The 119,129-nt window shown below is 35.7% G+C and overlaps 6 protein-coding genes, 1 long non-coding RNA gene and 3 pseudogenes across 7 annotated transcripts; 3 read left to right on the top strand and 7 right to left on the bottom strand.

Annotated features, from left to right (window-relative positions):
* Positions 1 to 13,762: 13,762 nt before the first annotated feature.
* On the bottom strand, positions 13,763 to 14,617 carry LOC142612014 (senescence-associated carboxylesterase 101-like; the record flags this gene model as incomplete). The annotated part of the gene is made up of 1 exon (XM_075784148.1): positions 13,763 to 14,617. A coding segment is annotated over one exon (855 nt), but the record flags the coding sequence as incomplete, so codon positions are not given.
* A 71-nt stretch (positions 14,618 to 14,688) lies between these two features.
* On the bottom strand, positions 14,689 to 15,357 carry LOC142612006 (senescence-associated carboxylesterase 101-like; annotated as a pseudogene).
* A 453-nt stretch (positions 15,358 to 15,810) lies between these two features.
* On the top strand, positions 15,811 to 22,462 carry LOC142611987 (putative disease resistance protein At5g66900; annotated as a pseudogene).
* Positions 22,463 to 22,633: 171 nt separating this feature from the next.
* LOC142633094 (senescence-associated carboxylesterase 101-like) lies at positions 22,634 to 23,230 on the bottom strand (annotated as a pseudogene).
* Positions 23,231 to 35,044: 11,814 nt separating this feature from the next.
* LOC142611996 (dol-P-Man:Man(5)GlcNAc(2)-PP-Dol alpha-1,3-mannosyltransferase-like) lies at positions 35,045 to 40,638 on the bottom strand. Its single transcript, XM_075784137.1, has 11 exons — positions 40,554 to 40,638; positions 40,278 to 40,385; positions 39,846 to 39,926; positions 37,791 to 37,948; positions 37,626 to 37,692; positions 37,469 to 37,522; positions 37,114 to 37,202; positions 36,434 to 36,550; positions 36,094 to 36,191; positions 35,685 to 35,739; positions 35,045 to 35,570 (listed from the first exon to the last, which is right to left on the bottom strand). The coding sequence occupies exons 1-10, from the start codon at positions 40,620 to 40,622 to the stop codon at positions 35,702 to 35,704; spliced, it is 879 nt and encodes a 292-aa protein (XP_075640252.1). The 5' UTR covers positions 40,623 to 40,638; the 3' UTR covers positions 35,045 to 35,570; positions 35,685 to 35,701.
* Positions 40,639 to 48,830: 8,192 nt separating this feature from the next.
* Positions 48,831 to 56,226, bottom strand: LOC142612020 (senescence-associated carboxylesterase 101-like). Its single transcript, XM_075784154.1, has 5 exons — positions 56,140 to 56,226; positions 55,600 to 55,948; positions 51,043 to 51,232; positions 50,058 to 50,428; positions 48,831 to 49,800 (listed from the first exon to the last, which is right to left on the bottom strand). The coding sequence occupies exons 1-5, from the start codon at positions 56,154 to 56,156 to the stop codon at positions 48,982 to 48,984; spliced, it is 1,746 nt and encodes a 581-aa protein (XP_075640269.1). The 5' UTR covers positions 56,157 to 56,226; the 3' UTR covers positions 48,831 to 48,981.
* Positions 56,227 to 61,059: 4,833 nt separating this feature from the next.
* Positions 61,060 to 65,696, top strand: LOC142622557 (uncharacterized). Its single transcript, XR_012841925.1, has 4 exons — positions 61,060 to 61,198; positions 61,361 to 61,429; positions 64,815 to 65,046; positions 65,130 to 65,696. It is a non-coding gene; the product is annotated as an uncharacterized LOC142622557 (long non-coding RNA).
* LOC142622685 (uncharacterized) lies at positions 62,693 to 63,737 on the top strand. The gene is made up of 2 exons (XM_075796212.1): positions 62,693 to 63,043; positions 63,165 to 63,737. The coding sequence occupies exons 1-2, from the start codon at positions 62,693 to 62,695 to the stop codon at positions 63,735 to 63,737; spliced, it is 924 nt and encodes a 307-aa protein (XP_075652327.1).
* Positions 65,697 to 91,910: 26,214 nt separating the features above from the next.
* Positions 91,911 to 97,284, bottom strand: LOC142606468 (senescence-associated carboxylesterase 101-like). The gene is made up of 4 exons (XM_075777815.1): positions 97,121 to 97,284; positions 96,574 to 96,934; positions 93,174 to 93,710; positions 91,911 to 92,902 (listed from the first exon to the last, which is right to left on the bottom strand). The coding sequence occupies exons 1-4, from the start codon at positions 97,135 to 97,137 to the stop codon at positions 92,012 to 92,014; spliced, it is 1,806 nt and encodes a 601-aa protein (XP_075633930.1). The 5' UTR covers positions 97,138 to 97,284; the 3' UTR covers positions 91,911 to 92,011.
* A 2,506-nt stretch (positions 97,285 to 99,790) lies between these two features.
* Positions 99,791 to 110,902, bottom strand: LOC142631816 (uncharacterized). The gene is made up of 18 exons (XM_075806172.1): positions 110,445 to 110,902; positions 109,758 to 109,949; positions 109,456 to 109,611; positions 108,994 to 109,287; positions 108,299 to 108,516; positions 108,121 to 108,195; positions 107,608 to 107,674; positions 106,943 to 107,268; positions 106,525 to 106,758; positions 106,248 to 106,435; positions 105,071 to 105,212; positions 104,864 to 104,972; positions 103,887 to 103,989; positions 103,586 to 103,775; positions 102,733 to 102,831; positions 102,580 to 102,638; positions 102,043 to 102,148; positions 99,791 to 100,401 (listed from the first exon to the last, which is right to left on the bottom strand). The coding sequence occupies exons 1-18, from the start codon at positions 110,701 to 110,703 to the stop codon at positions 100,237 to 100,239; spliced, it is 2,982 nt and encodes a 993-aa protein (XP_075662287.1). The 5' UTR covers positions 110,704 to 110,902; the 3' UTR covers positions 99,791 to 100,236.
* Positions 110,903 to 119,129: the final 8,227 nt, after the last annotated feature.

Genomic DNA, 119,129 nt, shown 5'->3' with positions numbered 1-119,129 from the left:
GTCAAAAAAGTTAGACATACTACATAATTATCTCGCCCCTCCTTCTTTGTCTCTACTAGAGGAGAAATTATTAGGTCCGCCGAGAGGATTGTTGAAGTGGTTCTCCAAATCAATAAAATAAAAAATAAAATATTACTAAGTGATGTCACATTCGCATAAATAACAGCATTTTATTGGTTAGAAAGACCAGAGATGATCACCTCAGCAGTTTTCTAATAGACCTAATAATTTCTCCTAAACAAGGCCCTGTGTCTCCCCATGCACTTAAAGATTAGGGACTTACTGTAAGTGCACAATTGCGCCTGGACTCAAAAACACACGTGGGCTCAGGCCTAATGAGCCTTAGACAATGAAATTTGTAGAGTGTGGGCTCACAATCTAGTTTAGTGATATTTAAAACTTGATGAACAGGCTAAAATATTATAGTGTTTACAAATAAAAGACGAACGGGGCAAAATAAACCTCCTCGGACGTAAGCCGAGGACAAATTATATATTATTTCTCTTTTTTTTCTCAAAGGTCACAGTTCTTCTTCTTTGTCTTCCTCCTTTTCTTTGCCCTCTTTCCTCCTTAAATACTTCTTCTTCTTCCCTCTTTATCCACGTGTCACACAAATCTTTCCCTTGGATACTTGTCCTATCCACCACATTCTGGAAGTCTTTAAATTATAGCAAGAAGGCTGACTTCTACTATTCAGGGGTCACTCCCCCATTAATGCGGCCAAGGAGGTAGGTGCAGAGTCTTTAATGTGGAGGTAGCAGCCTTTTTCTAAGATATTTCCCTCACACCATTGCGTCTGGAGGGTGCTTAAATCCCCCTCTTAACCAACGGTTTTTTTTCCGTAACTCTGCCTTGATCTTTTTGGCGAATCCCAGGGTCATCGTGGGTTTGTCTGAGGAGATATTCGTCCTCGGACGAATCCTCGGACTCTCGACTCATGGGCCGAGTTACAGTTCTAAGAGGCTTTTAGTCTAAAACAAGCTAGCGCCTATCAACAAAGCCCGAGGCCCAAATACTTGCTTAGATCCTTTTAGTCCCCACAATAGCCCCTCAAAACTTTATTTTTCCTCATCCGAGGAGAAAAATAGGGTTTTGATCCGAACAGAGCTCCCTTCACACGTTTCGTACATCACCATACGTGTGGGGGTCGCTTTATTCCTAGAAAATGCCGTTTGGCGCTTCGATTTCTAGAACGCGCGCATTTATGACTGCAAGTTACACCCTGTTCCCCACGTTTGACAATGAGATGAACATCCAACGGTCCTCATCACATCCTGAAAATTTGGGTAGGAAGAATCCAATTTCGAGGCTGCCTCCCGCACGTCATGACGTTTGGAAATCTGCGCCCTCATTCATTTTTTCAGAATTCAATCACATCAGAGCGTCAATCATCATCTATTTTCTCCAGAAACCCGTTGTAACTCGCATAACTGCAAACTCGTAAGTCCTCACTTTCTCTACCTTTTTCTCCTCGGATTCTGTCATCGGCTTCCTTCTTAACCACATTCCTTCTTGAAGCTTGCCTTTCCCTTTCTCTTAGATGGGTAGATTTAAGTGTTTAGTTGATACCGCCGCTGGGATGGAAGGCTTTAGGGCCAAATACCATATTCCCAGCGACGTGGGTTTGAAATATTGTCCGGCGGAAGCCGTAGGTGATTCTAGGAAGACGGGAGAGGTTATTATCCCATGATTGCCTTCATAGAAGGTGGGATGACCCTCCCCATGAGGAGCGTAACTAGGGAATACCTTCGCAACCACAGGTTGTGCCCGGACCAATGCGCACCTAATGTTTTTAGAGTCTTAGGAAGTGTCGATGCTCTAAACGAGCAGATGGGCTTGAACCTCACTTGGCATGATGTCGTCTTCACTTGACTTGAACCTTACTTGAACCTCAAAATTTTCTATTTTTTATTTCCTTTTACACATTATCCATTTCGATTTCTCCTATGCATTGCAGATCTGACCATACTTGGCTTTTTTGGTATTCTTTCTTGCAGATAAACAACTCGTGCGCCATCATTTGAGCCACTGCAACGTTGCTGATCTGAACCGCATATTGCGCTCAGAAGTATTTATGAGTGAAGACCTGCAACTTAGAGCGGCTCACTTAATACTAGGGTATGATCCAATATCCTCGAATTTCCAAGAGATAGAGAACGCGATTATCGTGGGAGATAGGAGGCGTAAGAGAATAAACGTAGCAAGGCCGCATTTTCTTGCCGACCACGACATTCCCGACGATCCCAACATCATCCTGTACATGCAACCTAGCGTGGCGATCCCTCTCTCGACGCACTCTCAAGCAACTGCTGTTCTGGAGGAGCAAGTATCCTCTTCGCACACGTTGGACGACGAGATAGACCGGTTTCAGCTCGAGGACGTTGAAAGACCCCGAGGGAACCAGTTTGTCGTGCTATCTGACGAGGAAGAAGAGCCCGCTGAGACCTCTCGAGTTGCAGGCTTAATAGTTGCCCATCCCGACGACGATTCCGAGGAGGAAGAGATGGACGTGCTCAACGGCCTTCTAACCAAGAGAGGCGAGAGAGTCGCCCAAAAAAGAGCGGGAAGGTCCCAAGTTCCTCCGACCTTGCCACCTCCCCCTCCTCCAGCCGACCCTAAACCTCCAGTTGAGGAGCCCAAGAAGAAAAGGAAGGGGGAGGCCGAAGAGGCTGGTGGCAAAAGACAGAAAAAGCCAAGACAGCAGCCACAGCCAGCCCAGCAGCAGAAACTGGACAAGGGAAAAGGACGTGCCCGTTCGGTTGAAAGTGGGGAAATTAGGGATATGGCCGAAGTGCGCCGAGCACCAGCTACCTGGTTTCTAGACTTGAGATTGGACGGAGCACCTATCTCTTGCCAGTCCAGCATTAGGGCACTCTAGCAAGGCCACACCCACCATCTGGCCGAGGCGTTGGAACGTCCCCTTTTGCTGCCCAAGGATATGGATGCCTTGGAAAAGATGAGCCAGCCTCAGCTGTTCCTTTCTTTAAAAAGGGACTTAGCCTTGGTATGTTTCTCTTCGTGCGTATACTTCGTTCTTTATAATATCTGGCTATTTGTAAATGTTTTACTACTTCTAACCCTCTAATACTTTGTCACAGGTCGTTCAAGAGGTCTTTGCTGCTGAGAAGTTCGTGGAGGATTCTCGGAAGAGGGCCGGAATGGAGCAGGAGATTCGTCTAGAGACTGAGAAGTCCTTAGGCCAGGCCCGAGCTGAAAACGAGAGACTCTCCTCTCAGTTGGCCAACTTAAAAAGAGAAAGAGACGGCGCCGAGGCCAATCTGAGAACGATGACGACTCAAGTGGAGGGGCAGCGCAAGCTTCTTCATCAAAAGGATGATGAGCTCTCCCAAGCCCAGAAGGAACGCTCGGACTTGGAGAAGGAGCTTGCGCGACTGAAGGAGGAAGCTAGCACCTTCAAGCATTCTCTAGAGGCTGCAAAACAGGCAAGTTACAAGGAAGGGGTAGCTGCAACGAAAGACCAACTGACAGAGGCTTTCATGGCCATGTGCCGAGAATACTGTCAGCAGGTCTAGGGGGAAGCCCTAAACGTAGCAGGAGTTCCTTCAGCCTCCGAGCTGAGGAAGTTCGAGAACATTTGGCTTCCCCTGGACATACAGGAGATAGAAGAGGCTCTTGCTGCTGCTCCTGCCCCTGAAATAATTCCTCCTGCTCTTCCTCATATGATCCCAGAGCTCATTCCGAATCCTACAGAACCTTCAAGTTCTAACAAAGAGAAGGAAGGGAGTGGGGGTGCCGAGAAGGGCCTGAGCCAAAGTGTGGAACCTATCATCCCTCCAACCACTATAACAGACAAAGGAAAACAAGTTCTGTCTTCCTTTGAGCTGGAATTAAAAGACACTGAGGCTACCAGCACTTCTCAGCAAGACCCTCCTCCGAAAGCTTAGGGACATGCATAGGGCTTCTTTTTTTCTGTACTTAGAATTTTCCATGTAGTGATATATATTGACATAATTAATGAAAGACAGTTTTATTTGATTTTGATCTATATTGTGTTTATTTCATCTTTTCCTCTTTATGCTTACCATAAAAGTTCTCATTAGCACACAGCAAAAGAAAGAATGAGATAAATAAGTCCACTTTCAGCAGTTCAATAATTAAAACTTTAAACAGCAATACACATATTTGCCTTGTGAAGTAAAGCGTTCAAGAACCTAACAAAGACTAACCTGGTTTAGCTGGTAAGCAGTACCTCATTTTGCAAACCCATGTGATACTTACGACTTGTAATCTGAAATTCTAATTCTAGTAAAGTGTGGGGTCTGAGGATCCTACCTTATCAAATTTCTGCCTGACACTTAAAGATATATAACTTAAGACTCCATTTTAACCACGATTTTATTCAACAAACAATCAGATATCAATTTTAACAAGGTATGGGGTCCAAGGACCATACTTAACCAAGTTTCTGTTTAATATTTAGTAATATATCAATTTCCACTAAGTATGTGATCCGAGGACCATGCATAACCAAGTTTTTGTTTGACATTTCAGAGCAGTAACTTAAGATGTTAATTTCTAAAAAGTAGAAGGCCGAGGACCCGGCATAACTAAGGTTCTGTTTAACAAATAATAAGATATCAATTTCCACTAGGTATATAGTCCGAGGACCATACATAGCCAAGTTTCTGTTTGACATTTCAGAGCAGTAACTTAAGATATTAATTTCCCCAAAGTAGAAGGCCGAGGACCCGGCATAACTAAAATTCTGTTTAACAAATAATAGGATATCAATTTCCACTAGGTATGTAGTCCGAGGACCATACATAACCAAGTTTCTATTTGACATTTCAGAACAGTAACTTAAGATGTTAATTTCCCCAAAGTAGAAGGCTCGAGGACCCGGCATAACTAAGGTTCTGTTTAACAAATAATAAGATATCAATTTCCACTAGGTATGTAGTCCGAGGACCATACATAGCCAAATTTCTGTTTGACATTTCAGAACAGTAACTTAAGATGTTAATTTCCCCAAAGTAGAAGGCCCGAGGACCCGGCATAACTAAGGTTCTGTTTAACAAATAATAAGATATCAATTTCCACTAGGTATGTAGTCCGAGGACCATACATAACCAAGTTTCTGTTTGACATTTCAGAACAGTAACTTAAGATGTTAATTTCTCCAAAGTAGAAGACCCGAGGACTCGGCATAACTAAGATTCTGTTTAACAAATAATAAGATATCAATTTCCACTACGTATGTAGTCCGAGGACCATACATAACCAAGTTTCTGTTTGATATTTCGAGAATTATAATTGATAAGTCCATATACATTTATAATTTAAACCACAAACGACAAAAGCGCCCTTTATTAATAATAATACCTTCGAAAGTTGTTTACATTCTACGGACGTTGTACAACTCTTTCATCTAGATCAGCTAGTCGATATGACCCTATACTTGCTACAGAAATAATCCAATATGGTCCTTTCCAGTTCGGTCCTAATTTACCCCAGGCTGGGTTTCTAGCAGTACCTACAACCTTTCTCAGAACCAGATCCCCAAGCGCGAGTGGTCTGAGCTTCACATGGGCATCATACCCTCGTTTAAGCTTCTGCTGATAATAAGTCATTTGGACCATAGTTGTCTCTCGTCGTTCCTCAACTAAATCTAGGCTCTTCTCTATGAGGCTGTTGTTATTTTCTAGGCTAAAAGTACTCGTCCTCAATGTGGGGAAGCCAAACTCTAAAGGTATCATTGCCTCGGCCTTATAAGTCATAGAGAATGGCGTTTCTCCTGTGGATCTGCGTGGCGTAGTTCGATACGTCCATAGAACGTGTGGTAGTTCTTCTACCCATTTGCCCTTCGCATCGTCCAGCCTTTTCTTGAGTCTACTAACTATAACCTTGTTAACGGCCTCGGCTTGCCCGTTTCTCCGAGGATAAGCTGGAGTGGAGTATCTATTTATGATGCCCATGTCACCACAATATTTCCTAAAAGCTCTACTAGCAAATTGAACGCCATTGTTCGAAATAAGTGTATGTGGTACTCCAAATCTAGTGATGATGTTTTTTCAAATGAACTTCTTGGAATCGACATCCCTAATATTTGCCAAGGGCTCAGCCTCTACCCATTTGGTGAAGTAGTCGGTCCCCATAAGCAACCACCTTTTGTTTCCCATGGCCCTCGGGAATGGTCCTACTATGTCTAATCCCCATTGAGCGAAAGGCCAATGACTGGAGAGAGGGTTAAGGACTCCTCCAGGTTGATGGATGTTAGGAGCGAACCTCTGGCATTGGTCACACTTTCTTGCATAGTCCTGAGCTTCCCTCTGCATATTGGGCCACCAATATCCTTGAATCAGTGCCCTATGAGCTAGGGACCTTCCCCCAGTATGGCTCCCACAAATTCCCTCATGCAGTTCTTCTAAAAGCGCCTCCGTTGATTCGGGGTGCACGCATAACAAATATGGTCCGGAGAAGGACCGTTTATACAATTTTTGATCCTCGGACAACCAAAAACGTGGTGCCTTTCGACGGATCTTGTCTGCTTCAAACTTGTCATCGGGAAGAATGTCGTTTTTCAGAAAAGATATCATAGAATCGATCCAATTAGGTCCAGGCCTTATCAAATAGATTCGGGCTGCCCCAACAGTGGCAAGAGCTAGAGCTAGCAAATCTTCGACAAGGATAATCCTAGGCAAACCCTGAGTCGAGGACGTCGCTAAGGTAGCCAAAGAGTCTGCATGTGTATTCCCACTTCTAGAAACGTGAGACAAGATAAATGAATCAAATTTGGATTGTAAACGTTTGACCTCGGTCAAGTATTCTTGCATCCTAGGGTCCCTAGCCTCCATGGTCCCTATCACCTGGCCGACCACTAATTGAGAATCCGAGAGCATATAAACTTGCTTTTCGCCCATCCTATGTACCATGTTCATGCCGATCAAGACTGCTTCGTACTCGGCCTCATTATTAGTAGTCGAGAATGCCAACCTTAAGGATTTTTTGAAGACAATCCCTTTGGGGGATACCAGGACGAGTCCGATGCCAGACCCTCTCTGGTTAGCTGCCCCATCAACAGATACGTTCCAAGTCAAAGGTCTTTCGTTTGTAATCATGCCAATTGATTTCTCATCCATGTGTGATTCCTTCAAAGTTTCTTCCAATAATGGTTCAGCAAACTCTGCCACCAAATCTGCAAGAACCTGGCCCTTCACCGAGGTACATGGCCTATATTTGATGTCAAAGGCTCCCAAAATAGTTTCCCATTTAGCCACCCTTCCAGAGTAGTCGGCACTACGCAGCACTGACTTGAGAAGCAGTTAGGTCAAAACTACAATGGTGTGGGACTGGAAATAATGAGGAAGCCTCCGCATGGCATGAACTACGGCTAGAAGTGCTTTCCCCAAAAGCAGATAACTTACCTCGGCATCATTCAGCGTCTTGTTGACGTAGTAGATTGGTCTTTGCACCCCACCATCGTTCCTTATGAGGACCAGGCTGACCACATGGACAGCCACTGCCAGATACGCAAATAGGACCTCATCTACCTTAGGCCGAGACATAATGGGTGGCCGAGAAAGATATTCCTTAAGTTGTTGGAAGGCTACAACACACTCTTCGGACCATTGGAACCCCTTCCACTTATTCAACAGTTGGAAGAAAGGCCTGCATCGATCAGCTGACCGGGAGATGAACCGGCTGAGAGTGGCGATCATTCCGGTTAATTTCTGAACTTCCTTTGGATTCCGAGATGGCTGTAAGGTTTCAATGGCTCTGACCTGTGTCGGATTCACCTCTATCCCTCTATGAGTGACCATATAACCTAAGAACTTCCCAGAACTCACACCAAAAGAACACTTCGAGGCATTAAGACGCAACCTATACTTTCTAAGTACTTGAAAAGTGTCGTCCAAATCTTTTAGGTGCGCAGATATCGCCTTGCTCTTCACTACCATGTCATCCACATATATTTCAATGGTCTTTCCAAGCTGCAATTCAAACATCCTGGTCATCATCCTTTGGTAAGTAGCCCCAGCGTTCTTCAACCCGAACGGCATCACCTTATAGTGATAATTCCCTGTTGGAGTAATAAAAGCAGTTTTCTCTTGATCTTCTGCCGCTAGTGGAATTTGGTGATAATCCTAGAAGGCATCCAAAAAACTCATCCGAGAATGTCCGACTGTGGCGTCCACTAACTGGTCGATGCGTGGCATCGAGAACGAGTCCTTTGGGCAGGCTTTATTCAAATCTGTGAAGTCTACACATACTCGCCATTTTTCATTCTTCTTTTTGACCACGACCGTATGCGCCAACCACTCTGGATAAAAAACTTCCTTGATAGCCCCAGCCTTCTTGAGCTTGAGCACCTTCTCTTTAACGGCTTCAGAATGCTCTTTCGAGAAATGCCGAGGGGGCTGCCTTCTAGGAGGAATAGCAGGATTGACGTTCAAATGATGACAAATGAAGCTTGGGTCAACACTCGGAGCTTCATAGGGGTCCCAGGCAAAAACATCGATTTTGTTCTTTAGAAACTCCACTAGTTCCATCTTCTCCTGGTGTGGTAAACATATCCCAACCTGGAAGAACCTTTCGGGATCATCGGATATCAAAAACTTCTTAAGGTCTTCGCATACGACCTTCTCTGCTGTCACCACGTTGGGCGCATCTAGAGTCGTTAATTGCTATAGGTCTTTCACAACTGAGGTCAAGGACTGTACTTCGGTCTGATGCAACATTGCAGCCGATATGCATTACTTGGCCATCAGTTGGCTATCGAGAATCTCTTCAATGCACTCTCCCGAAGGGAACTTCACCTTAACATGCAAGGTGGAGGAAATGGCCCCTAGAGCGTGCAGCCAAGGCCGGGCGAGGATGGCTGTGTATGGAGAATATGCATCGACCACGATAAAATCCACCTCGACCGTCTCGGAGCCAGATTGCACGGGCAACCGAATCTGTCCCTTTGGTATAACGGCTTTCCCTTCAAAACTTATTAACGGTGAGTCGTAAGGGGTGGGGTCCTCTAATTTCAACTTTAGCCCCTTAAATAAGTCAGGATACATGATATCTGCGCCGCTGCCTTGATCAATTATTACCCTTCTCACATCATAATTCCCTATCCTTAGAGTAACCACTAGGGCGTCGTTATGGGGTTGGATGGTCCCAACCTTATCCTCCTCTGAAAATCCTAAGACGGGCACATTTAGCTTCAATCTCTTCGGCTTGGAGCCCCCCTCCTCGGCTTGGGAGTCCGAAACTGCCATCACCCTAGTAGGACATGAGCCAGTACTGCTAGGCGCAGCGAAGATAACGTTGATCGTTCCCAAAAGAGGCCGAGATGAGTTATTCCTCTGATTATTCGAGCCAGACTGACTGCCCTGCCTGCTAGGTTGATACAGGTGCTGCTTTAACTTTCCTTCGCTAACAAGCTGCTCCAAGTGATTCTAGAGGGTCCGACAGTTCTCGGTAGTATGACCCACATCTTGATGGTATTGACAAAAGAGATTCTGATTCCTCCTGGCAGGATCCCCCGCCATCTTACTGGGCCATCTAAAGTAGGGTTCCTTACGGACCTTCTCTAGTAGCTGGTACACCGGCTCTCGGAATACAGTATTAACTGTCTAAGGTGCCACCGAGCCAGACTGCCCGGAGTAATCTCTTCTCGGCTTGTTGTTGTGATACCTGTCCGACCTGAAATCCCTTTTCTCCTGTGGGATAACCTTTGCCTTACCCTTCCCCTACTATTGGTCTTCCTCGACCCTTTTATATTCGTCAATACGGTCCATGAGGCGACGTACACTCCGTACGGGTTTTTTTGTCAAAGACTTCCTCAAGTCATGATCAGTTGGAAGGCCGACCTTAAAAATATTGATCACCACCTCATCAAAATCACCATCTATCTCATTAAACATCTCCCAATACCTGTCGGAGTATGCTTTCAACGTCTCGCCCTCCTTCATAGCCATAGACAACAGTGAGTCCAACGGTCGAGGAACTCTGCTATATGTAATAAACTGTGACGCAAATGCTCTAGTCAGTTCCCCGAACGAACTTATAGACCCTGATTTGAGACCGTTGAACCACCTCATAGCAATAGGTCCCAAGCTAGAAGGGAAGACTTTGCACATCAAGGTCTCATTGTGAGAATGCACTGCCATTCTCTGGTTAAAGTGGCTCACGTGTTCCACCGGGTCAGTTCGGCCGTTATAAATGGTGAAGGTGGGCTGGGTGAACCTCCTGGGGAGCCTCCCATTCTCAATCCTGCGTGAGAATGGCGATTTAGAGAGCTGGTGCAACGCCCGCCCGGCTCATGGCATCGTTCCCTATGCCCCTGGAATGGAGCTTCCTGCTCCTATGACCTGATAGGCCATCCTCTTCGCAAGAAGATGTTCTGCTGGGGGGCGACTGGCGACCATGACCTCGAATTGTAACTACCTCCTCGGGATTTCTCGGAAGAGGTACTGGAAGAGGGTGAAGCTCGCCTCCGCTTGACACGACGCATCTTCTTCTTAAGGTGATCAATCTCCTTCTGCATGGCCTTAGCACCATCTTCATGGGCAGTACTGGCCCCTCCACTGTGAGTATGACTCATTCTCAGATACTCGGTGTGAACGCTACCCTCACGATCCCTCCGGCGCTCAAGACGCTCGAAAAGATCCTCTGATTGCGATCCCTGAGATTCTGCATGGTGTGAGCCTAAGCCTGCCATGGTGTTTGAGTTCTCCAGCGCTAGATTCCCACAGACGGCGCCAATTGTAAGTGCACAATTGCGCCTGGACCCAAAAACACACATGGGCTCAGGCCCAATGAGCCTTAGACAATGAAATTTGTAGAGTGTGGGCTCACAATCTAGTTTAGTGATATTTAAAACTTGATGAACAGGCTAAAATATTATAGTGTTTACAAATAAAAGACGAACGGGGCAAAATAAACCTCCTCGGACGTAAGCCGAGGACAAATTATATATTATTTCTCTTTTTTTACTCAAAGGTCACAGTTCTTCTTCTTTGTCTTCCTCCTTTTCTTTGCCCTCTTTCCTCCTTAAATACTTCTTCTTCTTCCCTCTTTATCCACATGTCACACAAATCTTTCCCTTGGATACTTGTCTCATCCACCACCTTCTGGAAGTCTTTAAATTATAGCAAGAAGGCTGACTTCTACTATTCAGGGGTCACTCCCCTATTAATGCGGCCAGGGAGGTAGGTGCAGAGTCTTTAATGTGGAGGTAGCAGCCTTTTTCTAAGATATTTCCCTCACATCATTGCGTCTGGAGGGTGCTTAAATCCCCTTCTTAACCAACGGTTTTTTTCCGTAACTCTGCCTTGATCTTTTTGGCGAATCCCAGGGTCATCGTGGGTTTGTCCGAGGAGATATTCGTCCTCGGACGAATCCTCGGACTCTTAACTCATAGGCCGAGTTACAGTTCTAAGAGGCTTTTAGTCTAAAACAAACTAGCGCCTATCAACAAAGCCCGATGTCCAAATACTTACTTAGGTCCTTTTAGTCCCCACACTTACCATCCCCAAGCCTTCATGGCATGCAATGCACCCATTACCGGTTTTACACCATTTTTCTTCTTTGATACTTCTTGTATACCAATTATCTTTAACAAAAAAAAAAAAAAACTTTTATAAAAGCATGTTCTTTGCAAAACTACTAGAAGGTACATCTTAGACATACACCTGATTGAGAAATCTATTTTATTGGAGGGGAAAAAGAAAGGTAATAAAAGCATAGTTATCAAAATTGTACCAGAGGTTGACCTAGCTAAAAAATTGGTTTACTGTTTATTTGGTTCAGCCAATGGTTCATTCGTTGAATTGTAGGTTTATTAATTAATTAAATAATTTATTTTATAATTATAAAAAACAACTAAAATAAAATAAAATATTCTGTTTACGTAAATTAATACGTTATAACAAAAAAAAATTACATTATATGACATGAAGTTAGAGAGTATACATCCATGTAAATCATCCAATAACTTTTTAACTTTTTTAGTTTGACAAATTTTGACTCTCTTATTTTTGCTACTATTCATGAGCCCATTGAACATTTTAGTATTATTCATTGGCCCCACTATACTATTTCAGTTACCTTTTAGCTTTATTTATAATATTTTCAGTAAAAAAATTTCAGTTTCAGCTAAATAAATTGTTCTCAAACAAACACTTAGTGTAAAAGTTCTTCCATTTTTTAATTTTTAATTTTTTTTTTTATGTTCATCACTTTATCACCTACTTCTATAATTTTATCACTATCCCTGTATCTCTTTCATCACTATTTCTTTATCTCTTTAATCTCAGCTCTCAACTCTCATCTCATGGCACAACTCGTAATTTATCTCTTTAGTCTTTAATCTTTATCACTTTATGTATTTATTAGTTTATCTTTTTAATCTTCAATAGTTTAGTAATCGGTTTAGAGTCTTCAAACTTTTAATTTCTGAAAATTTAGTGACTTTTGTAGTTCAATTTAGTCTTTGTTCATAGATACACATGGAATTTTTTTCTTTTATCCACGGGCTAAAATGATTAACCTGTGCAATCCGTCAGTTTACACAATTTGAGAATGGGTCATTGCATATCCTGTATTTTATACCAAACCATATTGATAATACTTTGGATGATGGGTTTTATGGTTTAATTGGTGGTTTGGTATGGATTTAATAATTATGAATAAAAGAACAAAAAAAAGATAGCACACAAGGCTTGTGGTACTAATTTGACTTCTGTAAAATTCAAAAATAAGTTTGTTATTTTTCCTCCTACCATTTTTAATAGATACTGTAGAATTTTAATTAATAACGTCTACTCCATGATAATTTCTTTTTATTATTATATCAAAACACCAATTATCTTTTGGTTTAAGCAAGATTTGAACTCCAAACTTTTCATTCGACAATAAAAAACTTTACCAATTGTTTCTCAAAAAAAAAAAAAAAAAAGTTTACCAATTGAGGTATATGTAAGCTACTTTATTCCTACCATGTAATAAAAAGGAATTCAACTCAAAACTTTTTTTTTTTCCTTTTTTTTTTCTTTATCTCCTTAACAAAAACCTTGTAACGAAAATAATTTTTTTTCAAAATTTTCTACATCCTCCCCCCACCTAACTATATTTCAATTTTTATTGTATGTACCTTATCATTAATGTGATCGATATTGAATAAGTGCTCCTTCACTCTCAAAATCCTATTTTTGACTTTTGTTGAAAAATGTAGAAATATTAGCAAATCATTAATGGTTTTGTTAAAGAGAATTATGCCCCCTATTTCAATGATATAGTGTGGCCTTTCCTTGCTAAGAGAGAAGGATAGACAATGCCCAAAAACGATTCCTTAATAATGATGACTAGAAGTGTTTTCATCCACTCACATCCAAGTATTCAACCCAAAAATGGCAAAAGAAAAACATGAAAATTTTATAATAATTCAAAAAATTGAAACGATGATGTCGGCCAACATTTTGGAGCCACTCTTGTGAGATTTCTTCCTATAATAACTTGGTGCGTGTGAGATAGAGAGACTGCATATACTTAAGAAACTAGTCAAATATTCCAAAATATCTGGATAACTTCGTTTGTCGGAAAATAAATTACAATTTATTATAGACATAATTGAAGGAAAGTGCACACAGATATTCTCTCTTTTTATTTTCTGGAGAAACAAAAACATACAAAGGAAAAAACAAAAATGTGGTACTAACACAAAGAACACTGCAAAATCCACTCAAAAGTCGAGATAACCTTAAGGAACACGCCTAGATATTGAAACATGTGATTCATATCATATAAACATTCAGTGAATCACTAGGCAGCCAGTAGCGTATTTGTCGTAATTCTCAGCATTATTCATTAAGTTAGCGAGACGCGAACTATAAGAAGTTCCCTTAATTTTTCTGTACTCTTCCCACCATTTCATGAAGCTGCTCCCAGTCAAGAAAATCTCAGGCGATACTGCATAATTTTTCATCAAATCCAACACATAGTTTTCAAACTCAATCAATTTGCAATTTAATGATTCTTTCTTCATATCACTTTCTCCTTTGCGTGAAATGCGAGCTACTGAAATGCGAGCCTCCTCAACATGTGCCCAAAAGAGAGAATCCTCTGTTAGACTTGACGCCACATTTTGTTTCTTCAAATCATTTGGACCACTAGAAGGTTTCTCCGTTTCCTTCAGCCATTGTTCCAATTTTTCATAATGTTTAGACCTTGACAATCTGTAGTCTTGTGTGCTCACCTTGTAGTGTTCAGCTATGTCCAGTGGTTCAATCATCCGTCGATAATTTGTTCCTGCAAAGAGCCATCGGGTATGAAAGGAGGCACCTTCTTTCTGGGGCTTTTTCTCTGCTTCATCCACCATTTCTTCCCAATAACCAGTGAGGATTTTCTTAAACCTTATCACATCAATATCACTTGTAGAGCTTCCATTCTTGAAGCTGTCATGGTATCCAATACCCTTTTGCTTAAAAGACTTCTTGTACCATTCAAAGAAAGCCATATTTATTTTTATTTCATTCAACTTCTTGGAGGGATCAAAACCCTGCCCCTTGGACTTGAACAATTTCATTTCCTGCTCTTCTGTCTTTGTAATCAGATTGTTCAGGCCATTGTTCTGTGGTTGTAGCTGCAACGACAAGAATTTTATAAGTTAATAATTTTAGCTATTTTTGAAATATTAGAGATTTTGGTTACTTGTTCATCAATGAGCATTTCATTCTTTACATGGTTTAGGTGTATCATATATCATATGTGTACCATAGCATGATATATATCACAAATAAGCATTATAATTATATTTGATCTAAAAAAATAAAGTTGTGATTGAGTTACCTGTGGTCGCTTCAGTGCATTAATTGCTACTAGTTGAATAATAATGCCTGCCCGTAGTGGAGGTGTAGTCCATTGAAGCAACCCTGCGGTATCCCCACAAATTACCTTACGATTGAGATCCACAATCTTTTTGTAGAGCTCCAAAACTTGATTAGGATTTTGATTTCCAGGACTCTCTGAGTAGGTAGCCATCAACAACTCCAAAATGGTTTGAGAGTCCTCAAAACAACCACATCCGGATTCCGAACACAAGAGAAAAGTCCCAAAAGGCTTGTAAACATTTGTATTTAGGACTCTTGGTACTGGATCTTGGTCAGAAACTACATGCAGAAAACAAGAGCTCCATGTTGGGTAGTTCAATATGGCATTTTACAGGCCATTATCACCAATAAGGGTTGAACCACAAGTGATACAAAGTGGGCGTTTAGTGATCGAAAAATTGATTGTTTCTAGTAGCCATAAGGTAAATAGAGAGGCAACAGATCCTCCCAAAGAGCTTCCAGTAATAATTAATGGTTTGGAATTGTCAATCTGCATTAACATTAGAATCTTACTATGTTATTGATATGGCAAATCACATATAAGGGGATAAAAAGACAAGTTCATCAAAAAAGAAAAAAAGGGGATAAAAAGACCAGTCACTTTCTCAAAAATCTTTTAATCATGTTTTAAAAAAATCCTATTGTATTTGCTCCAAATTGTTTTTTTTTTAATAAAAAAAAACAGAGTAAGTAATATATGCGTATTATATTATATTTTTATACTATGTATTTTTTGAAAACTCCAATTTTTCTATTAAATTATTTTAGAAATACATATTTTTATTAAGTGTATAAAGAATATAAATTACACGTATTATACTTGTACAAAAGTAATTTATAATTAAATTTTTTTTATCACTTTGTATTTGACTAGTCTTTATACGACAACAAACCCAAACACAAACAAAGACCCAAACCCAGAAATAGGGATCCAAACCCAAAAACAAGTCTTTATACGACAACAAACCCAAACACAAACAAAGACCCAAACTCAGAAATAGAGATCCAAACCCAAAAACAAAGATGCAAATACGTTTATATTAGTGGAATTTACCCTTAAAAGAAACTTCCACCCAAGTACAGAAGTGAAGTACCCGCGGTCAACAACAAGAAGTGAGAACCAATACCAATGGTACTTACTCGGAAACTCCAGAAAATATCTTAATCGTTACTCATACTGGACGGCTTGACGACAGTCACTCGTAAACACAATGAAGCATATATATTTTTTCTTTTTTCTCATATTGTTTTGCATCAAAGCTGAGAGAAGAACAAATTGAAGAGCTTTGAGATCAAAGCTAGCTTCTCGATCGTTCTCTCTGCACTTTCATTTGTTTGAATGAAAATCTAATTCATCCAGCCAAAAATTGGTGTCCATTCTTTTTTTGTTGGTATAGTTGGGTAGATAGATCTGGTATTGTATTTCTTTCTTAATTGAGGTTCCAAAAAGATATGGCAGATGTTGCTGCAGGGGGTGTTGTGGGGGCAGCTTTTGGAGAAGGATTTGCTATTTTGCATGATACAGTTAAGCATGTGGCAGGCCAAATCATCATGTTCAAATCCCAACTCAAACGCTTAGAATCCACGCTAGATGGCGTAGCACCGACGGTCCGAGAAATAAAAGAATTAAGCCAAGCTCTTCATTTCCCAGAAAAGGAAACACAGAGCTTGATCGAACAAATGGAGGAGGGCAAGGAGCTGGTTCTCAAGTGCTCCAAAATCAAGCGTTGGAATTGGAACTATTGTGTCAAAGCCTATTCTTATTCGAACAAGCTTTCCAAGTTGAATAGGGCTATTGAAAAGTTCTGTCAGGTTAATTTGATGGTACAGAACACAAGGAATGGGTTGGAGACATTGACCTTGGTGAGTCAGAACACAGAGATTGGGTTGAAGACTTTGACGGGGGTGAATCAGAACACAAGTATTGGGTTGGATACTTTGGCCGAGGTGAATCACAACACAATGATTGGGTTGGAGACTTTGGCCGAGGTGAATCACAACACAAGGATTGGGTTGGAGACTTTGGCCGAGTTAAATCAGAACACAACGATTGGGTTGGAGACTTTGGCCGATGTGAATTACACCACAAGGATTGGGTTGGAGACATTGGCCGAGGTGAATCACAACACAAGTATTGGATTGGAGACATTGACGGAGGTGAATGAGAACAAAAGGACTTTGAATCGTCTTTTGAAGCATGTGGAGAGTCAGAATTTGGACATGCAGACGAAATATGGGACATTTTCGTGTGCGGTTCCTAAACTCAGGGATTATATTGTTGGGTTTGATTTGCATTTGAAGGAGTTGAAGAGGGAGCTGTTGAAGGAAGAGGTGTCTGTGCTTATTGTGACTGCTCTTGGAGGTTGCGGGAAGACCACATTGGTCAAAATGCTTGGTTGGGATGAGGAAATTATAGGTAGTTTTTCTCAAATTAAAATATGCCTAGTGAATACAAATTTTTTAAATTTTGTTTTTCCAATTACTAACCTGTCTTGATCTGATTGGTTGGTACTTTTGTTACATAATAAAAGTGATTGACACTAATGAACCCATTTTGAATTATTGTGAAAATGTTGTGTTCATAACATTTGTCTTTAAAGAAACATGATCAATACTTTCATTTTAGTTATTTATAATGATAGTATTAGTATGTGGATACTTTATAGTAAAAGTAAATGGCTAGGTCATTTAAAAACAAAATACATAGAGAACTTTATTGATGAATCTTTAAATGTACCATTGCTTGATTATTATATGTTTAACCATAATTGGAACAAATGGGAATACTTTATTCAAACAGAAGATTCCAATTTATGCAAGTGATTTGAACTACATTTTGAAACAAATATTTGGGCCATAAGGTAAGATATAGTAGGGCATTGCTAATTGTGTTCATTCTTTTGTTTTAGTCCTTTCTCAATAGTCAGTGCTTTTGGCAAATTTCATCCTTTAGAATTACTGCCTTGAGAAGAGTAGTGATAAAGAAAAGATAAGGATAAAAAAATGAATTTTCTTATATTCATAATTGGTGTAGTTTTCTAGAAAATTGCTTTTGCTCACTTCTTACCCTGTGTTGGGAATGAGAATTTTGTTTATTTTAATTCACCATTATGCATGTAGATATATAATGTTATTAGATATGAACTATGCCTTGGTGGCAGCTTTTTAACTACATTGTGTTTGGATAGGCATATATGGGGGCAATATATTTTTTGTCAACGTTTCAAAAACTCCCAACCTGAAGGTCATTGTACAAAACCTATTTAGTTATAATGTTGATGGGTGCCCTGAGTTTCAAAGTGATGAAGATGCAATCAACCAGCTGGAGCAACTACTGAATCAAATTGGTCAACCCATATTGTTGATCTTGGATGATGTCTGGCCTGAATCAGAATCCCTTATTGATAAGTTCAAGTTTAATATTCCAAATTACAAGATTGTGGTGACTTCAAGAAAAGCATTTTCAAGATTTAAGTTTAGATTTAAATTATATCCATTAGATCATGAAGATGCAATGAAACTTTTTTGTCACTCAGCATCAATGCAAGATGGGAGCTCTTACATACTAGAAGAAGATATAGAAAAGGTACTTTGTTAGTGTGTGTGTGTGTGTGTATATATGTATATATAAAAGAAATATGGTTAATTTTGTTTGTACATTTGCCTTTTGGGTAAAGGTGTGCATATGACCAAAGATATACATTCTATTTTTGGGTTGATGGATCCATATACCATATATAGTATATACTTGCCCAAATCATGTTTTCATACTTGCACATGCATTATATTTAAGCTTGTTTGTTTTGTTTCCGGCAAACCAATTGTCCCCAAAACCCTTTTTTTTTTTTTCTTTTTTTTTTTTTTTGAGAAAGAATTGTCCCCAAAACTTGAGTGAAGACAAGGGAAAAGAAAGAAAAAAAGTCATACAAAAGGCATTTTCACATTTCCAAACAAACAGTGGTTTAGAGTTTAGAAAAAAAACAGTCTTGACCAATATTACCCTTGTAACCTATGAACAAGAACTAATTTTATTTGGTTCCTTGAATTGCAGATAGTAAGATACTCTGGGGGGTTGCCAATAGCTCTTGAAGTGATTGGTGGTTCACTCTGTGGGCAGCCTGTAGAGGTTTGGCAAAGTAAAGTAATGGGATGGTCTGAAGGTCATTCTATTTTTGACTCTGATAATGAGGTGCTTGCTTGTCTCCAAAAATGTCTAGAATTTTCTGCTGACAAGATCATCCTCAAAGAGTATTTCATGGACCTAGGTTCATTTCCTGAAGACCAAAGAATCCCTGCTACTGCCCTCATTGATATTTGGACAGAATTACATGAACCAAGCAAAAATGATGTCCATGCTATTGCTAATTTGCATGAACTCAACAGTCGGAATTTGGCTAGTCTTGTAATGAAAAGGTTTGTTCAGACTTTTGATTTCTAAAGTGTGATTTTCTTGGAGGATAAGTTATTCATTTGATCAATTCTAGTTGCTAGTTGTGATGTGATATCTCTATACATGACCTAAGGCCCAAAATATTGCACCATGTCTTCTAGCTTGATCAACTTCCAGCCACAATTGATAATATATATATATATACACACCAAGGATGCTAAAGGTGATTACTAAGAAGAGACAGAAGGAATTTTATATCAAATGATAAACAATAAGGGGTCCAATTACTCTGCCCAATAAAAGAGGGGAATTTCAACTTTTAGTAGTCTATACTTTTTTTCTGCTTATCTTATAACCGTTTGATTTTAAATGTTACAGATAGAAACTGATTGTCTCAATCCATAACTTTGTTATCGTATCCACAACTATGTTTGATTGCCATGGAATATATATTTTTCTTATGTGAGGACAGAAGAATTTGAATCTCTTATAAGCTTATGCTTTTGGTCATTCACCAGGAAAGATGCAGAAGAGGTCAATTACTATTACAATGAAGAATTCGTCACCCAACATGATCTTATTAGGGAGCTAGCTATCCAATTGAGCAGCCAGAAGCCAATAATAGAAAGGACAAGACTGATTGTGGACATCAGGGAAAACAATCTACTAGACTGGTAGATGAAACCACAACTTATCAATGCACGCTTATTATCTATCTCTACTGGTTGGTACATTTTTCTTTCTAACAAAGGCGCACACACACAATGTAACCTACTAATGAGTATCTTGTCACACCATATGGAATATTTTTTTGCAGATGAGCTGTTTTCGTCTAGTTGGTGCAACATTCAAGCACCTGAAGATAAGGCTTTAATTCTGAATTTTCGAACAAGGAATTACACCTTACCTGAGTTTGTGAAGAATATGGTTAAACTCAAGGTTATAATTGTCACTAATTATGGTTTCTTTCCTGTTGAATTAAGTAATTTTCAGCTACTCAGTTCTCTCCCCAATCTAAAGAGAATTAGATTAGAGAAGGTTTCAATTTCTTCCCTTTGCAATACCCTTGTACAATTGAGGAGTTTGAAGAAAATATCTTTGTTTATGTGTAATATTGGTCAAACTTTTGGGAATTCTACTATACAAGTTTCAGATTCATTTCCAAATCTAATGGAGATAAACATTGACTATTGCAATGATTTGGTGGAATTGCCTGCATGGTTGTGTGAGTTTCTCCACCTAAAAAAACTCAACATCACCAATTGTCATAAGTTGTCTGAACTGCCTGAAGAAATTGGAAAGTTGGTGAATTTAGAAGAGCTAAGGCTTAGGTCTTGTACCGAATTGTCAGAGTTGCCAGAGTCAATTAGAAACCTCAATAAGTTACGCATTCTTGACATATCTGACTGCCTAAGCATTATCAAGTTGCCAAAACACATCGGTGAGTTGCATAAATTGAAAGAGTTACACATGAAAGAGTGCTTGAGATTGCGTAAGCAGTTGCCATCATCAATTACTGATCTCAAGCAGTTGAGACTTGTGGTATGTGATGAAGAGAGGGCCAAGTTATGGGGGCCTTTTGAGGAATTCTTCTCCAATTTAAAGGTAACGGTGGCTAAAAAAGATATCAACTTGAATTGGCTTTCCAAATCATGATTTCTGAGACCTATTTCTTCTTGAAAAATTTTGTAAATTTATCATTTTAGATTGTTCTCTTCCATTCTTTGTTTCTGTTTTCTTTTTTCTTCTGTAATGATTATGAAACAAGTGGCTTAATACACCAGAACAAGACTTTTTTTTTTTTTCAAGAGTTGCAGTTTTAGATATGATAATATACCCTTTAAAAGTATTGAGAAAATTTAAGGCTGAGGGTTGCGAATGTGATTGTTTTTGTTGTGTACGGTGAAATGGAAAAAGAACTTGTAAATTTAGTCAAAATTTTCATTAGTTGACTGAGAAAACAATGTGACATCCTTTTTTTTAGTTTTAATAAATAAATAAACAAAAAAACCTTCTTGCCAGTTTTGTAAAGAGCAAGATGAAAGAGTTTTTTTTTTTTTTTTAATCAATAGTTTAATACATTAAAATAAAATATTCATATTGAGCGAAATTGTTTGTTAACATGGCTAATCCTAAAATTTGATATTTAGCTTTTCAAAAAATAAATTATACAATATATTCCAAAGATATTACCTAATTAAACTAGGTTAGACCCCAAATCTACCGAATTACGAATACGAGAAAAGTCTCACAGGGCTTGCAACTTTCAGTTTGTGAATCTATTTCAGTTGCAGAAGGATTGTGGGGGTGCACACGTTGATATTGAAATATATGATCTAAATCATATAAACCTTCAGAGAATCACCAAGCGGCCCTTTGCGTACTTGTCGTAATTCTCTTCATTATTCATTAAGCCAGTGAGATGTGAACGATAAAAAGTTCCCTTAATCTGTATATACTCTCTCCACCATGTCACGAAGCTGCTCTTAGGTAAGAAAATCTCAGAAGATACTGCATAATTTTTCATCAAACCGTATACACAGTTTTCAAACTCAATCAATTTGTTTGTTTCTTTCTCCATATCATTTGATTCTCCGCTACTCAGCAATTTGCATGAAATGCGAGCCTCCTCAACATGTGCCCAAAAGCAAGAATCCTCTGTCAGACTTGACGCCACATTCTGTTTCTTCAATTCATTTGGACCACTTGAAGGTTTCTTCTTTTCTTTCAGCAATTGCTCTAATATTATGTAATGTTTTGACCTTCCTTGATTTATGTAGTCTTGTTTGCTTGCCTTGTAGTAATCAGCTATGTTCAGTGGTTCAATCATCCTTCGGTAATTTGTTCCCCCGGAGAGTGAACGGGTACGAAGGGAGGCACCTACTGTCTGAGGCCTTTTCTCTGCTTGATCAACCATTTCTTCCCAGTAACATGTGAGGCCTCTCATATACTCTTCCACCTTAATATTACTCGTATCAAGTTTATTCTTGTATCTATCATAGTATCCAACTCTTTCGTCTTTAGACACCTTCTTATACTGTTCTAGATAGGCCATATACACTTTAATGTCATTCAACCCCCTGGTGGGATCAAAAGCTTGCTGGTTTAAAGATGCTATCCTTTTTGCCCCTTTTTCTGTCCTTGTAATGACAATGTTCTCCTGTTGCTACAATAACTTGTAAAAATGAGTTGGGCTAGAAGGGGAGTTTTGAAAGATCACAAGGACAAAGACAGACTTCAAATTGTAGTAATGTTTATCCAGGTAAGAAACAATAAAGGCTTTGGTTAGTTATTAATACTTAATCCGTAAGTATTTCATGCAATACATTGTTCTATTTAGTGTATTGCCTAGGTGTAACATTATCTGTACCATATGATGACATAGCTCAAATAAGCATTTTAATTATATACGATCCAAAAAGAGTTGTAACTGAGTTACCTGTGATTGCACCAGTCTGATTGCTGCTAGTTGTGTAATAATGCCTGCCCGTAATGGTGTTGTAGTCCAATCAATTAAGGATTCATGATCTGTAGTATCCTTGCAAATTACCTTACGGTTGAGATCCTTGACAAATGTTCCATATGACTCAAAAAACTTTATTATGATCTTCATTTTCAGGAGTTCTTGAATTGGTTGCTGTCAACAACTCCAAAATGGTTTGATGGTCCTTAAAACAAGAACAACCCATCTTTGAACAGAAGAGAAATGTGCCAAAAGGCTGGTAATCATTAATTAAGACTTTAGGAACTAGATCCTGGTCAGAAACTACATGCAAAAAGCGATAGTTCCATGCTGCATATTTAGATATGGCTTCTTGCAGATTCTCATCACCAATAAGGGGTGAACCACAAGTGATGCAAAGTGGGCCTTTGGTTTTTGAAAAATTGAATTTTTCTAGTAGTGATAAGGTGAACAGAGTGGCAACAGATCCTCCCAAAGAGTTTCCAGTGATAATTAATTGTTTGGAATTGTCAATCTGCATTATGATATGAATCTTACAGTGTTAATAACTAGCCTTGTCACATTCTCAAAGTTCAATAAAAATTACATAACATATTGTACACGTTGTTAAATGTTATTATGCATGCCATGGTAACTACGAATGTTAGTCACCAACTCCGTGTGATTCAAAGGAAATATAGACATACAATTATGTCAAAACTAATAAATATAACTTCCTAATGAATTCGAAATATAAAACTTCAGCTCAATGATACATTATGTAAACCTAATATTACTACCAAATTAAGTTTGCATAAATTAATATTAAAGTCTTCATACTAATAAGAAATGCAACTTTTGAAATTAATCTTACAATAGCAAGTGGGGAGCTTCTTGGAATGGTAGAAATTGTGGTAAAGATTTTACTCCTTTGAACCATATTGCACGAAAACTTACAGTCTGACTAACTTGTGAAAATAAGCTTGGAGACATATGTCTTTTACCTAATTTGATTTGTTCCATTTGACCTAATCTAACAGATGCTCCAACTAAACTATAATTTGGATATGATTCTCACAAAAACAAAAACCCCTAATTTGGTTTACAATGTCAACTTGATTTACTATAGAATCTATTAGATTAAAGACAGCATAATACAATATAAAAAGAGATAACAAGCATCTTTCAATTAGAATATATGTAAATACAAATTAAATTATAATGTCAAAAGTCATGAGAATATACTATTCAATAATAATTAATCATTCTTAATGGTTGACACCATCAGCAATAAGAACGGAGAGGTGAATTGATTTACAATGTCAAAAGCCATGAGTATACTGAGTCAAGAATGACTCCATTGATATGTAAGAGAGAGAGAGTCAGAGAGAGATATGAAAGAAACCCATTAGACAATGAACAAATCAAAGTAAGACTACAGACCAAATCAATTAAAATGAACAAAACTTACAATTTCAACGAACCTAATTAAGCACAAATATCAAAATTAATTTAATAAAAAAAACACAATTATAAAAATAAAACAATCTTGAAATTGAGAATGCTAGAAGTAGAAAGCTTATGACATTGGAATTCTCTCTAGAACAGATATGTAAATGATTATACTCTATCTTGTTGACATTTAAAAATCAAAATTTTTAAAAAGACATCATTAATTTTGGAGGATTGATAAAAGGCATAAGTTCCTAAAATTATCCTTTTTAATTTAAAAACCTATAGTACAAAAAAGGGACAAAAATACAGAAATCTATGAAAAATATCGAAGTATTAAATAAATAATTAATAATCTAACGTCAATCCTCACGAAAAAAAATAAAAATAGGCATAAAATACAATAACCTACAAGGTTTGGGATAATTCCAAAAACATCCAAAACTTCTTTAAAAGGTCCAATTTGGTGCTTCTATACTACTATTTAAGCGGCTGCACCTGTTTGGACCGGATTTTTTTTTTGTTCCGAAATACTCCTACACCCCTAAGTTTAAGTAGAGACAGAACTAAAGGATAGTTCGATAAAAATACATGTCTTAACTCCTACTAAAATATTGCCTACAAACTAAGAACACTCTTCCACTAACTTACTTCTTCAAAGTAATTATACGTTTATTATTATTATTTTTAAATAGAAAAATAAGTTAAACACTCCACGTTTATCCAAAACAAATCTAAATATATATAAAAAAAAAACTAAAGGACAATTCAGATTTTTTTTGTTCTAAAATACCCTTACATTCCTATATTTAAGTAGAGACAAAACTAAAGGACAATCCAGTAAAAATACAACCCTAACTTTCACTGAAATATTGCCTAAAAAATAAGGTCACTTTTCTATTGATTTTCAAATTTATTTATCCACTTATAAATTAGATTCTCAAAATAAAAATTATATATATAATAAAAAACATAGAATTTTTTTTTCTATTACCACTAAAAAAAAAAAAAGCGTCGTCTCACTTGCGAAGTGCGTGGGGTGAGGCTAGTTAAACATTAAGGGCGTGTAAGGCCATTTGTGCATTCTCTCCCTGAGATTTCTAAAGGAAGACTACAATGACAACAGGCAAGTGGGACGTTAACGCCACACCATTTCATGTTTCATCAACACCACACCAACGATTTTCTTAGACTTTTTCTTAAAATAAAATTATTAATATGTTTGGTAGCCAAGAAAATCCAAAGAAAAAGTCACATGGATCTTCCCCATTTTGTGTTTGGCCGCCAAGAAAATCAAAAGAACAACCCATAAATCTTCTTCATTCCTAATTAGTCGCCAAAATATCAAGAAAAAAAACCCATATCCAGTAATCCCATCGAAATTTGCTGACCCACCGGTCACCACCGAAGGATTTCCATCAGCAAAATAGAGACATGAGATAGAGTAATTCTTAGGTACTCCTGGAGCACGGAGAATGGTGCTCCCTCCTCTCACATTCATGGTGCGGTCCGCTCATTAAATTCATGGTGGGGTCCACCATGAATGTGAGAGGAGGGAGCATTATTTCACTATACTCCGGGACTACCTAAGAATTTTCCCATGAGATAATAGGAGATGGGAGAAAGAAGAGGGTAAGGTTTGACCTGGCAAAGGAAAAGAAAATAGAAAGAGAGAGCGAATCAAGTGAGAAATAGAGGAAAAAGAAAAGAAACAAGAGATAGAGAGAGAAGGTCAAATGTATGGAGGTGTGGCGTTGACTATGAGGATTAGAAGAAAAAACGGTGAAAAGATATTAAAAAAAAAATCTTTGGGTCTAAAACAAACGGTGTTTGTCTTCTCGGACCAAATTGGTTATTTTTAAGAAGCTTTGGATGTTTATGACATTATCTTAAACTTTAGGGTAGGTTAGTGTAATTTATTCTAATAGTGGTTGACATCTCAAATATTCACGAAATATTATTTTTGTCATACTGATTATCACTTATCCGACATCATATCAAGGATATTTTTTAAAGTTTAAACGTTGATAATAATTATTAATTAATAACAATAATATTTGCAGATAAAAAATAATAATAATAATAACAATAATAGTACGTACTTGACAAATGAGGACTTCCAACTACCAACAACTCTGTTTCTGAAATAAATGCATAAAAAAAAGGGGGGGAATGTGCAAATTAGCGGTGTGGGGGCATCTATGTAGTAAGTTAGGCAATGTTTAAAAGAATAAAGGAAACTAACATCTCGAGTTTTTGAAACTCGAGATCCACATTAAAACTCGAGTCTCAAAGACTCGCTTTGTGCTCGCTGAGGTGGACAAAAATGCCACCTAGATCTCGAGTCTTAAAAACTCGTTTTGCGCAAAATAAAAATCGAGTCTTTAAGACTCGATTTTCTTAGGCAAAAAGTTCTTATCAAATGCATGGAACTCGAGTCTATAAGACTCGAGTTCCACTGGATAAAATAATAAAAACTCAACACTCAGCCCGTATTATATAACACACGCTCACAGAGAAACCCAAAAACAGAGCATCCTCAGTAGTCTCTCAGCCTCACTAACTCTCACCCTTACTAACTCTCACTCACCCATAACTCTCACACCACATTGCCTCTCACTCTCACAAAACCACATTGTCCACTTTCATTGCTCTTCCCTCTCAGCAAATTCATATCTCAGGTAAGGGTTGGCATAATTTGATTGTCATTGTAGTTGGGTATGTTGTCTATGGGTGTGGGTTAAAGAGTTTGACTATTTATTTTGTAGATAGTTAACATAACTTAGTTAATTTACTAATATTGTGAATTATTGAACTTTGTTTTGTTAGTGTTAATTTTTTTAGTATTTATTTGCATAGTTTTTGTTATCAAAATTTTATTCATCATTTCTAGGCTTTTTTTTTTTATCATAATCTTACAAGTTTTTTTTTTTACTTTATTTATCATTGGTTTGGGTATGAAATGGGTAGTGAATGAATGTAATGAATGGGTATGTAATCATGCTCCTCTACCCACCTAGTTCTTTTAGAACCCTTTTAGGCATTATAGGTCACCACACAATGGAGTAATAGATAATTCCGTCTCTCCATCCACTAGGATTAGAAGGTTTACATCTTGGCCTTTAGATATTAATGGGCAATAGGGCACTCTATAATCTGGTTTGAATATGTTCAGCCTTAATATCACATTACTTTTTTCCCCCACTTTACGACTATGTGATTTAACTAACATAGTACTTGACTTGAATAGGTTCATAATGCTTGAAATTGTTATAATCCTATACCACGATGGTCCGCTTAAGAATGCCAATGCGAACAAGGGATTGCCATTTGAGGGGCCGGGTATAAAGACCTATTATACCTAAATTGATCGTAGGTTGAAGACCCTTGACGAATTGAAGATGATTGTCATGGAAGAGTTGTGTGAGAATCCTAATGTGCACAACATACAAATTACTTATCATATGCCAAATGAAATCTTGAAGCACCGGATTAATTACAAGTATATGGCGATAGAAACAGACAAACATGTAAAGATCATGTTTGACAAGTTGGAGGGTATAGCTGAAGTAACTAACATTGAGTTGTACATACAGTTGGAGCCGCATGTAATATGGCAAGAGGATATCCAACAAACAACCACAAGCTTACAAGTTACGATTCTGGATGCTCAATATGAGTATTCTACATATGTAGAGGATGATGATGTTCATGCCGATGGTGATGATGATGATGATGATGATGATGATGATGATGACGACGATGACTATGTTGATGAGACTACTGCCGTTAACAATGATGATGACGATGATGATGACGACTATGTTGATGAGAATCTTGCCATTAACGGTGAAGATTTTGCCGATAAAGATGAGTATGAAGACATGATTGACAGGGGGACTTTCGGGACTTTGAGGACTTTGAGAGGGACATTGATGACGATGAAACATTGAACGGTAGTGAACCTGATGCAGACAATGTTATTAGTGTCCAAAACATTACGAACACAATCCCTGCCTACGCACCTCCTACGTTGTCATTCTCTGCAAATACTTGAGAAAATATGGTTGATCCTTCACATATTGAGATGCCATTTGTGTCTACTTAGAGAGAGGGGATGAATTTGTGCAAAGGGTTGACTTTTGCCAATAAAGTGGAGGTGAAACGCGTATTAACAATTTGTGCCCTCAAGGAAAACAAATATTTTAAGATCACTAGGTTGACGACGACGAAAAATCTTTGTGCGAAATGCGTGCATGAGTCATGCAAGTGGTATGTCTACGCAGTTATGAAGCCCGATCTCCACGGACTATGGATGGTCACTGTGTATATGGGTCCTCACACGTGTATACCGACTGGGGTGTGAAATGATGGTAGAATGATGAGTTGTAATTTTATTGCAGCAGAAATCCATAACAAGTTATGTGAGGATCACACTACTCAAATTAAGCATCTCAGATCTCTGATAGAGTCGAAATATAATGGTCATAAGCCTTCTTACTATAAGGTATGTGATGTGAAACAAAAGGAGATTGCATTTATATTTGGAGATTGGGAAGAGTCTTACCAAAGGCTGCAAAAGTTTCTAATGGCATCTATTAATCAGGACCCGACTACCTAGTTTTGCTATCGTGTCACACCCACCGATGAAGATCACACCGTATTGTTGCATTATGTGTTTTGGTCTTTCGGTCCATGCATATCAGGATTCAAATACTGCAAGCCAGTTATCAATATTGATGGGACTCATTTGTATGGTAAATATCAGGGAAAGTTGTTGGTCGCAATGGCAACCGATGCTAACAACAAGGTATTCCCTCTCGCCTTTGCTGTTGTGGATTGTAAGTCAGGGTCCAGTTGGAGGTAGTTTTTACAGTGCCTCAGAGAAACGATTGGCCACCTGATACCTGACGAAGGCATTTGCATAATTTCTGACCGACATCTCGGTATCAAAAACGCCATTGCAAACTGGCCTAGAAGGTATGATGGAAAAACATGGGTATTTCATATATATTGCCTTCGACATGTTGCTAGCAACTTCAACACTCATTTTCAGAACTCGACTCTAAAGTCAACGGCGTTGAAAGCGGGATATGCTAGTCAGGTAGTTAAATTTGCTACCATAATAGTCCATTAAGTAGGTGGAAATTAAGGCCGTTAGGAAGAAGAAGAAGGTGACGGGGAGGGATGGTAAGGAAAAGAATCAAGATTATCTTCCATACACATACCTAATGAGCGAGTCTGTGGATATGTGGACCCAATCACACGATGGTAGGAGACGTTTTGGGGCAATGACAACCAATATATCAGAGTGCTTCAATGGTGTACTGAAAGGTGCACGGGGCCTTCCTATTGCTGCATTGGTTGAGTTCACTTGGAACAAAATTGTTCAATATTTTCATGACCGGCACAAAGAATACCATTATGAGTTGTTAGAGGGTAAGAAATGGAGTGAATATGCCTTATCCACGTGGGATGGAAATAAGCGTAATTCTAAGAAACACTATCTCAAGCCATTTAGCAATGAAGAGCTGATATTTCAAGTAGTTACCCAACTCAACACGTGTAGCGCAAGAGGGGGAAACCATAGTTATGAAGTTTGGTTACAGAAAAAAACATGCAGTTGTGGGAAATGGCAAAACATAGGGATCCCGTGTTCACATGCAATTAGAGTATGTGACTATTTACATATTGATTCGACCACATATATTCACCCATGTTATGGTTTGAACCATGCCCTTAACACTTATGAGCATGCATTTGTGGTTCCTAAGTCATAGTCATTGTGGAGGGATCCCATGGGGCCAAAGTGGTTGCCTAATCCAGCATTGTTGCGGGCCAAAGGTCGACCGGTGAAATTAAGAATAAGGAATGAGATGGATGGAGTGAGGAATAAGGATCGAGAACCGAGATGGCGGAGGGAGGACGCAAATTTGATAGAGAGTTAACCCAAGCAGACATGTGGACTGTGTCATGCTTCTAGGCATAACCACAGAAAATGTCCGCAGTCCCGTGGCGCTTCCACAAGCGGCCATGTTCCACACTAGGTAGGTAGATGGCAAAAAGTTATGCATTGGTTAAATAATTTTTGTTCATTCGATGTTTACCTAATGTTTACTATCTTGTCTCCTAACGTAATTACTCTACGTTTTTCAAGCATGCTTCCATGAACGACGTTTTTGTCATGCGGACCGCCGATCTTAGGAAAAGTGACTACGTTGTATTGGCTCTATGTGAACTTTTTGGTTTTTGTTGAATGTACTTGTAATTCTCTATCCAATGTACCTCTATGAAGATTGTGATTTGAATAGTATGGTAAGAATTGCAAATTAAATGTGGTTGGACATGTTTAGAATGTTGATATATTGAGAATGACTTTTGTTGTGATTTGAGTGCATTTACATTGTAAAACTATGGTTATGCAAAGAGCGTAATAATTTCTATAGTTTGGTGCCTAATGAGAACGCCTTTTGACGTAATTTAAGTGCATTTACATTCTCAACTTGTCTACCTCTCAATGAGTATTTGTGGATTACATTCTTAGCTTCTCTATCTATGTTTCTTAGCAGGTGTGTGCACACATTTCAGTTTTTGGTTTGCTACATGTTTGGGGGAGGGGGGGGGGGGGGAACAGAGCATTGCTCTCTGCCTGAAAAAGAGCATGCTTCTGTTGGGGGGAAAAAATTCTCCAGTAAAACTCGAGTTTTAGAGACTCAAGTTCCACTGAAAAAAAATTTCCCAGTGAAACTCGAGTTTTAAAGACTCGAGTTCCACTGGGAAATAAACACTACAATAGAGCATGCCTCTCTGCCTGAAACAGAACATGCTCTTTGGGGGGGGAAACAATTTCTTAGTAAAACTCGAGTTTTAGAGACTCGAGTTCCACTGGGAACTAAACGCTGCAATAGAGCATGCCTCTCTGCCTAAAACAGAGCATGCTCTTCTCCTTGTGGAAAAAAAAATTTCCCAGTGAAACTCGAGTTTCAAAAACTCGATTTTTACTGAATAAAAGTTGAGTGTCAAAAACTCGAGTTGTACTCAGCATGTTTCCTCTGGTCCAATACGTCTAATTCGGTCCACTATGGTCCTTTTGGTCCATTTAGTTTAATTTGGTCCCAAGTCGGTCCCTGAAATCTACTTTGGTCCCATTTGGTCGACTTTGGTCTTATTCAGTCATTCGGTTCTAGTTGGTCTAATTTGGTTCATTCAGACCACTTTGGTCCATTTTGGTCAATTTCGATCCATCTTTGTGCACTTACATATATAATGGGAAACAACAGGTTTAGGTTAAGAGCCCTTATTCTAAATCTAAATTTATTAAAAATATACTCGAGTTTCAAAGGCTTGAGTTCCTTTCACATTTTTTTTAAAATGTCACTTCTTTTTTTTTTTACACATATGAGCCTTTTAGTGCATGTGGCTCTGCCACTGTATTTCGAAAATAAACATAAAAATCTATACAAATATGGGTTGCATAGAAAAGAAGGTAGCGAATTGAGCTACAAATATTTTTGAGAAATTTTGTAAAATGAAATAGATTTTATAAGTTGAATGTCATACGGGACAACCCTTTGAATACACAGATATGCAACCCATCCGCACTCACGTGAATACATAGATATGCATAGTATAGAAATGCACCGTTTTCAAGGATGCGGAGCATCCGTGAAAAGTTTATGCATCAATTTTGGGGGTTAGCTGTCCACTATTGCTACACTGATGTTTGCAGTGCTACATGTGTTGCTCAATAGCTTGGCACTGTTGAACCCTATCCAGTTATATCATTCACACTCACATCAATACACAGATATGCATCCTTTTGCAATGCACTGTTTTCAAGAATGCAGAGGACCCCTGAAAAGTTTATGATGCATTTAACATAACTCGGTATTGTCTTGTCAAGTTCATGTCAGATGAAACACATGCATGCTGAATACTCTTCACATGAATACTCTTCAGCTGAATAGTCATGGCAGTACACTGCAACTACTACCCACAACAAGAGAATCTCACTGTGACATTGGGAACATTTGAACAAAAATTTCATATCGTGGTTTTCCAGCCTGTATTGACATGACAAGCCCGAATATGTTAAATTTTAAGGCTTGAATACATAGTGGAATGAGGTTATAAATGCACCACAATAATGCTCTTATTCCTACACCACTAACTTCGTAAGTTGACTAAGCTATGAGTCGCAACGCCTCAACATCATCTCGTACACATAGAAACAAGTTTCAATCTACTTCAACAAATGAATTATCACAAGTTCCAGCGGATCAACAACTACAAACATACACATACCACTATGGAGGGAAATGGGTTGGAAAGAAGAGAGATTTCGTTAATATGCCAATATACACGTACGAGAGTCTTGGAAGCGTTGGGCACATCATGGTCGGTAAACCTACAAAACTAAGTACAGATACCACCGCAATGGAGTTCACCATAGCAGAACCACCATGGTCAACCCTATACGAGAAGAGGTGTGAGTTGGAGGTGTATTGTCGATGGCACAGGTTACGAGTTCCTAAGGCACGCTCAGCCGAGTTACCTAGAGATGAACCGGCCAACATACTTGCTCGCCTTGAATGAGAGAACAATCAAATGCAAAGGCAGCTAGACCGTTTTTATGCAATCCAAAAAGCTAGGAAGCATCTAAAGGGGAAGGCGCAAGAGCGAGCCATGAAGTCTATTAATGAAATTACTGCGTTAGATGATGAAAGTGATATTTCAGACTTCTCAGATTCAAGCAATGATGATTTCCAAAAATTTATACCTACGAACATTCGATGTTGTTGTTAATGTCTACACGTTTTGTGCAATACAAAATGTTGCTGTTAATGTCTGGCAAATGATGATTATGTATATGCACCTTTTGCAAATCTAACAGATGAATTGTTCATTACTTTTGGCTAAGTTTATATGAAATCACTTGCTCATTTTATCTCTACTGTTCGTTGTTGGTATAGAATGGAAAGGTGTACTTGTATTAGTGTTTGCAAGAATTATAAGTACGTGGTGAAAATTATGGTCTGAACTCACATAATATACACATCTATTTCAACAAGTTAAACTCAAATGGTATGCATATTAGCATATGGATAAAGTCAATTATTTCTCTCTAACTCTTGTTAGTCTCAAACCTTGGATCACTCCCAGCAGAGAAAGTCTTAATTGCTTCAATAAAAACATCACACAGTTGGTATTGCCTCCATGAATACACAGTACTCACGAAGAACTCACGAACAACTAGGATATACTGAGAAGCATGCAAATAACGTTGCATCAGTAACCTCTAGACTCAAATCACCAACAAATATATTGAAGTGTCCTGATGATTTTTAAAGTGCATAAAAGAGAAAAACATATGAATGTTAATAAAAGGCACTCAACAACCAACAAAATCAATCAGCTCCACTAGGAAGAATGAAAGTGTAGCATCTGAACAAGCAAATTAAGCGTGGTTGGACATGTTTAGAATGTTGATATATTGAGAATGACTTTTGTTGTGATTTGAGTGCATTTACATTGTAAAACTATGTTTATGCAAAGAGCGTAACAATTTCTATAGTTTGGTGCCGATTGAGAACGTCTTTTGATGTAATTTAAGTGCATTTACATTCTCAACTTCTCTACATCTCAATGAGTATTTGTGGATTACATTCTTAGCTTTTCTATCTCTGTTTCTCAGCAGGTGTGTGCATACATTTCAGTTTTTGGTTTGCTGCATATTTGGAGGGGGGAAAAATAGAGAAACAGAGCATTGCTCGCTGCCAGAAACAGAGCATGCTTCTGATGGGAAAAAAAATTCTCAGTAAAACTCGAGTTTTAGAGACTCGAGTTCCATTGGCTAAATCCTTTAAAACAGAACATTGCTCTTTGCCTGAAACAAAGCATGCTTTTGCTGGGGAAAAAAAATTCCCCAGTGAAACTCAAGTTTTATAGACTCGAGTTCCACTGGAAAATAAACGCTGCAATAGAGCATGACTCTCTGCCTGAAATAGTGCATGCTCGTTGGAAATAATAAAAATGCCTAGTGAAACTCGAGTTTCTAAGACTTAATTTTTACTCAATAAAACTCGAGTGTCAAAAACTCGAGTTGCGCTCATGATGTTTCCTCTGGTCCAATACGTCTAATTCGGTCTACTTTAGTCTAATTCGGTCCACTTTGGTCCTTTTGGTCCATTCAGACCACTTTGGTCCATTTTGGTCAATTTCAATCCATCTTTGTGCACTTACATATATAATGGGAAACAACAAGTTTTGGTTGAGAGCCCTTATTCTAAATCTAAATTTATTAAAAATATACTCGAGTTTCATAGGCTTGAGTACCTTTCACATTTTTTTTTAAATGTCACTTCTTTTTCTTTTCTTTTTTTTCTTTTTTTTTTTTCTTTTAGACATATGAGCCTTTTAGTGCATGTGGCTCTGCCACTGTGTTTCGAAAATAAAAATAAAAATCTACACAAATATTTGTGGAAGCAACTTCAATAATATTGTCAAAACTTTGAAACAACATCCAAACTTATAGACATGTTTCCCCAAATATGGTGAAAGAAATTTGATGTAGAATTTCAGAGAGAGACAGAGAGAACAATTTTATATAAAATTCTATATAATGATTAAATGTTAAAAATTTAGAGCGCACACCTCTCTCCCTGGAAGCATGGCTGTTCCCTAATTAAGTTTAATCTTAACTTCTCACAACATTTTCACCAATTAATGTGTGAAATTCATTAAGCTAAAATCATCATATCAAGCAAAAACAACTTCTGATACTGTCAAACTGATTTTAATAGCCAGCCTATTCCCAAAGATTTATTGTCTCTTTTATGTGAGATGTGCTAAGCAGAGATTCAAATTCTCAATCATTTGTATTCAATAGTTAAGAGATCTCTGAAACACAAACCACGGTTCTAATACAAGTTTACCATAAAAGCAAATGACATTTTTTAGAAACTACATCATTAACCAAGTTATGTACAGAAATCTTATTTTAAAAAATTTGTGATATCAAACATGTCTAGAAATTAAAAACAAGCTAATGATATGTATGATTTAAAATAACGAGGCAGAAATCTTTCGCCAACGTTGCTTCCAAGCACGTGCAAATAGCACACCCAAAACAAGGATATATACCAGCTAAAGCTGAATGATTAGGGCCGTATCCAGATTCATTTCCTAAGGACCAAGAAATAATGCATGCATGATTTTTGTCTCTCTCCACCATGCCAATTACACGATCCATCATGGCAGCAGCCCAACTTGGTTCAGAAGTAGGATGCCTCAAATGTCGGGATAGATCGAAACCATATGTCTCAATATTTGCTTCATCTATCATGTACATGCCAAATAAACTACACAACTCGTACCAACGGGGATGTTGAGGATAATGGCTGTTTCTCACAGCATTGATATTGTTTTGCTTCATTAGAACCAAATCCTGCAGGCAGAATAGTAATGAATGTCTTAATGATATGTAAACCAGTAACATCATCATAATCCGATACATCAACTTTGAAAGCAGAGATAAAGCCAGAAGAAAAAAAGCAGTCACCTTAACCATGCAGGATTCTACATTTGTCTTCCCCAGAATTGGGTGATGTTCATGCCTGTCAAAGAATATAAACAAAATCATTCACACAAAGCTTCATAATCATTTACCCTCTAATTTGAGATTACAACTTGATACATCTTGCTATAAAATAAAAAATATAAAAAATTAGATTAAAAAGCAAGCAACTGCTTCAGCAACTAGCACTGCTGCTTAGCTACCAAATCAGTGATAATAGAAATTTAGTATCCAATTGGAGGAAAAGAAGAAAGAGAGAAGAAAAGGGCAATAGGTTAGTGTCTGGGCAACAGAGATCCATATATAGAGACTGAAATCTAATATAAAGAGAGAATAATCAAAGATACAGAGTCAGACATCCTCCAAGTTTCATTTGGGAGAGTCCACCACTTACGTTCTTTATTGAGTATCTGGAAGGATGAACCGCTATTGTCAGACTTCTCTAAAGAGAGAAATCTAGAATGCAAAAAGTTGAGAAGCCCCCCTTCATGCCTACAATAAATCATTAACCAAACACAATAATCCAGATACCAATCTTCTATTGGGGAAAAAAAACCCGCCTACATATTACTATTGCTTGACAAGAGGGTGTTTAGAACCTCAGATTTATAACTTCTCACTGAACTTTTACCACGTTGAAAGAAACAAAGTTTTTCCACAAATTTCATATCTACATTATCGTTGCAACTTCCAATTTATTACTTGAAATGGATAATGTAAGCCCTTGTACTTACTTGCTCCATCTGTAGTGAGTGAAAGCTGCAAGTAGTACGAGGTGAGCAATCAGCAAAGAGACTGCAAGTTCCTTTGAAACAAAAAGTGGTTCAGGAATGAACTTGAAGTTAACAGACCTGGAAAAATTGAGTGCAGGTTATTCTTCAACAGAATGACAAATTTATCTTTGCTAATTCAAATAACAACTATAACAACAAAAATAGAATACTGGTCATGTAATCATCATGTTACATCAAAACAATGTTAATAAAAACCATGTTACAATGTAGGACAATTTCACTTCAAAACGACTTCAGCAAATAGACCACTAGGCATGGCATCCGCCCTTTTTTGATGCACTGCAACTCGTCCAGTTACTAATTCGATATGTATTGTATTATGATTCAGAATTCTTAGATTGAGTAATTGTCACACTGGCCCATGATCCTTGAGAGTGTATCTGGTACCAACTTCAATAAAATTGACCTCTACTGGGCCCTAGAATGATTTCTAACAGCCTATTTGGGGCACAGATATACTCAAATAGACAAAAGTACACAAATAGACTTTCTTTATATATATATATATATATAACAAAAAATTTATTTTCCTTTGTCCATTTATTGCAGAACAAGCTAATAAGTTTGCATGGAGAAAAGTTGTCAGGAATCTGAAACACATGAAATCAAAAACAAAGTACCAAAAGTGGATGAAGACACGCCCAAGATTGAAGGCTCTGAATATGTAAGCAATTGGATGTGATATGAGAAAAGGTAGCCCCAACACGATCTGTAGAACCATTCACCAAGTAGGTGCAACAAATGAGCACTGTACACAATGCCCTCTCTTACAACATAATGATAGTTGAACTCCAACTCACCTATGCACATTGGAAAAATAATCAAAAGAATAACACAAAACTTCCAGATTTAAAAGACTTGTATCCTTTGCAAAGAATTTAACATGAAAAAAATAATAAAGCATTTCTTATTAATCAAAGAAAAACTTCAAGCCTATGCTGACAACCCTAAGAATGAAGAAGACAGAGCAAGCACCTGCACCAATGCTGCACCAGCTAAAGCCGATATCACCCCAATAATATCCATACCCTATACAAGAAGTGTTTCAGGAACAAAAATGGTTACTTGAGCAAATTTAACGAAGAATTGAGAATAAAATTGAAGAAATATACTCAAATAGAGATTAACGTACTTTTAGCATGAGAAGAAATAGAGATGGAGCATATAGTAGCACATTCATCTTTATTGAAACGGCACCACTGTACAAATAAAAAAGATATCATCAACCAATTTCTTTTACCATTAAAAAAAAAAAAAAAGGAAGAACAGAAGTGCAGTAAGAAAGCCAAGATGCTACCTAAATATGATCAACCCTAGATGCCACCTTTGGTAAAGAAGTGAAGCCATTGCAGCATGAAGGAGCGCCGTGGCAAAATAGTCATTAAAGAGACGGAGCACAAAAATAGAGTGCACTCTTTTTGACAAACAAAGCAAGCTAAGAGCCCACCATGGAAGCTACAACACATTTCAAGAACGGAAGCTTATTAAAGCATGGACAAAAGGAGAAATGAGTGAGTAAGAAGCCCAGATTGAAATAAAGTTAAGAGATATGTAAACAGTGGGGGATAATTCTAAAGACTATACTTCTTAGAAAATTTACTTTCTCATTAATTCCCAGAGAACACTTTCAATATAATATATAACATGGTCAGTGAAATCGGTTTCAAAATTCACATATCAGACACTTGACTCTATTTCAAAGTTAACGTTATGCACATATCATCAAAGATCAAGGCCAGTGGAGCAAGCACATGGCACAATAGTTGATCTTGAAAATCTACTAACTTTCTAAGCGGCAGCAATAGCAATATCCAGGGTCTAAACTTATAAATGCTGACAGCTATAACACCTCAGTAATAGAATATAAGTAGTTTTGCTGCTGAAGGTGAATAAAGCTCATGATGCAATTTGATCATATCATTGGACCCACCTAGGAGGCCTTAAACTAAATGTCAACAAAGATAAAGAAAGAAATTCAGCAAAAGAAAAAACAAAAAAATAAATGCCCAATTCAGCGAACAAAGCAACTTTCGTATCAACAATGGAAATAAGCACATGTTCATGCATAGGCTCAAGCAGAACACAAACTTTACCACTGCTATGTCCGAGCATCATTGCCCACACTGACATGCAAACAGACCACTAGAAGTCGATTCAAGTCAAGAATAATAAAGTTCACCACACACATCTATGCAGAACCATCAACATGAAAGCCAAAAACTGATTAACAGAAGTTAAAATAGAAACTGAGTTTAGGCTTCATAGCAGCAGTGCCTGAAGAAACGTGAGAATATCATCGACATAGAATTACTTGGTCATCCTATAAAAGCTTCATTGAGGACAAATGAGGAAGAATCTAATTATCCCGAAAGCTTTACCAGCACAAGCCTCATGCTAAATCAACCTAGGGCTAGGAGGGGAGCAGGTAAGCTTAAGGTCCATGGTAATGTCCTGACAAAAGACCACCTATCCTGCAATTAAAAGGTCGCCTGTATATATGCATGCAAGAAACTCTCATATACTAAACCAAGCCATGTCCCACAAAAACTTTAGTCTTTATCTAAAGGATTTCTGGAAAATCTGTGAAAAACCAGAACTATGGAAGGACTTTAAAATTCTATCAGTTTCTTTCCATGCTCCAGAAGCTCCATTCAACGGACTAATAAAAGCAATACCACTACTAACAATTGAATAGGCTTAAATGAAGTCAATCTCATTTTTCTCTACAGTGCACCTCTTGTATTTCTTCAGTGCCTCTCAACTCCATTTAGATTTCTCACCCTTTCACTCCTAGTCCATCTCCCTTCCAATTTACAAATATAATGAATACCCAGTAAGTCCACAGCTAGGGCTCATTATACTACCCAGTAAGTCCATCTCCCTTCCAATTTTTTCTATGAGGCAATATGATGCAGAACAATTAACGGTCTAATACCAAAATTGATGCAATACAATCTTTTGCAGGAACAAATAGAATAGAAATCAAAGGATAAACCTGGAATCAAACCTAGGATTGCTTGGAATTAGCACCTAGTGCATCCTTTCCTGGAATCAGCAGATTCAGCACTAAGCCATTGGCATAATACCAACAAAGTTTTATATATCAATCATAATACTACTCCCATTGACTACTAGGACTGAACTCTAATAACCCTGATTGACTTGGGCCAAAACCCAATTATGCAATTACAAAAACAACCTTGATAACTCATAACTTAACTAGCTAACAAGACTTAAAATAATTCAATAGACCGATAGTAAAAAGACAATGGACTTCTAAAATTAAATAAATCAATAAATTGAATTGAATTGAATTTGCACTCCCTGCATCACATTAAGTCATCATACTCACTCGAACTTGTTGTGGTAGTGCACTTAATCCAAAATCCGAAACTTTAAGAACTGCATTAGCATCCAGCAGTAAATTCTCTGGCTGCAAATGACAAACCACAATGACATCTTTATTTTATTTTATTTTCTTATAATAGATGCAATATCATTCAATTATACATAAAAATCAGTTCATCGCCTCCGACTGCATAGATTAATTTTAGGGTAAAATACAGGCAAACTCCTGAAATTTGGGCTAATGCCAATCGGGTCCAAGACATTTCAAAACTGACCAACTTGGTCCCTAAACTGTCACTCAATTTTCTCCTCTCTATGACGGTGAGTAGGGACCAAGTAAGTCAATTTAGAAATGTGTTGGACCTAGCTGGATTTAGCAGCTCAAACATTAAGAGTATAGGTAAACAGATAGCTAAAACAAAAATAGAAATCACACCTTTAGGTCTCTATGAAATACACCTCTGCTATGACAGTAATCTACAGCATTAATAAGTTGCTGAAAATACTTTCTAGCTTCATCTTCCTTCAACCTTCCTTTACTTGCCTGGATCAAGAAATAGCACAAAAACCAGTTAATTATATAGAGTTTATTAACGGATCATTCATTTTTATGATAAGTAGAGTCTATTAATAGATCATGTACACATAATTTAGGGCACTTCATTCCAGATCACATATGTTAGTCATTAGTAGGAAACAAGCACTATCTTACAATTTTGTCAAACAATTCCCCACCGGTCACAAATTCCATGACTATATATATTTTCATCCTGTTAGCCATCACCTACACAAGTAATACTGCTGTAAGTCACAATTAAGTACAAAACATGTGGAGAATCCAGGATATAGAAATATATCACAATTAAGATCAAATATAAATCTCCAGCAATACCTCTGTAACAAACCTCTTTTTCAAGGTTCACCAATTTTGCGTTTTTTAATCCTCATGTAATCTACTCAAATACTCAACTAAGATATATCTAATTAGAACACATTACCAATATATCTAATTTTGCGTTGTTGCGGTCGACATACTTTCGAGTGACCGGACGGTACCAGCGGTAATAGTCATGATCGCGAGGCATCTCACTAGTCTGAGGAGGTGCATGGCAAAGTCGTTGTTGTCTCATATCTCATGTAAGGATATACGGTCCATGCTCCTCCCTTCAATTATTTTCCACCTTCCCACGCAAGTCCATTCTATGCAATTTTTCATTGTACACAACATGGTCGGGCCGCTCTTGCGCCAACCCAAACTGACGAAGGACACGATCTAGGTGGTGTATCTCTATTATGCAAAAACACACATGTGGCACCCTTGTCGTCCACGTATCCCTCCTTGCAACGCAAAAGTCAGGAAGGTGGCCGAGGTCTGCCTTGTATGGCTGCCATACAATCTACAATAGAAACAAAAAACAATTATCATAACATCAAGGAATGTGAAACAGGGGAGAATACATAGATAAATGGAAAAACAAAAATTAAAACAGAAGATATGTTAAAGGATGAAGCAATCATATTCTTAAGGAAAATTAACATAACCAAACAGAATTTTTGTTTGCCATACTTGGTCCGGCTGCATTCTAACTAATTGCTCGCGATAGTGGATCAAGGCCATGCCGGATGGCCTACTCTTCGAGCTTGGCACCCACACCCACCTACAGTTACGAGGGAATAACATAAGATAAGATAATATCCATGTTATAGTTACTAAGAAAAGTATATTGCAGAACACACTAAATATTAAGAAAATACTTACTTAAATGCAAGTGGAGCATATGGCCATCGGCCATAATCACATCCAGGTGAGGGTTCTATCCTCGGGCACAAGAATGGCAACCTTGCCCATGCCCAATATTGGACCAATGTGCACGTCCCACCAATTTACGATGCCCCTTTCTCGCTTGCCCGACACAACTATTTGTACAGTTTGGCTTATCAAAAACTTTGGATTTCACTGGGGAAGATGGTTCTTCATTTTGACTGGTTTCTTTGCATAGGTCCCTAATTACAGTCCATGCATCTTGTAGGATATCAAGGTTCACCACAAACTTTGCCGACTCTAACCCACTGCTAAAGCTGCCATCATGAATTAATCATAGGAAAAATTAGCAAAGAAATGATGATGCATTACTCTTTAGTATTAAATTTCTTGGTCAAGAATCAAACTTGAAAGGAAGAGAGAAAAAGTGAAGAAAAATAAACACAAACAACTAGGGAAATAAAGAAAAAAAAATGTTTTTTTTTTAATTTACACTTACAACTGAGTTTGGGTCATCCTCTCTAGCTTTAGATTTGCTTAGTAATGTTGAGCAAACTTGAGTCTCACATATACAAGAATAAAGCATTGAATGGTTCTACTCATCAGGTACAGAAATTCCCCAGGAAATTTCACAAGACGACAAGTCAATGACCGTGGAGGTTTACTTGACCTGCTTTACTTTAACCCAAAGTCATTTTCTCCATTATCTTTTAAATAAATGAGCTACCAAATAAGTACTATAAGCATCGAACTGGACCACTTTCACTATTTTGAAAGAAACATTCTTTTGTTTCACACCATCACTCACGGTCATGAGCTGCGATTCACTATTTTTAAATCCTCCACAAGGACAAGCCAAAAGAAGGACGGTGCCTAGACTTTTCCAAGTAAAAAAAATTCCATTATGCTCTCTACGTCTAAAGAAAAATAAATAAATAAATTACATTATAAACACAAAAAATTTCACAATACAGTGTTATTGGGTGTAGCATCTAACAACTCTTTTTTTTTTCTTTTTTTTTTTCAATTTCTAAGTTGATAATTATTTACTGAATCATATTTTTATATATTATCGATTAACTTGTGTATTATTTTGTGTTCGTAACATCTAGCCGACATTTTAAAAAAAAATTTAAGTTTATAAATTTTAATTGGATTTTATTTATATTTATCATTGACATTTTTTACTGTTTTTTTTTTATTATTATTGATAAACTTGACATTTTCTTAAACAATATTAATGTTAAACTACTGATGGTCCCAAAAGCTTAAACTATTAAGAAATGGTAAATTTAATTACTTAATCATATGTCTAACACTCCCCTCACTTATGGGTCTAAACTTCTCCTTAATAAGTGGGGACCTAACAAGTGAGAATTTAACATTTTAAATGGGAGGTAGAATAAATCCAGGAATCGAACTCGGATCTCTTGCTCTGATACCATATTAAACTATCAATTGCCTCAAAAGTTTAAGTTATTAAGAAATAGTGAATTTAATCACTTAACCATATGTCTAACCATTAATCACTTGTAAATTTGACTGGGAAATTTTACATTCCTCACTTATAGTAAACAAAAAGAAGTTTACGAGATACCGAAATTTTTACATTCTCTATCTTTGTATTGGATTCAGATGAGTTGAATTGTAAGAGTATGTGAAATTTTCTATGGTACTTGATGGTGCATGTAGAAAGGCTTGGAAGCTAACAACCATTTCTTCTAAGGTTCTTGAGGAAATTAATGGCTTTGCTGACAAGCTAGTTCCTTGACTGGATACAACATCATTCCCAAACTTGTTGAATTAATTCTCGACTTACTAAAATGGGAAGCCCATCACTATCTGTCCGAGTATAAGAAGTTTAACAGAGTAACGGTGAAACACCACAAGCCTCGAACAGTGAGGTGGAAACCGCCAGACGCTCACCACTTCAAAACAAATTTTGACGGAGCGTTCTTCGCAGAAACTGGAGAGGCGGGTATCGGAGTGGTTGTTAGGTATATTACGGGCCAAGTTAAAGCTGTGCTCTCTGAGAAGATTCATGCTCCTGCTTCGGTTACAGTTCTGGAGATGCTTGCTGCTAGGAGAGTAGCTGCCTTAATTCACAAGAGAGATGGGGATAGAAGATTGTATCTTGGAGGGAGATTCGCAAATTGTGATTAAAGCACTGAGAGATGGAGATAAGACTTTCTCAGAGTTTGGTCACCTACTACAGGACACGTTGTATCACTTAAATTCTATAAAGAATTGGTCGCTCTCTCATTCCCTTAGCAACGCGGTAGCAGATGTTTTAGTTAGGATAGCAAAATTTTCCTTTCTAATTGCTATTTGGTTGGAGTCTGTTCCGCCAAATTTACTAGCTTTTGTAAACGCTGATTTACGTCCCAGTTAATAAAAGTATCAACAGATGGAATTCTCAAAAAAAAAAAACTTACTAAAATGGTACTATTTAGCTATGATTGATGGATAATAAGTAATTAATATACCTTCATTTTTATTATCTTTGCCCGTCATTTACATCTTATCACTCTTCGTGAAAAAAGTTATGTTGGACTTTTCTTTTCTTTTTTTTTCCTTTTTTTTTTCTTTTGCTGAAATTTTTCTTTTCTTTTCTTTTGCTGAAAAGTTATGTTGGACTTTGGTACACTTTATTTTTTGGTCTTTTTTAGTAACTGTGATATACATGACCACCACTCCTATACAAATTCTAGTTTAATGAAATAAACTTTCCAATAATAATAATAATAATAATAAAGCTTCTATATAGATAATTAAAAAGGTCAGTTTTTGTCAATTAACTTTTATTTGTCTCAAAGAATCTTTTATTGTTAATACTTGTTGGGGTTTGTTAATACTTGTTGGGGTTTGTTAAGCATCTTTGACTCCATTAATCATAAGTCTTGTAATCATTACCTCACTAGTTTCGTGGAATTTTCCTTTTTCAATCAATGCTCTTTTACAATATTTTAATGAGAAATGTTATTTAATGCATTTCGTACAATTGTATGCTTGTCCACGGTTTCAGACAAGCCAATTTAGCACAGCTAGCCCGTGGACCCCCTTTTCCTTACACTTATATAAATCTATTTATTTGAATAAAATGATTCTACCTTTCTCAGTCAAAAAAAAAAAGTACATAGACTAGGCCCAGGCTGGAGGAACATAGAAGATACGTTACAATTCTTCAAATTTTAATAGTAGTAGAAAAGAAGAAAGGATGAATTTTTTTTTTTTCTTTTTCCTTTTTTAGAGCCCTTCATCTTTCATTCTCCCGTTAATGAAACTTCAGAAGGAAAAAATTATAGAGAAAATTATATTTTGAAGTAAACTTGACATTTTTACTCTTATAATTTATCAAATAAAAAATCAGATAAAAATATATTAAGAATTTGACAAAAATAATTTTTTTCCTCTCAGTCTTCTTTCCCCTTTTTCCTTTACCAAACCTTCAAATGGAAAAAAAAAAAAAAAAAAAAAAATGTAAACTTGACATTTTTACAAAAAAATTTTTTTTTCCTCTCCGTCTTCTTTCTCCTTTTTCTTTTACCAAAACTTCAAATGGAAAAAAAAAAAAAAATTATGTCTCTTTTTCAGGAAAATGTAATTTGAAGAGAAATATTTCAAACTTCTTTTATATTTTTTAATTGAATTTGAAGTTTCAAAATCTCACCGTTAAATTGCATGTTCTTTCTGTTCTTCACACATATGTAAAATTTTGTTCAAATCGGATTTTTTTACTATTTGATCAATAAATTTATTTTTTATGCATAATTTTAGGCCACAAAAACTTCAAATTTAAATATTTGATTGATGATCTTTGATCTTCTTGAAATTTTGCAAGCATGGAGAATATAATAAGAACATGTATTTCAATGGTTAGATATTCAAAATTCATTTTCAATGAAAAGATATAGGGAAAATTTGAAGGGTTTATCTCTAAATTAGTTTGGAGATAAATATTGTCCTCTTTTTCACATCTTCCCAGGACACTACCTCTAACCTGGTCAATACAAGAGTTAGTTGTCTAGCCAATATTAGAACATTCGCTTCAATTTGAGTAAAAATTTATGTCTTTTTTAATATAAAAACTTATTTTTTTATTTTACATATTTACTTTTGAAAATATATCACATCAGATTTTTTATTTTACACTACATTCCATTTAAAAATATCAATTTTTCATGATTTTTTTTATTGTTTATATTTCTTCACATACAATAACCACTATCTATTCTCTTCTTTTATTCTCGAAATAAGTATAAAAAAAACAAACAAACTAAATACAAATGAATAGTGTCAATGTAAATTTACACAATTACTTATATAGCAAACTTGTAAATTTATAAAATTATATATAAATCGTAATTAGTCATTTTTAAACAAAGTTTTGTAAATTTTACACATTTTTCTATAGACAAAACTTATGTACAATTCCTTAGTTGCAATTCCTTATATTTCCCTCTTAAAATTCTATCATATGGCTACTTAACTTAAAAAATATACTTTCATTCATGAAAAAAATGCCACATGACAGAATTTTAAGAAATGAATCTAAAAAATAACGTCTAAGTACTGTACCTAAATCATACTTTTTTTATTATACATGGATGGATATGAATACTCTCAAAGATGTAACTAGCACGGCTTGAAACTACAGGGACTTTTATTCTATCATTAAAAAAATATAATATAATATAATAAAAAATAAAAAAATTAGTCTCTTTTTTGGGTGTGCATGTAGAAAGGAGTGACTCGTAAGTCGTAACAACTTGACCAAAACGATGTTTTTTTTTGGGAGAGAGAGAACATGACCAAGACCTGTGAAAGCACACTAGTTAGAGCAATCACACTAGTAGGTGTAAAATTTTTTGTCTATTTTATAAAAAGAACTTACTTTTTTACTTTACACAATTATTTTTACAAAATACTCACATCAAATTATCTATTTTACAAATTTATTCAATAAAATATTCATTTTTTTATAATTTTTTATCATTTCCTTCAGCCTACTAAACCCAGAAAATCGTTGTAACCCATAAACCCAGAAAATTTCATACCCTTAAACTTCCAACCTAGAAAATTCATACCCATAAATCCAGAAAATCGTAGCAAACTATAAACTTAGAAAATTTCATACATATAACCCAAGAAATTCATACCCATAAACCTGCAACCTTGAAAATCGTAGCAACCCATAAACCTAGAAAATTTCATACCAATAAATCTAGAAAATTCATACCCATATACCTGCAACCTAGACAATTCATACCCACAAACCCAAAAAATAGTAGCAACCTATAAAATCCATACCCATCCTTACTTGACAACCTCCTTACCACCACCAGAAAATCCAAATGAGCCCAAACTCTCCTAGACCTTGGTCACCGATGAGGGAGAAGAGAAGCAAGTGAGAACAAAGACAAGGATAGAGAGAGACTCGGTTTGTTTAGAGGAGAGAGAAAAGTAAAACTAAAACCAGAATATTAATAAAATATTAATTACCCAGCTACAGTAACCAGGAAAATAAGCACTGTTACTATAGCTAATGTGTATATTTACACACCTTTGCACTTTCTGATGTGGGTTAGTCTTTTGTTAAATTGTGTAAATGTTGCATATTTTTCTATAATGCACAAATAGATGTGAATGCTATTACAAAATAAATTTTATAAAAGATTATGAATATAATGTATGGTACTCATTAGATAGTATTTTATTTGAGAATTAACTATTGAAACTTGGAAAATCAACCCAATTAAATTATATAATAATACATACCTCTACATTTCGCCGTGTCCTTTCTGAAATAAAAGTATATGTGAGTTTCACTAAAAACTCAAAATTCTTTGCTTTCATATCTTTTCCCCTTTTGATTCTTAAATTTTTATTTTTTTTAAAAAAATCCCCTTTCTCATGGCAGTTCAAGGAAAAATAACGATTCAAGAAAATAAAAAAATAACAATTTGAAACGCTTCTTAAAAATAAAAATAAAATTTATTAACGTGTGTTCTTAGGGCATATATTAGTAATCCATTTGAAAAAAACTTTTTATAGAAAAGCGAAAAAGTAATTTACTGTTTTGACAACTTTTTCAATTTTATATAAAAAAACTTCTCAAAATAGATAGTTAATGTGTGCCCGCACACATTAACCAGACCCTTAAAAAAAAATCTAATCTCTTTCATCTCTTATGAATTACACAATTTCAAATTGGAAGGTCTAACTATTGAACTAATTTTTAACTACATGCTTAAGGTTTTGTAAATATGACATTTTTTTTTTGGTTAGAAACTTAGAGCCCTTTATTTATTTATTTTTTTAAAGAAACAAACATACACCCATACACAAGAAATAGGAATTAAGGTTCTAATACAAAAACATACCACAAATTTCATTCTTCCATTAGTGAAATTTTATATATATAATCAATGCATTTGTACATATGTGGTTGCAATTTATACCACATTACCGGTAAACTAATACAATTAATATTGATAAATAGTCTGTGGATATAATAAGTTGAAGATAACAATGAACTGCTAAACTATGGCCGCAATTGCACAATGATATTATGATGGTGATAATGAGAACTTAATGTACAAGGTCTTAGCGTAAAACCCCAACAGCCATTTCTCAATATATTATAAGGTGATGATGACTTACTTTAAGGGTCTGTTTAGATACTGTTTATTGCTGAAAACTGAAAACTAAAAATACTGTAGCAAAATAATTTTTAAACGTATGAATAATGCCGTGAAACCTAGTTTTAAAGTTGATTTTGTCAGATTTCATACTTACGGACCCCGTAAATAGTGCATGAGACCCACAAAAATTAAACGCACAACGCCAGGCCTAAAACGCTTTCCAAACTCACACTAATATTTCAACTTGTAACCTGCCGCTTTCTTTTCATATATATAATTTCAAACAAAATGGAAAGTTTTAAAAAAAAATTTAAAAGAAATTCAAAATTTTCATTAGTTAGACACAGAAAACAATGACATTATTTATTTTAGTTTAAAAAAAAAAAAAAAAACCACCTTGCCTTTGGTTGGTTTTGTAAAGAGTAAGATAAAAGAGTTTTTATTTTTTATTTTAAAATTAAAAATTGAATATACTAAAAATGAAATATTCTTACGAATAAAATAGTTTATTAATATGGTTAATCCTAATATATGATCTTGAACTTTTCATAAAATAAATTATTCAAATAATCACATACCCTCATCCATGGTGCAAATCCACGATTAGTAATAATAATAATAATTGAAAAGATGATGTCCTCAATTTACAATTTAATTTATTGGAGAAGAACTTTTGAAAGTCAGACAAGTTTGAAGGAAACTGCACACATAGATATTGAAATCTCTCAGGAAATCTATAGGGAGCCAGTAGCATACTTGTCGTAATTCCTGAAATCCTTCATTAGCTTAGAGAGTTCTGAACTATAAGAAGTTCCCATAATTTTTACATACTCTCTCCACCATTGCATGAAGCTGCTTCCCTGCAAGAAAATCTCAGTTGATACTGCATAATTTTTCATCAAACCATATGCATAGTTTTCAAACTTAAACAGGTTGTCCCTTGATGATTGTTTCTCCATCTCACTTGATCCTGTGCCAGTCAGCATTTTGCATGAAATGAGAGCCTCCTCAACATGTGCCCAAAAGCAAGAATCCTCCGTCAGAATTGACGCCACGTTTTGTTTCATCGAATCATTTGGAACACCTGCAGGTTTTGGTGTTTCATTCAGCCATTGCTCCAATTTTATGTAATGTTTAGGCCTTCCTTGATTTATGTAGTCTTTTTTTCCCTCCTTGTAGTAATCAGCTATGTCCAGTGGTTCAATCATTCTTCGGTAATTTGTTCCCCCAAAGAGCCAACGGGTTCGAAGGGAGGCTCCAACTGTCTGGGGCCTTTTCTCTGCTTCATTAACCAGTTCTTCCCAGTAACATGTGAGGGTTTTCATATCCTTTTTCACATCAAGATCACTCGTGTGGCTTTCATTCTTGTAGCTGTCATAGTATCCAATTTTTTTGTCTTTAGCCACCTTCTTGTACCATTCTAGGTTGGCCATACATACTTTTACCCGATTCAACTCTGTGGAGGGATCAAAAACCTGCTTCTTAGACCATGCTAACTTCTTTTCCTGCTCTTCTGTCTTTGTAATGATGTTGATGTCAATGTTATGGGGCTGCTGCAATAACTTGAAAAATTGAGATGGGCTAGAAGTGGATTTTTGGAAGATATGTCGGAAGGACAAAGACAAAAACTTCAAATTGTACTAATTTCTATACATGTAAAAAGAATAGAGTCTTTGGTTAGTAATAAATCAGTGAGCATTTTATTCTTTACTCTGTTCTAGGTGTAACATATATGTACCATACAATGACATAGCTCAAATAAGAAATTTAATTTAATTATATGATCCAAAAATAATTGTAACTGAGTTACCTGTTGTGGCACTAGTCCAATTGCTGCTAGTTGTGTAATAATGCATGCCCGTAATGGTTGTGTAGTCCTTTCAAACGACTCTGTAGTATCCTTACAAATTACCTTTCGGTTGATATCCTCCACAAATGTTCCGTAGGACTCAAAAACCAGATTAGGATCTTGATTTTCAGGATTCCCTGAACAGGTTGCCATTAAAAACTCCAAAATGGTTGGAGGGTCCTCAAAACAAGAACAACCCAGCTTAGAACACAAGAGAAACGTTCCAAAAGGCTTGTAAACACCAGATTGCGAAATTAAGACTCTGGGAACTGGATCCTGGTCAGAAACTACATGCAAAAAGCAAGAGTTCCATGCTGCATATTTTGATATGGCTACTTGTAGGCAATGAAGCACGGGTGCGGGTGCGGGTGCGGGTGCGGGTACGGGTGCGGGTGCGGGTGCAGGTGCGGGACTCAGCAATTTTTGAAAAAGGTGGGTGCGGGTGCGGCAGGACTCGGCAATTAAAAAATTATTTAAAATAATTTTATTTATATTTTCTATATATTTTTACTATTAAAATATTCTTAAAAAACATATTATTATGCCTTGATTCACAAAACAAAGAAAGAAGAAAGCAAGAAACACAAAAGAAAACACAAAAGAAGCAACAAATATTCAAAATAAAATTGAGGAAGGATAGATTTAGCGTTTTTGGGTCTCATTCACAGCCTATTTCGGCTGTTCCGGCATGATTCGAGGCCAATTTCGGCCTGTTTCGGCCGTTTCGGGCTTGTTTCGGCTGTTTCGGCCGTTTCGGTCGCCGGCCGATACTACCTGATACGGCCGATACTACCCGATACGGCCCGATTCTGGCCGAATCGGCGCGAGTCGGTTGAAAAAAAGAAGAAACCACGTGGCAGACGCGGCCCGACGCGGCATCGACGCGCGAGCAGCGGCGTCCCTCGCGCGTCGCCGCGTCGCGCCGCGTCGGACGCGGGTGCGGCACCTCCAGCGCCGCGTCCGTGCATCCTAGCTTGTAGGCCTTCGTCACCAATAAGGGGTGAACCAAAAGTGATGCAAAGCGGGCGTTTGGCGGTTAAAAAATTGAAATTTTCTAGCAGCGATAAGGTGAAGAGAGAGGCAACAGATCCTCCCAGAGAGTTTCCTGTGATAATCAATGGTTTGGAATTGGCCATCTGCATTATGATATGAATCTTACAATGTTAATAACTGGCCATGCATGTCACCTTCTCAAAGTTCAGTTAAAAAAATAAAAAATAGAACAAAACAAAACCTTATATAACATATTTTATAGAGTCCAAATCTTCTGTCCCAATTTTCCTGCTTCACTCTATACTCTACCAATAAAAACTTGTCACGTGTTCACCTAATTAATTAAATACTATCATTATTGACTTATTAATGCTACTGTTATTAATTAGTAGTAGTATTTAATTAATTAGGTGAACACGTGGCAAGTTTTTATTGGTGGAATATAGAGTGGAGTAGAAAAAGTGGGACAGAAAATTTAGACTCTATTTTATACATTGTTAAATGTTATTATGCCGTGGTAACTACAAATTTTAGTCATTAACCTGTGTGATTCATAAGTAAACATACAATTATGTCAAAACTATGAATACAACTTCTTCATGAATTCAAAATATTTTAGTTCTGAAATATATAACTTCAGCTCGATAATAGAAGATTATCTATAACTAGTATTACTACCAAATTAAGTTTGCATAAATCAATATTAACATCTTCATACTTATAAGAAATGCAACTTTCAAAATTAATCTTCCAATAGCAAGTGGGGAGAGGGCTTGGAACTTGGAAGGGTAGAAACTTGTATTAAAGAATTTACTTTTTTGAAAAACTTACAATATGGCAATGGTTTCTGACATTGTAAATCAATTCATCTCTGTTAATCAGTTCGCATAAATCAATTGATTTACCATGTCAGAAGCCTTGAGCACACCATGTGACCAAGCTAGGATCTGACCTTCGCTGTAATTTTGTTGTTTTTGATCACTCACAGCTTATGGTAGAGAACTACTCACCCTTGATGAGGAGGCAAATGTTTGTAATGGTTACAACTTACAACCAATGGGGCTTAGGAATTGTCCTAATTGACCATTCATTTGATTTCTGTTAAATATTGATGGAAAATGGTCACATCGTTCGTGCATATATAGTATATAACCATTTTTTTTATTAGTTATAGCAAACAAAATTGAGATAAAATGGTCAATTTGAATAATTATCAAAACTTAGGGATATATAATGCAAAATTGATAACATGAACAATTTGCAACTGGCCCAAATCTTTTCATTTTTTCTTCGAAAGAAAAAAAAAAACTGAAATATAATGAGTTACAATTGATAAATTGGAAAAATAACAAAATATTATATTAATAAAATATTCATCCTCATGACAAGTGCGATGGATCAGCATCTTAAGCTTAAGCTATTGGGGACTAGAGTATTAAAAAAAAATTCAAATAGACATCCATCTAATATTAAAAAAATTATATATACACAAAATCATTGGTTCTAAATACATTAAAATGCAATCTTTTAACAACAAAACAAAAACAAAAACAAAAACAAAAAAAAACTTTTTTTAATACTAGGCTGGCTAGGTTTTTTTTTTTTTTGGTTGAAGTTAAAACATTCACAATGGTGGTGCTAAAAATTTTAACTTTTAGTATCTTAAAAACTACTTTATATATTTTACTTTTACTACCTCAGTTTACAATACATCTAATATCAAATATTTTTTTTTATCACTTTGCTTAAAATAATATAAACAACTCATTAAATAAATAACTGAAGAGAGAGAATTTAAATTTTTTAATGGAAGGAAGAGATATAATTTCAATAAAATATTGTATTTTATTTTTAACAACTTGTTACAGTCAACTGGTATCTATACCAATTTTAAAAATTTAATTTTAGTTTCTTTAATAACACATGATTTTTTTGGGTACTTTGGTGGTAAAATTGCTTCTTCTTTTTTTTTAATAAAATACAATCATTATTATGAATGTTTTTATAATTTTTGTTAAATTTTTGGGTTGAATAATTATTATTTGAGTGAATCTAGCTAAACTTGTTAAGGAAGGCCTAACTATAAAAATAAAATATATAATAATTAAAAAAAAAAATTAGACCCAGGGCCGGGCACCCCACCAGGGTCCATCCCTGACGACAAGTACCGGTTTTTTTTTTTTTTTTTTTTGAGAAAATACAAGTGTCGGTTGATGAGTCTTTTGGCTAAAAATTGTAAAAAACGGAGTTTATTATTGTTATATGTACTGTTCAAAGTTATTTAGCAAAATGAGGAGAGAGATTGAATTTCGGCAACGGTATTGCCGAAATTACAAGAAAAAGTAGAATGTGTCAGGAGAGAGGGGAAAATTGAATTTCGGTAATGAGATTACTGAAATTCTTGTCCTGCCCTTACTCGCGAGCCTGCCCGTGAAGTGCCCAAAATGCTGAAATGAAAAACCAATTGTGGCAATGGCATTGCCGAAAATGAGAGGAAAAAAAAAATTTGTGGCAACCAAGTTGCCGAAAATGGAGGGGGGAAAAAAAATCTACATCCACAATATTTTTCACAACAAATTACAGGTGGTTAGTTGTTATTGGTTCAAATTTGAACCTAACACTAAGATAACTTTTTTGCTCCAATAATAACTGTGGGGGGTAAAAAGATCCTGATGGGAATGTGGGCCTTTTGGGCCGTGTTAAGGAAGGCCGACCTGCTCCTGGGTTTAGAATCTGTTAGTACTATGGGTCGGCCCATACGCCGAGGATCCGAGAATCCAGCCGAGGGTGAGCTTACCCTCGGATGAACATCGAAGAACTCGGGATTTCATGGTAAAGATTATGGGATGACACGGTTAAGGCCAATGGTTAAGAGGGGTGAACCCTAGAACGCCCCAGAAGCACCGGTGTTGAAGAAATGTCAAAAATAAAGGCTGCTGCCTCCACATTAAAGACCCTGCACCTACCACCCTGGCCGCATTTATGGGGAAGTGACACCTGAACAGTGGAAGGGAAACTTCTAGTTACTGTTCAAAGGCACTAAGAAAAGAAATATCTATGCTAAGGGAGGAGTTGGGGCAACACGTGTACAAAGTATTAAAAAGAGGAGTATTTAAGGAGGAACCTGGAAGAGAAATAGGGACGGACTTTTTGTAACCTAAAAAGAAAAAAGGCTAAGAGAAAGATATAATATAAGAACAGCTCTCGGCTTACATCCGAGGAGGCCTATCTATAATATTCCTTGTTGTTTCCAAATATTTGCAATCTTTAGTTTGTCATTTAATCCCCACACACTTCTAACCTGGGTTTCAAGCCCACACTCTACAAATTCATATTGTTTAAGGTTCATTGGGCCTGAGCCCATAACTGTTCTTGGGACCAGGTGTAATTGTGCACTTACAATAACAATAAGTAACAACTTGTCATTTATGATTTGTTGTAAAAATATTGTGAAAAATTTGTGAACGTATCATTTCTAAAAAAAATTGTGGTGCCGAAATAGAAGGAAAAGAAAAAAAAAAAAAAAAAAAAAAGTGGCAATGTGGCAATACCATTGCAAAAATAGAGGGAATTTTTTTTCCCCTCTATTTCGGCAATGGCATTACCACATTACCACTTTTTTTTTTTTTTTTTTTTTTTCTATTTCAGCTCCACGATTTTTTTTGAAATGATACATCCACAACATTTTCACAATATTTTTACAACAAATCATAAATAGCAAGTTGTTACTTATTGTTATTATTGGGGCAAAAAATTTATCTTAGTGTTAGGTTCAAATTTGAACCAATAACAACTAACCACCTGTAATTTATTGTGAAAAATATTGTGGACGTAGCATCTTTTTTTTTTCCCTCCATTTTCGGCAACTTGGTTGCCACAATTCTTTTTTTTTTTTCCTTCCATTTTCGGCAATGCCATTGCCACAATTGGTTTTCCATTTCAGTATTTTGGGCACTTCACGGGCAGGCAGGGCAGGACAAGAATTTCGGTAACACATTCTACTTTTTCTTGCAATTTCGGCAATACAGTTGCCGAAATTCAGTCTCTCTCCTCATTTTGCCAAATAACTTTAAACAGTACCTATAACAATAATAAACTTCGTTTTTTGCAATTTTTAGCCAAAAGACTCGTCAGTTGATATCTCATACCAATTCAATCTGACGTCACTTCAAGGATATTTGTTAAAATTTAAAACCTTAATATATAATAACAATAATAGTACCTTGACAAATGAGTACTACCAAGTACCAAGTATCAACCAAATATGTTTGCCAAAATAATAATAATAATAATAATAATAAAAAATAAAAACCAAATAATATGACCAAACATGTATCAATTTATAGAAAAAATTTCGGCAATTATAAATTGTTCAGGCAGTTTGTTTTGACCTATAGTTGAACTAGTCTTTGACTGCTTAACTTTTGCCAAGTTTACAAGTTCTATGACCAAAAATAAAAGTTAATGAAAAAAAAGAAGAAGAAGAGGAATTTTCAGAGAATAGAGGTACCACAGATTTCGGGAGCTCATAAAAAATGGAGGTGAAAAGCTCCAATGCAGGTTTGTTAATGGAGAACTCTGGGTTGTCTTTGGTGCACAGGAATTTGAAGAAAGTATGAGTTGATGATGAAACAAAATCTCCTCCTCCATTTCCCTGAGCATAGTCTTTGCAATTAGCAGGCCAAGTGAAAAAAGCTATGATTGTACAGTTTAGTGGCTCATAAATTTTGAATTTCACTGAGGAAGACGGTTCTTCTTTTTGGCTGGTTTCTTTATATAGTTCACTAATTGCAGTCCATGCTTGTTGTAGGATAACAGGGCTCACCACGAAATTTGCCAACTCTAACCCACTGCTAAACCTGCCATCAAGAATAATTAATCACAGGAAAAAAAAAATGGCTATGAAATGATGATGCATCAATCTCTAGTATTGAATTTCTTGGTCAAGAAACAAACTTGAAAGGAAGAGAGAAAGAGTAAAGAAAAACAAAGACAAACAACTAAGGGAAAGAAAAAGAAATGATTTATTGGTTTTTTTTATTTTACTTACAACTGAGTTCGTATCATCCTGTCTCTCTGGCTTTAGATTAATTTGCTTAGGAAAGTGAGCAATCTGAGCAGTACATATGTACGCATAAAGCATCGCATGGTTCTACTTTTCTACTCATCAGGCGAGAAATTTCCAGGAAATTCAGGTGCATCACAAGACGACAAGTCTCAAATACCGTGGAGGTTTAGTTGACGACTTTCTTTAATCCGTTTACCAAAAAAAAAAAAAAGACTTTCTTTAATCCAGAGTCATTTTCTATTATCTTTGAATAAATGAGCTACCAGTACATGAAAATATACTATAAGCATCTAATTCCCACTATTTTTAAAGAAACATTCTTTCTTTTCACCCCATCACTCCCTCTTTTGAATCCTCCACGAAGAGTCAAAGACACGTGACAAGAAGGATGGTGCCTGGACTTTTCCTACCATATATAAGAGCACTTACAGCAGTGGAGCTAAATAGATATATAGTTATTTTAGCTCGATCAAAACACCAAAAAGAAGCATGCAGTAGTGGTAAATGCATATTTTTTTAGGCATTCTTCTGATGCGTATACATAGATAGATGATGCTTATACTCATGAGAGCTAAAAAAAAAAAAAAATTATTTTGTGTTCACATTACCTTTTTATTGTGGTGTTTTTATTGTAGTAAGATGTATTATTTTATTGTAGTAGATATATTATTTTATTGTGATGTTTATATTATTTTATTGTGTTGAAAATTTAAAATAGATCATTTCTTGTGTGTGTAGGTAAAATAGATAAAGTAACTTTTGGTGGAGCTAAATTGCTAAATTTTTAGCTCCACGGCTGTGGATGCTCTAAGAAATTCCATTATATGCTGTCCACATCTAAAGAGAAAATTTAAAAAGAAATAACTCATAGACACAAAAAAATTTCACAATATATACAGTATTTCTGGGTAACAAGTAACAACTATCAACTTTTTTTTTTTTTTCAGTTATTAAGTTGATAAATTTTTACTTAATTATATTAAAAAAATTAATAATAACATCTTTTTAATTATTATTACTAACTTGTGGATTCAACTAGCAATTGGGTCATGAAGTAGTGACTTTTTTTTCCTCATTAAAAAATATATATTATTAATATTATTAAAGTAGTGACTAGTGAGTATAGTGACTTCGATTACCCTCGTCTTGGGCAGAAAAAGCTGTTTGACAACCATAGTCATATGACAAAATAATTACATCACAGATAAATTAACCCAGCGGAAATACACTGGTTACAAATTTATATATATATATATATATATATATATATATATATATATATATATATCTATATCTACATCTATATCTATATTTATATCTACCCAATTAAATTATATATAATAATAATAATAATAATAATAATAATAATAATAATAATAATAATTAGACATGGCAAAATGAACAGGTCGGGTCAACTTAATCGAATTGCAGATAAAAAACGAGTCAATTTAAGCGAGTTAAAAAGGATTCGAGTCAATCGGGTTGCGGGTCGAGTTGACCTGTATTTTTCACATGAAATTTTTTTTCCCAAAGAAAATAACATGTATTGCCATTTGTAAAGTTATGCAACAAATTACTTGATGTAAAATGCATTACTTTGAATTTACCACTTATATCAAGAATGAACTCAGTTAAACTTATTAATACTTATTCAATAATTTTAAAATTATACAAATCCTAGCATTGCTATCTAAAATAAAATAACACAAAGATAAGTAAAACAAATACACAAAATTTATTTCTACACAATATTAACGTTCCAAAATATAAAACAAAATTACAAATGACTTATTGAATAACTCATTTGATAAAGAATAAAAACATATAAGAAATTTATGTTCTTGAAAATTAATTTTATAATCTATTATTAATTGTGGTTGACACTCTATTTTAATTTGAGATATACATTAAAGTTTGATTGTTTACTTATTTATACATGGTTTCTTTTATGAATATCATATCATTGTTAAGCAACACACATTCTAGAAAATATCATAATTTATTTTGAAAAGTTGTTTATTTTGGACATAAATTGTTAAAAAATAGGTCTAAGCATTCATAATTTATGCTAATTTGATATTTTGGCTTCACTATTTTCACACTTGTGAATGTTTCTCACACAGTTCTACAATTTTAAATTTATGTTTTTAATTCTATTGTAACCAAATTATCTTGGCATGTACTTTACTATTTGATATCTAAAAATCTTTATTTACTATAGAATACTCAACCATTCATCTTTCAATTAATTTGCTTGCAGTTATGTAAATGTATCAATTGTTTCCTTAAATCTCACAACAAACAATTAATCCACAAGTTAGTAATAATAAGTAAAAAGATGTTATAATTAATTTTTTGAACCCAATTTTTTTGACCCGAAGTAAAAACGGGTTGACCCGTGACCCGACCCGTATTTTTTGCAGTTCAACCTGACCTGACCCAAACCCGAACCATTTTAAAAAAAAAAAAATTTTGGTAAAAAAATAGTAAAATTAAGGCGACTATCAACTTTTTTTTTTCAAATATAAGTCGATAAATTTTTACTTAATTTTATTCAAAAATTTATTATTAACATCTTTTTACTTATTATTACCAACTTGTGGATTCAACTGGTGCGAAATTTTTTGTTCCTCACTTTTGTTATCAATTATGATTAACTAAAGAAAGTCTATGATATACTGAAATTTTCACATTCTCTCTATTTTTGTATTGAGTGGACCCAGATGAGTTGAATTGTAATTTGTAGGAGTATGTGAAATTTTCTATGGTACTTGTTGGCGCAATTGTAGAGAGGCTCCGAAACTAATGATCATTTCTTCTAAGGTCGACGTCTAGAGGAAATTAATGGCTCTGCTGACAAGCTAGCTACTCGACTCAACATTATTCCCAAACTTGTTGAATTCTCAACTAAATAAAAATGGTATTACTTATGATTGATGGATAATAATTGTCTTCATTTTTATTATCTTTGTCAGTTGTCTATCATTGATTTACATCTTATTACTTCATCAGTTCGTGAAAAAATTTGTGTTAAGCTTTGGTGCACTTTTTTTTTAATATTTTCCTTTTATTACTGTGATACACTTTGGCCACCCCTCGTATACAAATTCTAGTTTAATGAAATAAAGCCCGAGAAAAGAGACCTCGCATGAAAAAATATAAATGTCTACCAAGCGGTGTATTCTTTGTAAAGAGAATTAAAATACTCTCAAATGGCACCAGAAAAAAAATTAAATATTAATTTTTTTTATTTCATTTGGTTCTATAAATCAAGATTTTTCTAATTAAAAAATAAATATTCTTTGTATCATTTGATTTAATATTTATTAACTTTCTTTATTGAAGGACTTTTCATCACTTTCCTCTTTCTTTATATTATTTTATTATATGTAATTATATTATTTTAATATGTTGGATGTTTAAATAAAACTAAAATATTAGGTGTACTGTAAAGTGAGATTATATAAATCCAGACGTGTATGCTCAAGTAAGTAAAGTCTCCTTCTCAAAAAAAAAAAAAAAAAGTAGTGAGTAAAGTCTAGTAAGCTCACTAGGTTCATGGAATTTTCCTTATCCACAGTGGAAGAAATATAAAAGATAGTTTATAATTTTTCAAAATTTAAAAAGAAGAAAGGATGATTTTTTTTTTTTTTTTTTAGCCCTTCATCTTTCATTCTGCCATTAATGAAATTTGAATGGAAAAAATAGAGAGAAAATTATATGTATAAGTAAACTTGACATTTTTACTCCTATAATTTATTAAATAAAAATTCAGATAAGAATATATTAAGAACTTGACACAAATATTTTCTTTTCCTCTCACTTCTTTCCCCCTCTGTCTCTTACCAAAAACTTCAAATGGAAAATAAAACATTTGTCTCTTTTTCACATCTTTCTTGGACCTTACCTCTGCATTGGCTAGTACGAGAGTTAGGTAAACTTAAACTATCAATTGGGTCTCGAAGTAGTAGTGATTTTTTTTTTCTCATTAAAAAACAATATAAATATTATATATATATATATATATATATATATATATATATATATATATTATTGAAGACCATCGTCTTGGGCAGAAAAAGCTCTTTGACAACCATACTCATATGACAAAATAATTACATCACAGTAGTTGTGTCAGAAAGCAGGACTTGTAAAAAAAAACAACTTGACCAAGACCCAGCGGAAACGCACTAGTTACAAAAATATATAAAAATCTACCCAATTAAATTATATATATAATAATAGAGATACCTGCTCTACATTTTGTTGTGTTGTGTCTTTTCTGAAATAAAAGTATATGCGGGTTCCACTTAAAACTCAAAATTCTTTGCTTTCACATCTTTTCCCCTCTCTCACGGCAGTTCAAGGAAAATTTACGAGTTAGGAAAATAAAAAGTAGGCCTCTTTGGTTAGTAATTCTAAATTCATATTTTTATATTTTAAATAATATTATATATTTTTTATTTATATTTATTTTAAAATATTATAAAAATTTTATCTCAAACTATAAAAATTTCATTTTAAATTACAAAAATTTTATCTCAAATTACTCTATCAAATACTCCCTAAATATCTGAAACACTCCTTTAAAAAAATCTAAAACACCGGATAAAATGTCAATTTTTTCTATAATTATTTTACATAGTAGATTGTGACTAGTTGCACATTGTTTTCATACAAACTCCCTACTTTTTTTTACCACTTACTATCTAACTGCCATATAGTGCCCGTTTGGTTGGGCTTTTAGGACCCAAAATGTAGCTTTTTTATAAAGTTGGCAGTGGCTGGGCGTTTGATGAAGCCTAAACGCAGATTTTAGATAAAAGTTGCGTTTTAAGGAAAGGCAAAAACGCTGATTTCTGAAATGGTGGTCTGAAGCTCCATATCTCAAACGCGCATCAACGTTTTCAGCTCAACGGATAGCTGAGACCGAAAATTACCGAATCACCCTCATCTCTTCTCTGCTGATTCCTCTCAGACGCTGATTCCTGTCATCTCTTCTCTGCTCTGCCTTCTCCGTGCTGCTACCGATCTCCCTGTGGTAAGTCATCTGCTCTTCTTCTTCTTCCTCTTCTGCTTTCTTCTTCCTCTTCTTCTTCTTCCTCTTCTTCTTCGTCCTCTTCTTCTTCTTCCTCTTCTGCTTTCTTCGTTTTCTCTGATCTGTAATTTTTTTGTTTTAATTTTTTTTTCTGATCTGAGACAGGAATCTTGAAGGTACGCATTTGATCAAAAAGGCACCAAGCAAGACTGATCTGCTACCAAAATCCACCAGGTACCAACAGTGATCCGAATTTTTTTTTTTTTTTTTTAAGATCTGAAACAGGGTGTATTTCATCTAATTTATTTGTACCTTTTTGAGTTTTTGAGGGTTTGGAGATTTAATGATGACCCATTTGGTTCTTTAGTTGATTGGGTTTTGAAATTTGTTTGTTGATTGGGTGTATTTGATCTAACTTTTGATCAATGTAGGACTTTGTGGCAGTTGGTAGGAGACTTTGGAATTGGTTTTGGACATGATGGGGGTTGTTTTTACTCCAAATTGTGTGATCTATGTTGAATAGTTGTAGTATTTAAATGATGGGAATCACGTTGGCTGTGTTAGTCATATTCGACAATGTTTGTGACATAAGCTAAACTAAAGAGTTAAGTTTACGGGGCTATGAAATGTTAGCCATTTTGGGCTTTGATTAATGTAGGGTTTTCTGGACTTCTTATTAGATTTTAGGTTTGGTTTTGCAAATGATGGGCTGTCGATTTAAGTCCCAATGTGTGATCTTTGTTCAATAGCAGTAGTTACTAAGTGGAGGAGGATCACATTGGCTGTATTAGGTGTATTTGACTATGTTACCTAAAACCCAACCAAGAGATCAATTTATGTGGCCATGAAATGCTAGCCAATTTAGGATTTGATTAATGTAGGATCTTGGGAGACTTGTTAGGAGGATTTGGGACTGGTTTTGGAAATGATGGGTGGTTGATTTAGGTCCAAACTGTGTGACCTATGCTGATTAGTAGTGGAGTATTGGAATGGCTAGAATCACATTGGCTGCCTTACGTGCAGTAATGCACAGAATTGCATGCAGCAATATGCGAATCCCCAGCATGGTACAATTATAGAACCTCTAGAATTTGAGGGAATTATGGAGGGTGACTTGGTTGTGTGAGATTACATGGTGTAAGCAATAGCAGCTGCTGCTATTGCTTACACCATGTACAGTTATAGAACCTCTAGAATTTGAGGGAATTATGGAGGGTGACTTGGTTGTGTGAGATTACATGGTGTAAGCAATAGCGACGACGGCAGCTGCTGCTTCTTCTTGGCGGCGTAGGTTTGGAACCAAGGCTGCGGACTTCTAAAATTTTTTTTCCCACATATTTAAAAAATATGAACTAGTTACTTGAGCAAATTGACACATATTTAATTATTTTCACTCATTTATGTGTAAACTTATTTTTTATGTTATTGATTGTGCGTTTTTTGCATTTTTTACAATCTTCTATTTTTTGCATTTCTTATGGTTGGTTAACTTTATAGATGGGAAAAAATACCACTTCCAACCCTGAGGTAAAAAAGGCTAGAGCAGATTGGGATATTAATCCATCGTGGACAACTACTTTTTGTAACCTTTGTGTGGAACAAATTCAAGCCGGGAATAGAACAAAAGGTGCTGCCTTTAGACCCGAAGGTTGGTTCAATTTGGTGACCAAATTTTGTGAGGAGACCGGTCAAAACTATGATAAGGACCAATTAAAAAGTAGGTGGGATGTATTAAAAGGTGATTGGAGAGTGTGGGAAAAATTGAGGAATCTTGACACAGGTTTAGGTTGGGATGCAGTGAAGGGAACGATTGCCGCTCCTGATTGTTGGTGGGACCTGAAGTTGAAGGTGAGTTGAGTATTTTATTAATATGTAGTTAGTTGGAGATAGTTTTTTTTTTTTTTTTTTTTTTTTTTTTTTTTTATTTATGGCATTCTTATATGAGTGAAATTACAATTACATTTTGTAGGAATTACCCAAAGCTAAAAAATTTCGAGAGAAAGGTCCACAGAATCTAGAACAGCTTGAGATAATGTTTAGGGATGTTGCAGCAACTGGGGTAGCTGCATGGACCCCTTCTTCAGGTACATTACCTCCAACAATGCCAAAAGAGGGTGCTGGTGATTCAGATGGTAGCTCCGAATTTAAGGATAACCAATGTGACATGAGTTTAGACATTGGTAGTTTGCAGCAAGGAAATACTAGTCAATCACGTAGTTCAGGACAAAAGCGAGCTAGTGAATCAATACCCTCACAGAAGAAAAAGAAGAAGATAGGAGGAGCTGCAATGTTGGACAATCGTATTAGTGAGTTAATAACTGTATGTCAGAATAGGTCTGAAGGTACTTCTCGAGAGTCACCAAGTTCAATTGATAATGTAATGGCGATTGTGAAAGCACTTCCTGGAGTGGATTTTGCATTTGTGGTTGAAGCTTCCATTCTCTTTCTAAAAAAGTCACGTAAGGAGATGTTCCTAACTTTTAAGGACCCAGAGTCACAGCTGAAGTGGCTACAAGCAATAATTTATAGGCAGCAGAAGTGACTAACCTAATGTGGTATTAACTATGTTGTATTAGCTTTAAACTAAGTTAGCTATGTTGTATGAACTATGTTGTATTTGCTATGTTGTATTAACTTTAAACTAAGTTATGTGATATTTAGTATTAGCTTTGGACTAATATATGTGTAATGCAAACATATTTGAAATTTTCATTACAGTGTTATGTACTTGATGTTGTGAATTGTCTTGGTATGTTGTGAATTGTCTTGATTGAATATTTGTTATTTTGTTGTGTAGCTGAAACCAATATGGATGATTATAATGGTACTCATGAGAGTGGTCATTTTATGGAACTATTAATGGATGGGGATTACAGAAATTATTGTGATGATCATGATGGTAGTGATTATAACAATGTTGACAATAATAATGATGGTGATAACAATGATGGTGATAACAATGATGGTGATGATGATGATGATTATGATGATGAAAGTAGTGACAGTGATGATGACAGTGATAGTGATTCTGACAGTGATGATAGTAATAACAATTCTAACGAGGAGTTTTACCAGCTTGTGACAGTTACCTGTGAAGCCGGTTGTGACATATTTCAATAAGTACATTAGTAAGACTCCTTGTCATGATTCGAAAAACGGGGTGGGATTGGCTGAGACGCTGTATGGAAGGTAATGAGACTTTGTGTTACAATATGTTTAGAATGAGAAAGGAGGTGTTTCATAATTTGTGTCAAGTTTTACAACGTGACTTTGGACTTCAACATTCAAGGAATATAAGGTTAGAAGAGTTAGTGGCAATCCGTTTACGATACTTGGTCATGGAACATGTAACCGAATGGTTCAAGAATTATTTCAGCATTCGGGTGAAACCATAAGTAGACATTTTGAGAAGATGATCACTCTGTTAGGTGCTCGCTTTGCGAAGCATATGTAAAGCCTTCGGATCCAACTTTTAGTGAAGTTCCAACCAAAATACAAGACCATCCAATTTATTGGCCACATTTCAAAGTATGTGTACTATTGTATATTTGAATAAGTGTTATTGTCTATAAGATAATACAATGCATGTGGAACTGAAAACTATTAATGTTTTTATTAGGATTGCATCGGTGCGATTGATGGCACACATGTGATAGCAATTGTACCTACTGAGAAGTCCATTCCATACTTTGGAAGAAAGGGATATCCAACCCAAAATGTGATGGCTGCATGTGACTTTGATATGTTATTCACATTTGTTTTGCCTGGATGGGAAGGTGCAGCACACGACACCCACATTTTTCTTGATACTATTCGTACACAAAGTAACAACTTTCCGCACCCACCACCAGGTTTGTAATTGGTTAATCAATTGTTCATTATAATGACATATTGTGTGTGTGTGTGTTTAATACAATTGAATTTCTTTGTTTAGGGAAATATTATGTAGTTGATTCTGGATACCCAATGATGCAAGGCTATTTGGCACCATACAAAGGGATATCATACCATCTTCAGGACTTTCGAAGGAGAGGTGGAGGCCCTAGAACTAGACATGAAAAATTTAATCATGCTCACTCATCTCTTCGATGTGTGATTGAGCGCACTTTTGGTGTGTGGAAGAATAAATGGAGAATTATTAGAAACATGCCATCTTTTCCATTCCATATCCAAATACTTATTGTATCTGCTACTATGTCTCTTCATAATTTTGTTAGACTAAATGATAGGGATGATAGGGAGTTCATAAATGCCAATGAAGATTCAATTTCTAGAAGAGAACGTAATAGTGAAGCATGTAGCAGTTATGAGCAAAACTCAGGAACTTTAACAGATCCTGCAATGGTGGTTCTTCGTGATTCCATTGCAAATTCTATTTGGGGGGGGTAATAATTAGTAGTTGTATTTTTTTTTTTGGTATAATATCATGTAGTACAATTTATATTTGGATTATTGGTATGTATTTTATATCTTTTTACATTTTTATATAGCACAATTTAAACTTGGATTATTGGTGTATATTTTATCATCTTTTTACATTTTCATTTTGTGCTTCATGATGATGAAAATTGTTTAGATTTAATTAATATTAATAAGAAGTCATTAATGGTAATAACAAATAATTATGCCACTAAAAAAGAATAATTGCCCAAACATTATTAAAATAATACCAATAATATAAATTTATTATTATTATTATTATTTAGTAAGTATATGAAGTAGTTGAATTATAAGTATGAAATAAACTCCCTTATATATACATTGTCCTTTTTGGTAATTTGTCCCTCAAACTGCAACTTTTATAGTTTTAGCCAAACACTCAGCTTTTTCAAAAAACACTTTTTAACAGCTTTTACCAAACACTCAGCTTTTTGAAAAATCACTTTTTCATTATGCACTTTTTCAAAACTCAACTTTTTCATTATGCACTTTTTTAAAAAGCCCAACCAAACTCACCCATAAACAGGTTGTGGTTAACTCCCTACTTTTTTATTTTTTTGATATTAACCTTTTCTCTTTTATCTCATGACTTAAAAAGTAACTAGTGTTTATTTTAACTACATACTTAAGAATGTGTTTACAGAGCTATACTATTATTTGCTTTCACATCTTTTCCCGTTTCTCACGGGGCACGACAATTCAAGGAAGATTTGCGATTAATGAAAATAAAAAGTAAAAATTTGAAATGCCCCTTAAAAAAAAATCTAAAACACTAGATAAAAGACAATTTTTGCCACAATTATTCAACATAAGAAATTGTGATTAGTTGTCCATCTTTTTCATATAAGCCCACTATTTTTTCTTTATTACTCATAATCTGCCACATGAACTGTGATTAGTGACATATCTTTTTCATATGAACCCACAATTTTTTTTTCTACCACATAAATTGTGGTTTATTAGAGGGGCCTTAGAATTTTTGCTATTAACCTTTACTCTTTCATGTCATGACTTAAAAAGTAACTAATGTTTAACTACATACTTAAAAATGTGTTTACAAAGCTACAGTATAGCTCTTTGAAAAAAGAGCATCCCAGTAACCCAATTTTTTAAGGGTTCACTCTCTAAAATTTGAAGAAATTTAGGTTTAAGGAGTCTATTAGAGAGATGCTCTTAGGAAACAGCATTGCCTTTGGGGTTTTACTTTTTTAGGCACATGCCTACTTCATTTCAACTGGGTCTTAATAGGCATTTTATGTGCTGAGGCAGCATTTCATATGGGGTTGGACCTGAGGGCCTTAGTTTCTTTCTCCTTCAATATTTATCTTGATAATTGTAGTTCAATATAGTTAATCAATGCATTTGTAGATATGTGGTACCAATTCATACCATGTTAACTGTAAAGTAATACAATTATAACTGATCATTGAACTGTGGATATGATAGCTCGAAGATAACATTTAACTATGGTCACAATTGCAGAACAAATGGGAACATATTTGGAAAATTCCAGGAGTATGAAGTCCTAACACAAAGGCAATAAGCACTTGTACAAAGAAATGACGAAGATGCCCAATGAGAAACAGCTCTTAAATCCCGAAAAAGTCGCTGTAAGAATGTGAAAGCTCACCTTTCAGGAAAACAGGAAGCTCATTTTGATGCCAAATGTCTAAGAGTTGTTTGGTAGTTGATTTCATGTATTGTTGTTTAAAATGATGTGAAAACTGTAATTTAAAAAGTGGTGTGAAAACACGTATGTAAAGTATTCATAATGCAAATAATGTGATTGGTAGCATATTTTTAAATAACATATTTTAAAATGTGAAAAAACATAATTATGTGTTTGGTACATATAAACTTGACATTTTTACTCCTACCATTTATCCAAAAAAATTCAGATAATAATATATTAAGAACTTGGCACTAATATTTGTTGTTCCTCTCACCTTTCTCTCTCTCTCTCTCTCTCTCTCTCTCTCTCTCTCTCCAAGAACTTCAAATGGAATATATATATATATATAAGTATTGCTAACTTGGGAATTGTTGCTAGCAACTCCTTTTAGCCTCAAATCACGTTTATCAAAAAAAAAATTCCAAAAATTTATCAACATCAGAATTTCTTTTAACAAAACTTTCAGATCCAACAAAGGACTTTCTTCCTTCATTGATTCTTAAAGGTTTGTTATTAGGAAAACATTTGGTATCATCAAAAAATATTTTAACAGTTCTATCAGTGTATTGTGCAATTTTAGTAAGATAAAGTTCATAAAAAACAGGTTTAATAGGTAGTGCAACTTGTTCCAAAGTCCATTCTCTGTGAAGAGTAATATCTTGCCATTGAATCATTTTAGGTACTTGGATCTTAGCATCAGGGGTGGAACATTGAATCAACATAATTTTTCCAGCAGGATCACGTCCTCAAGACCGAGGAGTTAGCTGGGAATCAAACAATCTATAAAAAATTCGGTAAATAAAAGTAAAAGGTCTACAACCATCATCCATATCATAACCAAAAGTCAATATATTCAAAGTTAAAGCTTTAATAATATTAGGATCATTCAAAGCAAGAGAAAGATCAGGATAACAATCAAAGTAAACATGACCATCATACAAAGAAGCAGTAATCATACCAAAAATGCTATCATTAAATTTCTTGAATCTAGCATCACGTAAACACATAAGAACAGAAGCATTAATTCATTTTCTTGTTAAAGGTTTAACAGCAACTTGAACCAAACCAATGTGTAAATATTTAAGATTCTTCTTGGACGAAAACTCATTAATATTTTTCTTGGAAAATAAACAACATTTTTCATGAGTTTTAGAAATAGAAAATGTTTGTTTAATAGTTCTAGCTCTATATTTAGAGAAAATACTTTTTCAGTCCAATTTAGATCATAAACAGTTTTAGTAGAAATCTTAGAGATATTCCATTTTCTAAAATCTGGGTACTCACTTTCTCCAACAGTGAGGTCTTCTTCATTCACAATATCAGGAAGACAACCAGTCTAGGAGGTAGTCTGTCAATAAACCTCTCTTTTCAATAAGGTTTCGTAAAGTCTTTTCTGAGCATGACTCTGAAAATAAACACATCTTGGTACCATCTGTAATCAGACATAGTAGGACATCTCAAATTATTCAAATAATCAGAAATTTGAGACGAAATATTAGATGGAGTACCAACAAAATGTTTAAGAATGGTGTAAACCAAAGTATTGACACCATCTGGAACACCACGGTTAATATTTTCATCAAAAATGGGCTTCTTTGGTTGTACAGATGGAATCTCTGTTTTCCTTAATAAACCTTATACTTCTGCGGTCCAACATTTACAATGGGCAAAACATGATGACCCAAGAATATTTCTCACAAGAGATCCTATTTATGAACCATTAATGTCTTGTGGTTTCTGCAACCAATATTCAACTTATCATGAACACGAATGCAATGATGATCCTCCATGGGATCCTTGTCCCTTATGGGAGTACCCGTCTGATGCAGCTTCTACCTAGAAGCATAATGATCCCAGAACAAGACTTTCTTATTTGTCTAGCTAGATGATGCTACAATATTCACTAGTTACTATTTGCCGAAGATGCTTTCTTGATAACAATGATTCCTTGTTGACAACTTACTTATTTATTCCATATGCCAAACCATTTTGGCACCACCACTACGTTCCAACATTGCTGTAGCTTTCCTCTTTTGTTGACTTTCCAAGATAAGGTTTTTTTTCCCCAAGGTTAAAGCTATTTACCTGCTACCTTCATAATTGCTGATATTTCCACTAATATTTTGGGCACAACATGCCAAACTACTTTTGGCTCCAAAGCCAATCTGATTCCTTCTGGATTTAACACTACTGTTGCTCCTAATGCCCCTCACGAGTCCTGATAGGAATTGTAAAAATGTTACTATTCACTTTGTACTATTCACTGCTTTATTTACTTATTTAAGGGGGGTTGTCCCTTATTGTTAAACTCAGAATTTTCTTTTAGGATTTCCTTTAGAACTCTCTCTAGGACTTCCCTTAGTTCAGAATATCTCACATAAAACTTGTAACTAGAACCAGGACTAGCTTTCAAGCCTTGTACTACTATCCCTGTTGATTACTATCGCTATTGATCATTGTAATCTGGTGACTACTACTACTGTAAGTGTTTTGAAGTACATTCAATAAACACTTCTGTTTTCAATACTTTGAATTATTTTGATATACAACTGCTTGGTTGGTTCTACCGCCTTGCTTTCAATTATTATTTACTTTGAATTATTCTATCTATTTGTTATCTGTTGTGCTTCAGCCTTCTGCGCTGTTGTCCTTCCCCTTTATGGTATCAGAGTCATTCTTTCATTGGCCGATAGTGTTGTTGTGTCTTTCATAAATTGTTCGTGTCTGCCTAAACTTGTGATACTTCGTTGTTGTGTCGATCTTAACGTCGTTGGCGCCACCACCATTGTAAAAAGTCTCAGATCCGAACAGTAAGGCCCGTGAAGCCAGGAGAGCGTGAGGGCGTGAGAGGAATAGGGTTGATGAACGGTATATGTTACGAAATGCAACGGTCATGAGAAAAAACATGATAATTGAGTGTTGTAACTAAGATAGATATTGATAGGACGTGGAGATTCGACTCCTCTGTTAGCTCTAGGACTGGTTGTCCTCCTAATATTGTGAATGAAGAAGACCTCACTGTTAGAGAAAGTGAGTACCCAGATTTTAGAAAATGGAATATCCCTAAGGTTTCTACTAAAACTGTTTATGATCTGAATTGGACTGAAAAAAAGTATTTTCTCTGAATATAGAGCTAGAACTGTTGAACAAACCTTTTCTATTTCTAAAACTCATGAAAAATGTTGTTTATTTTCCAAGAAAAATATTAATGAGTTTTTGTCCAAGAAGAATCTTAAATATTTACACATTGGTTTGGTTCAAGTTGTTGTTAAACCTTTAACAAGAAAAGGAATTAATGTTTCTGTTCTTATGTGTTTACATGATGCTAGATTCAAGAAATTTAATGATAGCATTTTTGGTATGATTACTGCTTCTTTGTATGATGGTCCTATTTACTTTGATTGTTATCCTGATCTTGCTCTTGCTTTGGATGATCCTAATATTATTAAAGCTTAGACTTTGAATATATTGACTTCTGGTTATGATATGGATGATGGTAGTAGACCTTTTACTCTTATTTACCGAATTTTTTATAGATTGCTTGATTCTCAGCTAACTCCTCGGTCTAAAGGACGTGATCCTGCTGGAAAAACTATGTTGATTCAATGTTCCACCCCTGATGCTAAGATCCAAGTCCTTAAAATGATTCAATGGCAAGATATTACTCTTCCCAGATAATGGACTTTGAAACAAGTTGCACCACCTGTTAAACCTATTTTTGATGAACTTGATCTTACTAAAATTGCACAATACACTGATGGAACTGTTAAAATATTTTTGATGATACCAAATGTTTTCCTAATAACAAACCTTTAAGAGTCAATGAAAGAAGGAAGTCCTTTGCTGGATCTGAAAGTTTTGTTAAAAGAAATTCTGATGTTGATAAATTTTTGGAAAAGAATTTTGATAAACTTGATTTGAGGCTAAAAGGAGTTGCTAGCAACAATTCCCAAGTTAGCAATACTTATTATTCAACAAAACCTGAATTTCCTTCTGATATTAACAAAGAAGAAGAAGATGCTAAATCTGATGCTCCTTCTAGATCTGATTTTCCACCTATTGAAAACCTTGATTTTGAAAATCAATTACATGTGATTAATCTGATGGATATGGATTTTGAAATTCCTACTTTTCAAATTGATATGGTTGCTTTAAGTAATGAATTCTTTTCTAAAGCGAACTGTGATAAAAGGAAGTATTACCAAAGAACTTTTGCTCAGTCTGAAAAAGACAAAATCAAAAGGAAATGGAGAGAAAAAATGAATTTGTCAAAACAACATATTTTGTTTTTTGATTATCTTGAGAATTATTATGTTTCAAGAAATGAGGTTCATACCAATTACTTGAACATAATAAGAAAATCTACTTTTGTTAAACCTGATAAAACCATTGTTAAATCCAGTCATCCACCCCTTGAAACTGTTTTGATTACTTGCAAAAATGATAAAGAAAGCACTGAGGTGAAAGCCTCCCCTTTCAAAATTGCTAATGATAAAACTCTTGTTTTTGCCATTATTGAACAAAACAATTTTGCTAATGAATCTTTGCATATTATTGGTCAACAGCTTGACCGTATTGAAGAAAAAATTGTTGAAAAAACTACTGTTTCAAAACCTGAGAAACCTTTGATTAATTTACCCAGTCAAAGAAAAAATATTGACTTTAAAACTTCTCAAACTAAGACTTTTGATTTAGTTGCTTCTCAAGGATCAACTGTTGAAAAAATTGAAAAAATGCTTGCTGATTTAAAAGTTAAAACCGAGCAAACTTATGCTTCTAGAAGCTCTGCTTGTGCTATTTCAAGAAATGAGGAAGAAAATGTTTTTGATGACAACACAAATTCTGACTCATTATCTTCTGATTCTTTAAAAAATGCTTTTGATGATGGTTTAAGTCTACCTGAAATTAAAAGATTTGTTGGAAAATCCAATCCCAAGTCTTTTACAAAAAATTGGTTTTCTAAACCTACTCCTCCTGATTTGCAGTTTGAAGAAAGATCTTTTCAAACTCAATTTTTAGTTTCTGCTGAAAAACTTTATGAGTAGAATATTGATGGTTTGTCTGGACAAGAAATTATTAACAAAATGACTCACATGTCTATGGTTGGTATTGCATACATAATGTTCGAATTTAGTTCAAAAGAGTTCTAAAGGAAATCCTAGAAGAGAATTCTGAGTTTAACAATAAGGGACAACCCCACTTATATAAGTGAATAAAGCAATGAATAGTGAAAAGTGAATAGTGACTTTTACTATTCATTTCAAGACTATTAAACTTGGTTGTAGATATTCCTGTTGTAATGTGATAAAATCTGTTAAAATGTTAACTAAAAGTAAAGAAAGTGATGATATACTATTAACATTAATAAGCAAAGTTGAAGACCCTAATTTACAAAAAGAATATCTTGACAAGTTTATGAAAAACTTAACAAAAGAAGATAAGGTTAAAAAACCTAATTCTACAATAAGTTTTGAAGAAACTCTGAAAAGATTTAATAAAAATAAATCAAAAGAAATAACTATAAATGATCTTCAACATGAAATAAAAACTGTTAAACAAGAAATAATTAAGTTAAAAAATTATGTTAAAACTATTAAACATGATAATGATCATCTTAAACAAGAATTGTTAATTCTAAAGATTGATAAAAATATGGATAAACACCAATTTGATGATGATGAGCAAAAAGACGGAGATGAATCCAATCAACAAGCTTCTCCTTCTGGTAATGTTTCTAATCGTGTCTTGATTAATTTGATTGATAATCAATTGTCTCTTGTTAAACATATGCTGCCCAAATGGTACACTAAGGTCAAAATTGTTGTTGCTCATGATTATGCTTTTGATGTTGTTGCTATGATTGATTCTGGTACTGATGTTAATTGTATTCAAGAATGACTGATTCCTTCTAAATATTTTAAAAAATCCACTGAGAGATTGGTTTTTGCCAATGGAACAAAAATGAAAATCAAATATGAATTAAATAATGCCCATGTATGCCATGATAATGTTTGCTTTAAAATTCCCTCTGTGCTTGTTGAAAACATGACTGATAAACTGATTCTTAGTTGATCCTTGAGAAGCAACTAAATCAAAAGTCTTAGTCTGAGAAGTTTTAAAGTCAATATTTTTTCTTGACTGGGTAAATCAATCAAAGGTTTCTTAGCTTTTGAAACAGCAGTTTTTTCAACAATTTTTTCTTCAATACGGTCAAGCTGTTGATCAATAATATGCAAAGATTCATTAGCAAAATTGTTTTGTTCAATAATGGCAAAAACATGAGTTTTATCATCAGCAATTTTGAAAGAGGAGGCTTTCACCTCAGTGCTTTCTTTATCATTTTTGCAAGTAATCAAAACATATTCGAGGGGTGGATGATTGGATTTAACAATGGTTTTATCAGGTTTAACAAAAGTAGATTTTCTTATTATGTTCAAGTAATTGGTATGAACCTCATTTCTTGAACCATAATAATTCTCAAGATAATCAAAAAACAAAATATGTTGTTTTGACAAATTCATTTTTTCTCTCCATTTCCTTTTGATTCTATCTTTTTCAGACTGAGCAAAAGTACTTTGGTAATACTTCCTTTTATCATGGTTCGCTTTAGAAAAGAATTCATTACTTAAAGCAACCATATCAATTTGAAAAGCAGGGATTTTAAAATCCATATCCATTAGATTAATCATACGTAATTGATTTTCAAAATCAAGGTTGTCCTCCTGATTAATCATGAAAAATGTTGTTTATTTTTCAAGAAAAATATTAATGAGTTTTTGTCTAAGAAGAATCTTAAATATTTACACATTGGTTTGGTTCAAATTGCTGTTAAACCTCTAACAAGAAAAGGAATTGATGTTTCTGTTCTTATGTGTTTACGTGATGCTAGATTCAAGAAATTTAATGATAGCATTCTTGGTATGATTACTGCTTCTTTATATGATGGTCCTGTTTACTTTGATTGTTATCCTGATCTTTGTCTTGTTTTGGATGATCCTAATATTATTAAAGTTTTAACTCTGAATATATTGACTTCTGGTTATATATATATATATATATATATATATATATATATATATATATATATATATTTGTCTCTTTTTCACATCTTTCCTAGAACCTTCCTCTGCCATGGCCGTACACGAGTTAAATAGTCATATGATAAGACAAAATAATTACATCAAAGAAAATTCCGAAATTGGCGGAAGTTGTGTAGAAAGTGGGGACTCGTAAGTCATAAGAACTTGACCAAGACTTGTGGAAGCACACTAGTTACAAAATTTTGAATATAATTTATGGAACTCATTAAATAGTATTTTATTTGGAGAAAAAATTATTGAAGCTTGGAAAAAGCTACCCAATTAAATTATATAACAATATATACCTCTACATTTTGTCGGTTTCAATTCCAGGGTCGGCTCTTACATTAGGCGAGTTAGGCGGTCGCCTAAGGCCCCCAAGGAAAGGGAGGCCTCAAAATTTTAGAAAATAAGAGAAATTAGGGGGGAAAAAATTAAGTTTCAGGAAACACAAAAATCTGACAGGGAAAAAAAATTAGTTTAAGGTGGAGCACAAAATTCTGGCACATCTTTTAAACCAAAAAACAAAAATTTTGTTAAATCAGACAAACCAAAAATCATCCGGATAAACTACAAATCTGGTCTAACACATTAACCACAAAACAATCACAAATCACAACAAATAAAATAACTTAAAACCCTAAAAATTTTTCTTTTTCTCTTTAATCTCTGCTCTCCGCCTCTCTCTATCTCTCATTCTCATTCTCTCTGATTCTCTTTCTCTCCCCTGTTCTCACTGATCTCATCTAATCTTCGGCCCTGGCAGCAAGCTTCCTCAGTTCCTCTGACCTTTCTCTTCCTCTTCCTCAGTTCCGTTCAGCAAGCTTAAAGCTTCCTTAAAGGTTTTTTTTTTTTTTTAATTTTATTTTAATAAAGCTTGCTGCTGAGTGCTACCTGTGTTTTCTTCTTTTTTGGATTTGGGTAATGGGTTAGATAGATAGGATTTTTTTAGAAAGCCTACTGCTGTGCGTGCCTGCTGCTATAGTGCTGTGCGTTTTTGTCTTTTTGCTTTTTGGGTATTGGGTTAGAGATAAGTCTGATAAGATTAGATATTTAGATAGGATTAATTTGTTTTGTGTTTTTTTTTTATTGGGTGGGTCTTATTAATAAGCTTTGTTGTGTTATAGTTGTGCTTAAATTTTTGTTATAGTTGTGCTTATTTTTTTTTTTGGTTAGTGGTCATATACTGAATAAGTCTTTATTTATGCAGGTTAAAATTGGTAAAAACTTGTTATTGTTATATGAAATTACAATAATACTTTTTATATAAATCAGGTTATATTTCTCATTTGCTTTATACTTGAAAGTTATTTTTTATTTTAGTCTTTATAAATATATTGTTTATTTAGAAATGGCTACTAGGAAACATGCATTTGGATATGAAAAACTTAAAAAAAGAAAAAAAGAAGAAAAATTAATTGAGTCTCAAAAAGGATCAATGGATAAATTTGTTATTAGTAATAAACAAAATTAATCCTACAAATAGAAGATAATACTCTAATTGATATACTAAATTATATAAAAAGATTAGATTCATTTTCAAATACATGCATTATTTATTGGATTTTACTAACAAAACCTGTTACAGTAGCTACTGCAGAAAGAAGTTTTTCAAAATTTAAATTAATAAAATCATATTTAAGATCAACAATATCCCAAGAAAGATTAAGTGGATTAGCTATACTATCAATTGAAAATGAAATGTTAGAAGAACTTGAATACAAAAATTTAATTAGTCATTTTACATCTCAAAAGGCAAGAAAAATATATTTTAAATGAAATATATTATAATATAAAAATATTAAATAAATATTAATTTAATTAATATATAAGTATAAAAAATGCCCCATTTTTAATTTTCGCCTTAGGCCCCAAAATGTCTAGGGCCGGCCCTGTCCAATACAAACTTAAAATTCTTTGCTTTCAGATCATTTCCCCTTTCTCACGGCAATTCAAGAAAGGTTCATAATTCAAAGAGGAAAAAAAAAAAAAATCTAACACGCCCCTTCAGATTGAAAAAAAAAAAAGGTCTAAAATATGAGATCCTCTATTAACCTTCACTTTCATCTCATAAATTTTTCAGTTTCAAATTCGAAGTTCTCTACATACTCAATTTTTTTTTTTTTTATAGAGCTACAGTATAGCTCTTTTTTTTTTTGGAAAAAAAAAAATAGCATCCTAGTAACTCAATTTTATAGGTTCACTCTCCAAAATTTCAAGAAATTAGGTATAACTAAAGAATCTCTTGGCAAACCCCATCGCATATGGGGTTGGACCTACTCCATTTCAACTGGGACTTAATAGGCATTTTATAAGGGGTTGGACCTGCAGTCATCAGTTCTTTCTTTCTGCTTCAATTTCAATCTTAATAATTGTAATTTTATATAGTTAATCAATGCATTTGTACAAATATGGTTGCAATTTATACCAACCACATTAACGGTATACTAATACGATTAATTTTGATAAATGGTCTGGGGATATGATAACTTGAAGATACAATGAACTAAGCAAACCCTGTTATAAATATGCTAAACTATTGCAACTACATAAGAAATATGTGCTTCATCTAGAAAAAGATCTAAAACAGAGGAGGAAGATAGGAAGGCACGAAAGTGAGAGAGCTTGACAAAGAGACAATGTTCGATGTTCCCAAAAGATAACTGTAAGGACACAATTCAAATTCCCGAACCACGACTGGGAGGAAATGGGCTTGAAAGGCCTTTCTTCACAATGAATTTGTAGAGGATGGGTTTGTAATCTAGACTTCAAGGATGGCTTAGACAATTACAAAAAGAACGGGCTTTGGGCCCAATGGAACAAAACAAAGAATCGTTTGCAAAGAGTAAGACTGAGAATTCCTCCTCGGACTGTTTCCGAGGATAGTTTATAGTAGTATTTCTCAAGTTTGGATACAAATATTGATTATCATACACTTTTTCTTTCTTAAAAAGCCTCCCCCTTCTTCGTATGCCTTCCCTTCTATTTATATTCTTTTCCTTCTCTTCATCATCTTCCACTTTCTGGTTGCAATCCTGATTTTTGGATACTTGTCCCATCCATTCTTCCCTAAAGCCCGCTGGGATTAGGGACCAAGTTCCAAGCTCTATGCTCAGGTCCCATCCTTCCATCTATACAGTCAGCGTATCAATTACAGAGCTTTTAATGTATGGGCGATGGTAGCAGCTTTACTTTAGACATTCCACCGCTCTTTCTTATTGTCCTCCATGTATACTGTGTATCCCCATAGTTGTAGGACTCTTTATAACCTAACTCGGGGACACTAAATTTCTCTTCCTATGTCCTCGGCTTAACATTCCGAGGACAAATCTACTCCTCGGACGTTTTGGGACATTTAAATACTCCACGATCATTTTGATGTTTTCGGATTTGGGTTTCTAGCCCAAAAAACTTCGTTGGGCCGTCCTTCATAAATTACTGGGCCCAATACCCCTACAATAGCCCCTCGAGATTCTTTATTTTTTTCACCTCGGGAGGAAAATAGGATCTCGACTTAAAAGACCTTTTTACCCTGCAGAATCCTGGAGTATTGCTGATGGAAATAACTTCTGAATTACCCATCGCGTGTTCCCGATACTTCGGTATGCGAAACGCCCCCGAATTAATTATTGGCGCTTCTATGTCCCCCACGTTTCATTGATATGACACATATCCAACGGTCGAGAGCGATTCCTGTGTTGAGGCGGGAATTCGCCTGCTTCAAAATACCTTTTGACATATAAATACTAATTTTCTTCAAAATTCTTCACACTACAGAAACCTCATAACGTACCTGCCACACTTTCCATCTCCCCGTACTCTCTCTCTGTCTATCAAGTACCCTGTCCGAGGTGACCATGCTTTCTTCTTTTTTAAAAGTAAGTTCTTCAATACTCTTTCCCCTCCTTATCAGCTTTTTGTTTCTTTTGTTTCTTTTCCTTCCCATCTTCTCTTTTTCACTGTATCTTTCATCCTCGGCGTAGTTAGTTTTTTTCACACCCCCTTTTTTCAAAAAGAATGGGTAGATTTGCGTCCCTGGTGGATTCAAACGAAAAAATAGAGCAGTTTAAGGTTAAGTACAAAATTCCCTCGGATGTATCCATTAGGTACTGTAACGAGGAAGAGTATTATACAAAAAGAAAAACTAGAGAAGTTGTAATCCCGATAATTGCGTTCATCGAAGGGGGAATGAAAATCCCCATGGGAACTGTTACTAGGGATTATCTTAGGGCCTTTAGATTAGCTCCCACCCAGTGCGCCCCAAATGTCTTTAGGATCCTAGGTTCCATAGATGCTCTAAATGAGAAGATGAACCTAGGGCTCACTCACCACGACGTGAACTGGGTTTATAACCTCCACTACCTAAGCAAAAAAGATGAATATTACCTAAAGTCTAGATACCCAGAAGTTAGGCTAATTCAATGTCTGCCTGAATCAAATAAGGGCCTAAAAAACGACTTCCTGATCGTATCAGGAAATTGGCACGACGCCCTCCCCTGTCCGACAAGGGAAGGGAATCCAGGTGAAGTTTCTTTTACATACTATTATCTTTCGTCTTTTTACTTATTCTTACCCACTTTTACTTGGATAACTCCGCAGATCCACACGTAGCGGATCGTCATCCTAACCTTGTTGATTTCGGGCGGTTGGATAGGATCCTACAAGCCGAGATCTTCGTGCATACCGACGGCCAACTCCGTGTGGCTCATCTGATCCTCGGCTACACTCCGATATCTAAAGCTTTTCAGGCGCCGAAGTGCGTGATTAAAGCCCACGATCCTTGTCTTCCTCGGATTAGCGTTGCCGTGGACGGTTTCGTGCTACCGGAGGGGACTACCATTCCTCAAGGTACTTTGGCCACCCAACCAATCCAACCACCACAATTCGTTCCAGTTGGGATTCCCACAGTTCCCTTCTCCACAAAATTAACCTCTGGTGAAGCTGCGTCTTCCCACTCTACTGTAAAGGAAGAAGAAGAAGAAATAGTTGAGGTACCAGATTCCGAGGACGAGTTTAAGGTTTTTAATCAACCCCACTCTCCTGAAGATTCAACTTCCATCCTCGGCACTTCTACCCAAATCTCAAAGGTTACTACTGAAGAACTTGACAATATGGGCATCCAACGAAAGATTAAGCCCAGCCTAAAAGATGTCCTTGAAGGCACTGACAAGGGCCCTAGAGTCCAAGAACCTTCAAAAGAGGTGCGCCCTCGGACTCAAGAAAAGGGTGCTGACAAAGGCCCTGAAACTAGGCTTCCTCCTCCTCCCCCATCCTCCCAAACTCAACGCACCAACATAGCTGATCTCAAAAGAAAAAGGGATCAGTCGAAAGGGAAGGAAGTGGTGGAAGTAGGAAAGGGCTCTGTTTCCAAGGAGCCCGAGGTGGAAAAGGGTGGAAAGCAGGCCCGTACCATGTAGACTAGGTCGGAAAGAAGAACCGACCAACAGGTGGCCATGCGCGCCCCTGTATGGCTTCCTGACATGTCTATGGACGACGAGGTCATTACCGTGGATGCGTCCATTAGAAATTCTGATGAAGGGACAGCTGCATGCGTCGTAGATGCATTGGAGCAGGCACTGTTACTCCCAGAGGATATGGTTGAGCTTAGAAAGAAAAGGGACCACACCGTCTTCATGACTTTGAAGAAGGAGCTTGCAATGGTGAGTTTTCTTTCTCTAAAACCTTGGCTTTTGTTTTTATTTCCTATATATATATACGTGTCTAAATTTTATATGTTTTGTTCGTAGGCCGTTCAATCTGCCCATAGGGCAGAAGAGATTGCCATCAGTTCCTACAAGTCTCTGAGGGCTGAGGAAGCCAGGCGCGAAACTGCCCAAAAGATCTCGGACCTTCACAAGAAGAAACTGCAGGAGGTCACAGCAAAATTGGCTAAGGCCGAGAGTGATAAGGCGAGCTTAGAGGCTGATCTGAAAACAACGACTAAACAAGCCGAGGATCAGTGCCTAATGCTTCGTCAAGCCGAGGATAACCTCTCAGCAGCACGAAGGCTCGTTGAGGATCTTAAGAAAGATCTGAACGAGTTGAGATGGCCAAAGAGGAGGCCATCAAGGGCAAAGAGGAAGCCCTTGAGGAGAAGAAAAAGACTGATAAAGCAAAAGAAGAGGCCGAGATCTCAAGGGACCAAGCCGAACAAGACGGTTATGATATAGGTGTGAAGGGGGTCACCGAAACTTTCAAGCTCAGGTTCCCGAGGTATGTAGGCATTACTGCCTCCAAGTGTGGAATGAGGCACTTTCCCAAGCTGGGGTTGATGCTTCTTCCATTCTTTGGAAAGCGGAGAGTGTCTACTATCCTCCGGCAATTCGAGCCTCTACCATTTATGAAGCTGCCCAAGAAGCTGCCCAGGGATCATCTGAGGATAAGGGGGGTGATTTGGTTGGAGATTCAACTCTTCCTGAAGATGCTCCTAAGCAAGTTGATCCAGTACAAGAAAAGGCGCTTGAAGACGTACAGCCCTCAAGTGACCTTCAGGAATCTTCGAAGGATGAGTTGGGTGATCAAGCTAATCCAATAACCTTGATAGATGATCCCAAAGGCAAAGGAATTGCCGTTGAATCCTCGGTTCAGCTTCCATCTCCTAAAGACCCCAAAGGCCCTCTGAAGATCAAGCTGAAACAATGAATGCTTGCTGCCTTTCTCTATTTTATTTTATTTTATCTCTAAGTGTAATTTCTAAGTGTGATTGAAAAAGTACTATTTGGAATCTAATATAAGCACAAATGTTTGTTTAGATGATTCTTACTTTTTTGCTTTGTTTTGATCATATCATTCCATAAATACCATCTTTTTGTTCTTTACCAAAGTTAATAGCAACAACTTGAATTGAAATTGATAATCCAGGAAGGTTTAATTATGCCGGGAACTGCATTAAATGATGCATTTATGTATTTGATTTTTCATTTTGGATCTCTAGTTGAACTATGTAAAAATAAGGCATATAGTCTTTTGATTTAGACATGCAAAGATCTGATGTTTTTGACAAAAAGAAAAGAAGTGTTTAATTTTTCCCAAGTAAATGATCCGAGGTCCAGGCCTAACTTAGGTTTTGTTTAACACTTGGTAAAGAATATTAATTTAGGCGAGGTATGTGGTCCGAGGATCCAGGCATACCAAGCTTCAGCTTGATACTTAGATAAATAAATTTGAAATGTTAATTTTCCCAAAGTAGATGATCCGAGGACCAGACGTAACTTAGGTTCTGTTTAACACTTAGTAAAAAATATCAATTTAGATGAGGTATGTGGTCCGAGGATCCAGGCATACCAAGCTTCAGCTTGATACTTAGACGAATAAATTGAAATGTTAATTTTCACAAAGTAGATGATCCGAGGATCAGACGTAACTTAGGTTCTGTTTAACACTTAGTAAAGAATATCAATTTAGACGAGGTATGTGGTCCGAGGATCCAGGCATACCAAGCTTCAGCTTGATACTTAGACGAATAAATTGAAATGTTAATTTTCCCAAAGTAGATGATCCGAGGATCAGACGTAACTTAGGTTCTGTTTAACACTTAGTAAAGAATATCAATTTAGACGAGGTATGTGGTCCGAGGATCCAGGCATACCAAGCTTCAGCTTGATACCTAGGCGAATAAATTGAAATGTTAATTTTCCCAAAGTAGATGATCCGAGGATCAGACGTAACTTAGGTTCTGTTTAACACTTAGTAAAGAATATCAATTTAGACGAGGTATGTGGTCCGAGGATCCAGGCATACCAAGCTTCAGCTTGATACTTAGACGAATAAATTGAAATGTTAATTTTCCCAAAGTAGATGATCCGAGGATCAGACGTAACTTAGGTTCTGTTTAACACTTAGTAAAGAATATCAATTTAGACGAAGTATGTGGTCCGAGGATCCAGGCATACCAAGCTTCAGCTTGATACCTAGGCGAATAAATTGAAATGTTAATTTTCCCAAAGTAGATGATCCGAGGATCAGACGTAACTTAGGTTCTGTTTAACACCTAGTAAAGAATATCAATTTAGACGAGGTATGTGGTCTGAGGACCCAGGCATACCAAGCTTCAGCTTGATACTTAGACGAATAAATTGAAATGTTAATTTTCCCAAAGTAGATGATCCGAGGATCAGACGTAACTTAGGTTCTGTTTAACACTTAGTAAAGAATATCAATTTAGACGAGGTATGTGGTCCAAAGATCCAGGCATACCAAGCTTCAGCTTGATACTTAGACAAATGAAGATAATGAATGTAATGTAGTTTACAACAAAAAACGGCCGAAGTGCCTTTTATTTAGTAATAGTACATTCGTAGATTATTTACATTCCAGGGACGTGGTACAACACGTTCGTCCAAATCTTCCAGATTGTAGGCCCCTATTCCTGCGACCGAAGTAATACGATAAGGTCCTTCCCAGTTGGGCCCCAATTTTCCCCACGCAGGATTCTTCGTTGTGCCCAAAACTTTCCTTAATACTAAGTCACCCGGTCCAAGAGGTCAAAGTTTCACATGAGAATCATACCCCTGCTTGAGCTTATGTTGATAATAAGCTAGTTGAACCATGGCGTTTTCTCGCCGTTCCTCAACTAAGTCTAAGTTTCTCATTAATAGATCATCATTGCTATCTGGAATAAAGGAGCTTTTCTTCAGGGTTGGGAACCCAGTTTCTAAGGGTATTACTGCCTCGGCTCCATAAGTGATGGCGAAGGGTGTTTCACCTGTGGATCTTCGTGGTGTAGTTCGATACGTCCACAAGACATGTGGCAGTTCTTCCACCCACCTCCCCTTGGCGTCACCCAACCTCTTTTTGAGTCCGCTCACTATTACTTTGTTGACAGCATTGGCTTGCCCATTTCCTCGGGGATAAGCCGGAGTGGAATATCTATTCGTAATGCCCAGATCACAGCAGTATTTCTGAAAGGCTTTGCTATCAAATTGTAAACCGTTATCTGAAATGAGAGTATAAGGGATGCCGAACCTGGTAACGATATTCTTCCACACAAAATTTTTTGCTTCCATGTCTCTGATATTTGATAATGGCTCAGCTTCAACCCATTTGGTGAAATAATCTGTTCCCACGAGAAGCCACCGTCTGTTTCCTGTTGCTTTGGGGAAGGGTCCAACAATGTCCAAGCCCCATTGAGCAAAAGGCTATGGGCTAGATAGAGGATTCAGGACTCCACCTGGTTGATGTATATTTGGAGCGAACCTTTGACATTGGTCACACTTCTTTGCATAATCTTGCACTTCTCTCTGCATATTTGGCCACCAATAGCCCTGAGTAAGGGCTCTGTGAGCTAAAGACCTTCCTTCTGTGTGACTTCCTCAAATCCCTTCGTGTAACTCTTCCAAAAGTAGCTCTGTTGCCTCGGGGTGCATGCATAACAAATATGGTCCCGAAAAGAAACGTTTGTACAATTTTTGGTCCTCGGATAACCAGAAACGAGTGGCTTTCCTGCGAATTTTATCTGCTTAAGCTTTTTCTCCAAGCAGGATGTCATTTCTAAGAAATGTTACTATTTGATCCATCCAACTAGGCCCTGTCCTAATTTGAAGAATTTGAGTGGAGTTACCATCCGTCCCAGTGGGTTTCAATAGATCTTCAACGAGGATAACTCGTGGTAGACTTTGTGCTGAGGACGTTGCGAGCATGGCTAATGAGTCAGCATGGGTATTGCCACATCTGGATACATGCAATAGTAAAAAAGACTCAAATTTAGATTGCATATACCTGACCTGGGTTAGGTATTCTCGCATTCTGGAATCCCTTGCTTCTAGTTTCCCTTCTACTTGGCCTACCACCAATAGTGAATCCGAGAACATTTGCACCGTTTTTCCTCCCATTTTATGAACCATGTTCATCCCTGCGAGGACGGCCTCATACTCTGCTTCGTTGTTGGTGGCCGAGAATCCTAATCTCAAAGATTTCTCAAAAGTAATTCCCTCTGGGGATATCAAAACTAGTCCTATACCCGATCCCCTCTGATTTGCTACTCCATCAACATGGACTTTCCATAATGGAGGCCCTTCACACGAAATCATGCCTACTGATTTTTTACCCATGCCTTCTTGATAGTCTTCTAACGAAGGCTCAGCAAATTCCGCCACAAGGTCCGCGATGACCTGTCCCTTTATAGAGGTGCGAGGCATATACTTGATATCGAAAGATCCTAGGACATTTCCCCATTTGGCAATTCTTCCCATATAATCTGCACTTCGCAGAATTGATTTAAGAGGGAGTTGTGTAAGAACAACAACTGTATGAGACTGGAAGTAATGGGGAAGTCTTTGTGTAGCATGTACCACCGCCAAGATAGCTTTCTCCAGTGGCAAATAGCTCAGCTCGACCTCGTGCAGAGATTTGCTTACATAATAAACCGGTCTCTGGATGTTATTGTCATCTCGGATAAGAACCAAACTAACTGCATGGTTGGCCACCGCAATATATGCAAACAGAATTTCATCAACTTCTGGTCGAGACATAACTGGTGGTCGCGAGAGATATTCTTTTAGCTGTTGGAAAGCCACTGCGCACTCCTCGGTCCATTCAAAACCCTTCCATTTATTCAATAATTGAAAGAAAGGTCTGCATCTGTCCGCGGACTGAGATATAAATCGGTTGAGAGCGACGGTCATACCGTCGGCCTTTGTACTTCTTTAGGATTCCGAGGTGGGTGTAAGCTATTTATTGCCTTAACTCCGAGCGGGATTCACTTCAATTCCGGTGAGTCACCATATATCCTAGAAACCTGCTCGATCCCACACCGAAAGAGCATTTAGAGGCATTGAGCCGCAATTTATACTCTCTCAGCTTCTGAAAAGTGTTGCTCAGATCTTCCAGATGTGCAGAAACTTCTTTACTCTTTACCATCATATCATCCACGTATACCTCAATAGTTTTTCCTAGCTGGGCCTCAAACATTCTCGTCATCATCCTTTGGTAGGTAGCCCCTGCGTTTTTCAAACCAAAGGGCATTACCTTATAATGATAATTTCCTGTTGGAGTGACGAATGCAGTCTTCTCCTGGTCCTCAACGGCTAAAGGTATCTGGTGATAACCTTGGAAAGCATCAAGAAAACTCATCCGAGGATGTCCAACAGTAGCGTCAACCAATTGATCAATCCGAGGCATTGGAAATGAGTCCTTCGGGCAAGCTTTGTTTAAATCTGTGAAGTCTACACAAACTCTCCACTTCCCATTCTTCTTTTTCATCACCACCGTATGGGCTAACCATTCAGGATAAAACACTTCTTTGATAGCACCTGCCTCTTTGAGTTTGAGCACCTCCTCTTTTACAGCTTCGGAATGTTCTTTGGAGGACCTCCGATGTGGTTGCCTCCTCGGTACTATAGTTGGATTGACCTTTAAATGATGACATATGAAGTTCGGATCAACCCCAGGGGCCTCATACGCGTTCCAAGCAAATACATCCATATTTTTCTTTAAAAATAAAATCAGTTCTGTCTTTTCTTCCTGCGGCAATTGAACTCCAACCTGGAAGAACTTCTCAGGATCATTGTCTATGAGAATTTTCTCCAATTCTTCACATACCGCTTCATCAACCTCGGCTGTGGGAAGAGACTTTGATTGCTATGCTTCTCCGTTAGCCGAGGCCGAGGAGTCTGGTTCTGGTCGACACAGAATTGCTGCCGTGACACACTGTCGAGCCACAGACTGACTCCCAAGTAACTCCACCACCTGGTCTCCAGAATGAAATTTGACTTTGACATGCAAGGTTGAGGAAACAGCCCCTAACGCATGCAGCCAAGGTCTCGCCACAATAGCCGTATAGGGAGAATAAGCATCGACCACGATGAAATCTACGTCTACCACCTCCGGACCTGATTGCACAAGCAGTCTAATTTGTCCCTTCGGAACGACAGCTCTCCCTTCGAAGCTTATCAAGGGTGAGTCATATGGCATGAGATCTTCAACTCTTAATTTCAAGCCTCTAAATAGGTCAGGGTACATGATATCTGCGCCACTGCCTTGATCAACCATTACCCTCTTTACATCATAGTTCCCTATTCTGAGGGTTACCACTAAGGCATCATCATGAGGCTGGATGGTCCCCATCTTGTCCTCTTCAGAGAAACTTAGGACTGGCAGGATACTTGCCTTAATCCTCTTCGGCTGATCCCGTGACTCTTCGGCCAATGTTCGAGCCACTGACATTACCCTGAAAAGAGCTGAGCCAGTCCTACCAGGTGCTGCAAAAATGACATTGATAGTACCTAGAGGAGGTCTGGATGAAGGACCGTCGTGGTTTGCCACTCCTGATTGGTTTCCTCGCCCGTTCGGTTGGTACAGAAACTGCTTCAGCTTTCCCTCCTTAACCAATTGTTCCAGATGATTCCACAAAGTGCGACAATCTTCGGTGGTATGACCTCTCTCCTGGTGATAATGGTAGTGGAGATTTTGGTTGCGTCTCAAAGGGTCCCCTGCCATTTTATTTGGCCATTTGAAAAAAGGCTCGTGCCTTATTTTCTCCAACAACTGCTGCACCGGCTCCCTGAAGACGATGTTGACCACTTGTGGGGGTATGTGACCAGCCTGCCTGGAAAAATCCCGCGCAGGCCTATTGTTGTTGTATCTATCTGACCTGAAATCCCTCCTTTCTTGTGGGATAACCTTCGCCTTGCCTTTTCCTTGCTGCTGATCTTCCTCAACCCTTTTGTACTCGTCGATGCGATCCATCAGTCGACGTACGCTTTTGACAGGTTTCTTCGTTAAGGATTTCCTCAAGTCATGCTCCGTTGGTAGGCTGACCTTGAAGGTCCTTATTGCTACATCGTCAAAGTCTCCGTCAATTTCGTTGAACATTTCCCAATACCGGTCCGAATACGTTTTCAGGGTTTCCCCTTCCCTCATGGCCATGGATAGTAAAGAATCCAATGGACGAGGAACTCTACTGCACGTGATAAAGCGAGAACCAAATGCTCTAGTAAGCTCTTTGAAAGAATCAATGGAGCCTACCCTTAAGCCGTCAAACCATCTCATGGCTACGGGCCCTAGGCTAGAAGGAAAAATCTTGCATAACAAAGTTTCATTCCTGGAATGCACTGCCATTCTCTGGCTGAAATGGCTTACGTGCTCCACAGGATCCGTCCGACCATTATAAAGAGTGAAGGCCGGTTGTGTGAAGCACCGAGGCAACCTCCCTTCTTCCAATCTGCGCGTGAAGGGTGACCTGGAGATTTGGTGTAACGCTCTTCCCATTGTGTCATTTCCTAAGCCCCTAGGGGGGTAGTCTCTGCCACGCCTCCCATGCAGATTGTCTTCTTCGGAAGAGACATATTCACTTGGGGGAGTTCTGGATCTCTGCCCGTAATTGTCATCCTCGGATCCTTCCGAAGAGGGGTCAGAGACCGAAGGAGTTCTCCTTCGCCTTTCGTGGCGCAATCTCCTCTTTAGGCCGTCAATCTCCTTCTGCATGGCCCTGGCATTTCTTTCATAAGGAACTCTGCTTCCTCCTTGCGAATGACTTGCAATTCTGATGGTGTGTGTAGTATGTACACTTCCTTCTCGGTTTTCTCCGTGATCAGGATGCAAGGAGTGATCCTCACGCTGAGAGCCCACGGACTCCGCGCTGCGTTGTGGTCCTGATCCTACCATGATGTCCTAAACTTCCTTAAAGACTAAATTCCCACAGACGGCGCTAATTGTAAGGACACAATTCAAATTCCCGAACCACGACTGGGAGGAAATGGGCTTGAACGGCCTTTCTTCACAATGAATTTGTAGAGGATGGGTTTGTAATCTAGACTTCAAGGATAGCTTAGACAATTACAAAAAGAACGGGCTTTGGGCCCAATGGAACAAAACAAAGAATCGTTTGCAAAGAGTAAAACTGAGAATTCCTCCTCGGACTGTTTCCGAGGATAGTTTATAATAGTATTTCTCAAGTTTGGATACAAATATTGATTATCATACACTTTTTCTTTCTTAAAAAGCCTCCCCCTTCTTCGTATGCCTTCCCTTCTATTTATATTCTTTTCCTTCTCTTCATCATCTTCCACTTTCTGGTTGCAATCCTGATTTTTGGATACTTGTCCCATCCATTCTTCCCTAAAGCCCGCTTGGATTAGGGACCAAGTTCCAAGCTCTATGCTCAGGTCCCATCCTTCCATCTATACAGTCAGCGTATCAATTACAGAGCTTTTAATGTATGGGCGGTGGTAGCGGCTTTACTTTAGACATTCCACCGCTCTTTCTTATTGTCCTCCACGTATACTGTGTATCCCCATAGTTGTAGGACTCTTTATAACCTAACTCGGGGACACTAAATTTCTCTTCCTATGTCCTCGGCTTAACATTCCGAGGACAAATCTACTCCTCGGACGTTTTGGGACATTTAAATACTCCACGATCATTTTGATGTTTTCGGATTTGGGTTTCTAGCCCAAAAGACTTCGTTGGGCCGTCCTTCATAAATTACTGGGCCCAATACCCCTACAATAACATTGCGGGAGATACGAAGACGATGAGAAACATGATCATAACACCGATACCCCTTTTGAGTTTCATTATAGCTAAGAAAACAACAAAGCCTTGACCAAGGCTCAAGTTTGTTATGCCCATGTGGCTGAAGAAGAATGAAACATCCAGAATCGAAGGAGCGAAGGTAATGATAATCTGGAGATGACCCAAAAAGGCGCTCATATGGAGTTTGATTTTGGATGATAGGGCTAGAAATGCAATTAATGGAATGAACAGCATGAAGTGCAGTTTTGCCCCAAAAAGAAGTAGGAACTTTGGCAGAGAGAAGGAGAGTACGAACAATGTCAAGAATATGATGAAGTTTTTGTTCAGCTCTACCATTTTGCTGAGAGGTACTTGGACAAGTTAGTTGATGAGCAGTGCTATAGGAATGCAAAATAGCTTGGAAAGCATATTGAGTGTATTCAAGGGCATTATCAGATCGAAAAATTTTGATGCGTTTGGAAAATTGAATTTCAACTATTTTTGCAAAATTACAATATACTCGCAATAATTCAGAACGATGTTTCATATGAAAAATCCTGCCATAGCAAGAGTGATCATTAACAAAGACAACAAAATATCGAGATCCACCAATACTAGAGACAAAGGAAGGCCCCTAAATATCATAATAAATAAGGTAAAAAATATTAGTGGATATTGATTCACTAGTATTGAAAGGCAAGGCTAGTTGTTTTCCTAACTTATATGAAACACAATCAAAATTTTATGTAGACAATGAACCTCTAGAAGCCAATTCTTGAACCCGAGAGAAAGATGTGTGACCAAGTCGGGCATGCCAAAGTGCAAAAGAAGGAACAGAAGAAATAGTAGCAGCTGCAATAACAGAAACAGGAGCAACAAGTGGAAGACGATGGTTGTTCACGGGAAATATATGTCCAACTCTGTGACTGGTCCCAAGCTCCTATCTCGTCCTCGGATCCTGCACAATACACCTAGAATAATCAAATATAATGCGATAACTCAACTCAGCTAATTGTCCCACAGAAAATAAATTGTAAGAAAGGTCAGGAACATTAAAAACCCTAGGAACTGAGAGGTTGCAGGTTGAAACGGAACTATATTATGACCAAACAATGCGGAACCATTTGTTGTGCGAATACTAAGAGGGTGTGATGCAGGTTTAAGTTCAGAAAATAAGGACAAGTGAGGTGTCATGTGATTGCAACAAGCAGACTCCATAAAGCCAAGAGAAATGAGACATACCAGATAAAGCTAAGAGAGAAGAGGAATAAGATGTATTACCAACCATACGAATGACATTAGCGATAATGTTTTTAAGATGTGGATATGGTAAAAGTGCGACCTAAAGACTTAAACTATGCAGAGATGGGAGTCATTGGTTGGACACTCTTAGTATTAACAATAGTAGCAACATAAATTGAAAAAATTGATTTGTTGCGATGATAGAAAGTCTCAATATTGTGACCAAAATGTTTGCAAAAATTGAAAGAACGTTTGCTAGATTGTTGGTGACGATTATTGCAACAACAAGAAGACCTATCCTTATTCTTAATTTAGAAGTAAAATATGCAAAAATAGACTGCAAAAATGAAATCTACGTGAAAAATTGGGTAAGGAGCACTTGGACTGCAAAAGTCAACCCTGGAGAAAAGCCAACGGTCAAAGTCAACTTTCGGTCAAAATCAACGATCTAGTCAATGCGGGTCAACGGTCCAGTCAGCTGCGTGGCAAGTGATGCCAGCAGGTGAATGGACAATGACATCATCTAGGGCTAACATGGCAGTGATGATGTCAGCAAGAACAAAGGCCGGCGCGTGAAGCACGTGATCAAGGTGTAGCTTCTTTGGGCGGTGCGTGAGGGTGCATGCAAGCTCTGATGACTGCGAGACTTGCACGATTGAGTAGATCGACGCGAGACGATCACTGTGATACCTATAAAATACTTATCGGAGCAAGATGCATGGCGAAAACGGTAAATGCAATGGTTTGTGTGGTGCAAGACTCCTCAACGACGATGACTACAGGTCTGGAACCTAAGGACAACGACTGGAAGACATCAGAGGTTCTACGGTGAAAAACTGTGGCGGGTGCTATGATGGCAGAAGCGATATTGAGAATGGAGTAATACCAATAAAGACAAAACTGTTAAGAAAATGTCAGAGCATTGGCTCTAATACCATGTTAGAAATACTGAATAATTGTATTGTATTTTTCAATGAAAGAATATGCATGAGTGCCTTTATATAGGAGACATATGAATGCAGTATAAGTAAAAGTATAGTATTAGAATATACTATACAAGTAATTTAATTGTGCCTAAAGCCCACAATACTATACACGTTAACATACAATTTTTTTTATTTTGGTGGTGTGTGTGGAAAAAGTTGTTTCGATAGGTTGTCAATATAAAGTTGTTTTCTTAATGGGTCCAGCTAATCATTGTTGAGTAACAATTGCTCATATTACATTTTGTGTTTTGTTTGCAAAACGTATGGATATATTTGATTCGGTACATATTTACAGATATATCAAGAAGAGCAATAATTTAGTAGGAAAGATTATGATGATTCTTTTGTTTGCTTTAAAAGAGAGAGAACTATGATGATGGATGACAACGAATAGTGGTTTAAGATTAAAGACAACAACAACATAGAGGTATGCAGGTGAGTTTTTTAAATGATGGGAAAACTCTACTTTTTTCTTACCTTTCCAATCACCACTATATATATCGTATCAAAAATGGATTGGCTCATTATTGGAGTTGATAAAAAAATTTTAAAAAAATTATAGTAAAAATATAGGTTTTTATTTATGGAGAATATAAAATTTTCATTAGTTGACAGAGCAAACAATATGGCATCATTTATTTTAGTTTGAAAATTACAAAATAAGCCCTCCTTTTGCACTTGGTTGGTTTTGTAAAGGGCAAGATAAAAATAGCTTCTTTTTTTTTAAAATGAATATTTAAATAATATTCTTAACCCTACTATATGATCTTGAAGTTCTTATTAGAAAATAGATTACACATATATTCCATTACAAAATAATCGTATATTCTCAAGCTTTGTGCAAATCCGTGACTTGTAATAATAATGATTGAAAAGATGATGTCCTCATTTTACAATTTATTGGGGAATAAATTTTGAATGCCAGACAAGTTTGAAATATATAATTTTACATCTCAGGAATCACTAGGGTGCCCTTAGTATACTCCTCGACATTCTTAATTATGTTAGTGAGAGGTGAACTATAAGAATTTCCCATAATTTCTTTATACTCTCCCCACCATTTCATGAAGCTGCTCTTAGGTAAGAAAATCTCAGGCGATACTGCATAATTTTTCATCAAACCGTATACATAGTTTTCAAACCCAACCAGTTTTTTCTTTGATGATTCTTCGTCCATAGCAATTGATTTTCGTTTCTTCTTTGATGATTCTTTGTTCATTACACCTGATTCTCTGCCATTCAGCGAGTCGCATAAAATGAGAGCCTCTTCAACATGTGCCCAAAAGCAAGAATCCTCCGTCAGACTTGACTTCACATTCTGCTTCTTCAAATCATTAGGACCACTTGAACTTGAAGGTTTCTCAGTTTCTTTCAGCCATTGCTCCAATTTTTTGTAATGTTCAGACCTTCCATTACTTATGTAGTCTCTTGAGCCCTCAATGTTGTAGTAATCAGCTATATGCAGTGGTTCAATCATCCTTCGGTAATTTGTTCCCCCAAAGATCGAGCGGGTACGAAGGAAGGCGCCTACTGTCTGGGGTCTTTTCTCCGCTTGATCAACCATATCTTCCCAAAAACATGTGAGGGATTTTTTATACCTTACCACATCCATATCAGCTGTAGTCATTCCATTACGGCTTTCAATCTTATATCTGTCATAGTATCCAATTCCGTCATCTTTACACAACTTCTTATACTGTTCTAGGTAGGCCATATACACTTTAAAGTCATTCAACCCCTTGGTGGGATCAAAAGCCTCCCTTTTTGCCGTCAATTTTTCCCGTTTTTCTGTCTCTGTAATGATAATGTTGACGTCAACATTCTGTCGTTGTTGTTGCTGCAATAACTCGTAAAAATGAGTTGGGCAAGAAGTGGAGTTTTAAAAGATTACAAGGACAAAGACAGACTTCAAATTGTAGTAGTTTTAATCCATGTAAGAAACATTAGAGGCTTTGGAAATAGTTGTTAATCGGTGAGCATTTAATTCGTTACACTATTCTATTTAGTGTATTTTCTAGCTAGGTGTAACATAGAAGTACCATACAATGATATAGCTCAAGTAAGCATTTTAATTATAAAATATCCAAAAAGAATTGTAACTGAATTACCTGTTGTGGCACTAGTCCAATTGCTGCTAGTTGTGTAATAATGCATGCCCGTAATGGTTGTGTAGTCCTTTCAGGCAACATTGTAGTATCCTTACAAATTACCTTTCGGTTGATATCCTCCACAAATGTTCCATAGACGTCAAAAACTGGATTAGGATCTTGATTTCCAGGACTTCCTGAATAGGTTGCCTTCAACAACTCCAAAATGGTTTGAGGATCCTCAAAACAAGAACAACCCAGCTTTGAACACAAGAGAAACGTTCCAAAAGGCTTGTAAACACCAGTTTGCGAAATTAAGACTCTGGGAACTGGATCCTGGTCAGAAACTACATGCAAAAAGCAAGAGTTCCATGCTGCATATTTTGATATGGCTTCTTGTAGGCCTTCGTCACCAATAAGGGGTGAACCAAAAGTGATGCAAAGTGGGCGTTTGGTGTTTTTAAAATTGATTTTTTCTAGCAGTGATAAGGTGAAGAGAGACGCAACAGATCCTCCCAAAGAGTTTCCAGTGATAATTAATGGTTTGGAATTGGCCATCTGCATTATGATATGAATAGTACCATGTTAATATATAGGGAAATACTTGTTGCACAAAAACTGTATTACACCGTTTTACATATAGCAAAAAACAACTAAAACTGTGAATTGAAGTTACAATTTCTAACATGAAAATTGCGAGTGAAGTCATAGTTTTAGTTCTTTTTTGGGCTGTATGTAGAAAAAAAAAAATGTTTGTGTAATAAATACAACTCATGTATAACTGTTCATGTCACATTCTCAAAGTTCAATAAAAATAATAATAAAACCTATATAACATATTGTACACATTCTTAAATATTATTGTGCCATGGTGACTATGAATATTAGTCACTAACCAGTGTAACAAGAAATATAAATATACAATTATGTCAAAACCCAAAAAAAGAAAAGTTCCTATAAGAAAATAATGAAATACAACTTCCTAATAAATTCAACATATATAACTTCATCTCAATGACACATTATCTAAAACTAATATTACTACCAATTAAGTTTGCATTAATTAAATTAATATTAGTTACTTCATACGAATAAGAAACACAACTTTTGAAATTAATCTTCCAATAGCAAGTGGGAAGCGGGCTTGGAATGGTAAAAACTTGTAGTAAACTTTTGAACCATATATATTGCACGAAAACTTATAATCTGGCCAACATGTGAAAATAAGCTTATTTTCTATTTTAAATTATTTAGAGGTATGTCTTGTTTACCTTATTTGATTTGTTCCATTTTACCTAGCTAGTCCAACAAATTCTTCAACTAAACTAATTTGGATATGTAAAACTGTAAAATCAAATAAATTTTTTCCAACGTATCAATAAAACTTACACAATTAAATAAAATGATAGAATCTATTAGATTAAAGACAGAATAATACAAATATAAAAAGTGATTGTGGGGAGTAAAATGGCCCAAGTGGGCATATGGGCCTTTGGACTGTAGCATGGAGGGCCGACCTGCTCCAGAATTGAACTCTACGAATTGACCCATACGCCGAGGGTCCGAGGGTACAGCTGAGGACGAGCTTCTCCTCGGACAGGCCCAAGAGAACTCAAAACTTCATTATGAAGGTCAAAGCACAACTCTCAAAAGACTAATGGTTAAAGGGGGAAACCCTGAACCTTCTCGATGCACCAGTGTTAAAGAAAATATCAAGAGCAAAGGCTGCCACCTCTGCATTAAAGACTCTGCATCTACCTTCCTGGCCGCATTAATGGGGAAGTGATCCCTGAACAGTAGGGCTGAAACTTCTAGTCACTGTCCAAAAGGCATCAGAGAAGGAAGTATTTAAGGGGGGTGAAGGCCAAAGAGATAGGGGTGCCGGAACTAAGAAAGAAAATTAAGAACTGTAACCTTGAAAGAAGAAAGAGAAATAATACAGAAGTAGTCCTCGGCTCACGTCCGAGGAGGTCTATTTTCAATTATCGTTTATTATTTACAAGTATTTGTAACTTCTAGCCTGTTATCAAATTCTCAGTACTCCTAACCTAGGTTCGAAACCCACACTCTACAAGTTTCATTGTTTAAGGCTCATTGGGCCTGAGCCCGTAGTTGTCTTTGGGTCCAGGTGCAATTGTGCACTTACAGTGATAATGAGCATCTTGCAATTAGAATAAATTTAAATATAAAATAAATTATAATCTCAAAAGTCATGAGCATGTAAAGTCAAAGAATATAATCAATTAATAATAATTAGTAATATGATTGCAAATAATAATAATGACTAGTCATCTTATTTAACAGTTAACACCCCCAGCATGGAAGGGAGAGATGAGTTGATTTACTATGTTAAAAGCCATGAGTATACAGAGTCAAGAATGTGTAGTAATTAGTCATCATCAATCGATGACACCACGACAAGGAAGAGAGAAGGAGAGACAGATATATATGAATGAAACATATTAGACAACGAAAAATCACAGTAATACTACTTAGCCAAAAAACAAAAAATTCAAAGTAAGACCAAAAGATCATTTCAGTCCAAATGAACAAAACTTACAATTTAAAAGCACCTGAGCACAAATATCATGATTTAATAATAATTAAAAAATCATATTTATAAACATAAAACAATCTTGAAATCATAACAAAACAAAAGGTCAAAAATTACTATTTTGGAACATACTATAATATTAGGTAGTGGACGGACAACTTAATGAGGGGAATAGTTTAAAATATTGTATCATTATATCTCGTGATATCTTGGCATAGATAATGATTTTTTTTTTTAGAGAAAGAATAGATAATGAAAATTGATAATAATCATTCATGTTAATTTTAAAATGATCACATGGTGTGTGACCACATTACTATAAAAAAAAAAAAATAAATAAAATAATACATGGACAGCACATAACCATTCCTGTTAATTAATTACTAGTTAATAGAATTGATGTAGAATGGTCAATTTAGACATCATCTTAATTTTCTAGAATGTTTTAGGAAATGTTTTGTTGCATACTAATATGGAGCAATTGCTGCATAATGGCACATGACCCTTGAACATGTGTAGGTTTTTTTTTACTGCCATATAACCCATTATGCAGCAATTACTGCATACTCGATAGCGGCAAAACCTTTTAAAAAAAAATAGTACGTGGACAAATGAGGACTACCAACCACACGTTGGTCTCTTCTCTTCTTATCCCTCTTCAAAGCCACTTGTGACCAAACATATATGTATAAACTTACAGAAAATTTTTAGGCAATGATATATTGTTCAGGCAATTTGTTATGACCTATAGTTGAACTAGTCTTGAGTTTCTTGACCGCTTAACTTTTGCCCAGTTTACAAGTGCTATGACCAAAATAAAAAATTAATGAAAAAATAAAAGAGGAATTTTCAGAGTATAGAAAGTACCACAGATTTCGGGAGCACATCAAAAATGGAGGTAAAAAGCTCCAAGGCAGGTTTGTTAATGGAGAACTTTTGGTTGCTTTTGGGGCACAGGAAATTGAAGTGAGGAAAATACCCCTTGAGAGCTGATGATGTAACAAAATCTCCTCCTTCATTTCCCTGAACACAGTCTTTGCTATTGGCAGGCCAAGTGAAAAAAGCTATGATTGTACAGTTTAGTGGCTCATAAATTTTGAATTCCACTGGGGCAGATGGTTCATCTTTTTGGCTGGTTTCTTTATATAGTTCACTAATTGCAGTCCATGCTTGTTGTAGGATATCAAGGATCACCACGAAATTTGCCAACTCTAACCCACTGCTAAAACTGCCATCAAGGATTAATAATAGGAAAAAATTAGCTAAGAAATAATATATGATGCATCAATCTTTAATATTGAATTAATTGGTCAAGAAACAAACTTGAAAGGAAGAGAAAATAAAAGAGTGAAGAAAAACAAAGACAAACAACTAAGGAAAGAAAAAGAAATGATTTGGGTTATTTGTTACTTACTACTGAGTTTGGGTCATCTTCTCTGTGTTTTAGCTTTAGATCAGCTTAGCAAAGTTAAGCAACATAAACACTACAACTACAACTATATAAGCTTATCATATGGTCCCAGAAACAAGGAGGGAAATTGCCTGGGAAATTAGATCGATGCATCACAAGACGACAAGTACGACGACTCTAAGTCATTTTTCTATATATTCTTCTTTTTAATGGGAATGTTTTCATTTTCTATAATCGCATTTGTTTATGCTCTCCGCTACTTTTTTTACGAACCTTTCTGACGATGGAATCTTTCACACCATCATGAGTTATGATTGATGGATATAAAGTTTTTTTTTTTTTTTTTTGGTAAACATGGATATAACATTAACTAAATTGTTATGTTGGTGCACTTTTTCTTGTACTTTTTTTTATTAAAAATAAAAAAAAAAAAAAAAAAAGCCTGTGATGCACATGGCCACCCCTCGTTACAAATTCTAATTTAATGAGATAAAGCTTTCTATAATAATAATAATAAAAAAGCTTCTCTTTAGATAATTAAAAATATCAGTTTCTATTAATTAACTTGATTTACTTGTTAGTTATTATTTATAAAGATTAGGTCATTTTCTATAATCGCATTTGTTTATGCTCTCCGCTACTTTTTTTACGAACCTTTCTGACGATGGAATCTTTCACACCATCATGAGTTATGATTGATGGATATAAAGTAATTTTTTTTTTTTTTTTTGGTAAACATGGATATAACATTAACTAAATTGTTATGTTGGTGCACTTTTTCTTGTACTTTTTTTTATTAAAAAGAAAAAAAAGAAAAAGCCTGTGATGCACATGGCCACCCCTCGTTACAAATTCTAATTTAATGAGATAAAGCTTTCTATAATAATAATAATAAAAAAGCTTCTCTTTAGATAATTAAAAATATCAGTTTCTATTAATTAATTTGATTTACTTGTTAGTTATTATTTATAAAGATTAGGTCATTTTGTAAGTGTTAGTGTTGTAAGTCTTGTCTTCTCACTCTCTCTTTTCCTATTTCTTATATCTTCTGTCTATATTATCTCAAAAAAACAAAAAATAAAACTTGATTTACCTGTCTCAAAGCCTCGAAATTAACCTCACTAGGGTTCATCAAATTTTCTTTAATCAATCAATATACTTTTTTTTTTCTTTTTTTCTTTTTTGCAAACTTTAATGTTATAATGCATTTCGTACAAGATAAAGTGGAAGCATAGACTAGGGTGGAAGAAGCATAGAAAATAGGTTATAATTTTTCAAATTTTGATAGTGTAGAAATGAAGAAAGGATGAACCTTCTTTTGCTAGAAACTTAGAGCCCTTCATTATTTTTTATCATTACTTTTTAAACAGAAACAAACACACCCACATGCAAGGAATATGAATTAAGATTCTACAACAAAGATACACCACAAATTTCATTCTCCCATTAATGAAACATGATAGAAAAAAATAGAGAGAAAATTATATGTATAAGTAAACTTGACATTTTTACTCTGACAATTTATCCCAAAAAAATTCAAAAAATAATATATTAAGAATTTGGCACTAATATTTGTTGTTCCTCTCTCTCTCTCACCAAAAACTTCAAATGAAAAAAAAAAAAAAAATCTGTCTCTTTGTTACAACTTTCCTGGACCCTTCCTCTGGCCTGGCCAGTGCACGAATTATCTGTGAATAGTGACTTCTTTTTGGGTAAGGGTCTAGAAAGTCTGATTGCTCATCTTCTTCTTCTTCTTCTTCTTCTTCTTCTTCTTCTTCTTTTTTTATTTTTATTTTTATTTTTTTTAGGGATTACCCTTACCTTGGGTAGAAAAACTTAAGTACTACGTTTGCAATATTTTTAAAATATTTTAACAACTTTTTTGTGCCCACTAATAATAACTAGTAACAACTTGTTACTTTAAATTCGTTGTAAAAATATTATAAAAATATTACCTACATCATTTTTTGACACCAATATCCATGGTTATGTGATAAGACAAAATAATTACATCAAGGAAAAATCCGAAATTGGCGGAAGTTGTGCAGAAAGCGGGGACTCGTAAGTCATAAGTACTTGACCAAGACTTGTGGAAGCACACTAGTTACAAAATTATGAATATAATGTATGGAACTCATTAAATAGTATTTTATTTGGAGAAAAATTATTGAAGCTTGGAAAAAGCTACCCAATTAAATTATATAACAATATATACCTCTGCATTTTGTCGAAAGTATATATATATATGTGTCGGTTCCAATTCAAACTTAAAATTCTTTGCTTTCACATCATTTCCCCTTTCTCACGGCAATTCAAGAAAAAATCATAATTCAGAGAGGAAAAAATAAATCTAAAACGCCCCTTCAAATTGAAAAAAACAAAAAAAAAAACACGAGATCCTCTATTAACCTTCACTTTCATCACATAACTTTTTCACAGTTTCAAATTCGAAGTTCTCTACATACTCAAAAATTTTGTAATTTTGTTTACAGAGCTACAGTATAGCTCTTTTAAAAAAAAAAAAAAATAGCATCCCAGTAACTCAATTTTATAGGTTCACTCTCCAAAATTTCAAGAAAATTAGGTATAACTAAAGATTCTCTTGATCTCTTCGGCAAACAGCATCGCATATGGGGTTGGACCTGCTTCATTTCAACTGGGTCTTAATAGGCATTTTATAAGGGGTTGGACCTGAGGTCATCAGTTTCTTTCTTTCTGCTTCAATTTCAATCTCAATAATTGTAATTTTATATAGTTAATCAATGCATTTGTACATATGTGGTTGCAATTTATACCAACCACATTAACGGTATACTAATACGATTAATATTGATAAATGGTCTGTGGATATGATAACTTGAAGATACAATGAACTAAGCAAGCCCTGTTATAAACATGCTAAACTATTGCACAATGAATGGGAACATCCGGAAAATCCCATTACTATGAAGTCCTCACACAAAGACAATAAGCACTTATGGGAAGCAATGACGAAGATGCCAAATGAGAAACAGCTCTTAAATCCCAAAAAAGCCGCTGTAATAAGAATGAAAAAGCTCACCTTGAAGGAAAGCAGGAAGCTCACTTTGGTGCCAAATATCTTAATCTGATGTGACTTTTTACATTGCTTTCTGAGAAGATTCGAGTGCTGAATTGCACTGGATATCTTTTGTGTATACATTTGTGAGGGCAAACAGCAACAGAACAAATATAACTTGGGCACTCACTATTCCAAAGTGACTGATGCTATTACCAATTTCCATCCAACTTCCCGTGTTCTGGACCTGATGATAACATATCACAATAGTCAATACGGTGCCTACTTTAATGTACAAAGTCTTTAGCCTAAACCCCAACAACCATTTCTCAATATAAGGTGATGATGGTGATAATGGGAACTTAATTTTATATTTCAACAAGTAACCTGCCACTTTCTTTTCAAATATATACATATCAACTTGTAAAAGACAAACAAATATTGATCAACAAAGTCATAATAGCTTATTAAGCTAGAAAACTGGAAATTTTAGCGAGACAAATTAATGGAATTAGGTAGCTTTGGGTTTGTTAGGTTTAAAAATGCATGATTAACCTGACACCACACATTATAAATTACCACTTAGCCTAAACTATTAAGGAACAGTGAATTTAATCATTATTCTAATACTCCCCCTTCATATATGGACTTAGACTCCCAATTACTAAGCAAGGTCCAATATGTGAGATTTTTCATCTTTTACTCTTTTAGTGGACATAACATTTAAGGAGGGTAAGTGCCATTTGTTCTTATGCGAGAGAGAGAGAGAGAGAGAGAGAGATCCATTTGAGCTAACTCATTTAAAGGGAGGAAGTGACATTTGCCCTATGAAGCATGGGTGCGTTTTGGGACTCGGGTGCGGGTGCGGGTGCGGGTGCGGGTGTGGGTGCGGGACTCGGCAATTTTTGAAAAAGGTGGCTGCGGGTGCGGCGGGACTCGGCAATTAAAAAATTATTAAAAATATTTTTATTTATATTTTCTATATATTTTTACAATTAAAATATTCTTAAAAAATATATTACTATGCCTTAATTCACAAATCAAAGAAAGAAGAAGGCAAGAAACACAAAACAAAACACAAAACCAAAAAGAAAACACAAAAAGAAGCAACAAATATTCAAAATAAATTGAGGAAGGACAGATTTAGGGTGTTTGGGCCTCATTCAAAGCCGATTTCGGCCTGTTTCGGCCGTTTCGGTATGCTTTGGCCGTTTTGGTCGCCGGCCGATACGACCCGATTCTGGCTGAATCTGCCCGGTTCGGCGCGAATCCGTGAAAAAAAAAAAAAAAAAAACTCAGACACGGCACCGACGCGAGGGCAACCGCTTTGGACTCGGGTGCGGCACCCTCCCAGCCGCGTCCGTGCTTTCTAGCATTTGCCCCCAAAGCTTAAATTATTAGGAAATAATAAATATAATCTTTTTAACTATTATTCTAACAATATACCACACACACATACACATATATAAAGAGAGGAAGTGTCATTTGAGTTAGAACTCATTAGAAAGTAGGCATATCTGCATAATCTAAAATTACAAGTAGAGCCATTTCATTTACATAAACTAGGCTAAGCAGTCAGCGCCATTCAATTTTACTACAAAACTTTATCAATAATCTTGATTAATTGATAGAAAGTTTTTCTGAAGCTAGATGATGGGAAATTTCCAGACCCACTAATTACATGGATTTGCAAGATAAAAAACACGCTAAGCTTAAATAATGATTACACAAGATACACTTTTCAAATTTGATTGCCAAAATGAGATAATCTATCTAAATGAGTAACATGGTACCAAATTAATTTTATATGTAATGCGTTTAGAAATAAGGACCAATGTAAGCAGAGCTTCATTTGGTAAAGAAAAAGTGTAAAGAAAACAGTTCTTACCAGGAAAAAGAAGTGAATGGTCATTACGTCTGAAAATGATATAACGAGAAAATAGCATCCCAAACGTGGAATTTGGTGTAGTTTGGTTATGGAACTGAAAGCACATCTGCATTTTGGCTCAAAACAAGCAACGTAAGAATATAACTTTTAAGAGATTGATTTGGAAGCACAACTTCCTCAGAAAAAAAAAAAACATTGAGATTGATGTAACTAACATATAGGTTATTGATAAATAAATTTAAAAAATAAATAAATAAATAAATAAAAACTGCAAAGTAAACCAGTATGATCAATAAGCTAAAGAAACCAAGACTCTTGCCTATCTAGATAGACAATCCATGAAATGGTTCTTGCCGATTAAATAGACCATGTACAATGACTATTACTGTAAAGATAAAATAATCCTCAATAATGCTAGTGAGGCATTGTCTTTATGTTTACATCCCATTGCAAACTGGAAATAAGTTACCAAATAGAAGAATTGGTGTGATCAAGTCTGTATTTTGCTAATATGGAAAAAGTTATAACTTTACTTACATGACAAGCAAGAATGGTATAAATAGCTTGAATACAAGTAGGGCTGCCATCAGAAATGGCTGCATTTTGAAAGCAAACCATATCAGCTCAGTAACAGATTTCTAACAAGAAAGTGATACATGTTGTAAGGAAGTAAGTTCAAGCTTTACTTACGCTGAACACAGTAATGAACCGATAGACAGATGAAATCTCAAAACTAGCAATGCTTGCAAAATTTCCCGTTCCAAAGAAGGCAACATTGAATAAAACCATCTAAGGAAACACATAAGAGCCATTACCATTAGAGACACATGCATGAAAATATCTTGACCAATTAAATTAAGACACTGATCCAAACTATGTCAACTCCTTTACAATCAGGAGATTCATACCATGAAAAAGAATAAAAGAACATGCATTGCTGAATTTTATGCCAGGATAATAATTAAATTATCAGTCCAACAAAGAAGCCAGCCAAGGGAACATAGGCACAGTTGCCAAGATTTCATCTCACTCTCTCTGCCTCTAGATTCTTTGTAAATAAACAAAGTTTTGATGTTTAAATGAGAGACACAAACCAAAAGAAAAATCTTACCCAAACCCAAATCCTATTACTAGTTTAAAATCCCACTTACATCAATCCCTGTGTATCCTATCACAAAAGAAGTTTATAGAGCCAATTTCTGGAAAATTCTCCATCAAACTTCACAGTTACGAAAGGATGAATATTAAATAGCCACCAAAAGAAAATTCTAAAAGTAAAACCTGACAGGTGATATTCTTACAAAATTATTTCTAGACCATTTATTACATGGAAAGTACTAAATTTAAAAATTTTAAAAACATTACATGTAAAAAACTGAAACTTCATGCAACTATCTCTGTACCTATCCTAGAAAAGAAAAAATGCTGAAAGAACATCTACTCAACCCAATTACACCAAGTCTTAATCCTTACTAGATAAATATGGTCAAAATTGATGAAGATTAAGAAAGGGATATGTGAAGAGTAAAAAAGGGTGACTTACAAAGATTAAAGGAATCCTCACATCAGATAGCTGCAAGCATCTAGTATCATGATCAAGAGTGAGATGATCCTCCACAATTTTTGTTGAAGACGATGGTTTTTTAACCTTACTTAGGTAAAGAACTGTGTTTTCAAATAGTATCCATGCCATTAGTACAAGAGCAAAAGCACCATAGAAGACAGCTTCATATCTGCACAAATTTCACGAGAAGAAAAACATGAAAAGAGAAAAATGAATTTCTGTTTTTCATATAGCTGTTAAATAAGGAGTACCATTGCAGTTACTAATAAATGAGATATACCCAATAGATAGAAGAAGGAACGGAGGTGCAAAACCTAGAAATATAGAAGTAAGCCGAGACAAGAGGCCATTTGCTGAAAATAATGGGAGAACCATCGAAAAACCTATGATAAAAAAAATAATTAAAAAAGAAAAAGAAACTAACAGGTGAATTTAGACAAAGACATGTAATGTGCGGCAGTATATGCCTCAAGCAGTGGAAACTCAGAAACAAGTAAATATAAAATAAAAAAGGGGAGCAAACATGTAGATATGAGGAGCTTCGACCATCGAATAAGAGAACAAATTAGATTTTGTAATATATAATAACACAGTATTGATAATGAACAATGCAGATATGTTTCAAGTATCCAAATTAGAAAGCTAATGGTAATGTGTGATCGGGGTTGAGCATGATCATGCAGTGGCAGAACCGTGAGCCTAATTGTTCTACGGACTGTCAACTGTAAATATGGATCATCAATCAGATGTAACATCTCAAAGACAAACCATTTCAAGATATATGGATTAACACTACAAAGTTCATCTCCTATTACTGGATTTAACAAAAATTGTGCTGTTTCCTACATGAACTCTCATATTACCTTTGATGTTGCCTACTTTCATAAACATCTGTAAAGCGTGAGTTTCAACCATATACATACATACTGTTTTTAAGCATATACTCCACACAAAACTACATGCAAAGGATCTAGCACTAGCATTTTACTTATGGTAACAAAAAATCCATTGCCACAACCCTCTTCCTTTCTCTGTGCTTGAGACATGCTTGTAAAAGTAATAGGTCAAAAAGCATGAAATGAGCAGAGTTATATACAGGACAAGAGAACAATTGGGATTTGTAGAAGAAAATCAGAACTTGAAAGGATAAGAGTTAAAGTCAAAACTTTATGTTAGATTAGTTTGGTGTTTTCTGCATGGAAAAAGCTCAGTAAAAGTAGTAAACATTAGCAAAGAAAGACGAGTCCAAGAGTATACCAGCTATAGACCAATTTATCAACTGGTGTACTGCAAGCAGTTCTTGCTTTTCTGTTCTGTGAGACGTTGATAAAGACACCATAACTGAAGATAACCCAACCAAAAGTGCCTAGTTTTCATTTATCAAAAATAACATCATTAAATCAGTACAGTTATATCAATCATTAAGCTTCTAGTCCAAATGGAAGGTATAGGCATGCTATGCACCTGTAAATGAAAGAGCATGGGAAACTTGGGTCTCTTCACTCCATGATTAGAGATGCTCAGCCAGAACTTATTACCTTCAGCATGCAGATCGAGCCACCTTGCAACTAATCCTATCAAGATAATCATAGCTCCACTTGCAATTCTGCATAAGTTATTGTTACCACACAAACATCATAATCATGATCAGTCAGATATAGATTAAAAAATAAAAATAAAAACTATGAACTCACGTAGTTTATAGAGTACTAAGTACACTTTCTTAATTGAATATCTCTGTTAAGTTTGTAACACCCAAAAATAAAAATTGCAACCTACATTGTTACTTTCTGTTGGCCCTAACTCAACAGTCTGATTTTAAGAGTGAGGGATCATCATTGTTTGCATTTGTAAGAAAGCATGTGGGTATATGATTTCAAAAAATCATCTCATAAAAATTTTTCTGTTTGAATTTTCTTTTTCTATTCCTAATATCAGTGAGAAAAAGTACTGGCCAATTGACTTGGCTTCACACTCCATACACGTACCAATGCCATTTGGATTCATAACATTTTTTATTTTCTTTGAAACGAAAACAGGAAAGGAATAGCTTTGTTAGCCCCTTCCCTTTAGTTACTATATAGATGTTATAAACTTAAAATAAATAAGGTGAAATTGCAGCCTTTTTTAATAAGTTATATGAAGTTTTATTAGAAAATAGAGAGAAGCTCTAAAAAGGAAGATTCACTAGAATGAACATACACTATTCAAAAAACAACATGAAATCAACTTAGATAGTTAGATTTACAGGACACCCCCCCAATCATCATAACAGTACTGTGGGCTGAGACTCCTGATTGTATTATGTGGTTAATTTATTGGGAGCAGAGTATCCGCACATTTGACAGAGTAGAGAGCTTTACATTGAAACTTAAGAAATTACTACTTTCTCTACCCTGCTTATCCACATAAACCATTTAAGTTGATGAAATTCATTGTACTGACTCAGCTTGTGCTAACTATTCTTCAGTCCCTTTACTATTATCATTATAGGTTAATTTTTCTTCTTTTTTTAAGTAAAATTGAAAAGCCAAAGAAGCATTTTCATAAATTTAATACAGTTTACAACAAACTTAAACACAGTCATTCATTCCCACAAAGCCACACTATAAAAAGGACAAACTCAAGGAAAGCGACTTACACCAATTGATTATTATCAGGAATTTGTGCTGGCATCAAAGTAAATATGGACAAAAACCAACATGCAATGCAGACAAAGATTGGTATTCCAGATCTCCATGGAATTGACTTAAGAAGATATAGAGAAGCTATGGCCCCCATGATCAGGAAGCACCAAGTGTAGAGCTTCCTGTCAGTGAAGCTATTCACCTGCACAAAAAAATCATTGCTCAGAATGCTAGTTTAGAACTTTATCATTGCTAGAACAGGTCTATAAATAGTATGTTTGATATCCATACCAGAAGTTCTAGAATGAAAAGTGCCACAGCACTGGTGGCTACAAGTTTAATGATATACTTGAATTTTCTTCCACGTAAGTATATCCATAATGCTCTTATGGACCAATATTCATTAATTATTCTGGTCCACAAGAATACCGTCATTGTAGTATATGCATGGTAAAGGGGAGGAGAGTGCTCCAGAAAAAGTAGAATAGAAAGTGCTCCCATGAAAAGACATCCACATAGGTTTATCTGTCAAAACAATGAGATGTATGAGATATGTCTGCAAATGATGAGGTTTAATTTATACCCGGTTCCTTTGTTTCTTTTCCTACTCCTAATACTTTTTGTTTTCTCTTCATTTTGGTTCTCATTTTGCTTCATTTTGAATGATCAAAATGCAGCTTACAAGAGGTTAAGCTTACAGGGACATTACCTTTCCAGTATAACTTCTCTGACGAGCTGCTTGCTCCTTTCTTGATATATTTCCTGGCAGTGAAGTATAAGATTGCAGCACATGGAGAAAAAGATATATCATCCAACCAATATACCCAAGAGTGATTATGGTCATAAGCATCAGCCAGTCATAAGTTTGAAAATAATGAAGTCCTTCAAGCGCCAAGCTTCTGAGATTTTCAGATAGCTTCATAGCAGCTTCATAGTTTCTAAATGATATTAGATGCTCAATTTGATCCAGTACAGCAGAATAATTGGCCAGTTGCTTGAAAGGCTTGAAATAAAGTGAATTTAACTGCTTTATATCTAAGCTAGTCAAGAAAACTCATAAAAAATTAGAAAGCTCATTCCCTACCTCCTCCCTCTACATATCTCCATAAGAAAAGAAAAGACTAAATTATGAAGCAGACTTTAGAGCTTTTTTTTGAAGGAACAACAAGGTCAAAATAGAACATAATATGCACATCAAGGAAGAAATTTAATATGCACAAACCACATCCCCTCAAGAAAAGATAATTTGTTTTTCAATTAAAACAAAATAATAATTTGAAAGAAATTGAAGAATTAATGTTAAAATCTTCAAGAAAGTGAAGCCCATTAAAGTCCATACTACTAAGATATAAAGTTAATATAAGAAGAGGATACACGACTTGCGAAGAAACTGGTTGAGAACTTGCTTTGTATTTGATACCACAGCTTCAATTTCTTCCATCTGCACATTAAAAAAAAAAAAAAAAAATCTCTATCAATTATCTACCAATTAAAACAAAGGGTTGGATTGATTCAAATCATCACTGAAATTAAAGAACAAAACTCCATTTGCTTGAACATTATAGTGGAATATAAAACACTACTTCTCCATCCATTTATAATGAGTAGGATCAATGCAATTAATAACATGATACATCCTGTATCAAAAAATAACACGATACATCCATTCTCAATAATATGAAGAGGCATTTGCCACTATTTATTCTTTTATAGGTAAATACACCACCCACACACTGCAGAGGATTGAACCTATGACCTTGCCCTCCAGCAGAAAAACCTCAATCATGTTATGAGGGAATGCCATTTGGTCCAAGGACCATTGGCACATTTGCCATTTTAGATTACGATGAAATAAGTCATCTATCCACGAAAGCTAGTTGAACGTACCTCAATCATGTTTATGTAATCAAGGGGTAGACTTCCAACTGAGTTAACAGGGCATGGCAAACCAACAAGAGTGGACTGCCAGAAAAACCATTGAGGACATTAGACTAAGAAAACTGAAGGACAGACCTGAGGATTCAGGCCTGGAATGGAAAAATTCAAGAAAAATAAAATGTACAACCATGAGTGGAGCAATATCAGCTTGATTGACATCCACCCTTTCAATTTCATTAAGGCCCCATTCTACGGGTGTCGGTGCGTCATGCATATGTTCATCAACAAAACGAAAATTGCAATGAGAATGGTTGGTGCCTGATATTGGCTTGGGATTTTTAACACCAGCTCCCCAAGCAACAAGGGGAGTATCAGTGTTTGAAGGATGCCCATCTCCATGGCTTCCTGTGAGTGAAACCTTAAATTTGTCAGCATCTCATTTCAATATATCTAGCAAATTGTAGTAGGGGGAAAAAAGGGATTTAGGGACAGAAAATTAAAAGCCTGATTCAAGGCAAACAAAAAGAGAGAACATCTTAATCAAATGAACACTAAAACATCAGATGTCAAAGCAGATGCTGTTAATAGCATCCAAATTCAAGGCCAATTACTAGATGCTTTGAATTTTCTGGTCCAAACATTAATTCAAAAGAAATGCTCGGGTGGGGATGAAAATGGCATATTAATCCATTCTTGTGATATATTTCCAGTGCTACAGAATTCAGACCAATTATGCATGTCTTTGAAGAAGTGTAAACCTAGAGCAAGTCATGGAAGATGCAAGTTGCTTAAATCTAGATTAAAACCATTGAGTGCATGCAGTGAGGCAAAAAATAAAAAAAAATCCCAAGAAAAGAAATGGAAGTTTCTAAAAGTTCCAACCTTTGTCACTCATTCCATGATCAGCTGTAAATATATATGCTGTACGGTTGTCCTTAAAATGATCTTCAACCATATGATAAACCCTTTCAGCTATAGAGTCAACAACCTTTACATTATTGAGATAGATGGAGGAAAAGGGCCTATGTGCATGACCATTTGAATCACAACCAAGTAGGTGCAGAAATATTACAAGATTATCCTGTAGAAGTAACTCCTTCAACTTTGAGTCTTCATTGGACCTATTTAAAAGGCTCTGAAATTGATCAAAAGACCACTCATCCAAAAAGGATGCATCTGCATAACCAATAGTGATTTGACAAAGCATTGAATGAAATTGAGGATGATAGCAATTAATGTTTAACAATATAAGCATAATTCATCTGAAATTCTTTTCTCTTTGAGCACTTACTTGTTAGCTTATAACATTTACCAATCAAAAAAAAAATTGTTCAAAGGATGTACCAGTTGCAAAGTCTTCATACTCATGAGGATAGGTGTTCCATGTGCTGTGTGGCACAGCACTGCAGAATATTGGAACAATGTCAGGACTCCCAAAAGCAAATGTATGGCGGCTTTGATTAAATACTGAATCAAATTCGACTGGATTAGCTTTCCATCCTGTGTACAAGATAGAATATTTTAGCAGACAGAATGTGACACCAGCCAGTAATATGATTTACATGCATTAATGTTTCAGTGTAAAAAATGATATAATGTGAAAGATGCACGGGAGTTAATTTGGCTCAAGAAGATAGACAGTCCACCTTTTGTAACTGCACTTGGATCCTCATAGAAACCAGCGATTAGAGCAACATGTCCAGGTCTTGACTCTGTTGGAGGGCGTGCATGAGATACTCCCCACCGACCTTTCCCTTTAATAATGCTTCTTAAAAATGGAGCTCTGTAATTTCCTTCAGAATCAGGCTCAAAGAACTTGTCGGCACGCAAACCATCAGCTGCAATTTTTTTTTCCCATTCATAAAAGTTCTATATTTTATGAAATGTAGTACACTAACAGCATATCCAAATTTGCAATTAACTAAGCCTTAACAACCAGTGAATTATTACTAGTCCATTTTCAAAATCTAAGTCAAGAGCGCCAACTCTTGGACATACTAACCCTTCAGACTGCTCATATTAGATAAAACAACTCCAATACAGAAACTTTCGGATTTCAACCCTGTAAAGATTAATAATTTATACAAAGGAACTCTCAAAATCCCAAAACTTAATACACAATATTGAACAACTTTAGTACAAAATAGCACAAACTCAAATTAGTCACCTACATTACGTTCTATAAACAATCCTAACCCGACCCATCTCATATTCAATCCCATTTCCTAATTGGGTAATCTAAAATCACTAAACAAAGCCAAAAAACCATAGCAACATTTCACTGAGACAATTCAACAAACACATAGTGCGCAAGGTACTAATTGGGTACGTACCAACGAGAAGCACGAGGCGCTTGGCTGGGGCATTGAAGCGAGGAGTGACAGGGTCCATGCCATGAACAATGGGGGTCTTGAAGTAGATATCGAAGATACTCAGCATGTAAACAGCGTGAAGAATGACACCCAGAACCACAAGCCATGTCTCTCGCCTCTTCAGCCATTTTCTTCTTCTTGTGCTGGTGCTGGTGCTGGCTATAGTTGCTCTGCTTCTATCTATGTCCCTGTTGCCTAAGATCCCATCGCTACCTCCCATGTTTGATGCTTTTCGATTTGCACTATGTTTTCTATTTTTGCATTTTCCTTTTTTCTAAGTTTGTCAAAGGGCAATTAGGCCTCGATCTGAATCAGAGAAAAGTCGTTCCTAACTTCCAAAGTACATTGAAGAATAACGAAAAACCGAAGACAATCTAGTTCGCCTTTTTTTTTTTTTGGGAGTGTGTTTTGGGTTTACGGTTTGCTTTCAAATGCCCATTTGGTACATAGTGTGATAGTTATAAATGAAGCTTTTTAATTTCCTTTTTTTGGGGGGTATTTATAAATGAAGCTGGTTTGATACCATTTTACATTTACAAAGAAATTTTTTTTTTTGGTGAGTTTTAATTAATTTACTAATTGGATAAAACTTAGATAAATTACTTGGTTGTTGGACATTAATTTCTCCAATTAAATTCAAATACATTGTTTCATTGACTAATAAAATATAAACAATATTGTCTTTTTCAATGATAAGTAAATTTGATGCAATTACATCTTTGAATTTAATTAGAGAACTTAATATACTATACATAGAGAATTGTACTTAAGCTTTGCACTTTTTATATTGTATCTTGTAATGCAAAAGTTAACAATAACATTATCTAATAGTTTTAACTTTCATAATTAAAAACAAATTTATATACTATTTTAAGGTATTTAATAAATATATAAGGTACCTATTTAATATAAAAAATTGAAGTAAACTTATTTATCTTAAATATGATCTGTGAAAATAAATTTAAATATAGGATAGTAGTGGATTCCAGTTAGCTCAACTGGTAAAGTCTCTGATAGTTGTATAAGAGACATAGGGTTCAATTCCTGCTTACACTAAAAACTGATTGGTGTCTTGGTCTGATGATAAAGAGCTATTATCAGGAGCGGACGCCATAAGTTGAAAACTCTAAAAAAATATATATATAGGATAGTAAAAAAAAAAGGTGATATAATGATAACTTGTCAACAAAACATTTTTTTATATATAGATACAATAGAATTTAAACTTAATTATGACATCCATTGTTATGATGATTGCTCTTATCATCAGATTAGTACATTAATTATTTTTTTTGTGTACGTAAAGTTTGAATTCTAGATATCGACAACCAATATGTTTTAAAAATAGAGAAAAAAAAAGCATGCCTGAGTGTTTTTTTGTGATCAGTTCCAAATGAAGTTCAATGGGTCATCGAATACCCATTCACAACTATCTCACAGCATATGATTGACCTGATTAGGAAATTTGTTGAAAACAGAATGAGTTCCTATATATATACACATAAAAGCTAATTTGTGGTCTGCTCAATCATAGCTAGCCATATGCATATATATATATATATACCATAAAGGGGGAAGGACGACAGCGCAGAAGGCGGAAGCACAACAGATAGCAGATATATGGATTAATTCAAAGTAAATAATAATTGAAAGTAAGGCGGTAGAACCAGCCAAGCAGTTGTATATCAAAATAAAGGGGGAAGGACAACAGCGCAGAAGGCGGAAGCACAACAAATAGCAGATATATGGATTAATTCAAAGTAAATAATAATTGAAAGTAAGGCGGTAGAACCAGCCAAGCAGTTGTATATCAAAATAATTCAAAGTATTGAAAACAGCAGTTGTTTATTGAATATACATCAAAGTACTTACAGTAGTAGTAGCAACAAGATTACAGTGATCAACAGGTTGGATAAATAGTACAAGGCTTGAAGCTAGTCCTGGTTCCTAGTTACAAGCTTTGTAGTGAGATATCTTGATCTAAGGAGGTCCTAGAGAGAGTTCTAAGGGAAATCCTAGAAAAAGATTCTGAGTTTTACAATAAGGGACAACCCCCCTTATATAAGTGAATAAAGTAGTAAACAGTACAGAGTAAATAATGACATTTTACTATTCACATCAGGACCCGTGAGGGGCAATAGGAGTGCAATATCCGGAAGGAATCAAATCGGCTTTTGAGGCCGAAAGTAGGATGGCTGGTAGTGCCAAAAGCATCAGTAAGATAATTTTGTCTTGAGTCTTGGAATAGTCAACAATGGATCATTATTGTCAGGAAAGTATCGTCGGTAAACAGTAACATCATCTAGCTGGACCAATATGCTTCTAAGTAGAAGCTGCATCAGACGGGTAACCAGCATAAGGGTCTCCTGGAAAGGGATCACATGGGGGATCATCATTGCATTCATGTTCATGATAGGTTGAATATTGGTTACAGAAACCACAATACATTAATAGTTCGTGAATAGGATCTCTTGTGAGGAATATTCTTGGGTCATCATGTTCTATCCATTGTAAGTGCCTGACCGCAGAAGTATAAGGTTTGTTAACAAAAACAGAAATTCTATCTGTACAGCCAAAGAAATGGTAGTCTTTCCATAATTCTTCAGATACATCAAGAATTCGATTATTAAAATAACTTCTCCAACATTCAGCAAGAGCATAGGGATGTTTATGGGAAACATAAGCATTGCCTTCATACCATTGGCCTTGGTGAGTATATCCGTTAATAAGAACAAGATGCTTGGAAGGTTGAACATTCATCCAATTATTCTTTTCCCATTTGGGTAAAGTACTCCAACATCGGATTGAAACATAAGGGGTTGCTGCAACATCTGCAACAACCTTTTGGATAATATCAGGGAACTGGTTAATTTGATTATGACTCGTTAATTTGATGAGTCTGACAAAACCAGATTCAAACATTTGAGAAAGCCAAAAAGGATCATCATCAGAACCATCTTCATAATTAATCAAAAGACCGGGGAAAGGATGGGTTTTTTCATGTACTCTGAGACTGCTCCCAAAGTATTTTCCCCATTTCTTTTTCAGGTAGCCTCTGTTGGGGCCATCAGGTTCAACAATGGTAGGAGCAATTGAGACAAGAGTTTTGAAATGTTTTAACCAAAGATCAAGATCTTTAGTCATAGTCTTGCTTTCAAAAATACAAGTTTGTACTTCTGGAGGCAAGTTGGCAACAGCACTTTTAAGTAAAGATTGGTTTTTTAAACTCAATCTAGCAAAATCAGTACCCATTATAGTCTTTCTATCCATTGAATGGATTTCCTCTTTGCCAAAGAGTTGACTAATCATGTGTGATTCATCATGATGGTTTTGAGCGTAAACAAGGCAATTAAAAAGTTGGTCAACAAAGGCTGCATTTTCAGTAGTAGGGTCAATAATTTGGGTAGCAAGGTTAACAAGGTGAATTTCAAGTGCTCTCATGGTTTTGTTGAATAGTTTGTGGTGGTCTGAAGAATAGGCGGCTTGGAGATTGTCTAGAATGAATTTAATGGAATCTGGTAATTCACTATAGATTCCATTATGGAATTGCAAGTCTGTGTTCAATACTTCCTGCAAAGTTAATATGATATCACCACTGGAATATGTCACCTCTGCCGGGACAGATTCCTGAAAGGATGTTGCATTACTGGATTTTAGTCCAGAAGATGTGCCTTCATGCATTACAAAAGGGTATCCCGCTGGGAACCTTTCGTCTTGAGGAAAGTCCTGTGCAGGTGCTTTCCCCTTGTCCCTCTTCTCTGCCGAAGAAGTCATAATATTCCACTTAGTAGTGGTAGTATTAAATCTTATTTTGTCATGCCAAGTAAGGGAGAGGATGTTAAGCCAGTTGGCCATAGTTAATAGTATAATAGAATATTTTTTTGAAAAGTGTGAGTCAATAGTATCAATAAAATTCTTTTGAAAAGTATGTTTCAAAAGCCAAAGTTCAATAAGAATATGTAATAGTTGTGCTGGACAATAAATATTAGGATGACCATGATTGTGTTTGGGAATATTGTGGAAAGGGTGTTGGAGAACATTATTGTAGGAGGATATCATGCTACGGAGGATTTTGGACCAAAGCAAAGACTTGGTCAAAAGTCTAATGCAAAGAAGACCTTTTTGAGTTTTAGCATCCGTAGGAATTAGAGGAAGTCCTTTGGTGAAGATATACCTTTCACTAGAGATTTTGTCATCATGCAAGTAGTCAACAAGAGAGATATCCATATTATCATAGTATCTATCATTCATCAGGACACTGTGACAATCGGCAATAATTGTTGAACGTAATAAAAAAATCTGCTTTTGTTAAACATGATAAAACTGTTGTTAAATCCAGTCATCCACCTCTTGAAACTGTTTTGATTACTTGCAAAAATGATAGAGAAAGCACTGAGGTGAAAGCCTCCCCTTTCAAAATTGCTGATGATAAAACTCATGTTTCTGCCATTATTGAACAAAACAATTTTACTAATGAATCTTTGCATATTATTGGTCAACAGCTTGACCGTATTGAAGAAAAAATTGATGAAAAACCTTCTATTTCAAAACCTGAGAAACCTTTGATTGATTTACCCAGTCAAAGAAAAAATGTTGATTTTAAAACTTCTCAGAGTAAGACTTTTGATTTAGTTAATTCCCAAGGATCAACTATTGAAAAGATTGAAAAAATGCTTGCTGATTTAAAAGTTAAAACCGAGCAAACTTCTACTTCTAGAAGTGTTGCTTGTGCTATTTCAAGAAATGAGAAAGAAGTTGTTTCTGATGACGACACGAATTCTGACTCATTATCTTCAAAATCTTCAAAAAATGCTTTTGATGATGGCATAAGTTTACCAGAGATTAAAAGATTTGTTAGAAAACCCAATCCCACGTCTTTTACAAAAAATTGGTATACTAAACCTACTCCTCCTGATGTACAGTTTGAAGAAAGATCTTCTCAAACTCAATTTTCTGTTTCTGCTGATAAACTTTATGAATGGAATATTGATGGTTTGTTTGAACAAGAAATTATTAACAAAATGACTCATATGTCTATGGTTGGTATTACATACATAAATAACCATGACAGTCTTGATCATCCTGATATTGTTGATTTGCTTGCATATGGTTTCACTGGTTGTCTTCGCGGATGGTGGGATTCACATCTCACAGAAGAATCTAGAGAATCTATTAAACATGCTGTTAAAAGAGATACTGATGGTATGCCTATTTTTGATCAAAATATTAACCGTGGTGTTCCTGATGGTGTTAATACTTTGGTCTACACCATTCTTAAACACTTTGTTGGTACTCCTTCCAATATTTCGTCTTGAATTTCTGATTATTTAAATAATTTGAGATGTCCTACTATGTCTGATTACAGATGGTACCAAGATGTATTTACTTCTAGAGTCATGCTCAAAAAGGACTCTACGAAGCCTTATTGGAAAGAGAAGTTTATTGACGGCCTGCCTCCTATTTTTGCTCATAAGGTAAAAAATGAATTAATTGGTAAAAATGATTCTATTGACTTTGATAATTTAACCTATGGTGATATTTTCAGCACTATTAAGAAAATTGGAATTAATATGTGCAATGATGAAAAATGGTTAAAACAACAGTTAAAAGATAAAAAGAAAGCTAAATATGAAATGGGTAATTTCTGTGAACAATATGGTTTACCTCCTATTGCTCCTTCCAGGCAAAAAGGAAAAAGTAAACATGATATGGTTTACAAAAGTTATTCCCACAAAAAGTATAAAAGACACAGAACCCACTTTGTTAAACCCAATGATTTTTATGCTAAAAACAAATCTACTTTTCGAAAACACGATAAACAAAGATCAGGTAAAGGTAAGTGCTTTAACTGTGGCAAATTTGGCCATTTCAGTAAAGACTGTACCCAAAAGCCTGGAAAGCTGAAAAGTAAGTTGACCCTGTTGAACATTAATAATAGTGATCAAAATGAATTATTTCATATTCTTGAATCTGCTGCTTCAACTGATTCCTTTGAAGAGGATTTTTCCTCCTCATCTGATTCTGATTATCACTCTCGTAGTGATGTTTCTAAATCTCCCAATATTAAACTTGGTTGTAGAGATTCTTGTTGTAATGTGATTAAATCTGTTAAAATGTTAACCAAAAGTAAAGAGAATGGTGATTTACTATTAACCATGATAAGTAAGATTGAAGATCCTAATTTACAGAAAGATTATCTTGATAAGTTTTTAAAAAACTTAACAAAAGAAGATAAGGTTAAAAGACCTAATTCTACGATAAGTTTTGATGAAACTATGAAAAGATTTAATAAAAATAAATCAAAAGAGATAACTGTTAATGATCTTCAACATGAAATAAAAACTGTTAAACAATAAATAATCCAATTAAAGAATGATGTTAAAACTATTAAACATGATAATGATCATCTTAAACAAGAATTGTTAATTCTAAAAATTGATAAAACTATGGATAAGCACCAATCTAATGATGATGAGCAAAAGGACGGAGATGAATCCGATCAACAAGTTTCTCCTTCTGGTAATGTTTCTGATCGTACTTTGATTAATTTGATTGATAATCAATTGTCTCTTGTTAAACATATGCTGCCCAAATGGTACACTAAAGTCAAAATTGTTGTTGCTCATGATTATGCTTTTGATGTTGTTGCTCATGATTATGCTTTTGATGTTGTTGCTATGATTGATTCTGCTGCTGATGTTAATTGTATTCAAGAAAGACTGATTCCTTCTAAATATTTTGAAAAATCTACTGAACGATTAATTTCTGCTAATGGAACTAAAATGAAAATAAAATATGAATTAAATAATGCTCATATTTGCCATAATAGTGTTTGCTTTAAGATCCCCTCTGTACTTGTTAAAAACATGACTGATAAAGTGATTCTTGGTTTACCTTTTATTAACTCTTTGTATCCTTTCCTTACTGAGAATGATGGAATTACTACTGATCCTTTTGGACAAAAAGTAAAATTCAAATTTTGTGATAAGCATGAAACCCTTGATACTGTTAATTTAATCCGTGCTAAAGTCAAACACCTCAACTCTCTTCAACAAGAAGTCAGGTACAAGAAAATTGTTGAACAACTTTCTGATAAATTGCTTCAATCCAAAATTGTTAATTTTCAAAAAATATTAATAAGTGATGTTTGTTCTGAAATTCCTAATGCTTTTTGGCACAGAAAAAAGCACATTGTTAACTTGCCTTATGCCAAAGATTTTAATGAAAAGAATATTCCTACTAAAGCTCGTCCAATTCAAATGAATGCTGAAACTATTGAATTTTGTAAAAAAGAGATCGATGATTGGCTCAAGAAAAAACTTATTAGAAACAGCAAGTCTCCTTGGTCTTGTGCAGCTTTCTATGTCCAGAAAAATGCTGAACTTGAGAGAGGTACCCCTTATCTTGTGATTAACTACAAACCATTAAACAAAGTCTTAGAGTGGATTAGATACCCTATCCCCAATAAAAATGATCTTGTTCATCGGTTGAGTGATGCTGTCATATTTTTCAAGTTTGATATGAAGTCTGGATTTTGGCAAGTTCAGGTTAGAGAGAAGGATAGATATAAAACTGCTTTTACCACACCCTTTGGTCACTATGAGTGGAATGTTATGCCCTTTGGTCTAAAAAATGCTCCTAGTGAATTCCAAAACAATATGAATGATATTTTCAATTCTTTCAGTCATTTCATTATTGCTTATACTGATGATGTTTTGATCTTCTCCAACTCCATTAGTGAACACTGGAAACATTTGTACTCGTTTCTAGACACTATAAAAAGAAATGGACTTGTTGTCTCTGCCAAAAAAGTCAAACTGTTTCAAACCAAAGTCAGATTTCTTGGATATGACATTTTCGAAGGACAGATCCGTCCTATTGATATAGCCATTCAATTTGCTGATAAATTTCCTGATGAAATTATTGACAAAACTCAACTTCAAAGGTTTCTTGGATCCTTAAATTATGTTGCTAATTTTTACAAGAATCTGAGAAAACAATGCAACACACTTTTTGATCGGTTCCAAAGTAATCCTCCTCCTTGGTCTGATATTCATACTTCTCTTGTTAAACAAATCAAATCCCATGTTAAAACTTTGCCTTGTCTTGGTATCCCAACTGTTAACGCCCTCAAAATTATTGAAACTGACGCCTCAGACATTGGTTATGGGGGCATTCTAAAACAAAAAGTTTCACCTGATTCTTCTGAGCAAATTGTTCGCTTCTACTCTGGTGTCTGGAATGCGGCACAATTAAACTATAGCACTATAAAGAAAGAAATTTTATCTATAGTACTATGCATTTCAAAATTTCAAAGTGATTTGTTAAACCAAAATTTTTTATTAAGAATTGATTGTAAAAGTGCTAAGTACGTTATTGAAAAAGATGTTGAGAATATTGCTTCCAAACATATTTTTGCAAGATGGCAAGCTATTTTAAGTGTTTTTGATTTTGATATTGAATATATTAAAGGATCTCAAAATTCTATTCCTGATTTCCTTACCCGTGAATTCCTGCAGTGCCGCAATGGCAAGTAGAGGATCCAAGGATAAAGGTCCTGTAGCCTCTCACGACCAAATTGTTAAACGAGAACCTGTCTCCCCGGGAGACATTGTTAACCGCCTCACCACTTTAGGATCAATCTCC

Source organism: Castanea sativa, chromosome 1 (genome assembly GCF_040712315.1).
Source record: "Castanea sativa cultivar Marrone di Chiusa Pesio chromosome 1, ASM4071231v1".
Taxonomy (NCBI): domain Eukaryota; kingdom Viridiplantae; phylum Streptophyta; class Magnoliopsida; order Fagales; family Fagaceae; genus Castanea; species Castanea sativa.
The sequence above is the reverse complement of the archived record's forward strand: the minus strand, read 5'-3'. Positions and strand labels throughout refer to the sequence as shown.

Coding starts and splice junctions, on each gene's coding strand:
- LOC142612020 (XM_075784154.1), bottom strand. Junction 51,233..55,599: donor ATGAGCTCCCGAAATCTGTG/GTACCTCTATTC, acceptor ATCATAATGCAG/ATGGCCAATTCCAAACCATT. Junction 50,429..51,042: donor GCACGGACGCGGCGCTGGAG/GTGCCGCACCCG, acceptor GCCTACAAGTAG/CCATATCAAAATATGCAGCA.
- LOC142611996 (XM_075784137.1), bottom strand. CDS start 40,622: ATGGCTAACAGGATGAAAATATATATAGTCATGGAATTTGTGACCGGT. Junction 37,203..37,468: donor CTGGTGCAGCATTGGTGCAG/GTGCTTGCTCTG, acceptor ATGGTTCTACAG/ATCGTGTTGGGGCTACCTTT. Junction 35,740..36,093: donor CCAGATACTCAATAAAGAAC/GTAAGTGGTGGA, acceptor ATTCTTTGACAG/GCATGAACATCACCCAATTC.
- LOC142631816 (XM_075806172.1), bottom strand. CDS start 110,703: ATGGGAGGTAGCGATGGGATCTTAGGCAACAGGGACATAGATAGAAGC. Junction 107,675..108,120: donor ATTACATAAACATGATTGAG/GTACGTTCAACT, acceptor TTTAATGTGCAG/ATGGAAGAAATTGAAGCTGT. Junction 102,639..102,732: donor GGTTCATTACTGTGTTCAGC/GTAAGTAAAGCT, acceptor TTCAAAATGCAG/CCATTTCTGATGGCAGCCCT.
- LOC142622685 (XM_075796212.1), top strand. CDS start 62,693: ATGGGAAAAAATACCACTTCCAACCCTGAGGTAAAAAAGGCTAGAGCA. Junction 63,044..63,164: donor GGTGGGACCTGAAGTTGAAG/GTGAGTTGAGTA, acceptor TACATTTTGTAG/GAATTACCCAAAGCTAAAAA.
- LOC142606468 (XM_075777815.1), bottom strand. Junction 93,711..96,573: donor ATGTGCTCCCGAAATCTGTG/GTACTTTCTATA, acceptor ATCATAATGCAG/ATGGCCAATTCCAAACCATT. Junction 92,903..93,173: donor TTGGACTAGTGCCACAACAG/GTAATTCAGTTA, acceptor GAGTTATTGCAG/CAACAACAACGACAGAATGT.